This window comes from Chiloscyllium punctatum, chromosome 41 (genome assembly GCF_047496795.1).
Source record: "Chiloscyllium punctatum isolate Juve2018m chromosome 41, sChiPun1.3, whole genome shotgun sequence".
Classification (NCBI taxonomy): Eukaryota; Metazoa; Chordata; class Chondrichthyes; order Orectolobiformes; family Hemiscylliidae; genus Chiloscyllium; species Chiloscyllium punctatum.
In genome coordinates this window covers 62,810,072-62,953,792 of record NC_092779.1, presented here as the reverse complement: position 1 = coordinate 62,953,792, position 143,721 = coordinate 62,810,072, and positions in this window count along the sequence as shown.

The following is a 143,721-nucleotide window of genomic DNA, read 5'->3' as shown; positions in this document are numbered from 1 at the left end:
CGAAAGTCATTTAGCCAATCTGGATAAGGCAAAGGTTATTAAAAAATATCCAACAGTTCAAGAAAGGATGAATTTGGGAATGGTGAACTACAGACCAGTTATCTTGTCATCCACAGTCAGGTATCTGTTGGACTGCAATACAAAGAACATGCAACTAGATATATAGAAAGTAATAACATAACTGGGGAGTGTGAGAATGTATCGATGAAAGGAAAACCAGAAGTGGCAAACATTTTTTTAGAATGGTTTGAAGATGATTCTTGTGAACATAGGCAATGAAGAACCAATGTATAACGTATAGTTGGATATTCATGAGCTTTTCTTTCAAAGAACTCACACAGTAAGTTCATCAGAAAAGTTAAAGCGAGAGGTATTGGGGAGAACATATGCAAATGGGATAGTAAAAATTAGGTTTACATTCACGTGAATGTAATTGGAATATAGAGGATGTCGTGCACCAGTTGTATCAAGTGTTCATGAGATTACACTTAAAGTATTTTGTATCATTTGGAGTCCCAATCTACGAAAGGATATATTGACTACAGAGGAAATGCAAAAGGTATTATCCAGATTAATCCCTAAAATGGCAAGATTGTCTGATGGGGAACCTCAGCCTGTAATCTCGAGTTTCAAAACATGAGAGTTGATTGCAGTGAAACTTAGAAACATAAGGGGACTGAATAACAGAGGGGCATGGAGAAGTACAAGTACGCGAGATCAGGAAGAATCCCACGATATTCTACACGGACAAGTCAAACAGAATAATCAGCAAACAGTTAGTGTCCATTAGAAACCAAAGGGGCAATCTGTGTGTCAAGCTGGAGAACATTGATGGATTGTTACATGAGACCTTCACATCTATTTTACTTGGGAGAAGGAGGACACAGGTACAGACTTCAAGAAGATGGGCTAGGAAGCTCTTGAACAGATTGATTCAAAATATGAGCAGGAATTTGAGGCTTTGTTCTGTATAAAGTTGGATCAATCTCTATGTCTGAATGAGTTGTATCACAGAAGGCTGTTGGGGTCAAGGGACGAAAGACCCTGACTGAATATTTTAATTAGACTCTGACCATAGGGGAGGTGCCAGAGAACGGGAGAACACCTAATACGATTCCACTTCACAGTAAGGGTGGGAGAGATAGGCCAGGTAACTATAGACGAGCGAGTATTAGATCACTATTAAGGAAACTACTGGATAAAATAGGGAATGAGAAAATCGAACTCCAATCAGAGTCACAAGGTTTGATCAGGAATACTCATCATGACTTTATCAGAAGGAAGTCACATCCAATGGATTTGATTGAATTAGTTTGAGGAGGTGGATTATTTAGTTTTGTCGGAAGGCCTCTGACAAATTTCCACCTGGGAAACTGGAAAATAAAGTAAAATCTCACAACATGAAAGATAACGTGACAAGCTACAACGAAAATTGTCTTAGTAGCAGGAGAGAGAGGGTGGTGACAGAAGGCTGTTTGTGTGACTGGAGACTAGTGTCCCCTGGTGTACCACAGGGATCAGTGCTGTGTTCCGTATTGTTTGTGTTATTCATAAAAAAATGTGAATGTGGTGGGGGCTAGGTGGAGAGTGGGGGATGTGTGATTAGTAAGTGTATGTTTGACATAAAGATTGGCTGGGTGGTTAGCAGTGAGGAGGAAGGCCTTAAGTTACAGGAAGATACAGATGGAATGGTCAGATGGGCAGATCAATGGCAGATGGAATGTAACCCTGATAAATATGAGGTGATGCATTTTGGGAGATGGAACCAGACAGGGGAGTACTCAATGAATGGCAGCACACTGGGAAGTTCAGATTGTGCTTCGCCACACATCCCTGAATGTGACTGGACAGGTTAATAGACTAGTTAAGAATTGGACATTGGGTGTTGTGTTTCCTAATCAGGGTGTAGATTATAAGAGCAATCCAGGGCTTTTGTTCGGCCAAAATGGAGTACCGTATGTGTTCCGGGAGCCACATTCCAAGAAGGATGTGATTGTACTGGAGTGGGTGCAGAGGTGATTCACCAGGATGTTCCCTGGAATGGAGCATATCAGCTATGGAGAGAGGCTGGATAAGCTCGGGTTGTTTACTTTGGAGCAGAGAAAGCTGAGGGGTCAGTGATTCAGAAGGATAGGATTATGAGCAACACGGACAGGGTGGATGGACAGCAGCTGTTCCTTTTCGTCAGAAGGTAAAGAACAAAGGAGCACACTATTAAAGTGATGAGTTTGAGGTTCAGAGAGGATTTAAACTTTTTTACACCTCGAGGGTGTTGGGTTCTGGGATTACTTCCTGAGAGGGGAATTATCACAAGTAACCTCACAATCATTAAAAAGTACTGGACGAGCACTTGGAATTGTCATAACATTCCAGACTATGGGCCTGCTGTAGGAAAGTGGGACGAATATCGATCGTGCTATACTTCTGTTGGCACAGAGGCTATGCCCCTGTGAGTTTATGGTGTGGAAGGTCAATTATTGAACAGCTTAAGGCAGGAATTGATGAATTTCTGAAGAGTATATTCATAAGGGTTATAAGAGTGAACTGTATTAGCTTGTTAAATTATGTCAGTGTGAGAAATATGAGAAAACAAGTGCAATTTCCTTACAGTTTGAAACCAGAGAATGGAGAATGGGAAACAGGGAAATGGAAGAACTATGAAGCCACTACTTCAGTTCTGTCTTCACAGAACTTTCAAACAATACAAGGAAAACCGAGTCTGGTGTGGGAAAATGATAGAATACATGAAACATAGAATATAGTAACTAAATGGTTGAGGAGAAAATATTGCGGTTGAAAGTAATGGTCACAGACAACACTAACATAGATTTATGAAATGGGAATTATGTTTGAGAGAAAGAATGGGAGACAAATGAAAGAGAAAGCAATGGATGTAAAACATTTTGATTTTTAGAAAAGTTTTGGTAAAGCTCCAAGTCCAGTTTGCAAAATCAAATCTGAGTGAATTCGGGCTAATAGATGGCTATGTTTCTAGAATGGGAGAGCTGGCAGGAAACAGTGATTAGAAATAATCAGACTCGTCAAGCAACAGCCTGACATTGTCTGTAAGGTATGATTCTGTAAGGTATAAGTCCTTCCACATCTAGTCAAGAAACTTTGGGGACAATTAAACAATTCACTGGAGGAAGAGATTCCACAAACAACCCCTTCCTCCATGAAGGAAGAGCCCAGCACTTCAGTGTATAAGATAAGGCTGATTTATTCGCAACAATCTTCAGTCAGAAGTACTGAGTCAATGATCTATTTCAGACTATGTCCCAGACTCCCAATCACCTTCCCCGGATATCTCCTGTCTCAAGAGCAGGACGGACACAGCAGAAGTGGCGGCAAATTTGGATACAGTTGGAAGGGAATTGCTCTAGACTCCGTATCCCATGAAGTCTCATGGCATTAGTTTATACATGGGAAAGGAAACCTTCTGCTGATTACCAGTGCCAGTCTCTTTCAACTGATGAATCAGTACTCCTCCTTGGAGGAAGTGCTGAGGGTAGCACGGACGTAAGATGTACTCTGGGTGGAGGACTTCAATGTCCACCTCCAAGAGTATCTCAGCTACAGCATTACTGATCGAGATGGCCGGTTCCTCAAGGATATAACTGCTAAACTGGTTCTGCGGCAGGTGGTGAAGGAACCAACAAGAGGAAAATACATACTTGACCACAGCCTTACTAACCTGCCAGTTACAGAAGTATCTGTCCATGACAGTATCAGTAAGAGTGACCACCGCATAGTCATTGTGGTGACAAAGTCATACCTGCACATTGAGAATAACCCCTTCCATTTTGGGTGGTAATATCACGGCTAAATCGGGCAGACTTCGAACAGATCTAAAAGCTCAAATCTGGCTGTCCATAAGGTGCTGTGGGTCAACTATAGGAGCAGAATTGTACAGCCACACAACCTCATGGCCTGGCATATCCCCCTCTCACAATTACCATCAATCCAGAGGATCAGCCTTGGTTCAATGGAGTGTGCAGGATGGCAGGAGCTGCACCAGGCATATCTGAAAATGAGGTGTCAGCTTGGTGAAGCCACCAAACAGGACTATTTGTGCGCCAACCAGCATAAGCAGTAAGTGATACACAGAGCTAAGTGATCCCACAAGCAAATGATCAGATCTAAGCTCTGGAGTCCTTCCACATCTTGTCGAGAAACGTTGGGGACAATTAAACAATTCACTGGAGGAAGAGATTCCACAAATAACCCCTTCCTCCATGATGGAAGAGCCCAGCACTTCAGTGTATAAGATAAGGCTGATGCATTCGCAACAATCTTCAGACAGAAATGCGGAGTGGATGATCCATCTCAGCCTCCTCCAGTGGTCCTCAGCAATTCAGTTACCAGTCATCAACCAATTTGGTTCAGTCCACACGATATCCAGAAACGGTCTGAGATACTGCATACTCCAAAGGATCCATACTCTGACAACATTCTGGCAACAGGACTGAAAACTTGTGCTCCATAACTTGCAACTCCCCTAGCCAAACTGTCTCAATACAGTTACAATGGCTTTCCCCGATTATGTGGAAAATTACCCCAAGTATCTCCTGTATATAAAAAGCAGAACAAATCCAATCCGGCCAATTACCACCCCATCAGTCTACACTCGATCGTCAGTAAAGTGGTGGAATGTCTCAGTGTTTTTAAGCAGCACCTGCTCAGCAATACCCTGGTCAATGATGCCCAGTTTCGGCTCCACCAGGGCCACTCAGCTCCTGACCTCATTACCGTTGGTCAAACATGGACAAAAGAGCTGAATTCCAGAGGTGGGGTGAGAGTCACATCACTTTACGTCAAGGCTGCATTCGACCCTGTGTGGTATCAAGGGGATATAGGAAAACCGGATTCAATGGATATCAGGGGCAAACTCCCTGTTGGTTAGAATCATACCTGACACGTAGGATGGTGGTCATGATTGTTGAAGGTCAGTCAACTCAGCTCCAAGTCTGCAGGAGTCCCTCAAGCAGTGGCCGAAAACCTCTTCAGGGCTGCTTAAGTAATGACCTTCCCTCCATTTTAAGGTCAGCAGTGGGGATGTTCGCCAATGATTGTACAATGTTCTGCAACATTTGTGGCTCCTCAGATACTGAAGCAGTCCATGTTCAAATGCGAGAAGATCTGGACAGTATCCAGGCGAACATGTGGCAAGTAATATTCAGGCCACACGAATGTCAGACCGTGACCATCACCAATAAAATACATTCTAACCTTCCCCTTGACATTCAATGGTGTTACGATCACTGAATCTCCCAGTATCAAAGTCCTGGTGGGTAATCATTGCTCAGAAACTCACTGGTCTCACCAAATGAACACAGTAACTGCAAGAGCAGGTCCAAAGCTTGGAATACTGCGGCGAGTAACTCACATCCGGACTTCCAAACGTCTATCCATCATCTACTATGCATAAGTCAGAAGTGTGGTCGAAGAATCCCAATTTGCCTGGAGGAGTGCAGCCCCAACAACACTCAAGAAGCTTTACACCATCCAGGACAAAGCAGCCAGTCTGACTGTCCCTTCATCCACAATGCTCCACCATCAACGCTCAGCAGCAGCAGATGTGTTTTACTATCTCCATGCTACAATGAAATGATTCACCAAAGATCCTCAGAGACCACATTCCCAACTCACGACCACATCTATCAAGAAGGACAAGGGCTACAGATGTATGGGGATACCATCATCTTCAGGTTCCCTCCAAGCCATTCACCATCCTGACTTGGAAATTTATCACCGCTCCTTCACAGTCACTGGGTCAGAATCCTGGAATTCCCTCCCTAATGGCATTGGAGGTCAACTGCAGCAGGTAGACTGCAGCGTTCAACAAGGCAGCTCACCACCACCTTCTCAAGGGCAATTAGGGACAGGACAATGCTGGCCCAGCCAGTGACACCCAGATTCACGAAATAAATCAATAGAAATTAACAGAGGACGGTTGCTGAGGTGTGGTAGGGATCGGTGCTTGGGGCCCAGCTGTTCACAATGCCCTTTAAACATTTGGTTGCTGGTTTCAGATGCACTATATCCCAGCCTGCTGGCAGCACGAACGGATGTGGGATTGTGAGTGGGTGAGGAGGTTGTAAAAAACACCAATATTGCAGGACAAAAAGCAGTTAAAAATATAAATGGTGTGCTGACCTTCATTTCAGGAGGATTTGAGTCCAGGAGGAAGGGTGTCTTACTGCAGCTGTGCATGGCCTTGGTGAGACATCATCTCAAACATTGTGCAGCATTATGTGCAGTTTTGATCTCCATATCTAATAAAGGACAACCCTGACATTGATGGAGAGCAGTGAAGGATGACCAGACTGATCTATGGGATGACAGGCTTGTTGTGGGAGCAGAGTTTGGGGAGACTGGACCTGTATTCCAAGGGGTTTAGGAAAATGAATGGGGATGTCAATGAAATATACAAAAATCTGACAGGGTGAGACAGATTGGAAGCAGGGATGATAATTCCCCAGGCTGGGACGTCTAAAACCAGGTGCCACAGTATTAAGTACAGGCAGGTCACTCTGCATTGAGATGAGAATAAATGTGTGCACTCACAGACTGGTGAACCTGGGGAATTAGCTCGCACCTGGAAACTGAGACAGTGATTATAAATAAGGATTTCGAGACAGTAAATGGATGGTGGGAGAGCAGGAGTACGGTGGGGAAATGAAAGGCCAAGCATTATTACGTTGAATTGGGTAGCAAACTCGATGGACCAAACATACTACTGCACCACCTATTTTATAGCTTCCCAAGGTTACTCACATTAACGGATATGTATATTGTGTGGGGTAAGTGCATTGAGGAGATCTTTTCCATGAACTAGAATGGGGAGGCTCACTGTGTTGTATGACCTACTCCTTTCCTGCTGTTTCTGTGCAGTCTGTTGGAAAGCTCTGTAAATGTTGTCACAAGCTCCCAGATGTTAGGAAGGAGGTTTCTGCAGGGTCGACAGGACTGTGTTCCCATTCCCTTTTCCGACACTGATGCTGACGCCGGGTGTTCTGTCCGGTTTCATCCTTTCAGACCTCGGAGTAGTTTGATACAAATGAGTGTCTTGTTTGGCCGTTTCAGAGACCATTGAAATGTTTATCACATGTCAGGGTTTGTGGAGTCACTTTTAGGCCAGCCCAGGAAATCATGGGAGATTCACTTCCTAAAAGTACATTGGAGAAAGAAATTCTGTTTTTAATCGATATTGGCTTCAAGGTCACTGTTACTGATCCCAGATTTTAGATCTCGATGCTTTATTAATTGTCTTTAACTTCCACCCGCTGCCAGATCATTAGCCTGGTCTGGATTAGTAATCCAGTAACATTTCCACAGCAGTATCATCTCCACATGGGGACCTACAAAAACTATACTGAGCAGGTTATTTCTGTGCTGCTTGGCAGCTCTGTCAAAAAGAACTCCCACCAATTTGACTGTCGTGATGGGACTGAGGGGGTGGTAATTGGTCAGATTGTAATTATTCCCGTCTTCGGGGACGTAACTTAGTTTAGTAATTTTCCACATTGCCAGGGAGATATCAGAGTTGGAGCTGGAATGAAACAGCTTCCCCCAGGGACACGGCTTGTTGTGCAGCACAAGTCTTCAGTTCTATTGCAGGAATTGTGTCAGGGCCCATTGCCTTTGTCGTATCTACTGTGTTCAGCTCTTCTCCATGGCACATGCAGCGAATCAAATTGGTTGAAGACTGGCATCTGTGATTTTGTGGGCATCATGATATGGGTGAGGTGAATCATCGACTCAACACTTCTGGCAGAGGATGGTGCCAGATAAAAGATAAAACATCCTTCTCTTTTACAATGATGTTCCATTATTTAGTGTGGGAATGTTTGTGGAGCCCTCTCCTCCAATCATTTGTTTAATCGTCCATCACCATTTATGATCAAATGTGACAGGACTGCAGTGCTTCATTCAGATCTGTTGGTCAAGTCTGGTAGCTTTAATGAGTTAGCGTCAGGTTAAGGATCGTGTGATTCTGACTCTGACATGTTCACCCACACTCGTCACTGAGCCTTATTTTCCATTACCATGGTGTTGATGGCAATGACAGACTGAAGTGTTACCCTGGCAAAAAGTTACAGGTTGTGGTTGATTGGTGTTCTCCTTCGCCTGCTGCTGTGGTCTACAGCACTACATGAATACGCAGTTTAGAGCTGCAATATCTGCAATGCAATTCTGCTGTCTGTTCCCCAATTCTCACTGAGACCCATTCACCCATCAGCCCTGCACTCAGTGACCTAACCTGGTTTCTGATGTGGAAATACTTCCATTTCCAAAATCTTATTCTGCTGAGGGTCTGTCTCCCTGGGTCTTGCTTCCAATATGATACATTTCGCAAAAGCATTTAACTGATCTTAATTCAAATATTTAATTCACCTGAATCTTTTTCCTTTCTGTGTTTAAAGTGAATGTGTTTCCTCTGTTTCTCTCCCTGACCATGATAAAGAGCTCTGTAGTGTCAGTGATTCCAGCGTTATGTAGTTTCAGAGCCTATGAATTCTCTGGATTCCCAACCACCTTCACCTCATTGTCTGTTTTCCCTTTTGGTTTGATGCCTTATCACTCATGGCTGCCTTGTTCTCCCATGAGTATGTTTCAAGTTCTTTGGGGTTGCATTTCTGGTATTATCTTCCGAATTATCCCCAGAACCTCCTCCCATTGCTCCTCCATGGTCTTTTCTGCTCAGCTCCCCTTCCAATTAACTCTGTGTTGGGAGTTACATTGCATAATTATAACCACATTACATCTTGAAGAGAGCGTTAGATATAAACCGAAAGAAGGAGTTTTGGGAGATGTGACACGAAGAATAATTGGTGGATTTCTTAACTTGATACAAAGGGAGAACGAGAGAGAGGATATAGATCTGGAGATGTGGAAAATGAGAAAACTACATTATCGAAAGAAGTAGACGAACATTCCCCAATGGTTTGGCAATGCCTGTGTGCTGTGGTCCTTGGTAAAGTGCATGTATAACAGAGTAATATGTTCAAATGCTGAGTCTGATGCCAGAATATTTATCTCCGATTATATGACAGACACTAGCTTTGGAAAGAACCCAACAGGCCAACATATTGAAGGGGGTTAACTGGAATAATTTGGGACACTAGAATCAAGAATTTGGAGCACACATCCTGGTAAGAATGAGAGAGTAGAGTAGGGAATTCTAGAAAAGGAGGGAACGTTGAGAGGATCAAATCATGTTTTAATGTTTTATTAATTTTATACATCATATGCATCATTTTTCGTTAACTGTGTCTCGGTTGTTCATTTACAATTTGTTGTGCACATGTGAAAAATGCTACTTTACTGCACACAAACATTGATTAAACAGTGTGTATAAAATCACTTTTCCACCATTGAAACTGTCCTGTTGTCGTGTTACGAGGATACATGAACACCAACTAGCCACCAAAAGACATGATCCACTATCACTATGTTCCATACATACAGACAAAGAAAGGCACAATTTTGACTGGGACAAAGCACACACACATGCTAAGACACGCAAGGATCTCCTTAGAGGAATGGTATTATAACCAGAAGTCCATCAATAAACGCATCAATTTAGATCCTGTCTACATTCTCTTGTTAAAATAACCGGAAATGACATCACCCACTTTAAGAAACCAAGACCTATAAATAGAGAGGTGGGACATATCACCGGAGATTCAGCGGAGACTCTCACTGATGATGTCATCTAGTCATGGTAACAAAACTTCTGAAAACAAACCTTCAAGCTCAGCGAGCTAACTGGCAGAGATATAAATTATTACTTTTTGTTTATTAGTGGAATTTAGGAGTTCTCTGTCGCTCACGTTTTAACAGATTATGATGTGAGGTGAGCTATTCTGGGTGTGTGATTTTAATTAACAGAGGGATTCGACATTGATGTTATAACAGTTTGGGGCCTTGCCGTATGGGATTTGGACAAACATGAACAGATTTGGGGGACAAAAGGTCCTAGCAAATTCCAACTCATTCCAATTAGTGACTTTGATCTTCAAATAAAACCAGTGGGAAAATTCGTTTAATTTTGTTACTTGTGGTTGATTAAATCAAAAGTGAGGGAAATTCCTTTTAACATTACTAAAGAGGTTCCCAAATTTTGCAAGGAAGTTTAGAAAGACAGAAGGAGGACATCGTTTAGAATTAGCAAATAGGTTGGAATTGGGTTTAACCAGGGAGAAAAGGGAAGCTGAAATTGTAATGGAGTTGGGTAAGCACTGTGATGTATCAGAGAAACAGGCAACTGCAGTAGAGTTAGAAAAAAAAAACTTAAATTGCAAATGTTGCAACTGGAGTTAGAAGATAAATAAAGGGAAGGAAATAGAGAGAGAAGAAAGAGAAAGAGAGGAAAAAGAAAGAGAGAGAAGATTTGAAATTCAGAAGTTAGGAATTAGACAAGAAAGTTAAGTTAACAGGATGGAGATGAAGGGAGAACATAGGGATGTATACAACTATGTTAATAACTTGCCATATTTCGGTGAGAAAAATGTCAAAACCTTTTTTATTTCATTTGAAAAAATGGCTAGGCAGATGACGTGTCCAGTGAACTTGTGGGTAATGCTAGTTCAGACTAAGCTGGTGGGCACAGCTGGTGAGGTATGTGCAGCGCTATCAGATGTGGGGTCAAGAGATTATCAAGATGTCAAATTGGCTATTTTGATTTGTTATGAATTGGTACGAGAAGCATATAGACAGAAGTTCAGAAAAATAGAGACGGAAACAGGTCGGTCTTATATTGAGTTTGAAAGAAGTAACCACAGTCATTTTGGTAGGTGGGTGCTGGCCTTAAAAATGGATAAGACCTGTGAGGCTTGAAGGGAGATTAATTTGCTGGAGAAGTTACAAGACTTAATTCCAGAGATAGTACGAATTCATGTGAATGAATAGAAAGTTCAAGAAGTGGGAAGCACGGCAGAAAGGGCAGGTAAATATGTACTGGGGCATGAGATGATATTTAGCTTCTGGCAAGATTTTCATCCTGTGAGGGATAGAAATTGGGAGAAGGGAAGATCACCCATTTCAAAGCGAACAGTAAATCACAATACTTTACCACAGGTGAAGAAAGAAGCCCAAAGGGGTTGAAAGGTGGTGAAAGGCCTCAGGTATTCTCACTATAAGGGAGTGGAAAACATAAAATGACAGTTCTGATGGTTTAAGAAGGGCACTGGGAAAAGGTGGTTTCACTGCAGTAAGCTGGGACACACCGTGCTGGGAGTTGAATGAAGGCACTTTGGGGAAAGATGTGTTAGTAGAGGCTAAGCCCAGTGGCATTAGTGAAACTGGTAAAGGAGACCCCAAGTAGAGCTGAGGAGCAGCAGGAGAGTGCATAGCCGAGGCAGGGTCTGGGTATGGAGGCAGTGCCTGATCTCTGAAAGAATTCACCTCTGTAGATAAGGTTTACTCAGAAAGAACAGGGAGAGAAGGACAAGAAGTTATAATTTTGTGAGATATGGGATCTTCTCAGTCTGTAGTAGTTGAGAAATGAGACGCTGGAAAAGCACAACAGATCAGGCAGCATCCAGACAGCAGGACAATTGAATATCAGGCAGAAACCCATCGTCAGGAATGTGATGGGGGGACAATGGAGGTGAAAGATAAATACGAGGGGAGTAGCTGGGCTGGTGGGAGGGTCTTTGGGAAGGCAATAAGAAGATGTAGGTGGGAGTGATAGTGATATGTCGGAGGGTAAGGTGGAGTCGAGAGGTGGAAAGGAAGATGGCTAGTTAGGGCGGTTCAAGAGGGCAGTGCTAGGTTGAAAGGTTGGATCTGGGACATGTTGGTGGAGGGGAGATTTGGAATTTGGTGAAGTCAAGGTTGATGCTGTACAGTTTGAGGGTTCCATCTGTCCTACCACCGATAGGAGTCCTATCACCCTCCTGTCCGACCTATCACCATCACACCCCACCTGCATCTACCTATCGCCTTCCAAACTCCCTTCCACCCAGCTCCACCCCACCCTCCTATTTATTTCTCAACATCCTTCCCCCTCCCTTACCCCCCACTTTCCTGATGAAGGATTTATACCTGAAACGTTAACTCTCCTGCACCCTCGGATGCTGCCGACTTGTTGTGCTTTTCCAGCCACACACTTTACAACTCTCATCTCCAGCATCTGCAGTCCTCAATTTCTCTCGGCCGCAAATACTAAGAGATGAAAGTATTTTCACTCTTTCTGGCATGTTAATCAAGAGCATGTTACGTTGTGGAATGGGAACAGAAGTTAAGCATTCCCTTGTGTAACATCAGGATGGAATGCCAAATCAAGATTAGGGAAGTAACAGTGACAGTGAGTAACAGAGTGTCAGTTCCAGGAATACAGTTTGTTCTTAGGAACGATTTAGAAGGAGGCGAGGTGGGATAGGCACCCCTTGTGGTGGAGAAGCGAACAGAAGTCTAGGGAATTGGGGTGTTAAAAGAAAAATACCGAGGAATCTTTCCAGAGTGTGTAGTAACAAGATCCCACTGTCATAAGTTACAGCAGGAAGGAAAAACGAACGAAAAAGACAAATGAATTGATGCTCAGTGAACTGACCCCCTGTTTGATGTAACGGTGCAAGAAAAACCTGAACAGGCAGAGGATCAGACAGAGGGGTTTAGTCCAGAAAGGCTAATGGACCTACAACAGATATATACACACACATTCACAAACACATACACATGCACACACACAGAAAAGGATTCAGAATATATGGTCGAACGTTATTATCTTAAAGATAGAATCCTAAAATTAAAATGGAGACCCCGATAGGTTACTGCAGAAGGGAAATGGGCTGAAGTGCACCAGATTGTGTTAGCAGTAACGTACAGTGTTACGGGTAGCACATAAACTAACTGCAGGCGGTCACCTAGGTGTACAGAAGACTCAGGCTAAGGTACAGAAGCATTTCTAGTGGCCTGGAATGCACAAGGACGCTGTTAATTTTTGTTGTACATGTCATACATACCAAATGGTAGGTAAGTAACAGGCAGCAATAAAATCAGCACCTTTCTTGCCAATTCCTGCATTCGAAGAACCTTGCACGTGGGTTCTGATTAATTGTGTAGCCCCCCTTTCTAAAGTAAAAGTGGAAACCAATATTTGCTGACCATAATGGGTGTGTCTACCAGATTTCCAGAGGCAATTCCATTCTTGGAGTGTCAAGGCAAAAAGGGAGGTGGAGGAGTTGGTAGCTTTCTTTACTCGCTGTGGACTGCCCAGAGAGATTCAGTCAGACCAAGCGTCTGAATTTACCACTCAGCTGTTTAAGGAAGTCATGGATGGCTTAGGCATACAACAATTCAAATCAAGGGCGTCCCATCCTGAATCCCAGGGAGCCTTGGAAAGTTAGCATCAGACGCTGAAGACCATATTAACAGCGTACTGTCAGGGTTGGCCAAATGATTGGGATAAAGGTGCCCCGTTAAATTGTTTGCCATTAGAGATGTCCCAAATAAATCTACTCACTTTACTTCCTTTGAGATAATATTCATACATGAAGTGAGAGGTCCTTTGAAATTAATTAAATATAAATTGACAGGACTGAAGTCAGAAATCTCACACCTGGATTATGTGCATGAAGTGAAGGAGAGAGTAGACGGAGTAGGTGAGTTTGCTAAACAGTATCTGAAAAGCACAGCATAGAATGATGCAGGTGGCAGATAAAAACACTGAAACTTTGAAGATTTCCCATCGGGATGATGTTTTGGTATTGCCACCAGTGGTAAGAAATCTTCAAAGCCAGGTTTAGTGGCCCCTTTCAAATAAATACAAAACGTGGAGTCAGTTAAACTATCTAGTAAAGATACCAGAGATGACAAAAAAACTTTATCGAGTATTTCATATGGATGAATAATGCACAGCCACATTTCAGACTCAGAAACAGAGTTGTGGCTAGATGAACAAATTGTGTTGTTTATCTGTATGATGTAGTGACCTTTAGCAAGTGATTGAAAGCTCACATGTTACAGTTGGCTGAGCATGTTGAACAATTACAAGAAGCAAACTTGGTAATAAACTTAAAGAAAACAGAATTCTCGAAGGCAGAGGTGACGTTCTTGGGACATTACATTGGACATGGAAGATTGATCCCATGGAACATAAAAACGAAGGACTTTGAGGAATTTCCACAACCATCCTCGAAGAAAGAGGTGCTTCAATTTTTGGAACTGAGTGGATTCTATCGGAAGTTTGTTCCAAACTTCAGCAGCGTATTGGCACCACTGATGGATTTATTAAAGAAGGAAACAGAATTGTGGTGGACAGAACAATGCCAGGAGGCATTTGAGAATTTTAAGGCAGGATTAATCACCACACCAGTTTTAGCTACACCAAATATTCTGAAACCCTTCGAAAATTGTGTTTGATGCTCGGGATATAGGGGTCGGAGATATATTGATACAGAAAGAGAATAATGGAATTGAATGGATAATTGGTTACTTGTTAAAAAAAGCACAATATCCACCAGAAAAAAAATACAAAATCTCCATTATTGAACAAGAATGATTAAGTTTCACACTGGCCTGACAATATTTTAATGTGTATATGACAAACAAATTGTCGGAGATGGTTGTGGACAATGACACATCTCTGGCATTTTTGGAATATTTAAAGACCAGAATATGAGACTATTTCATTGGAGTCTTACCTTACCGACTTTAAACTCACAAAATGTACATGCTATGGCTCCTACAATGTGATAGCAGATGGGTTTTCGCGGTTTTAAAGGAAAAAGTCTGGATAAGATTTGACTTATTCCAGTGTTGTATTGGTGTGCAGAATTAAAATGAATGATATAACTGAGATTAATACTTTTATATTTCATATAGTTGGGATTCAGAATTAGAGGGAAAGAAATGTAGCCATCTTTTCATTCTGCTGGTTCATTTTATTTTCTGAAGTGGGAAGGTGCTATGAAAACAAAAACATGTATGGGCACTTTAAGACAGATCGGGTTTTGTTCAATAGAAATTAAAGCCACAGATGCCAGCTAAAGGTCACACTGTTTCACATGTCACCATGAGCTGAGAAATGGATACCTGAGTTTTGGTTGCTGTTTTGACAGCAATTTAAATCCAACCAAAGAGTTTAAATAACGCTCAGGATACGAAAACCAACAGAATTTGAATATTATTGTTTGGACACCTGGACAGCAATCAAATTATGAGAATTATTATATCATGGGGAGTATATAAACCCAGCATTTTGAAAATAGAGGGAGAGCCACTGCCATCCAACAGCAGAGTAACTGCTGTAGAGCAGGAGTGCTAACTGGCCATCTCAAAACCTTTCTATCAAAGATACATGTTCATTTAAACCTACTGCAATTAACAAAAAAATGACGGAGGGAGATCAGCAGCTGAAAGAGTGAACACAGCAGGGAAGATAGAGTCTGTGTGGTCTTAAGATTTTAATGTTTCATGTGTGGGTTGTTGGAACAGCATATCTACAGAGTTGGAGTCAGATAGTAACTAGCTAAGAAAAGAGGGTCTTGTATTTGTGAATAGTTGTTGTTTAGTGTTCACTATTAAAGTTAAGAAAAAAACTTGATAATTTTTGTTTAAATAGTGGAATGTAGGAGATCTGTGTGGCTCATATTTTAACAGATTACGAGGTGATGCCAGCTTTTCTGGGTGTTTGGGTTTAATTAACAGAGGGGTTTCGACTCTACCTTGTAAATGTCCATCCACGCTAACCCCAATTCCCTGCAGTTGGCCCATATCCTTCCAGTCCTTTCCTATCCACATATTTATCCAAATGTTTTTGAAATGTTGTTAATGTACCCCCCTCAACCACATCTGCTGGCAGCTCATCCATGTATCAGCCCTCCGTATAAAGAAGTGGCCCCTCAGGTTCCCTTTCATTCCTTCCCCTTTAACCTTAAAATGATCCCCTCTAATCCTCGAATCTCTACACCTTGGAAAAAGACTGAGAGCATTAACCCTATCCGTACCCCTCGTGATTTTATACAGCCCTCTAAGGACTCCCTCAGTCTCTTACACGCTAAAGAAAAGGTCCTAGCTTGTCCAACCTCTCCATGTAACTCAGACCATTGGGTTCTGGCAACGTCTTTGTGAATTTCTTCTGCACTCTTTTTAAATTAATAACTTCCTCCCTATAACAAGTTGACAAAACTGAACACAATACTCCAAGTGCGGCCTTACCAAAGTCCTGTGTAACTGCAACATAAGGTCCCAACTTCTATACTCAATATCCTGCCTGATGAAGGCCAATGTGCCAAAAGCCTTCTTCACTGCCCTGTCTACCTGTGACTCTACTCTTAGAGAACCGTGCACCTGAACACCAAGGTCCCTCTGCCCACTGCACCCCTTAAGACCCTCCCATTCACCATGAAACTCCTACCTTGATTTGAGTTTCCAAAATGCAAGACCTCACGCTTCTATATTAAATTCCATTTGCCATTTCTCGGCCCATTTCCCACCTGATTAAGGTCCTGCTGCAATGTTTGATAAACCTCCTCACTGATCATGCTCCCAATTACTTTAGTGTCATCTGCAAACTTACTAATCATACCTTGTACGTTCTCAACCAAATCATAGATAACAGACAGCAATGGACCAAGCCTCCGGTCTGACAAACATCCTTCCACTCAACCCTCTGCTTCCTACCATCAAGCCAACTGTGTATCCAATTGGACAGTTCCCCCCGCATTCTACGAGATGTAACCTTCCTGAGCAGCCTGCCATGTGGAACCTTATCAAAGGCCTTACTGAACTCCATCGAGACTACGTCTATCACTTTGCCCTCATCAAATGTCCTCGTAACTTCAACAAAGGCTCTAAGAAATTTGGGCAGCATGATCTCCCACTCACAAGTCTATGCTGACTGCTCCGAATCAAACCCTGTGTACATAATTAGTGCAGACAATGGTATGCTGTCCTTCATTGTAAGATGATTCGAGTACATAAGTAAAGCCATCTTCCTTCTGTTGTAGAGCCTTGCTGAGAGAGCATTTGGGGCACACTGTACAGATTTGATCTCCTTTATAAGGAATGATCTCCTTACCACAGACACGGGTGATGGTAACATGAGGATAGAGTGAATAAGCTGAGTGTTTAATCTGTAGAGCTGTGAGAGACGAAGAAATGGTGATGCTGAAACACGAGGAGTGGCAGCGATCACTTATTTCCAAAATAGACATTGACAGGGTGAGAAATTCCATACTTTACCCAGGATTGATTGGTTTGATTTATTGTCACGTGTACCTCAGTACAGGGAAACACTTTGTTTATGAGCAGTGGAGGAAGATCATAGTAAGCATGGTCAGACAGATCATAGGGTGGAAATAGACTTGGACAGAGTAAGGCATACAGGTTACACTGAACAGGACGTGCACTAGACAAGATCAACATGAACAAGACCACCATTATTTGAACTTAGAGAGTCCATTCATCAGTCTAATGTGACTTTCCTAATAGTTTATATGCCTCAATTAACTCTCCCCATGTTATTGTGCAGTCGGTGTGTGAACTCTGTTCTGAACATCAGGTTGTTCACAATCCCCAACAGCAGCCACAATACCTTCCATCGGAAACAGGTAGCCATTCCCACCAGCTTCCGCCCTACATAGAGAACACCAGGCTGGCTTCTCGGAGATGGAACATGCCGTCTTGAGACTTCACACAAGACATATGGCTTCCCTCCTCACCACTAGAAAACCACATTAATGTCCCACATGTGTATCATCAGCAACAGAGCCAAGAGGAACAACGTGGAACAGTCTGTCTGTGCAGCCTCTGCCCCACTTGTTCATCATGTTGAAGCATCAATTACGAGACAATTAAGACTGCCGATGCTGGAGATCAGAGGAGAGCATCAATTGCTGGACAAGTACAGCGGGTCAGGAAGCATCCAAGGACCAGGAGAATCGACGCTTTGGGCATAAGACATTCATCAGGAATCAGCAAAAATTACCTCATTCTGCTCCCGTGTAAGTGCATTGAGGTGGGAATGGCCTCCCGCTGTTCCTGTGTGGGTGACTCAAGGGAGTGATTGGCTTCAATCTCGTCCGATTGGACAGGGCCAAGGGCCTGACTGGTTAACCCTGGTTCCTGTTTGACAGCTCATTGTACTTACTCGCGTGACAATGCTGCAGCTTTAAGTGGTTATTTTGTCTTGGTTTCTTTTAAGAGTGAGATTGAACGATCTTTACCAAGCTGGATAGTTAAGACCACTTGAGTAAACAGCTAGGGAGGCCTTGTGTTTATTTTAATGCAGCCTGAATGGGCGTGACCAGCTTTCACAGATTAGGATCACTGGGGTTTGTTTTCTCAGTAACATCAGAAACGATTGGGGTCTCCACAGAGTTGGAAGCTTCACGGAATGTTTCCTGGTTGCTACTCTCTCTGAAATTTCTCTTGATGCTGTTTTTAATTCCTGGATTGGAGAAATGTTTGTGATATTCTGTGTCTGAATATTCCTTTTTGCCAAGGGCTGTGTTTATGGGATTTTCCTTTCTTGGAACTGTTCTTTAGTAATAGTTCCTAGATGAATTTTTCTGCTAACTTGTCCAATAGAATTACGTTATTCTAAATTCCTCTTTCTTTGGTTTCATTTCATCTTTCGTGTTTAAGTAGATGGTGTTTTGCTTCACACCGAGTAGTTTGACCAGTCACATGGCATCTGGTACAGACATTTTACATTTCCTTTAAAATAAGAAAACATTAGGATCCATGCTACCGCCTTCAAAATTTTTCGAGGCGCTCTGTGTGGTCCAACACACCAGACTCCCTATCTTCCTGGGTAATAGGCTGGAGGCACTGAAAGGGCTGTCTCTGTTCTTCTCCAACAGTGTCAATGGGTTGAATGGCTTCCTCATATTCCTGTGAAACCAGCGTGAGATGCTGAATGAACTCTTGTTTTACTGTGGCAATGTACAGTGTCAGGAAGTGCTGTTACATGAATGTTACGGACACTTTAACGGCGCAAGCCTCAATGGAGTCTGGGTCTTGCTGCACATGGACACAGACCAGTTCAGGAGCTGACGGGGGACAAAATGTTCTGAACATTGTGGAATCTTCAGTGACCATCCCCACTTCTGATCTTATGGTGGGAGGGTGGGGAGAGGAGACATTGATGAAGCAGCAGAAGATGTTTGTGAAGAAAAAGCTACCCTAAGGAACTTCCACAGAGGTGACCCAGGACTGAGATGGTGAACATCTTCCTTTGTGCCATGTTTGACCCCAAACACTGGAGAGTTTACTCTGATTCCCATTAAGTTCAGTTTTGTTAAGCTCCTTGATGTCAACAGAAGTCAACCACTGCCTTGATATCAGGGCCAGTCATTTTTACCTGATCCCTTGTCTCAACCTCTTTTGTTCACATCAATAGGCCATGATATAGGAGCAGCAAATGTTTTCTTCAAACAGGTGGGATTGAATGTCAGGATTTCTCTTTTCAAGAGAGTTCGGGGAGCTAGATGACTGAAAGTATTTGAAGAGGAGGTCGATATATATTGACCTGTCAGAGAGTTGAGGGCTATGAAGAATTAGGTATGAAAGAGGATTTGAGGTCAGGAGCAGATCAGCCACGATCTTAGTGAAGGGCAAGGCAGGTTTGGGGAGTAAACGACATGCCCCTGTTTCTGATGTTCTCACATTCTGTTATTCGAAAGTTAGTGGGTGTTATTTTTATAAATGTTCTGGTATTGCATATTGCAGTCAGGGCGACCAGATGAATTTGTGAGCCATCTCTGGGTGAGGTATGTGGGCTGTATTCACAGTGAAGCAACATGACCAACAAATGGAGCACAAGCTGCAGATAGGGGAAGCTTTCTAAAGAGAGATGAGGGGCCTTTTTCGTACCCAGCCTGGGTTTTCCAATTACATTTCCCAAATCACCTCAAAGCGTGTGGGACCATCTTGAGGGACTGAATGGTCTCCTCTGTTTCTGTGCACCAGGTCATAGGAGTAAGCGTCCTCCAACTGTTCCTGTCTAGCAGGTATGAGGGGCTGAATGGCACACAGGAACATGGGACTGAGGAACAGGAGTGGGTCATTAGATACTTTGAGCCTTCTACACCTGGCAGTAAGATTGTGGATGATCAGGTTGGGGTCTCAGCCCCACTTTTGTGTCTGTATCCCATTATCCGTGACTCACTTCTTTGTCAAATATTTCACTAATGCAGCTTTCAATCAATGTGAACAAAGAGGCACGAGAAACTTCCAGAGAAGAGAAGTACGACTTGAAAGGACCTTACAGAATTTTTCATCATCCCTCTTATAGGATCAGAGAGGCATGCAGAATGAAAGCAGACCCTTTAGTCCAATCTGTTCACTCCGATCAGATATCAGTCCCATTTGCCAGCATTTGGTAAATATCCCTACTTTTTTAAATGTGTGATTGTAACCGCCTTCAGCACTTCCTCTGACAGCACTTTCTGTACACACACCACTCTCTGTGTGAAACATTTATCTTCATGTCCCTTCTAAATCAATCCCCTCGCCTTCAAACCATGCCCACTTGTTCTGGACCCCCCTATCCTGGAGAGCAGAACGTGGCTGTTCAGAATATCCATGCCCCTGATGGTTTTATAAACCTCTATAATGTCACCCCCCAGCCTCTGACAATCCAAGGGGAAACACCTCAACTTAATCAACCTCTCCCTAAAGCTTAAACCTCCAGTCCTGGGACATCTGTGTAAGTCATTTCTGCAGAAAACCGAGTTGTACGCAGTATTCTTAAAGTGGCCTCACCAACGTCCTGTACAGATACAACAAACCACCACAACTCCGATACTCAATACTCTGACTGATTAAGGCAAATGTGCCAAATGTGTTCTGCACCACACCCTCTACCGCGTTTCCACTTTCAAGGAACAATGCACCTGCAGCCCTTTGCCCCTTTGTTTCACAACACTCCCCAGGACCTGACCATGAAGTATATAATGTCTGCCCTGATTTGCCTTCCCAAAATGCAAAGCTTCATTTTTCTCTAAATAAAACTTCACCTGTTAGTACTTGCATCTTTGTCCCATCTAATTGCGGTCTTGTTGTACTCTGAGATAATCTACTACATCACCATTCTGATGTCATCTGTAAACTTACTAACTGTTGCCCCTATATTCACATCTAAATCCTTTACATAAATGATAAAATACAGTGAACTCAGTCCTGATTCTTACAGCACACTGCTGCTCACAAGCCGCCAGTCTGAAAAATTTCCCTCTTTCTTCAAGCCATTTGTGACTAGCTCCTTCTGTATCTTATGTCAATGAAATTTACTAATCTGTCTACCAATCAGAATGAAATACTAGCTACGAAGACAGGCTGAGTAGGTTAGGTTTATTTTCACTAGATAAAAGGAGATTGAAGGGGGACCTGATTAAGATTTGCAAAATCATGAAGGGTATAGCCAGGGTGAATAGAGACAAGCTTTTTCGCACGTTGAAGGATTCAATAACGAGAGGTCGTGCTTTCAATGTGAGAAGAGGAAAGTTTAAGGGGGATACACGCGGTAAGTACTTCACACAGAGGGTGGTGGGCATTTGGAACGCGTTGCTAGCAGAGGTGGTGGAGGCAGGCACGGTCGATTCATTTAAGATGCGTCAGGACAGATGCATGAGTAGGTGGGGAGTACAGGGATACAGATGGTTAGGAATTGACCGACAGATTTAGACAGTAGATTTGGATCGGCTCAGGCTTGGAGGGTGAAGGGCCTGTTCCTTGGCTGTAAATTTTCTTTGGTCTTTGTTCTTTAAAAGAACACCTTGCTGAAGTCCATTTAGACAATGTCTACCAAACTGCCTTCATCAATCTTCTTTGTCATCTCTTCAAAAAACTCAACCAAATTAATGAGACATGATTTCCCATGCAGAAAGCCACGTTGTCTACCCCAATCAGCCCTTGCCTTCCCAACTGTATGTAAATGGTGTCCCTCAGAATCCCCTCCAACAACTTACCCACCACTGACATCAGGCTCACCGGTCTATAGTTCCCCGGCTTTTTGGGGTCACTGTTTCCTTTTCTAGTCCCACTCCTCCACTGCTCACAACAAATGTTAAATGTAACCAGGTTGGTGATATGGCCAATGATATCGGTCTCAGACTGGGTCAGGGTCAGTTTTAGGAACAAGTCAGGCTAGTTTCTTTAATCTGCTAAAACAACACGTTTATGATCCAGAGCAATGTTACTCAAACTATGATGGAAAGATGAATGGCAAACTGTTTGGGTATTGCAATTATATAATCAATATTTCCCTTTCTAAAACCACTGACACACACACATCACACACAAAATCTCTGCAATTTTAACTTGAAATAACTTGGTCCAAATATTATTGGAACTCATGACAAAGGAAAAATTGTGAGATTGTCCAAAACGTTATTCTGCTTCTGAAGATATTGTACTCATGCAAGATGCTCGCAATGGGATTTCATCCTGGGAGAGTTGGGATTTGGCTGAATTCCCTTTGCTTTAGGCAGTGAGGAGATTCCAGTGAATTCTGGTCAGGGAGCACCCAAAGGGAAGCACGGTGGTTTGCACTGCTGCCTCACAACACCAGGGACTTGGGGTCGATTCCAGCCTTGGGTGACTGTCTGTGTGGAGTTTGCACATTCTCCCCTTGTCTGTGTGAGCTTCTAATTGGTGATCCAGTTTCCTACCACAAACTGTGTAGGTTCGGTGGATTGGTCATGCTAAATTGTCCGTAGTGTTCAGGGATTTCTAGGTTATGTGCAATAGTCAGGGGTAAATATAGGGAAATGGCTTGGGAAGGTTGGTATGGACTTGTTGGGCCAAAGGGCCTGTGTCAACACTGCAGGGATTCCATAAAAATAAGAATGATAGCGATGACTGTAAAGGTTTTTTTTTAGCTCGTGCACATTGCTGTGATGAGGAACAATGAAGGAGAGAGAGTGTAATAGGCCATTCCTTCTCAGGCAGATTACATTTTCTCCCTCTCTGAGTTGAATCACACAGTAATGTCATCCTGTCCCAAACTGGACCATGTGAGGTCTCCTTGTACATTGTCCAAACTATGTCTCCATCACATTCCCTGTTCCATGTAGGTGCATCATTGCTGCTGTCATAGACAGAGCCATATCCTGAGCAGAAAAATGGTCTCGGTCAATTTGAAGATATTTCTATATGTCCCTGCGTCATTAAAAAATAAAAATGTTTAATTTATTCAGAATATCTGCGTTAAACTGAATGCATTTTTTAAAGAAATACTGAAATTGCTGGAAAAGTTCGCCAGGTCTCTCAGTACCCAGACGCTGTAGCTGTACCAGCCTCCACCATTTCCTCTGGCAGCTCATTCCATACACACACCACCCTCTGTGTGAAATGATGCCCTTTAGGTCTCCTCAAAACCTTTCCCCTCTCACTTTCCACGAATGCCCTCTAGTTTTGGAAAAACCTTGATACTCACCCTATCCATGGCCATTCTGATTTTATAAACTTTTACTGCTGCGAAATGTAACTACAATCAACATGAATGGCTGTACTTTCAGTCATCCTGGGCCGAAATTCTGAAATGCAATACTGACACCTCTTCCTTCTCCATCAAGTCACAATTCTAAATCCATTTTCATCAGTTTGTTCAGATGTATCCTGAGACACTTCTGTGGGCTTAAACCGAGACCTTTGTGCACGGAGGTAGGGACACTAGCATCACTCAGCAATACCCATAAAGCTGTAACATTATTCTCCTGTGTGTTTGTTCATCAGCCTGTTCTGCTATGCTGGGACATACCTCTGCAACAGGCAGGACTTGAATCCAGGCCTTCTTGCCCAGAGCGAGGAATACTACCACACAAGTTCAGAAATTGGAATCAAATCCAGGGCTCTGGTTCAGAGACAGGAACACTACCCACCACACTACCATACCCAGATTTTGGGTCATATTTTAGTGCCCACTTTCAGCTTGATGTGGGTTTATTATAGTCAGGTTACCATTACTGAATTACAAACAACACTTTGTATTATTAAACAAATACAAGTTATTTGTCTCAACTATAAGATATTGAGTGTACTTGCTATGCTATCGAAATTAACTATAAACATCTTTAAGTGCTATTATCTGCAGTCTGCAATATTAAGGAAAGAAATCCTGCAGACACACTCTGCCCCATGAAGGGTCTCAAATAGATATTTATTACCGAACACCAGAGATGAAGGAAGAGCTTAATTTCTGGTCCCAAACACCGATCACTCTTACCCAACTCTCACGTGCGACTCCCCTTTTCCTAAAACCATGAAATGACACCAGGCCGCTGATTACTGTCCAGCCTCTCCTCCCCACTGACTGTGTCTGCAATCTGTCCCTCCTCCCCCTAACCACACAAGGCAAACCAAGCTCAGGGTCTTTGTGATAATCAAGGCCGGAGTGTGCAGGCCTCCTGGAGAGGGATGGGCATTTTAAAATTGAAGGGGGAGGGTGAGGTGACAGTAATATCACACACTGGGCTGAGGGGTGGCTGATGGAGTTAAGTTTGGATTAATGCGAGGGATTGGATTTGGTAAATCAAACAATAGCAGGACCTATACAAATAAAAGTAGAGCCTTTGGCAGTGCTGTAGTACAGAAACCTAGGCCGTCAGGTTTAATTCTTTGAAATTTGCATCTCATATAGATAGTGTGGTTAAGAAGGTGTTTAACACACATGTCTTCATAGGACAGACCTTTGAGTATCTGAACTGGGATGTCATTTTGTGTTTGTACAGGACATTGGTGAGACCTCTTCTGGAATACTGTGTCCAGTCTGGTCACCCTGCCCGCTCATTCCATAGGCACACCACCCTCTGGGTGAAACAGCTGCCCCTTAGGTCACTTTTAAATGTTTCCCCTCTCACCTTAAGCCTATGTCCTCTAGTTTTGGACTCCCCGTTCCCTTAGAAAATACCTTGACTATTCACTTTGATGTTACTGACGTTGATATTATTAAGCTGGAGAGGATTGAGAAGAGATTAACCTGGATGTGGCTGGGAAAGGAGGGAGTGAGCTATAAGGAGAGGCTGGATCGGCTGGGACTTTTTTCACTGAAGAATATGAGATTAAGCAGTAATTTAACAGACTTTTCTAAAATAATGAGGGTTACAGAGAAGCTGAAGGGCTGATGTCTTTTCTCTAGAGTTGGGGATTCAAAACTGAGGGAGTTTTAAGGTGCGAGGAAAAAAGATTTATGAAAGTCATGAGAGGTAATTATGTTAGACAGAAGCTGGCTTGTGTGTGGAATGAACTTCCAGAGGAAGTGGTGAAAGCAGGGACAGTTACAACGTTTAAAGGACATTTAGATCAGTAAATGGATGAGACATCAGTTTGGATGGTGCTGTGAGCAGCTGCCCACTCCCTCCCCCTCTCTGAATGAATCCCTGTTGGTTTTCACCCTCTGTCAATGTCTGTGCAGTGGCGTGGGGAGGCCAGCAGAGGGTGGCATTGCATCACTTTAAGCACCACAGAGACTGCCAGACCTGCCCCACACAGAGACACACAGATACACACACGGGAATGGTTAGGGCACGGCGTGAAGCTCATTTGGTAACTTAAATGAAACATTAACAAATGCTCAATTCGCCTCGTAAACTGTTAAAATATGAGGGACAGAGAACTCCCAAATTCCACTGTTTTAATAAAAACATCAATTTATTTTTTCACTCTGAAAGTGAACATTTTACATGAATTATTCACAACTCTGGGACCCCCTTTCTCTTAACTGCTTATTACCTGACTCCAGCTCTACAGCAATATACTGTTTCTGGGTCTGCCATCCTCTCATATCACAGGTGCTTGTAAGCTCTCAGTTCAGAACAGCATTCACCCTCTCTCTTAAAGGTACAGTACACACTTTCAACTTCATCACATTATACCCTGATGAATATCGATAAGTGGGACCTATCCGATTTCTCTTGCTCTGTGGTTTGTCAAAATTTCATTCGCTCAGTCTGGTGTGTGTCAGGACTGTTGTTGTTCCATTGACAGCATGTCAATTCGACTCAGTCCGTGGGAATATATCAGTATTTCACATGCTCACACTCGTGTGTGTGGGGCAGGATTTCAGTTTTTTCATGGGGACTGTGATGCTATGACAATCTCAATGTTTGTAGATAAGACCAAACTGGAAGACTTGTAAAGTCTATGGAGGAGAGTGTGGAACTCTAACAGGACAGTGACACGTTGGAGTAGTGTTCAGGTTTATGGCAGATGGGGATCAGTGCAGAGCAGTTTGAGGTGATGCACTTTGGTCGGAAAGACAATGAAAGACAATTTAAAACAGGCTGTGCCATTATAAAGGGGGTACAGGAGCAGAGGGCGCTGGGTGTATCTGAACTCAGATTGTTGAAGATGTCAGGACAAGTGGTGAGAGCAGTAATGATCACAGACTAGTTTCAGTATCTGAGCTGTTTACAGGAGGAGGTGTGGGAGGGAGTCTCTGTGCTCCCTTCCTGGGAGGTGGTGGTGACGATGTGTTGTGAGCCCACCCTCCTGCCCACCGAGAACGTGGGGATTCCATTTGTACCAGCTCGAGAAAAAACGGAGATGGCATCAGGGCCACGGCTTCTAAGTTGTGCCGGGGGGAAACGGAGCTGCCAGTGGGTTTAAAATGAGAATTGCCTTCACTGAACATTGGTCCTTAATCGGTCGATGGGAAGTGGATGTTTCAGAATCTCCACATGAGGCGTCCCTGTCCTCTCCTGCTCCTACCAGGGTCCTCCCCACATGGCAGCGGGATGGGGTGAGGGAACGGATATTGGGCACCCCACCACCCGGCTTGGCCCTTTCAGTCCTATTCCAGGCTGGTGGTGGTGACGATGTGTTGTGAGCACACCATCCTGGAATGGGAAGGAGGGAGGCAGGGAGGGAGGGAGTGGGTGGTCCTGCTGTTAGTGTTAGTGTAGGCGGGGAGGGGGTCATGGTGAGGTGTCCAGAGGGAGTCAGTCCACAGTGTTGTATCCATGCAGTGTTATTAGTGTGGGGGTGAAGTGGAGGGAGGAGGGGAGAGAGAGGGAGAGAGAGACAGAGAGAGAAGGTGCAGCATGAGACAGTGAGAGTGGTGGACCATGAGCCTTGTTCGGGGGTCGGTGCTATAACAGATATACAGTGAGTGTGAGGGAGCAGAGAGAATACAGTGACCCTTATCCTGACAGAGTGGGGGAGGTAATTGATGCTTGTCCTGTATTGCTGGACATTTCTTCAGACCACAGATATTGTACTGAGCTGGGTGGTGAGCTCAGACCATGCTCGGTGGGTCTGGTAGTGTAGTCCCCTTTGGGAAGAGAATGGTCCCCCTCTGTACTAGCCCATCCAACTGGAGTTCCGTACCCCTGTTGACAAACCGTGGTGTAATTGTTATTTAGTCCCCAGGCTCGGGGTAAACTGTGCAGGGCAGCTCCTAACGGAGAAAGTTCAATCATGTGCCCATTGAGCTTTTAAAGATGGCCCCAGTGTCAGGGATCACGGAATATCCAGGAGCATCTGGGAGATGGTGAGTACCTCCAGCCATGAAGGACTCCATTTACAAAGCTGTAGAACAAATTGTCATCCAAAACTCTCCATCATCTGACCTCACAACAATATCCCTTTTTCCCATCTTTCCCGGGAAGACTGGCTTATGTTACAGGGTGCTATTGAAGTGTCTACATTTCTGCATTCTGAAACCTGGGAACACATCCTTCCATGACACTGTCTCTCAGTCTCCCCCTCTCTGTCTATACCTCAAACCCCTCCCATGTGGTGATATCTAAACGGAATCCCCCGCTATCTCTCTCTGGCAGTGAGGTTCACACCCACAGCACCCCCTTCTCAGGGCACAATGGAGAGATGGAGCTGCAAATGGATGGGAGCTGCACATTCTGTCACTTCCAGCATGGGCTGCAAGTTTCCACAAACTGGGCAGGGATATAACACAGTGTAACTGAGCAATGCACTGGGGTGGAGTACACAGTCCTACATACTGGGAGGGTAACTGCTCCTGGGTTACAGATCAATGCACTGGGGTGGTGTACACAGCTCTACAATCTGGGAGGGTAACTGCTCCTGGGTTACAGATCAATGCACTGGGGTGGTGCACACAGTCGTACATGCTGGGAGGGTAACTGCTCCTGGGTTACAGATCAATGCACTGGGGTGGGGTACACAGTCCTACATGCTGGGAGGGTAACTGTTCCTGGGTTACAGATCAATGCACTGGGGTGGGGTACACAGTCCTACCTGCTGGGAGGGTAACTGCTCCTGGGTTACAGATCAATGCACTGGGGTGGGGTACACAGTCCTACATGCTGGGAGGGTAACTGTTCCTGGGTTACAGATCAATGCACTGGGGTGGGGTACACAGTCCTACATGCTGGGAGGGTAACTGCTCCTGGGTTACAGATCAATGCACTGGGGTGGGGTACACAGTCCTACATGCTGGGAGGGTAACTGCTCCTGGGTTACAGATCAATGCACTGGGGTGGGGTACACAGTCCTACATGCTGGGAGGGTAACTGCTCCTGGGTTACAGATTAATTCCCGTGCGATCACTGCACATCCTGCTGTGCTGGTCAGACAATCTGCGGTTTATAGATAATGCAATGATATGGTTTGTGCAGCTCCCCATGCTGGATGGATATTTGTTTCAGGTTCACACATTTGTGCCCTGCTGTGGTCTGCACAGCTCCCCGTGCTGGACAGATATCTAGTCCGGGGTTATAGATCAATGCACTGCTGTGGTCTACACAGCTCCCCGTCCCGGACAGATATGTAGTCCGGGTTTATAGATCAATGCACTGCTGTGGTCTGTGCATTGTTCCACTCTGGCCAGATTGCTGGATTGTATTGACCAGTGTAATGGATGAATCTGGACAGATTGCTGGGTTGGACTGAGCAGTACACTGTCCTGGTCTGTACAGTGTTCCCCGGTGAACAGATATCTCCTCTGGGTATATGGTGTCTGGGCTGGTTCTGGGAGGTGGATTGAGAATGTGGTATATCTAAACATTTCAGCTGATCTGGCAATGCCTTTCGTTCCCATCCCTGTGATTGGACCCTCCGTATCTCTCCTGATTAATGTTACAGTGTGTCCAGGCACAGTACATCATGTTGGTGGGGTGGGGAGGGGGAGGGGGGAAAGGTCATGGACAGGTCAAGGGGTTCCCCGGAACGTTCTGTCCCTGACATTCTATAACTGACATTCCCCGGGACGTTCTGTCCCTGACATTCTATGACTGACATTCCCCGGAACGTTCTGTCCCTGACATTCTATAACTGACATTCCCCGGGACGTTCTGTCCCTGACATTCTATGACTGACATTCCCCGGAACGTTCTGTCCCTGACATTCTATAACTGACATTCCCCGGAACGTTCTGTCCCTGACATTCTATTAACTGACATTCCCCGGAACGTTCTGTCCCTGACATTCTATAACTGACATTCCCCGGAACGTCCTGTCCCTGACATTCTATAACTGCCATTCCCCGGAACGTTCCGTCCCCAACATTCTATAACTGACATTCCCCGGAACGTTCTGTCCCTGACATTCTATAACTGTCATTCCCTTGAACGTTCTGTCCCCGACATTCTATAACTGCCATTCCCCGGAACGTTCTGCCCCCGACATTCTATAACTGACATTCCCCGGAATGTTCTGTCCCCGACATTCTATAACTGACATTCCCCGGAACGTTCTGTCCCTGACATTCTATAACTGACATTCCCCGGAACGTTCTGTCCCTGACATTGTTTGTGAACGGCCGGACGTCAGTGAAGTGAACAAATGATAAGATCCCGAGGGAAGAGATCCCGTTCCAGGGAGAAGGAGACACTGTTCCGAAGGACCCTCAGGCAGTTAAAGGGGTGAATATATTTTCCCTGCGTTTACATTTCTCCACGACACAGGATCGACCACAATTTAGACCAAAATACAGGAATTCCCAAACTCCGTTTGTCTTCAGGAAACTGGGAGAGAATCCTTCAGGACAGCAACGTTTCCACCCTCCGTATTAGGAACTGGGAAGGAGTGACCTGTGTCTGTTCTCGAGTGATCGAGTGTGTGGGAATGGTCTAGAAACCATCTGTCCTTATGGATGTGACTGTGTGTGTTTGGGGAGGGAGGGTTTCTTGTGATTTATGTCACATTTCTGTCAGTAATTCCGACCTTCCCATTTGTTATTCCAGCTCCAATTATTTTAATAAATCCCTGAATACAGGGACTGTTAGAAACGAAAATTGCTTCTTAATAATCGCTCTAGACAAATTCAGGAAAACAAAGTTTTATTAGCAAGTCTGCAGAGTTGGGCAGCCTTCTGAGTAAAAGGCGCGCTGAGGCTTACAAAGTTTCTCATTATATACAGTACAAGTCCCTCCCCTCCTTGGTTCTAACGAGCCATGAGGTTCACATTCTTAAAAACATCATTATTCTCCAACTTGTATCCTTATCACAAAGTCTGCAACAAATGTCTCCAGACCCTCCCCTTCCTGGCTCTTAATGAGCCATGAGGTTCACATTCTTAAAAACATCATTATTCTCCAACTTGCATCCTTATCACAAAGTCTGCAACAAATGTCTCCAGACCCTAGAGGTGTTATTTTTCTCTCCCTGTAGTCTTATCAGTCAAAGACTTATTCTTCTCTGTGCTGTAGCAGATGTCTCTGTATCAATCTGTAGCAGATGTCTCTCGAGTCGTTTCCCTGTCTTGCAGCCTTTATCAGTCAAGGACTCCTCCTTCCCTGTCTGTGTTTATGGTTTCATCAATCAAGGGCCTGCTTGTTTTACTCTGCTCACGAACTGCATGCACTATTTTAAACTATTCTAATTTTGAGTATACAAAATGTTTTAAGAAAGCAAAAGTCTAATGTTTTAGAAAAGGAGCAAAAGTTTTATCTTTTATTATAGATCAGTCTGTGGTCTAGGCACATCTTAAAGTTGCAAACCGAAATTACCTCTCACAGGGACACATTTGAAAATCTCACTGGGTCCCCGATCAAACGGGTCCCTTTGTCTCCAGGCTGATGGATAATGGGTTTGTTTTCCTTCCTCACAGTTAACGTAGTGACCATCTACGTCCTGCTTTATAAAGATTGTGGATTGTCTCCATGTGTCAGACGTTACCTGGGGGCCATGGCAGCGGCGGATCTCCTGGTCATTATCCTCGACCTGATCCTGAGACACATTCCCATTGTTTATCGGGAACAGTTTTATTTCCTGAGGGACTCCGTCCCCGTGTGTAATATCCACGCCGTCCTGCTTTATGCAGCCACTGACTGCTCTGTCTGGTTCACCGTCACTTTCACCTTTGATCGGTTTGTGGCCATTTGTTGCCAGAAGCTGAAAAGTAAATATTGCAGCGAGAAAACGGCGGCTGTGGTTCTGGGAGCAGTGACTGTGCTGAGCTGTTTAAAGAACATTTCCTGGTATTTTATGCTCGAGGCTCGGTATTGGCTGGTGAACCTCCCCTGGTTTTGTGATGTAACAGACGGTGTTGTATTCTCCATTGTCTGGGTCACAATCGAGTCCCTCCACCACATTCTAACCCCGTGTGTCCCATTTCTCCTGATTCTGCTGCTCAATGTTCTCACCGTCAGACACATTTTAGTGACCAGCAGAGCCCGCAGGAGACTCCGCGCTCACACCAATGGGGACGCTCAGTCTGACACTGAAATGAGAAACCGAAAAAAATCCATCATTTTACTGTTTGTGATCTCGGCCAATTTCATCCTGTTATGGTCAACGTTCATGCTGTATTCTATATGGAGACGAATGTGGTTTATGGGGTATTGCTCTGTGTATATCCATCTCTTTGTGCATGAATTGGGCTTCATGCTGCAGCTCCTCAGTTGCTGCACAAACACCGCGATTTATGCCGTGACCCAGACTAAGTTCAGGCAGCAGCTGAAGAATGTGCTGAAATATCCCGTCACCCAAATCCATCCATCCATCAAATTCCCTCGTTAATCAATCCATCCGGGATTTTCTCATTTCAGTTCAGTGTTTCAGTGATGGAGCAGCCTGTCGCTATGGTAACAGACTGAGGGTAGCGCTGGTTTGTCCATCCTTATCCCCCAGGGGGGTTACACGGAAACATTTCAATGTTTCTCACAACTCAGGGGCCAGTGAGATAAGGCACCATCCCACTGACTGTATCCATCACTTCCATTTGTAACCAATAACAATGTTGATTAAATCGTGCCGAGCAGCAGACTGACCGATGTTGTTGTGTGTCTTTGTGTTGGAGAAGCTGAAGTGGAGAGAGACAGACTCAGTCCCAAGTCCTGGTCCTCAGGGAAGGGGAGGGCACCGCGCCCTGAGCTCAGGAGCTGGGTTTAACTCCCTCTAACCGCCCCCCCCCCCATTCCAACCTGGCCTCCCCAATTCCTCACCCCCACTTTTCCTCCTCAATTCTCTCCATCTCTCCCTTCCTGCACAATCTCTCTTTCTCACCACCTCTCCCTTTCACTCTCTCTGGTCCCCTCTCAGAGCCCCCAACCCCAGTTTCTCCACCTGCCTCCACTATTCTTTCTGCCTCACTCACCCCCTCTCTCTCTCTCACACCCCCAACATGAGTTTATCCACCTGCCTCCATTCTTCTCTCTCCCCCTCACCCTCACCCTCTCTCTCTCTCTCTCTCCTGCCGTCTCTATCTCCTTCTCACAATTCTGGCTCTACCCCATTTTCCCCACCTCCCACTTCCCACATCTCTCGATCATCTCACACCCACAAGCCCCCCACCCCCCCAACCCCCACAAGCAGACTCACCACCAACCTGCAGTCTCTGGGTCAGAGGGAGAGGGAAGGACCAGGGAGACAGAGTGTGTCAGAGAGAGAGAGAGTAAGGGCGGGACAGAAGGGAGAGAGATTCAGTTAGAGAGAAACGGAGGTTGGTGGGAAAAGAGAGACCAAGATAGGGAGATCGAGAGTGAGAGAAGATGGAGAGAGAGCGAAGGAGCAGGGAAAGACAGAGAGAGAGGGAAGGGAGAAATAAGGTGAGGGAGGGAGGGAGAGAGAGAGAAATAGGGGAGGACATAATGAGAGAGGGGTCAGAGAGAGGGGGGGCAGAGAGAGAGGGTGACAGAGAGAGAGGGAGACAGAGAGAGAGGGGGGCAGAGAGAGAGGGGAACAGAGAGAGAGGGGGACAGAGAGAGTGGGGGATAGAGAGAGAGGGGGGCAGAGAGAGAGGGGACAGAGAGAGAGGGGACAGAGAGATGGGGCAGAGAGAGCGGGGGCAGAGAGAGAGGGGAGCAGAGAGAGAGGGGGAGGGGGGGCAGAGAGAAGGCGAGAGAGAGAGGGAGGCAGAGAGAGAGGGGGGAGAGAGAGATGGTGACAGACAATGTGGGGGACAGAGAGAGAGAGACACACAGAGAGAGGGAGACAGAGAGAGAGGGAGACAAAGGGAGAGGGGAACAGAAAGAGAGGGGAACAGAGAGAGTGGGGGACAGAGAGAGAGGGGGGCAGAGAGAGAGGGGGCAGAGAGAGAGGGGGGCAGAGAGAGAAGGTACAGAGAGAGAGGGAGACAGAGAGAGAGGGGAACAGAGAGAGAGGGGACAGAGAGAGATGGGGACAGAGAGAGGGGGGACAGAGAGAGGTGGACAGAGAGAGAGGGGGACAGAGAGAGAGGTGGCAGAGAGAGGGGGGCAGAGAGAGAGAGAGAGAGAGAGAGAAGGGGACAGAGAGAGGGGACAGAGAGAGAGGGGGACAGAGAGAGGGGGGGAGAGAGAGAGGGGGGCAGAGAGAGAGGGGGGCAGAGAGAGAGAGAGAGAGAAGGGGACAGAGAGAGGGGACAGAGAGAGAGGGGGACAGAGAGAGAGGGGCCAGAGAGAGAGGGGGGTCGGAGAGAGAGGGGGACAGAGAGAGAGGGGGGCAGAGAGAGAGGGGGACAGAGAGAGAGGGGGGCAGAGAGAGAAGGGGACAGACAGAGAGGGGGGCAGAGAGAGAAGGGGCAGAGAGAGAGGGGGGCAGAGAGAGAGGGGACAGAGAGAGGGGGGGCAGAGAGAGGGGTACAGAGTGGGGTGAGAGAGGGGGTCAGAGAGTGGGGGAGAGAGAGGGGTACAGAGTGGGGTGGCAGAGGGGTTCAGAGAGAGAGGGGGGATGGAGATAGTAGGGGACAGAGAGAGTGGGGAACAGAGAGAGTGGGGGACAGAGAGAGAGGGGGACAGAAAGTGAGGGCGACAGAGGGGGGGCAGAGAGGGGGGAGAGAGAGAGGGGGAGAGAGTGAGGGGGCAGAGAGAGAGGGGGACAGAAAGAGGGGGACAGAGAGAGAGGCAGGTGGGAGAGAGAGAGGGGTCAGAGAGAGGCTGGTGGGAGAGAGCGTGGGACAGAGAGAGGGGGGCAGAGAGAGAGGGGGCCAAAGAGGGGGGATAGAGGGAAGCGGATGGGAGATGGGTGGGGCAGAGAGAGGGCGACAGACAGAGGGGGGCAGAGAGCGGGGGTGAGAGAGGCAGGTGGGAGAGAGAGGGGGACAGAGAGAAGGGGACAGACAGATGGAGACAGACAGAGGGGGACAGAGAGCGGGGAACAGAGAGAGGCGGGTGGGAAAGAGAGGGGGACAGAGAGAGGGGGATCAGAGACAGGGGGACAGAGAGAGGGGGACAGAGAGAGCGTGACAGAGAGAGAGGGGGACAGAGGGAGGGGGGACAGAGAGACGGTGACAGAGAGGGCGTACAGAGAGGGCGACAGAGTTAGAGGGACAGAGAAAGGGGGGTCAGAGAGAGGGGGAGAGAGAGAGGGGGAGATAGAGAGGGGGAGAGAGGGGGGGAGAGAGAGGGGGACAGAGAGAGGGGGACAGAGGGAGGGGGGACAGAGAAGGGGCAGAGAGAGAGGGACAGAGAGAGGGAGACAGAGAGAGGAAGGCAGAGATAGGGGGTGAGGAGAGAGGCAGACAGAGAGAGGGGACAGCGTGTGGGGGAGATGGAGGGGGTCAGAGAGAGGGGGACAGAGAGAGAGGGGACATATAGAGGCGGGACAGAGAGGGGGGACAGAGAGAGGAGGGCAGAGAGAGGAGGACAGACAGAGGGGGGACAGAGAGAGGGGGGACAGAGAGAGGGGGAACAGAGAGAGGGAGAAAGAGAGAGGCAGGTGGGAGGGAGGGGAGCAGAGAGAGTGGGGCAGAGAGAGGGGGGACAGAGAGAGGGGGGGACAGAGAGAGAGGGGGACAGAGAGAGAGGGGGACAGAGAGAGAGGGGGGCATAGAGGGGGGGACAGAGAGAGGTGGGAACAGAGAGAGGGAGAAAGAGAGAGGCAGGTGGGAGGGAGGGGAGCAGAGAGAGTGGGGCAGAGAGAGGAGGACAGACAGAGGGGGGACAGAGAGAGAGGGGAACAGAGAGAGGGGGACAGAGAGAGGGGGACAGAGAGAGGGGGGAGAGAGAGGGGGGGGGGACAGAGAGAGGGGGACAGAGAGAGCGGGACAGAGAGAGGGGGACAGAGAGAGAGGGGGAACAGAGAGAGAGGGGGACAGAGAGAGAGGGGGACAGAGAGAGAGGGGGACAGAGAGAGGGGGGCAGAGAGAGGAGGACAGACAGAGGGGGGACAGAGAGAGAGGGGAACAGAGAGAGGGGGACAGAGAGAGGGGGACAGAGAGAGGGGGGAGAGAGAGAGGGGGGGGGGCAGAGAGAGGGGGACAGAGAGAGCGGGACAGAGAGAGGGGGACAGAGAGAGAGGGGGAACAGAGAGAGAGGGGGACAGAGAGAGAGGGGGACAGAGAGAGAGGGGGAGAGAGAGAGGGGGACAGAGAGAGGGGGGCAGAGAGGGGGGGGAACAGAGAGAGGGAGAAAGAGAGAGGCAGGTGGGAGGGAGGGGAGCAGAGAGAGTGGGGCAGAGAGAGGAGGACAGACAGAGGGGGGACAGAGAGAGAGGGGAACAGAGAGAGGGGAACAGAGAGAGGGGGACATAGAGAGAGGGGGAGAGAGAGAGAGGGGACAGAGAGAGAGGGGACAGAGAGAGAGGGGGACAGAGAGAGTGGGGGACAGAGAGAGAGGGGGGACAGAGAGAGGGGGACAGAGAGAGAGGGGGACAGAGAGAGGGGGGCATAGAGGGGGGGGGCAGAGAGAGGGGGGAACAGAGAGAGGGAGAAAGAGAGAGGCAGGTGGGAGGGAGGGGAGCAGAGAGAGTGGGGCAGAGAGAGGAGGACAGACAGAGGGGGGACAGAGAGAGAGGGGAACAGAGAGAGGGGGACAGAGAGAGGGGGGACAGAGAGAGGGGGAGAGAGAGAGGGGGGACAGAGAGAGAGGGGACAGAGAGAGAGGGGGACAGAGAGAGAGGGGGACAGAGAGAGAGGGGGGACAGAGAGAAGGGGGGACAGAGAGAGAGGGGGAAGAGAGAGTGGGACAGAGAGAGGGGGACAGAGAGAGAGGGGGGACAGAGAGAGTGGGACAGAGAGAGGGGGACAGAGAGAGAGGGGGGACAGAGAGAGGGGGCAGAGAGAGGGGGGGGACAGAGAGAGAGGGGGAAGAGAGAGGGGGGACAGAGAGAGAGGGGGACAGAGAGAGGGGGGACAGAGAGGGGGGGGGACAGAGAGGGGGGACAGAGAGAGGGGGGACAGAGAGAGAGGGGGACAGAGAGAGGGGGGACAGAGAGAGAGGGGGACAGAGAGGGGGGACAGAGAGGGGGGACAGAGAGAGAGGGGGACAGAGAGAGGGGGAGAGAGAGAGGGGGGACAGAGAGAGGGGAACAGAGAGAGAGGGGGAAGAGAGAGAGGGGGGACAGAGAGAGAGTGGGACAGAGAGAGGGGGACAGAGAGAGAGGGGGACAGAGAGAGGGGGAGAGAGAGAGAGGGGACAGAGAGAGGGGAACAGAGAGAGAGGGGGGACAGAGAGAGGGGGAGAGAGAGAGGGGGGACAGAGAGAGGGGGACAGAGAGAGAGGGGGAAGAGAGAGAGGGGGGACAGAGAGAGAGGGGGACATAGAGAGAGGGGGACAGAGAGAGAGGGGGACAGAGAGAGGGGGGACAGAGAGAGAGGGGGAAGAGAGAGAGGGGGACAGAGAGAGAGGGGGACAGAGAGAGAGGGGACAGAGAGAGGGGGACAGAGAGAGGGGGTATAGAGAGAGGGGGAAGTAGAGGGGGTGAGAGAGAGGGGGAAGAGAGAGAGGGGCACAGGGAATGGGGGGGATAGAGGGGGTCAGAGATGGGGACAGAAAAAGTGGGAGGTAGAGGGGGTCAGAGAGATGGGCACAGAGAGAGGGGCACAGAGAGTGGGGGAGATAGAGGGGGACAGAGAGAGGGGGACAGAGAGAGGGGCACAGAGAGAGGGGGAGATAGAGGGGGACAGAGAGACATAGGCAGAGAGAGATCGGGGCAGAGAGAGTGGGACAGAGTGAGGGGGTCAGAGAGAGAGAGGGGGACAGAGAGAGGGGGGGACAGAGAGAGGGGGGGGACAGAGAGAGGGGGGACAGAGAGAGGGGGACAGAGAGAGGGGCACAGAGAAAGGGGGGCAGAGAGAAGGGGAGATAGAGGGGGTCAGAGAGAGGGGGACAGAAAAGGCGGAGGTAGAGGGGGTCAGAGAGAGGGGGGATAGAGGGGGACAGAGAGTGGGGGGACAGAGAATGGGCGTCAGAGAAAGGGATACAGAGTGGAGGTGAGAGAGGGGGTCATATAGTGGGGGGGATGGGGGGGACAGAGAGAGAGGGGACAGAGAAAGTGGGGGACAGAGAGAGGGGGACAGAGAGGGTGGGGGACAGAGAGAGAGGGGGGACAGAAAGAGAGGGACAGAGAGAGGGGGCAGAGAGAGGTGGGCAGAGAGAGGCGGACAGAGAGAGAGGGACAGAGAGAGGGGAGGAAAGAGAGGGGGGACAGAGAGAGGGGGACAGAGAGTTGGAGGACAGAGAGAGAGGGGGCAGAGAGAGGGGGACAGAGAGAGGGGGACAGAGAGTGGGAGGACAGAGGGGGGGCAGAGAGAGGGGGGAGACATAGAAAGGGGGTGACAGAGAGAGAGGGGGGACAGGGAGAGGGGGATAAAGAGAGGGGGAGAGAGAGAGAGGGGACAGGGAAAGGGGGCAGAGAGAGGGGGACAGAGAGTGGGGGGAGAGAGAGAGGGGTGATAGAGAGAGGAGGACAGAGAGAGGAAGGGGTGTCAGAGAGAGGGGGCAGAGAGGGTGGATAGATAGAGGCAGGACAGAGGGGGGGACAGAGAGAGGAGGGCAGAGAGAGGGTGACAGAGAGAGAGGACAGAGAGTGGGGGAGATAGAGGTGGCGAGAGAGAGGGGGACAGTGAGAGAGGGACAGAGAGAGGGGGACAGAGAGAGGGGGGCAGAGAGAGAGGGGGCAGAGAGGAGGGGACAGAGAGAGAGAGGGGGTAGGGGGGGGGGGGGGGGGGTGGGGGGGGGGGGGGGGGGGGGGGGGGGGGGGGGGGGGGGGGGGGGGGGGGGGGGGGGGGGGGGGGGGGGGGGGGGGGGGGGGGGGGGGGGGGGGGGGGGGGGGGGGGGGGGGGGGGGGGGGGGGGGGGGGGGGGGGAGAGGGGACAGAGAGAGCGGGTCAGAGAGAGGGCAACAGAGAGAGGGGGACAGGGAGTGGGGAGATACGGGGGACAGAGAGAGAGGGGTCGAGAGAGTTGGAGAGAGTGAGGGGACAGAGAAAGGGGGACAGAGAGAGAGGGGGAACAGAGAGAGGGGGGCAGAGAGAGGGGGACAGAGAGAGGGGGACAGAGAGAGGGGGACAGAGAATGAGAGGGGAATAGAGAGAGAGAGGGGACAGAGACAGGGTGACAGAGAGGGGGGACAGAGAGAGGGGGAGGTAGAGAGGATCACAGAGAGGGGTACAGAAAAATTCGCAGGTAGAGGGGGTGAGAGAGAGGGGTGATAGAGTGGGGGACAGAGAGGGGGGGCAGAGAGTGGGGGACAGAGAGAGGGGTACAGAGTGGGGGTGAGAGAGGAGGTCAGAGATTGGGGGGATGGAGAGAGTTGGGGACAGAGAGTGAGGTGACAGAGAGAGAGGGGGACAGAGAGAGAGAGGGGGACAGAGTGAGGGGTATAAAGTGGAGGTGAGAGAGGGGGTCAGAGATTGGGGGGATGGAGAGAGTTGGGGACAGAGAGTGAGGTGACAGAGAGAGAGGGGGGACAGAGAGAGAGAGGGGGACAGAGTGAGGGGGGACAGAGAGAGAGGGGGACAGAGAGAGAGGGGGACAGAGAGAGGGGGGACAGAGAGAGAGGGGGACAGAGAGAGAGGGGGACAGACAGGGGGGATAGAGGGAGGGGGACAGAGAGAGAGGGGGACAGAGAGAGGGGGCAGAGGGAGGGCGACAGAGAGAGAAGGTCAGAGAGAGGGGGACAGAGAGAGGGTCAGACAGAGAGGGTCAGAGAGAGGGGGTCAGAGAGAGGGTGCAGAGGGAGGGCGACAGAGAGAGGGGGACAGAGAGAGGGGGACAGAGAGAGGGGGACAGAGAGAGGCGGGTGGGGGACAGAGAGTGGGTCAGACAGAGGGGGTCAGAGAGAGGGGGTCAGAGAGAGGGTGCAGAGGGAGGGCGACAGAGAGAGGGGGACAGAGAGAGGGGGACAGAGAGAGGCGGGTGGGATAGAGCGTGGGACAGAGGGGGGGGGGACAGAGAGAGGGGGACAGAGAGAGAGGCGTGTGCGAGAGAGAGGGGGTCAGAGAGAGGCGGGTGGGAGGGAGTGCAGGACAGAGATAGAGGGGGAGAGAGAGAGGGGGACAAAGAGGGGTGATAGAGGGAGGCGGGTGAGAGAGAGAGGAGCAGAGAGAGGGGGTCAGAGAGAGGGGGACAGAGAGAGGTGGACAGAGAGAGAGGGACAGAGAGAGGGGGACAGAGAGAGGGTGACAGAGAGAGAGGGGGACAGAGAGAGAGGGGGACAGAGAGAGGGGGGACAGAGAGAGGGGGTCAGAGAGAGGGGGGACAGAGAGGGGGACAGAGAGGGGGGACAGAGAGAGAGGGGGAAGAGAGAGAGGGGGACAGACAGAGAGGGGGACAGAGAGAGAGGGGGACAGAGAGAGGGGGGACAGAGAGAGGGGGGACAGAGAGAGGGGGACAGAGAGAGAGGGGGGACAGTGAGAGAGGGGGACAGAGAGAGGGGGGACAGAGAGAGAGGGACAGAGAGAGAGGGGGAAAGAGAGAGGGGGGACAGAGAGAGGGGGGACAGAGAGAGGGGGGACAGAGAGAGGGGGACAGAGAGAGGTGGAAGAGAGAGAGGGGGACAGAGAGAGGGGGACAGAGAGAGAGGGGGACAGAGAGAGGGGGGACAGAGAGAGGGGAACAGAGAGAGAGAGGGGGGACAGAGAGAAAGGGGGACAGAGAGAGAGGGGGGACAGAGAGAGGGGGGACAGAGAGAGGGGGACAGAGAGAGAGGGGGAAAGAGAGAGGGGGGACAGAGAGAGGGGGGGACAGAGAGAGGGGGGACAGAGAGAGAGGGACAGAGAGAGGAGGACAGAGAGAGGGGGAAGAGAGAGAGGGGGACAGAGAGAGGGGGAAGAGAGAGAGGGGGACAGAGAGAGAGGGGGACAGAGAGAGGGGGGACAGAGAGAGGGGAACAGAGAGAGAGAGGGGGGACAGAGAGAGAGGGGGACAGAGAGAGAGGGGGGACAGAGAGAGGGGGGACAGAGAGAGGGGGACAGAGAGAGGGGAACAGAGAGAGGGGAACAGAGAGAGAGGGGGACAGAGAGAGAGGGGAACAGAGAGAGAGGGGACAGAGAGAGGGGGACAGAGAGAGGGGGGGGACAGAGAGAGGGGGACAGAGAAAGGGGGGACAGAGAGAGGGGGGGACAGAGAGAGAGAGGGGGCACAGAGAGAGAGGGGGACAGAGAGAGGGGGACAGAGAGAGAGGGGTACAGAGAGAGAGGGGGGACAGAGAGAGAGGGGGAGAGAGAGAGGGGGGACAGAGAGAGGGGGGACAGAGAGAGAGGGGGACAGAGAGAGGGGGGACAGAGAGAGAGGGGGACAGAGAGAGAGGGGGACAGAGAGAGGGGGGACAGAGAGAGGGGGGACAGAGAGGGGGGGACAGAGAGAGGGGGACAGAGAGAGGGGGGACAGAGTGGGGGGGACATAGAGAGAGGGGGAAGAGAGAGAGGGGGACAGAGAGAGAGGGGGACAGAGAGAGGGGGGACAGAGAGAGGGGGGACAGAGAGAGGGGGACAGAGAGAGGGGGGATAGAGAGAGGGGGAAGTAGAGGGGGTGAGAGAGAGGGGGAAGAGAGAGAGGGGCACAGGGAATGGGGGAGATAGAGGGGGTCAGAGATGGGGACAGAAAAAGTGGGAGGTAGAGGGGGTCAGAGAGATGGGCACAGAGAGAGGGGCACAGAGAGTGGGGGAGATAGAGGGGGACAGAGAGACATAGGCAGAGAGATCGGGGCAGAGAGAGTGGGACAGAGTGAGGGGGTCAGAGAGAGAGAGGGGGACAGGGAGTGGGGAGATACGGGGGACAGAGAGAGGGGGGGGACAGAGAGAGGGGTATAAAGTGGAGGTGAGAGAGGCGGTCAGAGATTGGGGGGATGGAGAGTGTTGGGGACAGAGAGAGAGGTGACAGAGAGAGAGGGGGACAGAGAGAGAGAGAGGGGGACAGAGTGAGGGGTATAAAGTGGAGGTGAGAGAGGGGGTCAGAGATTGGGGGGATGGAGAGTGTTGGGGACAGAGAGAGAGGTGACAGAGAGAGAGGGGGACAGAGAGAGAGGGGGACAGAGAGAGAGGGGGACAGAGAGAGAGGGGGACAGAGAGAGGGGGGACAGAGAGAGAGGGGGACAGAGAGAGAGGGGGACAGACAGGGGGGATAGAGGGAGGGGGACAGAGAGAGAGGGGGACAGAGAGAGGGGGCAGAGGGAGGGCGACAGAGAGAGAAAAAGACAGAGAGAGGGGGACAGAGAGAGGGGGACAGAGAGAGGGTCAGACAGAGGGGGTCAGAGAGAGGGGGTCAGAGAGAGGGTGCAGAGGGAGGGCGACAGAGAGAGGGGGACAGAGAGAGGGGGACAGAGAGAGGGGGACAGAGAGAGGCGGGTGGGGGACAGAGAGTGGGTCAGACAGAGGGGGTCAGAGAGAGGGGGTCAGAGAGAGGGTGCAGAGGGAGGGCGACAGAGAGAGGGGGACAGAGAGAGGGGGACAGAGAGAGGCGGGTGGGATAGAGCGCGGGACAGAGGGGGGGGGACAGAGAGAGGGGGACAGAGAGAGAGGCGTGTGCGAGAGAGAGGGGGTCAGAGAGAGGCGGGTGGGAGGGAGTGCAGGACAGAGATAGAGGGGGAGAGAGAGAGGAGGACAAAGAGGGGTGATAGAGGGAGGCGGGTGAGAGAGAGAGGAGCAGAGAGAGGGGGTCAGAGAGAGGGGGACAGAGAGAGGTGGACAGAGAGAGAGGGACAGAGAGAGGGGGACAGAGAGAGGGTGACAGAGAGAGAGGAGGACAGAGAGAGGGGGACAGAGAGAGAAGGCACAGAGAGAGGGGGAAAGAGAGAGGGGGACAGAGAGAGTGGTACAGAGAGATGGTTACAGAATGGGGGTGAGAGAGGGGGTCAGAGAGTGGGGGTAAGGAGAGAGTGGGGCACAGAGATAGAGGGGACAGAGAGGGTGGGGCAGAGAGGGAGGGGGCAGAGAGAGGGCGAAGAGAGGGGGGACAGAGAGCGGGGGAGACTGAGGGGGGACAGAGAGAGGGGGACAGAGAGACGGGGACAGAGAGAGGGGGACAGAGAGAGAGGGGGACAGAGAGAGGGGAACAGAGAGAGAGGGGGACAGAGAGAGAGGGACAGAGAGAGGGGGACAGAGAGAGTGGGACAGAGAGAGGGGGGACAGAGAGAGAGGGACAGAGAGAGGGGGGATAGAGAGAGGGGGAAGTAGAGGGGGTGAGAGAGAGGGGGAAGAGAGAGAGGGGCACAGGGAATGGGGGAGATAGAGGGGGTCAGAGATGGGGACAGAAAAAGTGGGAGGTAGAGGGGGTCAGAGAGATGGGCACAGAGAGAGGGGCACAGAGAGTGGGGGAGATAGAGGGGGACAGAGAGACATAGGCAGAGAGATCGGGGCAGAGAGAGTGGGACAGAGTGAGGGGGTAAGAGAGAGAGAGGGGGCCAGGGAGTGGGGAGATACGGGGGACAGAGAGAGGGAGGGGACAGAGAGAGGGGTATAAAGTGGAGGTGAGAGAGGGGGTCAGAGATTGGGGGGATGGAGAGTGTTGGGGACAGAGAGAGAGGTGACAGAGAGAGAGGGGGACAGAGAGAGAGAGAGGGGGACAGAGTGAGGGGTATAAAGTGGAGGTGAGAGAGGGGGTCAGAGATTGGGGGGATGGAGAGTGTTGGGGACAGAGAGAGAGGTGACAGAGAGAGAGGGGGACAGAGAGAGAGGGGGACAGAGAGAGAGGGGGACAGAGAGAGAGGGGGACAGAGAGAGGGGGGACAGAGAGAGAGGGGGACAGAGAGAGAGGGGGACAGACAGGGGGGATAGAGGGAGGGGGACAGAGAGAGAGGGGGACAGAGAGAGGGGGCAGAGGGAGGGCGACAGAGAGAGAAAAAGACAGAGAGAGGGGGACAGAGAGAGGGGGACAGAGAGAGGGTCAGACAGAGGGGGTCAGAGAGAGGGGGTCAGAGAGAGGGTGCAGAGGGAGGGCGACAGAGAGAGGGGGACAGAGAGAGGGGGACAGAGAGAGGGGGACAGAGAGAGGCGGGTGGGGGACAGAGAGTGGGTCAGACAGAGGGGGTCAGAGAGAGGGGGTCAGAGAGAGGGTGCAGAGGGAGGGCGACAGAGAGAGGGGGACAGAGAGAGGGGGACAGAGAGAGGCGGGTGGGATAGAGCGCGGGACAGAGGGGGGGGGACAGAGAGAGGGGGACAGAGAGAGAGGCGTGTGCGAGAGAGAGGGGGTCAGAGAGAGGCGGGTGGGAGGGAGTGCAGGACAGAGATAGAGGGGGAGAGAGAGAGGGGGACAAAGAGGGGTGATAGAGGGAGGCGGGTGAGAGAGAGAGGACCAGAGAGTGGGGGTCAGAGAGAGGGGGACAGAGAGAGGTGGACAGAGAGAGAGGGACAGAGAGAGGGTGACAGAGAGAGAGGAGGACAGAGAGAGTGGGACAGAGAGAGAAGGCACAGAGAGAGGGGGAAAGAGAGAGGGGGACAGAGAGAGTGGTACAGAGAGATGGTTACAGAATGGGGGTGAGAGAGGGGGTCAGAGAGTGGGGGGAAGGAGAGAGTGGGGCACAGAGATAGAGGGGACAGAGAGGGTGGGGCAGAGAGGGAGGGGGCAGAGAGAGGGCGAAGAGAGGGGGGACAGAGAGCGGGGGAGACTGAGGGGGGACAGAGAGAGGGGGACAGAGAGACGGGGACAGAGAGAGGGGGACAGAGAGAGAGGGGGACAGAGAGAGGGGAACAGAGAGAGAGGGGGACAGAGAGAGAGGGACAGAGAGAGGGGGACAGAGAGAGTGGGACAGAGAGAGTGGGACAGAGAGATGTTTACAGAATGGGGGTGATAGAGGGGGTCAGAGTGGGGGGAAGGAGAGAGTGGGGCACAGAGATAGAGGGGACAGAGAGGGTGGGGGCAGAGAGGGAGGGGGCAGAGAGAGGGCGAAGAGAGGGGGGACAGAGAACGGGGGAGACTGAGGGGGGACAGAGAGAGTGGGACAGAGAGAGGGGAACAGAGAGAGAGTGGGACAGAGAGAGGGGGACAGAGAGAGAGGGGGGACAGAGAGACGGGGACAGAGAGAGGGGGACAGAGAGAGAGGGGGGACAGAGAGAGGGGGACAGAGAGAGGGGGACAGAGAGAGGGGGGACAGAGAGAGGGGGACAGAGAGAGAGGGGGACAGAGAGACGGGGACAGAGAGAGTGGGACAGAGAGAGAGGGGGACAGAGAGAGGGGGACAGAGAGAGGGGGACAGAGAGAGGGGGACAGAGAGAGGGGGACAGAGAGAGAGGGGGACAGAGAGAGGGGGACAGAGAGAGGGGGACAGAGAGAGTGGGACAGAGAGAGGGGGGATAGAGAGAGAGGGGGACAGAGAGAGGGGGGACAGAGAGAGGGGGACAGAGAGAGTGGGACAGAGAGAGTGGGACAGAGAGAGGGGGGACAGAGAGAGGGGGACAGAGAGAGTGGGACAGAGAGAGTGGGACAGAGAGATTGGGACAGAGATGTTTACAGAGTGGGGGTGAGAGAGGGGGTCAGAGAGTGGGGGGATGGAGAGAGTGGGACACAGAAATAGAGGGGACAGAGAGGGTGGGGGCAGAGAGGGAGGGGCAGAGAGAGGGCGAAGAGAGGGGGGACAGAGAGCGGGGAGACTGAGGGGGGACAGAGAGAGTGGGACAGAGAGAGGGGAACAGAGAGAGAGTGGGACAGAGAGAGGGGGACAGAGAGAGGGGGGGACAGAGAGAGGGGGACAGAGAGAGGGGGACAGAGAGACGGGGACAGAGAGACGGGGACAGAGAGACGGGGAGATAGAGGGGGTCAGAGAGAGGGGGGACAGAGAGAGGGGGACAGAGAGAGGGGGACAGAGAGAGGGGGGGACAGAGAGACGGGGACAGAGAGAGGGGGACAGAGAGACGGGGACAGAGAGACGGGGACAGAGAGACGGGGAGATAGAGGGGGTCAGAGAGAGGGGGGGACAGAGAGAGGGGGACAGAGAGAGGGGGACAGAGAGAGGGGGACAGAGAGAGAGGGGGACAGAGAGAGGGGGTCAGAGAGAGTGGTACAGAGAGATGGTTACAGAATGGGGGTGAGAGAGGGGGTCAGAGAGTGGGGGGATGGAGAGAGTGGGGCACAGAAATAGAGGGGACAGAGAGGGTGGGGGCAGAGAGGGAGGGGCAGAGAGAGGGCGAAGAGAGGGGGGACAGAGAGCGGGGGAGACTGAGGGGGGACAGAGAGAGGGGGACAGAGAGACGGGGACAGAGAGAGAGGGGGACAGAGAGAGAGGGGGACAGAGAGAGGGGGACAGAGAAAGGGGGGACAGAGAGAGGGGGGGACAGAGAGAGGTGGACAGAGAGAGGGGGACAGAGAGAGGGGGACAGAGAGAGGGGGACACAGAGAGAGGGGGACACAGAGAGGGGGACAGAGAGAGGGGGGCAGAGAGAGTGGGACAGAGAGAGTGGGACAGAGAGATGTTTACAGAGTGGGGGTGAGAGAGGGGGTCAGAGAGTGGGGGGATGGAGAGAGTGGGGCACAGAAATAGAGGGGACAGAGAGGGTGGGGGCAGAGAGGGAGGGGCAGAGAGAGGGCGAAGAGAGGGGGCACAGAGAGCGGGGAGACTGAGGGGGGACAGAGAGACGGGGACAGAGAGACGGGGGGATTGACAGGGACAGGGAGATGGCGTCAGAGAGAGAGGGGGACAAAGAGGGGGGATAGAGGGAGACGGGTGGGAGAGAGAGGGGTCAGAGAGTGGGGGACAGAGAGAAGGCGACAGAGAGAGTGGGTCAGATAGAGGGGGACAGAGAGAGAGGTGGACAGAGAGAGAGGGGTTCAGAGAGAGAGGGGGTCAGAGAGAGAGGGGGTCAGAGAGAGAGGTGGACAGAGAGAGAGGGGGTCAGAGAGACGGGGGACAGAGAGAGGGGGACAGAGAGAGAGGGGGACAGAGAGATGGGGACAGAGGGATGGGGGACAGAGAGATGGGGGACAGAGAGATGGGGACAGAGACGGGGGGACAGAGAGAGAGGGGCGACAGAGAGAGAGGGGGGACAGAGAGAGAGGGGGTCAGAGAGAGGTGGACAGAGAGAGAGGGGATAAAGATAGAGGGGGCACAGAGAGGGCGACAGAGAAAGGGCGACAGAGAGAGAGGGGGTCAGAGAGAGGCAGTGTCAGAGGGGGAGGTAGAGGGGGCCAGAGAGAGGGGGAGATAGAGGGGGACAGAGAGGGGGGACAGAGATTGGGGCCAGAGGGTGGGGGACAGAGAGAGGGGTACAGAGTGGGGGTGAGAGAGTGGGTCAGAGGGTGGTGGGGGACAGAGAGGGGGGGACAGAGAGAGTGGGGAACAGAGAGAGGGGGACAGAGAGGGGGGACAGAGAGAGAGAGGGGCAGAGAGGGGGGCGGAGATAGGGGACAGAGAGAGGGGACAGAGAGAGGGCGAGATAGAGGGGGACAGAGAGAGGGGGTCAGAGAGAGGGGGACAGAGTGAGTGGGCAGAGAGAGAGGGGGACAGAGTGAGTGGGTCAGAGAGAGGCGGGTGGGAGAGAGCGCGGGACAGAGAGCGGGAGGGGGACAGAGAGAGGAGGACCAAGAAAGAGTCTGGTGGGAGAGAGAGGGAGTCAGAGAGAGGCGGGTGGGAGAGTGCGTGGGACAGAGCAAGAGGGGAACAGAGAGAGAGGGGGACAAAGAGGGGGGATAGAGGGAGACAGGTGGGAGAGAGAGGGGGACAGAGAGTGGGGGACAGAGAGAGGGGCGACAGAGAGAGGGGCGACAGAGAGAGGGGGATAGAGAGAGGGGGATAAAGAGAGGGGAACAGAAAAAGTCGGAGGTAGAGGGGGTCAGAGAGAGGGGGAGATAGAGGGCGACAGAGAGAGGAGGACAGAAAGGGGGACAGAGTGTGGGGGACAGAGACTGGAGGACAGAGAGAGGGGTATAGAGTGGGGGTGAGAGAGGGGGTCAGAGAGAGGCGGGTGGGAGAGAGAGTGGACAGAGAGAGAGGGGAACAGAGAGAGGAGAACAAGGGGGGATAGATGGAGGTGGGAGAGAGAGGGGGACAGAGAGAGGGCGACAGACTGGGGGTCAGAGACCGGGGAGAGAGAGAGGCGGGTGGTAGAGAGAGGGGGTCATAGAGAGGGTGACAGAGAGAGTGGGTCAGATAGAAGGGGACAGAGAGAGGGGGACAGAGAGAGGGGGACAGAGACAGGGGGACAGAGAGAATGTGGACAGAGAGAGAGGGGGACAGAGAGAGGGGGACAGAGAGAGAGGGGGTCAGAGGGCATGGGACAGAGAGAGAGGCGGGTGGGAGAGAGAGGGGATCAGAGAGAGGTGGGTGGGTGGGAGAGCGGGACAGAGAGAGGGGGACAGATAGAGGGCGACAGAGAGAGTGGGTCAGAGAGAGGGGGACAGAGAGAGAGGGGGACAGAGAGAGAGAGGGACAGAGAGGGGGGAAGATAGAGGGCGACAGAGAGGGGGACAGAGAGCGGGGGTAAAGAGGGAGGGGGACAGAGAGAGAGGGGGACAAAGAGGGGGGATAGAGGGAGATGGGTGGGAGAGAGGGGGGGACAGAGAGTGGGTGAGATAGATGCGTTCAGAGAGAGGGGGATAGAGAGAGGGGGTCAGAGAGAGGTGGGTGGGAGGGAGAGCGGGACAGAGAGAGGGCGACAGAGAGAGTGGGTCAGAGAGAGGGGGACAGAGAGAGAGGGGGGACAGAGAGAGAGGGGGACAGAGAGGGGGGACAGAGAGAGAGGGAAAAGAGAAATGGGGGACAGAGAAATGGGGGACAGAGTGGGGAGGACAGACAGGGGGGGACAGAGAAAGGGGGGACAGAGAGAGAGGGGGACAGAGATAGAGGGGAACAGAGAGAGAGGCGACAGAGACAGGGGGACAGAGAGAGAAGGGAACAGAGAGAGGGGGCAGAGAGGGACAGAGAGAGGGGGTCAGAGACAGAGTGTGGGGGACAGAGAGAGAGGACAGAGAGAGGGACAGAGAGAGAGGGGGTTAGATAAAGGGCGACAGAGAGAGGGGGGGACAGAGAGGGGGGGGACAGAGAGTGGGGGGACAGAGAGTGGGGGAGGTACAGGGGTTCAGAGACAGGGGAACAGAAAGAGAGGGGGACAGTGAGAGGAGGAGGGGGTTCAGAGAGGGTTGGGACAAAGAGGATGGACAGATAGAGGCGGGATAGAGAGGGGGACAGAGAGAGGGGGAACAGCTAGAGGGAGGGACAGAGAGAGAGAGGGGGGACAGAGAAAGGGGGGAGAGAGGGAGTGGAGAGAGGGAGGGGGGAACAGAAAGACGATGACAGAGATGGGGAAGAGAGAGGGGGACAGAGAGAGGAGGGACACAGAGAGGGGGGACGGGGGGGGCAGAGAGACAGTGACAGAGAGGGGGCGGAGAGAGGGCGACATAGAGAGGGGTCAGAGAGAGGGGGGCAGAGAGAGGGGACAGGGAGTGGGGGACAGAGAGAGGGGGGGACAGAGAGAGGGGTCAGAGAGCGGGGGACAGAGAGGGCATCAGAGAGAGGCGGGTGGGAGAGAGCGCGGGACAGAGAGAGAGGGGACAGAGAGAGAGGGGGTCAAAGAGGGGGGATAGAGGGAGATGGGTGGGAGAGAGGGGGGTGAAAGAGTGGGTCAGACAGTGGGGGTCAGAGAGAGGGCGACAGAGAGGGGGACAGAGAGTGGGGGAGAGAGAGGGGGAGAGAGGGAGGCGGGTGGGAGAGAGAGCGGGGCAGAGAGAGGGGACAGAGGGGGGCAGAGAGCGGGGGTGAGAGAGAAGCGGGTGGGAAAGAGGGGGTCAGAGAGAGAGGGGGACAGAGTGAGAGGCGTACAGAGAGAGGGGTACAGAGAGAGAGGGGGACCAGAGAGAGGGGGGACAGAGAGAGGGGGGACAGAGGGAGGGGGGACAGAGGGAGACGGACAGAGGGAGGGGGTCAGAGAGAGAGCGGGAGGTCAGAGAGAGAGGGGGTCAGAGAGTGGGGGAGAGAGAGGGGGAGAGAGGGAGGCGGGTGGGAGAGAGAGCGGGGCAGAGAGAGGGGACAGAGGGGGGGGGACAGAGGGAGACGGACAGAGGGAGGGGGTCAGAGAGAGAGCGGGAGGTCAGAGAGAGAGGGGGTCAGAGAGAGGGGGACAGAGAGAGATGGCACAGGGACGGGGGGGACAGAGTGAGAGGACAGAGAGTGGGGGAGGTAGAGGTGGTCAGAGAGAGGGGGACAAAGAGAGGGGGACAGAGAGTAAGGGACAGAGTGAGGGGGATAGAGAGAGAGGGGGACAGAGAGAGAGGGGGAAAAGAGAGGGCGACAGAGAGAGGGCGACACAGAGAGGGCGACAGAGAGAGAGGGGGAACAGAGAGAGGGGGACAGAAAGAGGGGGAGGTAGAGGGGTTCAGTGAGAGGGGGACAGAGAGAGGGGGAGATAGAGGGGGTCAGAGAGAGGGGACAGAGGGAGGGGCACAGAGAGTGCGGGAGGTAGAGGGGGTCAGAGAGAGGGGTACAGAGAGAGGTGCACAGATAGTGGGGGAGATAGTGGGGGACAGAGAAAGAGTGGACAGAGAGAGGGGGGCAGAGAGAGTGGGACAGAGTGAGGGGGCAGAGAGAGAGGGGAAAGAGAGAGAGGGGAAAAAGAGAGAGGGGGAGATAGAGGGGGTCAGAGAGAGGGGGGGCCGGAGAGAGGGGGGACAGTGAGGGGGGACAGAGAGGGGGTGGGACAGAGGGGGGGGAAGAGAGGGGGGGAACAGAGAGAGAGCGGGGCAGAGATAGAGGGGAAAAGAGAGATGGGGCAGACAGAGGGAGACAGAGTGAGGGGGGCAGAGAGAGAGGGGGCAGAGAGAGAGTGAAAAGAGAGTGGGGGACAGAGAGAGTGGGGCAGAGAGAGGGCGACAGAGAGAGGGGGACAGAGAGAAAAGGGGGCAGAAAGAGAGGGGGACAGAGAGAGAGGGGGACAGAGAGAGAGGCGGTCATAGAGGGGGGTACAGAGAGAGAGGCGGGTGGAAGGGAGAGGGGGCAGAGAGGGGGGACAGAGAGAGGAGCACAGTGTGTGGGGGAGATAGCGGGGCTCAGAGAGAGGAGGACATAGAGGGGGACAGAGAGAGGGGGACAGAGAGGGGGACAGAGAGTGGGGGACAGAGAGTGGGGGACAGAGAGAGGGGACAGAGAGAGGGGTAAAGAGTGGGAGAGAGAGGGGGACAGAGAGTGGGGGGATGCAGAGAGTGGGGGACAGAGAGAGAGAGGGTGTCAAAGAGAGAGGGGCAGAGAGAGACGGAGCAGAGAGAGGGGGCAGAGAGCGGGGGAGAGATAGAGGGAAAGAGAGAGAGGGCGACAGAGAGAGGGGGACAGAGAGAGGGGAGTTCAGAGAGAGGGGGACAGAGAGAGCGCGGGACAGAGAGAGGGGGACAGAGAGAGGGGGCAGAGAGAGAGCCGGACTGAGAGCGAGGCGGGGACAGAGAGAGGGGAAGACAGAGATGGTCAAAGGGAGGGGGACAGAGAGAGGGGCACAGAGAGTCGGGAGATAGAGGGGACAGAGAGATGGGGTGGACAGAGAGTTGGGGGGACTGAGAGTGGGGGGGCATGGGGGTAGAGAGAGGGGCAGAGAGGGGGTGACAGAGAGAGGGGGGACAGAGAGAGGGCGACAGAGAGAGTGTCACAGAGAGTGGGGGAGATAGAGGGGGTCAGAGAGAGGGGGACAGAGGGAGGGTGATATAGAGGGGGACTACGAGAGAAGGAGTCAGAGACAGAGGGGGACTGTGAGAGGGGGGGCAGAGAAATGGCGACAGAGAGACGGTGACAGAGAGAGTGGGGGACAGAGAGAGGGGCAGAGAGAGGGCAACAGAGAGAGGGGGACAGAGAGAAAAGGGGGCAGAAAGAGAGGGGGACAGAGAGAGAGGGGCAGAGAGAGATGGGGCAGAGAGGGGGACAGAGAGACGGAGATATAGAGGGGGACAGAGAGAGGGGACAGAGAGTGAGGGACAGAGAGAGGAGTACAGAGTGGGGGAGAGAGAGGGAATCAGAGAGATGGGGGCAGAGAGAGGGCGACAGAGAGAGGGGGACAGAGAGTGGGGGGGACGGAGAGTTGGGGGGACGGAGAGTTGGGGGGACGGAGAGAGAGGGGAACAGAGAGAGAGAGGGACAGAGAGAGATGTGGACAGAGAGAGAAGGACAGAGAGAGGAGGTCAGAGAGAGAGGAGGACAGAGAGAGAGGAGGACAGAGAGAGGCAGGTAGAAGGGAGAGAGGGGCAGAGAGAGGGCGACAGAGAGAGGCACCGAGAGTGGGGGAGATAGATGGGGTCAGAGAGAGGGGGAGACAGACAGTGGGGAGATGGAGAGAGTGTGGGACAGAGAGAGAGAGAGAGAGAGAGGGGGTCAGAGAGGGGGACAGGGAGAGACGGAGCAGAGAGAGGGCGAAAGAGAGGGGCGCAGAGAGCGGGGTAGAGATAGAGGGGACAGAGAGAGGAGGACAGATAGAGGGGGACAGAGAGAGGGGAACAGAGAGAGGAGGCAGAGAGCGAGGGGGACAGAGAGAGGGGGACAGAGTGAGGGGGACAGAGAGAGGGGGAACAGAAAGGGGGACACAGAGAGGGGGGCACACAGAGGGGGGCACAGAGAGGGGGACAGAGAGGGGGACAGAGAGAGAGAGGGGGACAGAGAGAGAGCGGGGCAGAGAGAGAGGGGGCAGAGAGAGGGGGGGACAGAGAGAGAGGGGGACAGACAGAGGGGGGACAGAGAGAGAGGGGGGGACAGAGAGAGAGGGGGACAGAGGGGAGGACAGAGAGAGAGGGGGGACAGACAGAGGGGGGACAGAGAGAGGTGGGACAGAGAGGGGGGGGGCAGAGAGAAGGGGACAGAGAGAGAGGGGGACAGAGTGAGGGGGACAGAGAGAGGGGGAACAGAAAGGGGGACACAGAGAGGGGGGCACAGAGAGGGGGGCACAGAGAGGGGGACAGAGAGGGGGACAGAGAGAGAGAGGGGGACAGAGAGAGAGCGGGGCAGAGAGAGAGGGGGTCAGAGCGAGGGGGGGAAGAGAGAGGCAGGTGGAAGGGAGAGGAGGGCAGAGAGAGGGCGACAGAGAGACGAGCACAGAGAGTGGGGGAGCTAGAGTGGGTCAGAGAGAGAGGGTCAGAGAGAGGGGGACAGAGAGAGGGAGGGACAGAAAGAGGGGTGGACCGAAAGAGGGGGGACAGAGAGAGGGGGGACAGAGAGGGGGGGACAGAGGGGGGGGGACAGAGAGAGGGACAGAGAGGGAGAGGCGGGTGGGAGAGAGAGGGGGTCAGAGAGAGGCTGGTGGGAGAGAGAGGGGGACAGAGAGAGGGGGACAGAGAAAGGGGAGATAGAGGTTGACAAAGGGAGGGGGACAGAGAGAGAGGCACAGAGAGAGGGGTAGATAGAGGGGTTCAGAGCGAAGAGTACAGAGATAGTGGTACAGCGAGTGGGGGAGATAGAGGTGGACAGAGAGTAGGACAAAAAGAGGGGGTGATAGAGGGGGTCAGAGAGAGGGGGAGATAGAGGGGGACAGAGAGAGTGGGGGAGACAGAGGGGGGACAGAGAGAGAGGGGGTACAGAGAGAGGGTGACAGAGAGAGGGCGACAGAGAGAGGGGCACAGAATGTGGAGGAGATCGAGGGGGTCAGAGAGAGGGGGACAGAGAGAGGGTGATATAGAGGGGGACAGCAAGAGAGGGGGTCAGAGACAGAGGGCGACAGTGAGAGAGGGGGGCTGAGAAATGGCGACAGAGAGAGGGTGACAGAGAGAGAGGGGACAGAGAGAGAGGGGACAGAGAGACAGAGGGGGCAGAGAGAGGGGGGGACAGAGAGAGAGGGGATAGAGAGAGGGGGGACAGAGAGAGGTGGGAGATAGCGGGGCTCAGAGACAGGGTGACAGAGAGAGAGGGCAATATAGAGTGGGGGACAGAGAGATGGGTACAGAGTGGAGGAGAGAGGGGGGGTCAGAGAGAGGGGGTCAGAGAGGGGGACAGAGAGTGGGGGGGATGGAGAGAGTGGGGGAGAGAGAGAGAGGGGGGGTTAGAGAGAGGGGCAGAGAGTGACGGAGCAGAGACAGGGCGACAGAGGGGGTGGCAGAGAGCAGGGGAGAGAAAGAGGGGACAGAGAGAGGGGGACAGAGAGGGGGGACAGAGAGAGGGGGGACAGGGAGAGGGGGGACAGAGAGAAGGGGACAGAGAGAGGGGGACAGAGAGAGGAGACAGAGAGAGGGTGGACAGAGAGAGGGGGGACAGAGAGAGGGGGACAGAGAGAGGGGGACAGAGAGAGTTGCGGTGGGTGAGAGAAGGGGTATGAGAGAGCCGAACTGAGAGAGAGGGGGACGGGGGGGGGGGGAGGACAAAGAGGGGGTATAGCGAGGCGGGTGGAAGAGAGAGGGGGACAGAGAGGGGGGCACGGAGAGGGGTGCACGGAGAGGGGGGCACGGAGAGGGGTGCACGGAGAGGGGGGCACAGAGAGGGGGGCACGGAGAGGGGGACAGAGAGTGGGACAGAGAGAGGGGGGTACTGAGAGTCGGGGAGATAGAGGGGGACAAAAAGAGGGGGAAAAAGAGGGGGAGGTAGAGATGGTCAGAGGGAGGGGGACAGATAGTGGGGTACTGAGAGTGGGGGAGATAGAGGGGGACAAAAAGAGGGCGAGGTAGAGGGGGTTAGAGGGAGGGGGAGATTGAGGGGGCAGAGAGGGGGGACAGAGGGGGGGACAGAGGGGGGACACAGAGGGGGGAGAGAGAAAGGGGGGGACAGAGAGAGGCGGGTGGAAGGGGAGGGGGCAGAGAGAGGGCGATAGAGAGAGGGGCACAGAGAGTGGGGGAGATAGAGGGGGTCAGAGCGAGGGGGACAGAGAGTGGGGGACAAAGAGTGGGGAGATGGAGAGAGTGAGGGACAGAGAGAGAGAGGGGGTCAGACTGGGGGCAGAGAGAGACGGTGCAGAGAGAGGGCGACTGAGAGGGGGGCAGAGAGCGGGGTAGAGGTGGAGGGGACAGAGAGAGGGGGACAGAGAGAGTGGACAGAGAGAGGTGGGACAGAGACAGGGTGGACAGAGAGAGGGGGAGACAGAGAGAGGGGGACAGAGAGAGATGTGGTGGGAGAGAGAGGGGGTCTGAGAGAGGCGGTGGGAGAGAGAGGGCGACAGAGATAGGGGGAACAGAGAGAGCCGGACTGAGAGAGAGGGGAACAGAGAGAGAGGAGGACAAAGAGGGGGGATAGTGAGGCGGGTGGGAGAGAGAGGGGCACAGAGAGAGGGGGACAGAGAGAGGGGGACAGAGAGAGGGGGACAGAGAGAGGGGGACAGAGCGAGAGGGGGACAGAGAGAGAGGGGGGACAGAGAGAGGACTACAGAGCAGGGGCACAGAGAGTGGGGGAGATAGAGGGGGACAGAGAGTCGGGGGCAGAGAGAGGGGTACAGAGTGGGGAAGAGAGAAGGGGTCAGAGAGAGGGGGACAGAGAATGGGGGATGCAGAGAGTGGGGGACAGAGGGGGACGGGGGGACGGTAGGGAGAGGACAGAGAGATGAGGCACAGAGAGTGGGCAGAGAGAGAGTGTGGGGGGAGAGAAAGTTCGGGGAGAGAAAGAGGGGAAGGAGAGAGAGGGGAGAGAGTGCAGAGAGAGAGGGGAGAGAGAGTGAGAGAGAGAGAGAGCAAGAGAGAGAGAGAGTGGGAGAGAGAGGAGGCGAGAGGAGGGAAGAGAGAGGTGCGAAGAGAGAGGAGGGGAGAGAGGATAAGGGAGAGATAGAGAAGGAGAGCAATGAGGAGAAAGAGTAGGGGAGAGAGGAGGGGGAGAGAGGAGGAAAGAGAGGAGGGGAGAGAGGAGGGTCAGAGAGGAAGGAAGAGAGAGGAGGGAGGAGAGAGAGGAGGGGGAGTGGAGGGCGTGAGACAGGTGAGAGGGGGAGGGGGTAGAGAGAAGAGGGGAGAGAGCGTGGGAGAGAGCGGGTGGGAGAGAGAGTGGAGGCTGGGTGGGTGGAGGGGGAGGGAGAGTAAGAGGGGAGGGAGATTGAGAGGGGAGGGAGAGTGAGAGGGAGGGGAGGGCAAGAGAGGGGAAGGAGAGTGAGGGGGACGGAGAGAGATGGGAGGGCCAGTGAGGGGAGGGAGAGAGAGGGGGCAGGGAGAGAGAGGGGAGAGCCAGTGAGGGGTGGGCGAGTGAGAGGGGAGGGCGAAAGAGGGGAGGGCGAGAGAGGGGAGGGAGAGAGAGTGGGGAGGGCGAGAGAGAGGGGAGGGTGAGAGAGGGGGGAGCGAGAGAGTGGAGAGAGCGGGAGGGGGGAGAGAGATGGGTGAGACAGAGGGGGTGAGGGAGTGGGGGTGAGAGAGAGGGGGTGGTGAGAGAGAGGGGGAGTGAGAGAGAGGGGGGTGAGAGTGGGGGGGTTTAGAGAGCAAGGGGTTGAGAGAGAGGGGGTGAGAGACTGAGGGAATGAGAGAGTGTGGGGGGTTGAGAGAGGGGGTGTGAGAGAGAGGGGGGTGAGAGAGAAGGGTGAGAGAGGGAGTCTTTAGAGAGGGTCACAGCATTTGGGTTTTAATTCCACCCTGAGAGAGTCCTACCTCTCAGATCCTGGGGATTGACAAACTTTAACCCCAGGCTTCAAACCTGTTTTAAAAATGACAGGGCCACAATCTGACAGGAGCCAGTTACCCAGAGGCCCCTAAAACCCAGGGTCCCCCAGAGGAGATTAAACCTCGGGGTAAATAAACACACAACTCACTGTGGGCCCCCACGGGGTGCAGCCTGTCGACCAGGCCTCAGGCCTCAGGCCAGTGCTCCCCCTCTGGAGGTTGTTCTTTCCTGGACTCGAACATTTTGGATCTTCACGTTGCAGCTTTCCAAACAAAGGTTCCTCGGGATAAAAGAGGGAAAAGATTAGTTGAAAGGGGGAGCAAGAGCATTTTGGAGGCAAGTTACACAGCAAGATCCCAGGGTTAAAAGCACCTCTGCCCAGCTCCAATGTATTAATGTATGTAACACAGTCAGCAGTTGGGATGGAACATGGTGTGGGAGCAGATCTTCCCAGGGATTGGAGGGGGATAGTGAGGGAAAGGCATCACATTCTTACACTCTGCAGTGACCTGGGATCAATTGCCTTTTACTGAAAACAGTTCCCAACTTGTATGTGCCTGTTGCTCCCTCCAGTCTGAAACCCTCATGACCCTCTCTCCTGTCTACTCTCTCTGAGCCAATGGTGTCTTCATTCTGCTACTGACCCTTCAGTCCCACTGGTATCATTTTTTCCCACCTTCTCTCATCCACGTGAAGGAATTGGATCCTGACAATTCCATTTACACTGTCTCCCATCAATCTTCATAGGATCCATATCACAGAGGTTAGACAGTGATCCCAGCAAACACTCCCAGGGCAGAGGGAGCACAGGGTTCCAGACAAAATAAAGCTCCCATTAAACTGTCTCCATTTAAATCCCCAGGGCAGGTAGAGAATGGGGTCAGATACAGAGTAAATCTCCCTCTACACTGCAGCATTTCAAATTCCCAGGCCATTTTGAGCTCGGCGTTAGGTACTGATTAAATCTCCCACTTCCCCCATCCTGTTCACATCAAACTCAATCAGGATAGCTCCATCACTGGGTTAGATACAGAGGATGTGTCTGTTTGGATTTCAGCCCCAATCCAGTTGGTGATGATCACGGCCTTGTTAAGTGTGTTTGGGAATGGGGAGGGAGCTGGGAGCAGGGTGATGGTGGGATAGTGGGGAGCAGAGGTGCCTTCCAAGCAATTGATCTAGGTTCAATTCCCGGCCATTGCAGTGTCACGATTGGTAAATAGTCTTTAAAAGGAAAAGCACTGGAATGAAACGAGGAAATAAATCTTTCATTCTGTGGTGAACCGGATCTGTCAGATTGCTCCTTGCTTTTCCTGGCGGTGGTTCCTGTGAATTGCAGTGTGGAACCAGGCAGCATTGCTCGGCATCTCGGAAGCTTTCCCCTCTGCTGCTTCCCATTTCTTATTGAAATATTGGTTGCAGCACAAAGATGGGTTTGTTTTGTTCGAAAAGTGAGAGACTGCTCCCGTCAGGAACCTGAAATAATTACAGAAGCCGCAGGAAACACTGAACACTTCCAACAGCTTCTGTAGTGGTGGGGAGGGAGGGTTAATGTGGCAAATCTACACAAGGATAAAATAAACTCCAGCCACAAAACAATCAGAAATCCTGACTCTGCAAACATCCTTGTAAATCTTTTCTGAATCTTTACAAGTTTCACACCATTCTCCCAATAGCAGAAAGACCAGAATTATGTGGTTTATGGAATGTTACTGTATCCGAACAGTTACTGTTTATAGTTAAATAATGTTCATTTAGTTAAGTTTTCCAATCGAGTTCGGTTTGTCCAATCTTTCTTCCTTATGTTTGTGTCCCAACGATAGTGTGGAGTAAAGTGTGTTTTGATCCAAGCCTGGCAGTTTGACCAATCACATTGTAACGCCTTACACTTCCCTTCAGGAAATCAGGAAAAGGGGTCGAGACCATTTCCTTAAGGCAGAGGAGTTTGGTCTGGTTCATAACATCCTCAATGTCATCAATCCATGTCCCTCCAGCCCTGAGCAATGATGTTTACAGATTAATGGAGGATACACAGACACATTAATCGGGATTATCTTGGACAGGAGTCATTTGGGAATGATATTCCTCAGACCATCAACTCTCAGCTCGGCCAAGGATAAAGGCCAGGAATCCGGCACAATTGGGAAACAGCCCATTTCCCGGGAGACTGAGAGGTCACTAACAGAGTGGGAGCTGGAGAGTCAGGAACAGAATAACAGGGACAGTCCACTCTGTTCACTGACCCTTCACCCCTCAGTGAATCCAGTGTCAGGAATGACTGCTATTAGTCAGACTGACAGAATGTGATCAGATACACACACTGTCCTTCCACATCATCAATATCTCCCAGCTCCCACCCTGTCTCAGCTCATCTGCCCCTCTGCCATCTTCAATATTTTAATCGGGGCAGCATTAAGTGCCGTGCTTTGAGCTGAGCTGTCTTACCTTCTGTACTCTCTCTCTAAACGGCTCCAATTCCCCCCTGATCCCTCTCCGGTTTAAGATGCTCCTTGGCATCTGCCCCAATGAATGAGGTAGACCCTCACCTGACCCAATATCCCCTTCGTTGGGTCAACATCTACTGTATTTAATACAATGAACTGCAGATCCTGGAGAGCTGACAGATAACACAGAAATTACTGGTGGGAATTAGTGGGAGTGGCCTCATTTCTGGGAGAAATCCGAGTGAACCTCTAGAGTCCAGGGATTGTCCTTCAGAACTGAAGGGATCTGATGCTGATGCTGTCAGACCTGCTGAGCTCCCCCAGCAGTTTCTGTTTGGATTTCAGTCCCAATCCAATTGGTCCTGATCACGGCCTCGGGAATACCTTGCCAATTACTGGGAAAGGGTTGGACATGTCTCCTTCCCAGCAGTTAACCCGGGCTCGAACCCCTGCCATCTCACTGTTGCACTTTGAAAGCAATCTTAAACGGGGAAAAACGCTGAGATGGAATGAATGAGATTGGACTCTCCGAGGTTTCCCAAACATGGCCACATTAGGGGGACAGGGTGGGTCCCACCTGCTATTACATTCTCAGAGCTGGATTACAGGATTAGGGCTCATGTGCCTGACTGGGATAGTTCAGCTGAGACAAGATGTACTGGAGAAATTCCCCAAGGTTCCTTCCAGAGCAGCTTCCAGACCCACGGCACTATCATGTGGAATGCTGAACACAGCAGATACACGGGAACACCACCAGGTGACAATTCCACATCAAGCCACCCCCCCACCCTGGCTTGGAAAAACATCTCAGTCCCACAAGTGCCATTGGTTGGAAATCCTGGAACTCCCTCCGTTACATCATTGTGGGTTTATCTGACCCAAATAAATGGCAGCAGTTCAAGGCAATAACTCACCGTCACCTTCACCAGAGCAATTATATCTGAGCAATCGGTGGGGACCCAGCGGCAATGACCCAAACACATGAATGAATCACAAAATAAAGCTCAGTATTTGGGACCCGTGTGCTCCAGGGCTGAATATCTGAATAAATTGGGTCGATATTCTAGAAAATTAAAAGGTGGTTTCATTGGAATGTCTCAGATTGTGAAGAGGCTTGAGAGGGGAGATGCTGAGAAATTAATCCTGTGGGTCTGGGAATCTGAAACACAATAACACAGTCTCAGGGGTTACTGGAAAAGCTCAGCAGGTCAGGCAGCATCTGTGCAGAGAAATCAGCGTTAATGTTACAGCATCCGCAGTTCATTCGGGTTTGATTACCACCCTCTCAGGGTTAGGGGCAGGTTATTTGGGACTGAGATGAGGAGACAGCGCTTCACTCTCAGGCTCTGTCAGACCTGCTGAGATTCCCCAGCAATTTCTTGTTTGGATTTCAGTCCCAATCCAGTTGGTTATGATCACGGCCTTGTTAAGTGTGTTTGGGAATGGGGAGGGAGCTGGGAGCAGGGTGATGGTGGGATAGTGGGGAGCAGAGCTGCCTTCCAAGCAGTTGACCCGGGTTCGATTCCCGGCCATCGCAATCTTGCGGCTTTTAAATCAGTTTCTAAAGGAAAGCCCCCGGGATATAACCGGATCTGTCAGATTGCTCCTTCCTTTTCCTGGTGATGGTTCCTGTGAATTGCAGTGTGGAAACGGGCAGCATTGCTCGGCATCTCGGAAGCTTTCCCCTCTGCTGCTTCCCATTTCTTATGGAAATATTGGGTACAGCACAAGGATGGGTTTGTTTTGTTCGAAAAGGGAGGGACTGCTCCCGTCAGGAACCTGAAATAATTACAGAAGCTGCTAGAAACACTGAACAGTTCCAACAGCTTCTGTAGTGGTGGGGAGGGAGGGTTAATGTGTCAAATCTATAAAAGGATAAAATAAACTCCAGCCTCAAAACAATCAGAGTTCCTAAGTTTTACAAACATCCGTAAAACATTTTTCTGAGCCATCAATTCCCCTTAAACCCTTCCAATGTGGAATAGCATCTTTCTGACTCTCACTTTGAGAGATGTCCCTCACTGAGCTCCTCCACCATTCTTTCCATTTCACTGGGGACCCACTATCCACAGTCTCCAATCAAATGACCTGAACTCAGACACACAGAGATCTTAAAGAGTGACACAATGCAGATAGGAAGTTGATTTCATTTCTGTTTCTGAGTCCAATCTTCACTCAGTGAGACAGAGTCAGGTATTCAAGGCTCCAACAAGAGCTGGATTCTGTTTCTGGTGATTGTCTTCATTCAGTGAGAAGGAGGGCCGTGGGCCAGAAGGAGCTCATCATTGTACTTCGGGTTGTCTGCTCAGTCTGCAGCATTGCAGGCCATGGGAGCAGGGCACTGGGAAAGGTACCTCGTGTGGACTGCAATAGGACTTTCAACACATTGTTCCAGGTCAGTTACAGAGCTCCAGGAATTCTGAATGAGGATCGGAAAAATGCATTGATTGAAGGAGGAGGATTAAGGAAACAGGATAAAGCTGATGGGATCAGCAGGATTTCTCGGTCTAACTCTGTACCATACTTTATTTTCTGCTTCATAAATCTACAATCAGGAGCTCAACCCACTCAGAGCAATATAAACTCGGAAACAAATCATTCAGTCCAACACATCCATGCTGAACTGATATCCGATGTCAATCTCATCCTATTTGTCAGAATTTGGCCCATGTTCCTCTGAACCCTTTTTAATTCCTACACCCACCCAGATACCTTTTAAATGTTGTAATTGTACCAGCCTCCACTACTTCCTCTGGCAGCTCATGCACACAGTGCCCACTGTGTGAAAAATGTTCCCCTTAGGTCCCTTTTATGTTTCCCCTCTCAACGTTAACATGTACCATCTGCTTCTGGACTCCCACACCACAGGGAAATCACCTTGACTTTTTACCCTATTGAGGGTCCTTCATGATTTTGTGAACCTCTATAAGGTTGCCCCTCAGCCACTGACACTCCAGGGATAATAGCCCCAACCTATACAGTCTTACCCTCCAGCACACACCCTCCAACCTTGGCAACATCCTTGTAAAACTTTTCTCAACACTTTAAAGTTTCACAACATCCCTCTTACAGGATGGAGTCCAGAATTGCACATTATATACCAAAGGTTGTCGAACCAATACCACAACATGACCTCCCAACCCCTTTACACAATTAACTGAGCAATAAAGACAAAAATGCCAAACGCCTTCTTCACCATAGAACATAGAACATAGAACAATACAGCACAGAACAGGCCCTTCGGCCCATGATGTTGTGCCGAACTTCTATCCTAGATTAAGCACCCATCCATGTACCTATCCAAATGCCGCTTAAAGGTCGCCAATGAATCTGACTCTACCACTCCCACGGGCAGCGCATTCCATGCCCCCACCACTCTCTGGGTGAAGAACCCACCCCTGACATCTCCCCTATACCTTCCACCCTTCACCTTAAATTTATGTCCCCTTGTAACACTCTGTTGTACCCGGGGAAAAAGTTTCTGACTGTCTACTCTATCTATTCCTCTGATCATCTTATAAACCTCTATCAAGTCACCCCTCATCCTTCGCCGTTCCAACGAGAAAAGGCCGAGAACTCTCAACCTATCCTCGTACGACCTACTCTCCATTCCAGGCAACATCCTGGTAAATCTTCTCTGCACCCTCTCCAAAGCTTCCACATCTTTCCTAAAGTGAGGCGACCAGAACTGCACACAGTACTCCAAATGTGGCCTAACCAAAGTCCTGTACAGCTGCAACATCACCTCACGACTCTTGAATTCAATCCCTCTGCTAATGAACGATAATACTCCATAGGCCTTCTTACAAACTCTATCCACCTGAGTGGCAACCTTCAAAGATCCTATCGAAATGTTAGTCCACCTTCAATAGTCTATGAAAAAGCACTCCAGGTCTATTTGTTTCACAACATCCCTCATACCTTGTCATTCAGTGTGTAAGTCCTGCTCTCTTTTGCTTCTCCAAAATGCAGCACTTCAGACTTATCTAAATTAATCTCCATCTGCCACTCCTCAGCCCAGTGGCCCATCTGATCGAGATCCTGTTGTAATCTGAGATAATCATCTTCATTGTCCTCGACACCTCCAATTTTACTGTCATCTGCAAACTTACTAACCATTCGTCCTATGGTCACATCCAAATCATTTATATAAATGACAAAACAACAGTGGACCCAGCACCGATCCTTGTGACACACCACTGGTCACAGGCCTCCAGTCTGAAAAGCAACCCTCCCCCACCACCCTCTGTCTTCGACCTTTAGAAAAAAGAAGTGTTGCAAGTATCAGTTAACTGGAGATTCAGATCAGTGCATCACGAAATGAAAAAAAAATGCAGGGCATCATTAATTGGAGAATTCATGCAGGTGCCATTTAAATTCGAAGTGGGAGAATTGGTGCAGTTCCAGGATGTGTGCAGGATACGGAAATGGGGGAAATAGCCATAAATAGAGTCATACAATCATAGAGATTTACAACACAGAAACAGATCCTTCGGTCCAACTTGTCCATGCCACAATTCTGGCAGCGCTCAAATAAATTGGAGAATCATTGCAAGGAAGTACTTACTGGGAGAATTGGGGAAGGGCTTATCGAAATGTGAGAAATGTAACAGGGCATCAGTTAATGGGAGAATTGGTGCAGTGTAACACTAAATGGGAGAATTCGGGCAGGACAATACTTGATGGGAGATTGAGAGTTGGACACCCTAAATTGTTCAAGGACATCAGTCAGTATGAGGTTTGGTGTAAGGCAACACTGTGAGGAGAACTTGTTCCAGACTTCAGTAATTTAGGAAAGTGGTGCTCAGCAACACTGAATTGGAGAATTGGTGTGGGGCATCAGTAAAAGAGAGACCTGGTGCAGGGTGCTGATAACTTCGAGAATTGGAGCAACTGGGAGAACACGGGCAGTGAATCAGTAAATAGGACAAATGTTGCAAAGGATTAGTGGTCGAGATTCAATACAGTGCACCACGAAATGGGGGAGTTGGTGCAGTTCACCACTAAAGGGAAGATATGTGTAGGATCGGTAATTTGGAGATTTCATGCAAGAATCGCAAGATTAGAGAATTCTGGCAGCAGACTACTAAATGGGAGAATTTTTGCAGGGAAATACTGAATGGAAGACCTGGTGCACAGTGGAGCTCAATTAGAGAATGGGTGCATGGCAACAGGAAATGGGAGAATTAGAGTAGCGCACCCTTAAATGGTAGAATCAGCTAGGCCATCAGTCAATGGAAGGATTAGTACAGGGGTATGAGTAAATGGGAGATTTGGTGGGAATCAATAAATGGGATATTCCGTGCACAGTGCCATTACATTAGAAAATTGGTGGGAGTGTCAATATATTAGAAAAGTGGAGCACAGTTTGTCTAAATTGGGGAATAGGGGCCAGAGAATCAATAAAAAGAAGAAATGGTGCAAGCATCGGGAAATTGGAGATTCAGTTCAGTGCATTACTGAATGAAAACAATTCAGCAGGGCACCCGTACGTGGAAGAAGTGTTTCAGGGAACAATTAAATGTAAGGAATTGATACAGGATAACAATAATTGGAGAATTCATGCAGATGCTATTAAATTCTAAATGGGAGGACTGGGACAGGATAACCTCAATGGGTGAGTTGGTGAAATTCCCGAATTAGTGCAGGATTGGTAAATGGGAGAATTGGTGCAGGGAAGTAGAGCACTAATTACAGCCTTAGAGATGTACAGCACGGAAACAGATTCCTCAGTCCAACTTGTCCACGCCTAAATTTAAGAATTCTGGCAGGTCTCCACGAAATTGGAGAATCATTGCAAGAAACTACTAAATGAAAAAAAACTGGGAAAGTGATTATGGAAATGTGAGAATTTGCAACTGGGCTTCAGATAATGGTTAATTAGTGCAGTTCAGCACTGAATGGGTGAGTCGTGCTGTGTTGCACTAAATGGGAGAATTGGGGCAGGACATTACCTCTTGGGAGATTTAGAGTAGCGCACCCCTAAATTGGGCGAGGGCATCAGTCAGTATGAGGATTGGTGTAAGGCAACACTGAATGGAGAACTTGTCCAGGACGTCAGTAATTGGGGGAAATGGTGCTCAGCAACACGGGATTGGAGAATTGGTGTGGGACCTCAGTAAATGAGAGACCTGCTGCACAGTGGAGCTAAATTAGAGAATTGGTGCAGGGCAACAGTAAATGGGAGAATTAGAGTAGTGCACCCTTAAATGGTATTATCAGGCTCGGGCATCAGTAAATGGAAGGATTAGTACAGGGATATGAGAAAATGGGAGATTTGGTGGGAAACAATAAATGGGAGATTGGTGCACATTGCCGTTACATTAGAAAATTGGTGGGAGTGCCAATATATTGGAAAATTGGAGTAGAGCCTGTCGAAATTGGGGAATAGGGGACAGGGATTCAATAAAAAGAAGAAATGTTGCAAGCATCGGGAAATGAAAAAAAATCAGCAGGGCATCCGTACGTGGAAGATGTGTATCAGGGAATAACTAAATGGAAGGAATTGATGTAGGGCAACAATAATTGGAGAATTCATGCAGGTGCCATTAAATTCTAAGTGGGAGACCTGGGCCTTGTGACTCCACCTCACAAGGACTTCAGTTGCTATGAAGCACATTCAGAAATCCTGAATGTGTGAAAATACATTTATAAATACAAATCAAGCCTTAGTAATGAATAAAGGACCCAAGAACAGGGAAGGAAATGGACATCTATCGGTCTCATCTCACGGGAGAGAAATCAGTGGGTAAAAACTGTGTTTTTGATGTGATTGCTACCTGAATAATTAAACACCAGTTCAATTAAAAAGACAATTCACATCCAATGAAGTGAACCACTCCCGACAGAATGAACACAGTCCAATTCTGGATACAATAACAGCAGAATACGATCACATGTTACCCCACTGGAATGTGTGTGTGTGTGTCACCATAGTCTTCCCAGACCATAGGGGCTGATCTCTTCATTACAGAGAGAAGCAACTCATGGTGATTTGACCAGAGGACCCTCAGACCTCAGGCAAGGGAAGAATTTGAGAACGAGTGTCCTTCATGGTAATCTTAAACTGGCAATGGGAACCGAACCCACGCTGTTCACATCACACTGCTCTGTAAACCAACAATACAACCAACTCAGCTAAACTGGAGTGTCACGTGTGGGGATGAATAATTGAATCCCTTGCTACACACAGTGCAGGTGAACGGCTTCTTCCCACAATGTGTTTGTTGGTGTTTCATCAAATCATTACTACTCATAAAGCTCTTCTCACAGTCAGCGCATTGACATGTTCTCTCATTGATGTGAACAAAGCCATAGCTGCTGAGATTGGAGAACCGAGAGAACCCCTTCCCACACAAGGAGGAGGGAAAAGGTGGGAATGTGTTGGTGCTCACTGAGTCCAGATGACTAAGTGAGTCCCTTCCTACACTCAGTGCAGGCGGACAGTCTCTCTCACTCTCTCTCTCTCTCTCTCTCTCTCTCTAGTATGGCCACACTTGTGTATTTGAGGCATTGCTGATTTAATAAATCCCTTCTCACACACAGAGCAGATGATTAGTCTCTCTCCAGAGTCAACTCAACAGTTGACATTAGGCTGAATTGGGAAGTTTATTCATTCCCAAACAGAGCAGACAACGCTTCTCTCCCGATGATGAAGACGTTTGTCTGACATGAGGCTGGATCCCCAAGTGAATACCTTCCCACACGTGGAACAGCTGAATACCTTCTCCCCCATGGGAACGGGTTGATGTTAAATTATGACCATTAAATTTAAGACCTTTACACATCTTAAAGTTTCTTTTTTTCCCACAATCAGGGGAAAGTTCTCTTGTCAGTGTGAACCCACTGGTGTTACATGAAGCTGGATGACAGAGTAAATCCCTCCCAACACATAGAGCAGGTGAACAGTCTCTCCCCAGAATGTCTGTGTCGATGAGTCTCCAGCTGGTCTGGGATTTGCAATCCTTCTCACAATCCAGACATTTCCATGGTGCTGATCTCTTCAGATATCTCCAAGTTGGATGATCTGTTGAATCCTTTTCCATAAACACAACATATTTATGGCTTCTCTGTCTGTGGATTTTTAAAGAATGTTAACTCGATAATGTTAAATAATTTCTGCAGTCAGTTCAGTGGAACACTCACACTCTTGTGTGTGTGTGTGTGTCTCTTTACCACTCACAATGTTTTTGTGAAATCTTTGCTGACAGACATACCAGATAAACACATTCCTTTTATGTCCAAATGAATTAAGTGACTCTGTTGGATCTTTATTTCATGTTTGATTTGACTCACTCATCTTCAATTCTTTCAGTCTTTTTCTCTGTGAAATTATCTTCAAACATTATCACAGTCCATACAGGGTAAAATCTCAGAACAAACAAATCCAATTTCAAAAAGACATTGTTCCTCTATTCTATACCGCACCCAAACAAATGATCCAGTCACATCAAAAGATGCAAAAATCCCCATCAAAAGCAAAAAGGAACCTTCCTGAATAAATCAGGTTGTTGTTACAGCATACATGAGACAATGTGTGTCCTGAGGTGCAAACATGTTGTGGGATGTACCTCGCCAACTGATGGACAGCACAGCCCCCTATCCAGAAGAATATTACACAAGAGATTTGCTGTGACTGTATATCAATGGGGAAGAAAGGGAATGGGGAAGGTTGTTGGCAATCAAGAGTGCTGTTTTGTCCCACCTGTTGATGAGCTTCTTGTGTTGTTGAAGCAGCATTCAACCAGGCAAGTGGAGAGGATTCCATATCACACCTGACTTATGTCTTGTAAGGTGGGCAGGCAGGAGGTGAGTTGAGCGCTGTAAGATTGTTTTGCCTCTGCCCTGATCTTGTATCAATTGCATGGCTACTCCTGTTCAGTTTCTCATCAATATTACACCCCCGGAATGCTGTTCATGGAGGATTCAACAATGATATTGCTGTGGAATGTCAACAAGGGATACTCAGATATTCTCTTGTTGAAGATGGGCTTTGCCAGGCACGGATGTGATACAGCTGTTACTTACCATTTGTGCAGATTCTAGATGCTGACCAGGTCTTGCTACATATGGATGTGTTGTGTTTGAGAAAATGTTTAGCTCAGGTTGAGGTTCAGGTTGTAAGATTGTTCTCAATGAGAACAAACCTACCAGCTCAGCGAGCAAACTTACAACCTGAACATATGGATATGTGCTACATCAGTATCGGAGCAGTTGAAAATGATGTTGAATATTGTCCAATCGTTAACCAACATCCCCACTTCTGAAGGGAAAGTGATTGACGAAGCAGCTGAAGATGGTTGACCCTGAGACTCCACCCTGAGGGACTCCCCTCGAACTAACAAGGCCTGGATTCTCAAGGCCCACCTCCTTCACAAGTGGGACATGACACGTCTGAACAGGTTGGTTAAAAATGTCACCTGCAGAAAACTCCAGGGGTTCAAGTAGACTGCTGTTTGTTTCAGAGATCACCTGAGGATGAAGCTGTTATAAAGCTAATGCCCAGGACACTGCACCACCCGGGCAATGGGTTCTGAAGAAGATGCACACAGAACTGAAATGGTTCACTCTGTTTCTCTGTCCACATCTCCTGCCAGACCCACTGACTTCCTCCAGCACTTTCTGATTTGATTTGGATGTGAGGCACAGTTAGTAAGTTTGCAGATCACACCAAAATTAGAGGTGTAGAGGACAGAGAAGAAGGTTACCTCAGATTACAACAGGATCTTGACCAGATGGGCCAATGGGCTGAGAAATGGCAGATGGAGTTTAATTCGGATAAATGCAAGGTTCTGGATTTTGAGAAAGCAAATCTTAGCAGGACTTATATACTTAATGGTAAGGTCCAAGGGAGTGTTGATGAACAAAGAGACCTTGGAGTGCAGGTTCATAGCTCCTTGAAAGTGGAGTCGCAGATTAATAGGAGAGTGAAGAAGGCGTTTGGTATGCTTTCCTTTATTGGTCAGAGTATTGATTACAGGAGTTGGGAGGTTATGTTGTGGCTGTATATGACATCAGTTAGGCCACTGTTGGAATATTGTGTTCAATTCTGGTCTCCTTCCTATTGGAAAGATGTTATGAAACTTGAAAGCGTTCACAAAAGATTTACAAGGCTGTTGCCAGGATTGGAGGATTTGAGCAAGAGGGAGAAGCTGAACAGGCTGGGGCTGTTTTCCCTGGAGTGGCGGAGGTTGAGGGATGACCTGACAGAGGTTTACAAAATCATTAGGGGCATGGATAGGATAAACAGACAAAGATTTTTCCCTGGGGTGGGGGTATCCAGAACTAGAGGGGCATAGGTTTAGGGTGAGAGGGGAAAGATATAAAAGAGACCTAAGGGGCAATATTTTCATGCACAGAGTGGCACGGGTATGGAATGAGCTGCCAGAGGAAGTGGTGGAGGCTGGTACAATTACAACATTTAAAAGACATTTGGATGGGTATATGAATAGGAAGGTTTGGAGGGGTATGGGCCGGGTGCTGGTAGGTGGGACTAGATTGGGTTGGGATATCTGGTCGGTATGGACGCGTTGGACCGAAGGGTCTGTTTCCATGTTGGACATTTCTGTGACTCCAGTCTCAGATTTTCAGCATCTGCATGAATCACCCTCAGGCCCCGCCCCGTGACGTCACATATCCGTGTGCGCATGCGTCCACGGTCCCGGCCAAGATGGCGGATTTTCACCTCGAAATTGCAAAACATTGAACCACACGTTATTTTTCAAGGTGCTCGCTTCTCTCTGGAAGGGTTTATTCTCGGTCTGAATCCCTCTCCAGCTCCTGCAGCCTTGCCGTCTGGAAAAGCGCGTCTTTTCCCGTTTCCCACGGAGACAGACCCGGCACTGCGACTGCGCCGCCCTCGCCTGTAGTGAGTATAGAGGGTATTCCCCACCGCGCGGGAATGCTGGGTAGGTACTCCGCCATTGAGGAGATTAACACAGAAGATTAATTCTGTTCATTAATAAATTTCTCTTTCCTGTATTCCAATGTTCTGCTATCCAAATAATCTTTGGAAGAACACAATTAGCGGTTAGATAAATATCTTAAAATTTGAAGCATCTATCAAATCTCCCAAGTCATCTCTACAACATAACCTTGTCATTAAAATACTAATTCTCTCAAATCATTTGATCAATTCCCGTCCTCAACTGATGGTGGTAGATTTTGGAAACTCCTTCAATAGGTGGATATTTAACACTCAAGCCAAGGGCTGGTTTATTCTGAATGTCTCTCAACATGTTTCTTTTGTCATCTCATTTTACAGAGAAGTGGAATTCATGAAAACGAAGTGTTTGATGCCAGTCCTGTGCTAACTTCTCAGCTACAAGCTTCAGCCAGGGAGTTTACATTGAAGTACAATCACATTGATTCAGAGGTGAATGTTTTTGAACATTCATCTATAATTCAATAGTTAACTTGTTTTGCTGTGGTTGATTGGATAGGTTGATTGGCCCTGGTATGATCCCCTTACTGTGGATCTGAATGCATACCCATGCATTATTCTGTTTCATCCCTGTCCTTCATGACAATCTCTTTGCCATTGTCCAACCTGCACTACCTTTAATAATGAGTGTTTTGACTTTCTGTGACAGTTTACTGTTATTCTTCCAGTCATGTTCAAATGAGGGTTTCATCACTGCAGGTCCCTGAGGTATGTGCTGTTAATTTATTCCACTCGTATGTGTGGCCTCCCTCACAAACATCACTCAGACTCACTTTATGCTCCCTCTCACACACACTATTCCCTTCCCTGCTCATACCACCCAGCCTCCTCCAGAGGCTTTCATATTCTACTGTCTGAACAGCCCTCCCTATGTATTTCACCTTGGGGGAACATCACAGCCGTCCCGATCTGTTTAAACTCCTCCAGCCACTGCAACCTTCCCTATTACTGTCACCTCCACCAAACACTCCATCCCTCCCTATCACTGTCACCTCCGACAAACACTCCAACCCTCCCAAGCACTGTCACCTCCTCCAAACACTCCAACCATCCCGAGCACTGTCACCTCCTCCACACACTCCATCCCTCCCTATCACTGTCACCTCCCCCAGACACTCCAACCCTCCCTATCACTGTCACCTCCTCCAAACACTCCAACCATCCCGAGCACTGTCACCTCCTCCACACACTCCATCCCTCCCTATCACTGTCACCTCCGACAAACACTCCATCCCTCCCTATCACTGTCACCTCCTCCAAACACTCCAACCCTCCCTACCACTGTCACCTCCTCCACACACTCCATCCCTCCCTATCACTGTCACCTCCCCCAGACACTCCAACCCTCCCTATCACTGTCACCTCCTCCAAACACTCCAACCATCCCGAGCACTGTCACCTCCTCCACACACTCCAACCCTCCCTATCACTGTCACCTCCTCCAAACACTCCAACCCTCCCAAGCACTGTCACCTCCTCCAAACACTCCAACCCTCCCTATCACTGTCACCTCCCCCAGACACTCCAACCCTCCCTATCACTGTCACCTCCTCCAAACACTCCAACCCTCCCTATCACTGTCACCTCCTCCAACCACTCCAACCCTCCCTATCACTGTCACCTCCTCCAAACACTCCATCCTTCCCTATCTCTGTCACCTCCTCCAAACACTCCAACCCTCCCTATCACTGTCACCTCCTCCAAACACTCCAACCCTCCCTATCACTGTCACCTCCTCCAAACACACCATCCCAATCACTGTCACCTCCTCTAAACACTCCAACCATCCCTATCACTGACACCTCCTCCATATACTCCATCCCTATCACTGTCACCTCCTCCAGACATTCCAACCCACCCTATGACTGTCACCTCCTCCAGACACACCAACCCTCCCTATCACTGTCACCTCCGCCAACCGCACCAAACCTCCCTATCCCTGTCACCTCCGCCAAACACTCCAACCCTCCCTATCACTGTCACCTCCTCCAACCACTCCAACCCTCCCTATCACTGACCACTCCTCCAGTAACATCAACCCTCCCTCTCACTGTAACCTCCTCAATATACTCCAACCCTCAATATCGCTGTCACCTTCTCGAATCACTCCATCCCTCCCTCTCACTGTCACCTCCTCCAGATAATCCATCCCTCCCTATCACTGTCACCTCCTCCACACACTCCAACCCTCCCTATCACTGTCACCTTCTCGAATCACTCCATCCCTCCCTCTCACTGTCACCTCCTCCAGATAATCCATCCCTCCCTATCACTGTCACCACCTCCAAATACTCCATCCCTCCCTATCACTGTCACTTCCTCCAAACAGGCCAATCCTCCCTATCACTGTCACTTCCTCCAAACACTCCAACCCTCCCTATCACTGTCACCACCTCCAAATACTCCATCCCTCCCTATCACTGTCACTTCCTCCAAACAGGCCAATCCTCCCTATCACTGTCACCTCCTCCAGACACTCCAACCCTCCCATTCACTATCACCTTCTCTGTAAACTCCAACCCTCCCTACCACTGTCACCTCCTCCAGACACTGTAACCTTCCCTATCACTGTCACTTCCTAAAAACACTCCATCCCTCCCTATCACTGTCACCTCCCCCAGACACTCCAACCCTCCCTATCACTGTCACCTCCTCCAAACACTCCAACCATCCCGAGCACTGTCACCTCCTCCACACACTCCATCCCTCCCTATCACTGTCACCTCCTCCAAACACTCCATCCCTCCCTATCACTGTCACCTCCTCCAAACACTCCAACCCTCCCTACCACTGTCACCTCCTCCAAACACTCCAACCCTCCCTACCACTGTCACCTCCTCCAGACACTCCAACCCTCCCTACCACTGTCACCTCCTCCACACACTGCATCCCTCCCTATCACTGTCACCTCCTCCAAACACTCCAACCCTCCCTATCACTGTCACCTCCTCCAACCACTCCAACCCTCACTATCACTGTCGCCTCCTCCAAACACTCAAACCCCACTATCACTGTCGCCTCCTCCAAACAATCCAACCCTCCCTATCACTGTCACCTCCTCCAACCACTCCAACCCTCCCTATTACTGTCACCTCCTCCAAACCTCCAACCCTCCCGATGACTGTCACCTCCTCCAGACAGTGTAACCTTCCCTATCACTGTCACCTCCTCCACACACTCCAACCCTCCCTATCACTGTCACCTCCTCCAGACGCTCCATCCCTCCCTATCACTGTCACCTCCTCCAAACACTCCAACCTTCCCTATCACTGTCACCTCCTCCAGACGCTCCATCCCTCCCTATCACTGTCACCTCCTCCACACACTCCAACCCTCCCTATCACTGTCACCTCCTCCAGACGCTCCATCCCTCCCTATCACTGTCACCTCCTCCACACACTCCAACCCTCCCTATCACTGTCACCTCCTCCATATACTCCAACCCTCCGTATCTCTGTCACCTCCTCGAATCACTCCAACCCTCCGTATCTCTGTCACCTCCTCGAATCACTCCATCCCTCCCTATCGCTGTCACCTCCTCCACACACTCCAACCCTCCCTATTACTGTCACTTCCTCCAGTCACTCCAACCCTCCCTATCACTGTCACTTCCTCCAGTCACTCCAACCCTCCCTACCACAGTCACCTCCTCCAAACAACCCAACCCTCCCTATCACTGTCACTTCCTACATACACTCCATCCCTATCACTGTCACCTCCTCCACACACTCCAACCCTCCCTCTCACTGTCACCTCCTCCAAACACTCCATCCCTCCCTATCACTGTCACCTCCTCCTAACACTCCAACCCTCCCTACCACTGTCACCTCCTCCAGACACTGTAACATTCCCTATCACTGTCACCTCCTCCAAACACTCCAACCCTCCCTATCACTGTCACCTCCTCCAACCACTCCATCCCTCCCTATCACTGTCACCTCCTCCAGACACTCCAACCCTCCCTATCACTGTCACCTCCTCCAAACACTCCAACCCTCCCTATCACTGTCATCTCCCCCAAACACTCCAACCCTCCCTATCACTGTCACCTCCTCCAGACACTCCAACCCTCCCTATCACTGTCACCTCCTCAAACACGCCAACCCTCCCTATCACTGTCACCTCCTCAAACATTCCAACCCTCCCTATCACTGTCACCTCCTCAAACACTCCATCCCTCCCTATCACTGTCACCTCCTCAAACATTCCAACCCTCCCTATCACTGTCACCTCCTCAAACATTCCAACCCTCCCTATCACTGTCACCTCCTCCAGTAACATCAACCCTCCCTCTCACTGTAACCTCCTCAATATACTCCAACCCTCCGTATCACTGTCACCTCCTCGAATCACTCTATCCCTCTCTATCACTGTCACTTCCTCCAAACAGGCCAATCTTCCCTATCACTGTCACCTCCTCCAAACACTCCATCCCTCCCTACCACTGTCACCTCCTCCAAACACTCCATCCCTCCCTATCACTGTCACCTCCTCAAACATTCCAACCCTCCCTATTACTGTCCCCTCCACCAGTAACATCAATCCTCCCTCTCAGTGTAACCTCCTCAATATACTCCAACCCTCCCTATCGCTGTCACCTCCTCGAATCACTCCATCCCTCCCTATCACTGTCACTTCCTCCAAACACTCCAACACTCCCTATTACTGTCAACTCCTCCAGTAACATCAACCCTCCCTCTCAGTGTAACCTCCTCAATATACTCCCTCCCTCCGTATCACTGTCACCTCCTCGAATCACTCTATCCATCTCTACCACTGTCACCTCCTCCAACCACTCCAACCCTCCCTATCACTGTCTCCTCCTCCATATACTCCAACCCTCCCTACCACTGTCACCTCCTCCAAACACTCCAAACCTCTCTATCACTGTCACCTCCTCCACTCACTTTAAACCTTCCCTCCCAAACCTGCCTCTTACTGTACTTTGTTCAGTCATTCCAAACCGCCCTCTTCCGCCCTAATCTCTCCCCCCACCGTCTCCTTCCCCCCCGTCTCCTTCCCCCCCGTCTCCTTCCCCCCCGTCTCCTTCCCCCCCGTCTCCTTCCCCCCCGTCTCCTTCCCCCCCGTCTCCTTCCCCCCCCGTCTCCTTCCCCCCCCCGTCTCCTTCCCCCCCCGTCTCCTTCCCCCCCCGTCTCCTTCCCCCCCCGTCTCCTTCCCCCCCGTCTCCTCCCCCCCCCGTCTCCTTCCCCCCCGTCTCCTTCCCCCCCCGTCTCCTTCCCCCCCGTCTCCTTCCCCCCCCGTCTCCTTCCCCCCCCCGTTTCTTTCCCCCCCGTCTCCTTTCCCCCCCCGTCTCCTTCCCCCCCGTCTCCTTCCCCCCCCGTCTCCTTCCCCCCCCCCGTCTCCTTCCCCCCCGTCTCCTTCCCCCCCCGTCTCCTTCCCCTCCTTCCCCCCCCGTCTCCTTCCCCACCTCGTCTCCTCCCCCCCCGTCTCCTTCCCCCCCGCCGTCTCCTTCCCGCCCCGTCTCCTTCCCCCCCCGTCTCCTTCCCCCCCCGTCTCCTTCCCCCCCCATCTCCTTCCCCCCCGTCTCCTTCCCCCCCCCGTCTCCTTCCCCCCCCCGTCTCCTTCCCCCCCCGTCTCCTTCCCCCCCCCGTCTCCTTCCCCCCCGTCTCCTTCCCCCCGTCTCCTTCCCCCCCCCGTCTCCTTCCCCCCCCGTCTCCTTCCCCCCCCGTCTCCTTCCCCCCCCGTCTCCTTCCCCCCCCGTCTCCTTCCACACCTCGTCTCCTCCCCCCCCGTCTCCTTCCCCCCCGCCGTCTCCTTCCCCCCCGTCTCCTTCTCCCCCCGTCTCCTTCTCCCCCCGTCTCCTTCTCCCCCCGTCTCCTTCTCCCCCCCGTCTCCTTCTCCCCCCCGTCTCCTTCTCCCCCCCGTCTCCTTCTCCCCCCCGTCTCCTTCTCCCCCCCGTCTCCTTCTCCCCCCCGTCTCCTTCTCCCCCCCGTCTCCTTCCCCCCCCGTCTCCTTCCCCCCCGTCTCCTTCCCCCCCCCCGTCTCCTTCCCCCCCCGTCTCCTTCCCCACCCCGTCTCCTTCCCCACCCCGTCTCCTTCCCCACCCCGTCTCCTTCCCCCCCCGTCTCCTTCCCCCCCCGTCTCCTTCCCCCCCCCGTCTCCTTCCCCCCCCGTCTCCTTCCCCCCCGTCTCCTTCCCCCCCGTCTCCTTCCCCCCCCCGTCTCCTTCCCCCCCCGTCTCCTTCCCCCCCGTCTCCTTCCCCCCCCGTCTCCTTCCCCCCCCGTCTCCTCCCCCCCCGTCTCCTTCCCCCACCCCCATCGCCTTCCCCCCATCGCCTTCCACCCCCCGTCGCCCCCCCCCCCCCATTATCCCCCCTCCCAATCATCCCCTCGCTCCCCATCATTCCTCGGCCCCCATTGTTCCCCCTCCCCTAATTGTCCCCCCCATCATCACCCCTCCTCCCACCGTCTCCCCCGTCCCCATCGAACCCCCCCCCACCCCTCACCTGCCCCCTTCTGTCCCCATCATTCCCCAGCAGACCTCATCTGTTTAATTCAGTCCCCACCCACTACCGTTCGTCCCTTGTCCAGTCCCCATCTTTCCCCACCGTTTCCCCCAGTCCCCACCTGTTCCCCTCTGTTCCCCTCTGTCCTGTGTCCCCACCAATCCGCATCTGACCCCATCAGAATCATCAGACCCCACCAGCCTCCGTGTCCCCACAGGTCCCACCAGTCCCAATGTGTCCCCACCAATCCCCCACCAGTCTCCATTTTTCCCCACCAGTCCCCGATCAGTCCCATCAGTCCCCCCATTCCCCATGTGCCCCTACCAGTCCCTATCAGAACAATTTGTCCCCCTCCTGTCTCCTTCTCTCCCCATCAGTTGCCACAAGAACCATCTGTCTCCCTCTGTCCCCTTCTCTCCCCACCTCGCCCCGCCAGTCCCTGCAGTCTCCCTCTGTCCCCACCAGTCCCCATTATTCCCATTCTATCCTCATCAGTCCCTCTCTGTCCCTGTCAGTCGCCACCAATCCCTCTCTTTTCCCCCCTCTCACTCTTTCCCCCCCCTCACTCTCTCCACCCCCCCACTCTCCCCATCTGTTGCAACCAGTCCCAATCTCTCCCCATCTGTCGCCACCAGTCATCATCTGTCGCCATTATTCCCATTCAGTCCCCCTCTGCTCCCATCTGTTCCCACCAGTCTCCTCTGTCGCCATTAGTCATCATCTCACCACCAGTCGCCAACTGAATCATCTGTCCCCATCTGTCCCTATCAGTTCCTGTCAGTCCCCATCTGTCATCACCAGTCCCACTCCTTCCCCCTCCATTCCCACTCCTTCCCCCTCCATTCCCACCAGTCCACATCTGTCCCCATCAGAATCACCTGTCCCCACCTGACCCCACCTGTCCCCCTCTGTCCCCACCCGTCCTGACCCGTTCCCATCAAATCCTGAGGGTTCTCCCTGAATATAACTGGAATAACCCGAACACTGAGATAACAACCAGAACCAGGTGAATGGGGAGGATTCTGCAGTGAGCATCTCCCTAGCCCCTGTCCCAATGTCAAAACACACCCCCCTGCCCTGGTCAGTGTTATAATCCAGGACCAGAGCTCGGAATCAATGGGACCTTTGTTTTGGGATCATGAATTTGCTTTCCCAGCAAGACCCTCTTCCCCTCCCCCACCCCTCTCTGCCTTCCACAAGGACCGTTCCCTTTGACACTCCTTGGGTTTGTATCACTCTCACCCCCCAAACCCCCAGGTACCTTCCCCTGTCACTGGAAAAGATACAAACCCTGCTGTTACACCCCCAGCCCCCTCAGCTCCATCCCGGGCCCCCAAACCCTTCTTCCAGGGGAGACAGAGGTTCACCTGCCTCTCCTCCAACCGTGTTTCCAGCATCAGGTGCTCCCGGTGTGGGCTTCTCGACATCAGGAAGACCCAATGGAAACTTAGGGAACGGTTCACTGAGCATCACAGCCGGGCCCAGAGGGGCTGACCAGACCCCCCAGTCACCGCCCAGTTCACTTCCCCCCCAACATGACCATCCTCGACCTCCTGCATTACCACAACGAACCACACCTCAAATTGGAGGAACAACATCTCATCCCCCTCCTGGGAAACCTCCAGCCCAGAGGATTCAACACGGAGTTCTCCAATTTCAAATAACCTCCCTCCCCCTCCCTTCCCCTGCTCTCTCCCACTAACTGGATTCATTCCTCCCATTGTCCAACCAGGTGGGACCCTCTACCTGTCCTCACCCCCTTCGCCCTCATTTCCCCCACCCTGACCTGTTCCACCCCTTTGTCCTCCCTCCCCCTCACCCTCCCACCCTATCCTCCTTCCCCCTCACCCTCAATCCCCCTCCCACCCCATCCTCCCTCCCCCTCCCCCTCTCCCTCCTCCCCCTCCCACCCCATCCTCTCTCCCACTTCCACCCCATCATCCCTCCCCCTCCCACCCCATCATCCCTCCCCCTCCCCCCATCCTTCCTCCCCCTCCCTCCCCCCTTCGTCCTCCCTCCCCCTCCCTCCCCTCTTCGTCCTCCCTCCCCCTCCCTCCCCTCTTCGTCCTCCCTCACCCTTCGTCCTCCTTCCCCCTCGTCCTCTCTCCCCCCTTGGTCTTCCCTCACCCTCCCTCTCCCTCCCCATCCTCCCATTCCCTCATCCTCCCTCCCCATTCCCTCTACCTCCCTCCCCACTCCCTCCCTCCCCACTCCCTCCCTCCCCACTCCCTCCCTCTCCTGTCGGTCCCTCTCTCCGTTGTTCCACTCCCTTTCCATTCTGTTTTTTGGCCCATCCGTCTTTCTCTGGCCCCCTCCCTCCTTGTTCCTGCCCTCTGAACGTCCTCCTACGTATATAAAAGCCCCTCTGTGTCCTATATACCCTCCTCATGGACCTCCCCCAATACCCGTCCAGGGGGTACAGGAGCCTGTGGGGACTGACTGAGACCAGAATCCCTGATGGCTCACAGTCCAGGAGGAGGATATTCAGCCCATCGTGTCTATCCCCCCTTCTATTAACTGCCCAGTGTCCTGCCCCCCTGGGATTTGCCCCTGAATGGCCCGTGACTGAGTCCCCGTTCTGGCAGAGACCGCTCCTCACTGATAGCCCACCGCCTCCCCACACAGTGAGCATGTGCAGACACTCACTGGCCTTTTGACTGACCGTGGATGGGCAGAGGAAGATCCCACTCTCCAGCAATTTCGTCACTTCTTCCTCCCCCCCCCCCCACCCCATGCCCCAATCTCACTCAAAGGGGTTTTACCTGACACCCCCTGCTCCCTAGTTTTCCATATGGATTCCCCCTAATTATTTGCCCTCCCAAAGTTTTGTCCCCACCCCTGGATGTTATGTCTGTTCCTAATTTGGCAGCACCCCCTCCCCCACCCACCCCTTTATGTTGGGGGGACACAGTGAGCACGTGCAGACACTCAGTGACCTTTTGAGGGACTGCTTCACTGCCCCTCACTCCCTGAGACAGGGACTTTACATAAACCTCCCCCCCATCACATTTTCACTCTATTGTGCCGCCCCCCCCCCCCCCCAATTATATTCCTGACCACAATTCCCAATACCCCCATGTTCAGTCTCTCCCCCACTTCGGGGGGGTTTCCAGCCCATCCCCATTTATTTCCCTTTCCAATCCACACCCCCACCAAATATTGCCCCCCAATATTCTGTTCCCCCTACATTTACCATCCCCTTCCTCTGTAACCCCAAAGCCCCCCATCTTCGGCTAATTTGTGACCACACCCACAATTTTTCACCCCCCTGGAATTTTCCAGCCCCCCCTATTTTCCCCTCCTTCCCCAATCTAACTGCCCCTCTCCCCGGTGTACCTTCATTTACCCCCTACCCACCCCACTGTCCCCTCTGCCCATACTCCCCTATCTCTGTATAAAAGCCCCCTCTGTGTCTCCATTGTGTACAATTCCCCCACCCTCCCTCACCACCCCCACCCCTCACTGTGTCCCAGGCCCTGGGCTGGGGGGGGAGGGGGCACAGGGAGTATGTGCAGAGACTTACCGGCCATTCGACTGTGTGTGTCTTCATGCACAGCAAGATCCCAGTCCCCAGGCTTCCCCCCTGCCCCACTCCACCCTGAGAAAGGGGCGTTATTTCCCCCCACCCACACCCACACCCACAGTTTGGACAACAACAGGAGTCCCAGGGAACAGCAAGATCCCACTGTGTTAATGATATGTGCAATACCACACGATACTGAGTCCAAATCTCCCTTAGGGACAGGAGGACAGGGAGGGAGGGCTGGGGGCATACAGACAGATAGAGAGAGGGACAGAGACCGAGGTGGGGAGAGAACACAAACAAGATTAGGGACAGAGAAATGGAGACAGACACAGAAAGAGAGAAAATCCCAGGGTTGGCGGTGTGAGGGAGGGAGACAGGGAGATGGAAGTTGATTAAATCCGAGCCAAGATCTTTTGAATCAAAAAACAAGAAAAACAAACAAAATCCCATCACTGAGTGACTTCCCAAAGCTCCCCCTGGTTTTAAACCCAGAGAATGGGAACAGATTTCACTGGGACCCAGGGGGTCAATGCTTTCTGACTGAGACCCCCAACCCCACCCCAAGGGTTTATATTCTCAGACTCGATGGAAGGGAGTTGGTCTCAGAGCCTGGATCTTGTCCCTCCCTCCGTGTTTAACCTGCCCCCTCCAGCTGCTTCTCTCCCTCTCTCCCTCCTTCCCTCACACTGTCTCTCTTTCTCCTTCACTCCTTCCCATCTGTTTCCCTCTCTCATTCTCTCTCTTCTCCCCCACCTCTCTCTCCCTGTCCCTATCCCCCTCTCCATCTCTCCGCTCAGCTTCCTCCTGTTCTCGAGAATGGATTGTTTTCTCTCTCTCTCTCTCTCTCTCTCTCTCTCTCTCTCTCTCTCTCTCTCTCTCTCTCTCTCTCTCTCTCTCTCTCTCCATTCCCCTCCGTTCTGATTGAAATGCCCTCCCCTCCCCTCCCTCCCTCCCATTTAAAGTGTGTTCCCATCTCCCCGCCCTGTCCTGTAGACATTAGCCCCCTCACTATCACATTGTGGAGGGAGGGGGAGGAGAGGTGGGGCGGGGGGTGGTCTGGGCTGGGGAAAGGAGGGATGATACATCCCACCCACTATCAGACCATCAGCAAACGGAGCCCGGGCCCTTTGGACAGACTCCTGTGATGTGTAAGGGGCAACCTGCAGGCTGAGGGGCGCACAGCAAGATCCAACAGGAAGCTGGGTGTGGCATACCTGGGGTATTTCCTCATCTTTACCCCCTGCGAGAACTAGTGCCATCCCCCAGCAACAACCCCTCCCCATATCAACCACTCCACAAGCAAAATGCCCCCCATGTAATTTTCACACAGCAAGATCCCAATAATACCATCACTTTCCAAATCCAGTTTCTGATCATGAGTCTCTCTCTGTCTGTCTCTCCCTGCCTGGAATCCCACATCCTGTCCTCCACACCCCTCCCCATTAAAATGACGACAAGTCACAGGGTGGGCTATTGATGCACAGTGCAATCCCACAGGGTAGTCCCCTTTGTGCTCCAGAATGTGCTCAAATCCCACTTTACATCCGACAGGAGGCTGTGGATTTCTGTGTGTGGGACGGTTTTATTTGTTTGAAAAATCAACCAAAGAAAGACCGAGAGAGAGAGAGAGAGATCCCCTCCCAGATACCTGGGGAATTGGCGAACCTGTGTCTTTTCTGTGCGATTATCACATTTGGTCACCCTGGTTGCAACGTAGGCCACCCTGCAGGTAGTTTGAGACACAGCAAGATCCACATGTAGCATTATTCTGATATTAGAAGAAGTCTTTGGAGAAAGTTTCTCATTTAAGGTTTTACTTCCCTCCTTGGGGAGTCCTGTCTGTCAGATACTCACTGGGGATTGATGTGTTTGTGTCAAATCCCAGGGCCCCAGTTACTTTAACTCCAGGCTTCAAATCTGTTTAAAAATGACAGGGCTGCAATCTGACAGGAGCCAGTTACCCAGAGGCCCCTAAAACCCAGGGTCCCCCAGAGGAGATTAAACCTCGGGGTAAATTAACACACAACTCACGTGGGCCCCCACGGGGTGCAGCCTATCGACCAGGCCTCAGGCCTCAGGCCCGTGCTCCCCCTCTGGAGAAAGCTCTTGTTCAAAGGTCTCCTGATCCCAAAGTTTCTCTCTTTGAATCTTCAAGGGGCCAGCAACATCCCATGGGAGGAAAGAGACAGCATTCATTGAAAGGCAAAGGAGGAAAATTATTACAGAGCGATAGCACAGCAAGATCCCAGGTTTCCCCCTCTCTCTGTGACATAGACAATTTCCCAGCGACATCCAAACACAAACATATCGGGTGATGAGCTGAGTTTTCATTCCAAAGCTTTGGAGAAACTTTGAGATACCAGGTTACCTGATTAAAACACTCACTGCTTGCAATGACGGCATTGGGGCAGCTGGTGCACAGCAAGATCCCACATGCAACAATGCAGCAGCAGCTAATTACTCTGATCATTTCCCCCTCTGTGATGCTGCTTCAGTTTAATTATTTCCTGTCACCCCAGAATCAAACATTGCAGAATTTCACAATCTCAAAACACCTCTCCCTCTCTCTCCCCTTCTGTTTCCCCTGCTCTCTCAATTTTTCAAATCTCTCTCTCACTCTCTTTCTCTCACTGTTGTATTTTCTCACCCTACCCTCTCTGTAACCAATATTACTCTGACATTATGACAAGTCTTTAGAGAGTGTCACATCATTTGGGTTTTAATTCCCCCTCTCAGATCCTGGGGATGGACATAGAGTCAAAGAGATGTACAGAACGGAAACAGACCCTTCGGTCCAACCCGTCCATACCGACCAGATGTCCCAACCCAATCTAGTCCCACCTGCCATCACCCGGCCCATATCCCTCCAAACCCTTCCTATTCATATACCCATCCAAATGCCTCTTAAATGTTGCAATTGTACCAGCCTCCACCACATCCTCTGGCAGCTCATTCCATACACGTACCACCCTCTGCGTGAAATTGTTGCCCCTTAGGTCTCTTTTATATCTTTCCCCTCTCACCCTAAACCTATGCCCTCTAGTTTTGGACTCCCCGACCCCAGGGAAAATACTATGTCTATTTATCCTATCCATGCTCCTCATAATTTTGTAAACCTCTATAAGGTCATCCCTCAGCCTCCGATGCTCCAGGGAAAACAGCCCCAAGCCTGTTCAGCCTCTCCCTGTAGCTCAAATCTTCCAACTCTGGCAACATCCTTGTAAATCTTTCAACCCTTTCAAGTTTCACAACATCTTTCCGATTGGAAGGAGACCAGAACTGCACGCAATATTCCAACAGTGGCCTAACCAATGTCCTGTACAGCTGCAACATGACCTCCCAACTCCTGTACTCAATACTCTGACCAATAAAGGAAAGCATACCAAACACCTTCTTCACTATTCTACCTACCTGCGACTTCACTTTCAAGGAGGTATGCACCTGGACTCCAAGGTCTCTTTGTTCACCAACACTCCCTAGGACCTTACCATTAAGTGTATAAGTCCTGCTAAGATTTGCTTTCCCAAAATGTAGCGCCTCACATTTATCTGAATTAATCTCCATCTGCCACTTCTCAGCCCATTGGCCCATCTGGTCCAGATCCTGTTGTAATCTGAGGTAACCCTGTTCACTGTTCACTACACCTCCAATTTTGGTGTCATCTGCACTAACTGTACCTCTTATGCTCGCATCCAAATCATTTATGTAAATGACATACTTTAACACCAGGCTTCAAACCTGTTTAAAAATGACAGGGCCGCAATCTGACAGTAGCCAGTTAAGCAGAGGCCCCTAAAGCCCAGGAACCCCAGAGGAGATTAAACCTCGGGGTAAATAAACACACAATCCATGTCGGCCCCCACGGGGTGCAGCCTGTCGACCAGGCCTCAGGCCTCAGAACCACGTCTCCCTCTGGAGCTTGGCCACGGCTTCCCTCGGCCTGAACATTTTGGATCTTCACGTTGCAGCTTTCCCAACAAAAGTTCATCGGGATAAAAGAAGGAAAAGATTACTTGAAAGGGAATGTGAGAGCATTTTGAAGGCAAGTTACACAGCAAGATCCCAGGTTTAAAATCACCCCCGTCCATCCCCAATGTATTAATGTATCGAACACAGTCAGAAGTTAGGATGGAACATGGTGTGGGAGCAGATCTTCCCAGGGATTGGAGGAGGATAGTGAGGGAAAGGCATCAGATTCTTACACTCAGCAGTGAGCTGGGATCAATTGCCTTTTACTGAAAACATTTCCCAACTTGTATGTGCCTGGAGCTCCCTCCAGTCTGAAAGTCTCATTCATCTCTATCATGTCTCCTGTCTCTGACCCAATGGTATATTCATTCCCAGGATAGGGACAACATGGGGCTAGATACAGAGTAAATCTCCCTCCACACTGTCTGCATCGAATACTCCCAGCACATGTGCAGCATGGGGTTAGATACAGAGTATAGATCCCTCTGCACTGTTCCTATCAAACACACACAGGATCGGGACAGCATGGGGTTAGGTACAATGTTAGGCAGCATTGTAGACAGTGCAGATGGTACCTTAACATTACAAAGGGATATCGATAGATTGGGTGAATGGGCAAAGCTGTGTTAGATGGAGTTCAGTGTCAGCAAGTGTGTGGGTATCAGGTTGGAGTACAGAGAGGGAGGTTTACAAGAATGATCCTGGAGCTCAGGGATTACATTCTGAGGGGAGACTGGACAAATGAGGCCGTTTTCCTCCAGAATTGAGAAAGCTAAGGGGTGATCTGATCAAAGCCTTCAAGGAATAAACAGAATGAGACACGATCAATCAAGATCAACGATTCCCACAGGTTGGAGATTCTAGACCAAGAGGGAACAGAGTCTGAGAATGAGGGCCCAGAGTGTTCAGGAGAGATGGTAGGAAGCACTTTGACACACACAGGGTGGGAGAGGTTTGGGACTCTCTTCCACAAACAGCAGTGGATGCTGGATCAGTCGTTCAGGTTAAATCAGAGAGAGATACATGTTTATTCAGTGAAGATATTGAGGGATATGGGCCAAAGGAAGGAATGTGGAGTTAGGCCACAGATTAGTCATGATCCCATTGAATGATGGAACAGGCTCGAGGGGCTGAATGGCCTCCTCCTGTTCCTATGTTCCAAAATAACGATCCTCCTGCACTTTCCCTATCAACCCCTCCCAGGGCAGGGACAGGATGGGGTTAGATACACAGTAAAGCTCCCTTTTCTGTATCACCATCAACCCTTCCCAGGGTAGGGTCGGAACAGGGTTAGATACAGAGTAAAGCTCCCCCTACACTGTCCCCATCAACCCATCCCAGGATTGTTTAATGGAGCTTTAATATTTGAAAATGCTTCTATTATTCTGTCATTCACTGTCCCTCAGTAACTGTGTGCGCGTTCGTGCGTGCATATGTGAGAGACTGAGAGAGAGAAACGGAGACAGAGACCAGGGCCCTGCATTACTGGGTCAGGTAGTGTTGTGGAGAAACTATAGAGAACCACCAGGAGACGCAGAGAGTTCTTCAAGAAATAAGTCTTTTATTTGCAAACAAAAAACTATGACACTGAGAAAGCAGATTCTCGAATGCCCCCGAACCTCAGGGTCCGTGGATTTTTATATCATTTTTGATCATGTTTCTGTGAGCTTGTCAGCATGACCAACTATCTTAATCAAAGTATCTCACTCCAGCTCCACAATAAACCAGTGATGTTAGTTCCCATTACCTCTTTAGTTGTACATTCTACTTGATGTTATTCTAATGTCATGATTAGATATTTATTGCGAACTCTGCTGCAGTGATCTTCCATTGCAGACTAACCTGTCATGATAGATATTTAGCTATTCCATCTATTACAATAGTCTCCTGTCTCAAGCTGACTCGACTAACTATTAGTTAGATATTTTAATGTCATGTCCCAAATATTTCCGGTCCCAATCCTGTCATAATAACACTTACCAGAGAAACTTGCTTTATTCCTAGTGTTATCTCATCTGGCCATAGTGACCCTTCAGCCTTAACCTTACTCTGCTAATGGGTGTCAGAATGTTCCACTATGGTTATCCCATCCTGCCCCTGCATTCCACAGACCACAGATTCCCAGTGGTCTTCATGCTTTAACCCTTCCTATGGTTTCATGGTCTTTATTTTCCATTGACCTCACTCCAACAACAATACCATTTATTAGTTAAACAGGATGGAAGACAGCATCAATTCTCAGGAAGTGTTTTACTGTTTCTGTTTTTGTTAAAACACTTGGGCGGTGTGCTGGCTCAGTCAGGAGACTGTCTGTGTGGTGTTTGCACATTCACCCTGTGTCTGCGTGGGTTTCCTCCGGGTGCTCCGGTTTCCTCCCACAGTCCAAAGATGTGTAGGTCAGGTGGATTGGTCATGCTCAATTGCCCGTAGTGTTCGGTACATTAGTCAGAGGGAAATTGGCCTGGGTGGGTTACTCTCCGGAGGGTCGGTGTGGATTGTTTCCACACTGTCGGGAATCTAATCTATTTATGACATAACATCATACATAGTAATCTGAGATTGACCAGGTTCTGAATTTATTGTTACAATGGTTAAAGACTGTCACCTATATGCCCATCTCTCGTCAACTGGTCTGTTGAATTTCCCTCATGTTTTGCTCGATATACCAAGTGGGAAGTTGCTCAGTGACATCTTAATTAGGTTACTCTGAAGTCCAAGCCCTCAAACAATAAAGTGCTCCTTTGAGATTAAATTTAAAGGTGTTTCTCTGCAAATGGCCAGACTCAAAATGATCACAGCAGATTCAGCCTTCACTTCACAGCAAAGTATCATCTTCCTTTAAATGGGAATATACATCATCTTAAAAGCTAAGGAAATAATTGTGACTTTAAATAAATACTTCCAGTAACTAACATAATCCAATAAATATTGATTCCTTTTGATATTTTTTACTGGAACTGTTAAGCTCAGACTATTATAAAGTTGTTTAAAACATAAGGAACTACAACTACATTAACATTGAAATGACTAATGTGGACTATTAGACCACTCACAACATTCTTAAGCAGGCAGCCCAGAGCATAACATTGCAGTTTGTTTCGATAAGTGTACAGTGAAAATTACCTGGAATAAAATAGCTCGGTTGCTGACTAGATTTTAAACAGGCACAATCATTACTCACAAAATTACACAAAGAACAAAGAACCCCTACAGAACCCCACCTATCCAGCTCGACGTAATTATGCTGTTCCGAGTACATCAGTTCCAATGTTAAACACCAGTATCAATGCTTCAAGTTGAAGTTGGAGGGCAGAAAAGAGAGTTTCTACACAACTCCCTGTTGAACTTTGCAAACCTGTTCAGCTTAGCTCAGCTAAAGAGCTGACCACTGCCCTTTGATTATGTCGGTGAGTTGTCAAGCACGATCACTTTGGCCTGAAGGCTCATCTGTTTACATGTAAACAAAAGGCCTCTTCAAATCCTTTTTATCTCTGTACCACACCAGACTGATCGGAACCTGCACCCCCCCCCCCCCCCCCCCTCCACCTCCAACAAAAAATCAAGGACAGAGTCTCCTTGAGCCAAGGAACAGCTTTCAGATAAAAATGGACGAGTTTTGTGACACTAAAGAAAGTCCACATTTTTGTTTCAAATGCAATCCCACTGTCTCTGATTACAGATAGTAGCTTTAATTTGGACCCTTGCCAAGTCTAACCACAATCCTCCAATGTGTAGTCAGCAAACAATCAAACTGCAAGGTCTTGCTTCTTTCAGCAGAAGGACTGCAGTAGTTATTGGGGAGACAGACAGAGGAAGCCGAATCCAGACTGATTAATTCACCAGACTTGGTGCAGTTAATATACTGGTGCAATTATTTTCTGCTCACAACATTTAAAATTCAGTCCTCAGTTATAACTATGTGATCTTTGTTCAGTCTCATTCAACGATGCATGGTTTATCGCAGCTTCTCCCAAGAATTGGGATACAATGTCAGGACAATAAACTTTCCCAAAGTTATTAAGGTTCGAGGGAATGCAGTGAATTGTCACTTTGTTTCAGCACCTGTCAACACAAGTTGTCACCTGCTCCTTTTTCAAATGCACACACTTTTGTTCCACACACAAATCTCTTCACATCACCAAAATCATTTTTCTTGTTTCATATTATCTATTTTTTAAAAATATTACACATTCTGGACAAGATGGATTTTGGCCTGCATTGATGCAGCAATATTCTATAATTTAAAACCAGCTTTCAGGGGAATATCAATACTGGTTTGAACTCACACCAAGCATAGCACAATAGTGTCTGCTGTTCAAATTTTTTTTTAAATCCTGCGCTAACATGCCTCAGCAATGTGTAACTTTTCCACTGTCTTGTGGACTCTAGTGAGACCGTCAATCAAGGAGTATACAGTGGGATTTAGGTAAAGTATTGTTACTTCTGCAATCATAATTACTTGAGCAAGGTAAATACACTCACACCAGTGGAGAATTGTTTCAACCAAGAGCTGAGTTAACAAGAATGAAAATTATGTGAAGGAAATATATAATTGTTTTTGTATTATCTCAGATGTGCATACAAGAATGAAACATGCCTGTAAACAATGGGAGATGTTATAGACAAATAGATAAGGTGCTGTGAGGGTGGAGGTTAAGCCAGATATGCCTGTACAAACAGTAGTTCGAAGCATCTGTTTTGCACTTCTGTAAAAACAAAAACAAACCCCAATTATAGGGTCATAGAGCTCAATATGGATGAGGAATGGGAGGGAATGTTACAAGGGAAACAGATGGCAGTGAAGGAGGATATACCTAACAATGGGCCGCAGCAGGATGTGGTGAAATAGCCAAGCAAGACTTCTACTTTGTTATGTACAAGGCTGGATTCGGCAAGAGATAGACAACAGTAATGGGCACCGGGTTGGGAGGAGTGAATCCTATATAAGATATGGACTTGCTAAACTCTGGGTGCCTTACGGCAGGCACCACGCTTGCAAGTGTATCATAAACAATACTGATTGCTTCAGATCTTGTCTCTGACTGAAATTATTGAAGTGCATGAGCTTTGTTTCTCAAAATTGGGGGTTCATCCGGGATATTCTTCCATTGCTGGGGGGAGTGGCTGGCCCTGGACACTGGGAAGACATGTCCCGTTCCCGATTGAGGAGCGGTCTCGTGTCCCAGTTTGGTCCGCTCCCTTGGGTGACTGGTATGAATCCCACAAGAGAGACATCTGAATCAGACAGTGAACGGAGGTCGATAGAAAATACAGCAGAAAGGGGCAAGGCAACTCTGTGCACAGACCAAGGTAAGAAACCTGACTTTTAAGTATTGCCTTGGTGGCTGAGAAAAGGGGTATTTAATCGCTGAGGGACTGGCGAGGGTCCTGAGAAATGGAGGGTAGGCAGAGTAAGTCAAACTGTGACAAAGTAAAGGAAGAAAAAGTCCCTGCTAACATTCCTCCAGAAAGTCCGTTGGGGAGGATGTTGCGGGAATGGACAAGTAAGACTTGTACAAGGGAAAAAGATAAAAAGAAAATGATGAAATATTGTTGTTTATTATGGACCAAAGAACCAATCCTTCGTCCGGCTGTCTTCTGACCAAAGTATGGTTCGGACGAGGATTGGGCATATCAGTATTTAGATTTGTATGTGAATGAAAAACAACCTTTTAGTCAAGAAGAGGCGGACTATGCGTCTTGTTGGAAGGGCAGTTTGGGAATGATGGTAGTAAAGACAAAGGATTCCCCCTCTGCCCCACCTAGTCCCTGGGATCCTCTTGGCTGCTTCCCCCCGCTCCCCCCCCCGTACCATAAAATCAGATTAGGTAGAAATGGAGGAGGAGGAGGAGAGACAGATAGACGGGGACAGGGAACGGATGACCCACAAGAGGAGGAAGAAGGGGCGGTGGATGGGGATGTTTTTGTCCCAGACCCTCAATCCTCATCGAAAGAAAAGGAAGATAAAGTAGATGTTGAGGAGACCTCCGGAGGATCTAAACCAAAGCCTAGGGGAGGAAAACAAAAAAAGGGGAAGAACGTAAAGAGTTATCCCCTTCAGGAGGTACCAGTAGGGACAAAGAGATTGGTTTGTAAGTGCCCCCTTCACCAGTGGGGAGGTCAGAACATTTAAAAAGGAGATGAAGGTCATGGTTGAGGATCCGGTGGGGTTGTCTGAACAAATTGATCAATTCTTGGGGCCCAGTCTGTGTACATGGACTGAGTTAATGTCTATTTTGAATATCCTATTTACTGGGAAAGAAAGGGGACTTATTTGAGGAGCATCCGTTAAAATATGGGACAGGGAATATCCCACTGGGGATGGGGATGCTGGACAGGGAGAGGTGAAGTTTCCCCTCAGAGACCCCCAGTGGGAAAACCAAAACCCGGATCATAGAGAAGGAATGAGGGAATTGAAAGACCTGATTCTAAAAGGAATAAGAGAGGCAGTTCCAAAGTCGCAGAATTTGACTAAAGCCTTTGAAGTTAGACAGGAGAAAGATGAGACTCCCTCAGTTTTCTTGAAAAGATTATGAGACTCAATGCGGAAATATTCTGGAATGAACCCTGAGGACCCAGTGGCACAGGGTCTTTTGAAAGTGCATTTTGTGACAAAGGCATGGCCAGACATACAGAGAAAGATACAGAAGATAGAAGGGTGGAGTGAAAAACCATGAGATGAATTGTTAAGAGAGGCACAGAAAGTGTTTGTAAAGAGAGAGGATGAGAGACAGAAACAGAAGGTGAAAATGATGGGAGCTACGGTTGGTGAGGTAGTTCAGAAAAGAATGGAACCAATAGTGAGCAATCGGAGGGTGGGTGGCAGCAGGTAGGACAGAGAGGGAGAGGGAGAGGGAGAGGACAAGGGGGAGAGTGAGGGAGAGGGAGAGGACAAGGGGGAGAGGGAGAGGACAAGGGGGAGAGGGAGAGGGAGAGGACAAGGGGGAGAGGGAGAGGACAAGGGGGAGAGGGAGAGGACAAGAGGGAGAGGGAGAGGACAAGGGGGAGAGGGAGAGGGAGAGGGAGAGGACAAGGGGGAGAGGGAGAGGACAAGGGGGAGCATTTGATAGAGGGTTCGAACGACAGGGACAGAGATGGAGGTCTCCACAGGCAGGATGCTATTATTGTGGAAAGATAATAGTCACAAATGGTTTAGTGTGATAGATTTAAAGGATGCCTTTTGGGCTTGTCTCTTGGCGGAGGAAAGGAGGAATTTGTTTACCTTTGAGTGGGAAGATCCCAAGACAGGACGGAAACCGCAATACCGGTGGGCTGTGCACCCCCAGGAGTTTACGGTCTCCCTGAGTTTATTTAGCTAGCTGTTAGAACAAATATTAGAGAAATTTAGCAGCCCCAAGGGGACTACCCTGTTGCAGGATGTAGACGACCTCTTAGTAACAGGAAAAAGAAGAGAAAGAGTAGTAGAAGCCACTAACAAATTATTGAATTTCCTGGGTCAGCAGGGACTGAGGGTATCTAAGAACAAACTACAATATGTGGAGTGAGAAGTGAAATACTTGGGACATTTAGTTAGTGAGGGAAAGCGAAAGATAAGCCCGGAACAGATAGAGGGAATAGTGGGAATGCCACTGCCCAGGACTTAACGGGAGTTACGTACATTTTTGGGTCTAACGGGATATTGCAGATTGTGGATTGATTCCTATGGACAGAAGACTAAGAAATTATATCTCAAACTATTAGAGGGGGAACCAAAATGTCTAAGTTGGGATGATCGGGAAAAAGAACGAGTTGAGGAACTCAAAAGAGATCTGATCCATGCCCCCGAGTCAGCCTTACCTTCTCTAGATAAACCTTTCCACCTCTTTGTTACCGTAGATAAGGGAGCGGCTCTGGGAGTATTGACCCAGATTTGGGGAGGAATGAGACAACCAGGAGCATATCTTTCGAAGCTATTGGATCCAGTATCCCGGGGGTGGCCTGAGTGTGTGCAGGCTGTGGCTGCCACTGCACTGTTGGTGGGGGAAAGCAGGAAGCTTACACTTGGGGGAGCCCTAATAGTAAGCACTCCACACCAAGTGAGAACGATCCTAAACCAAAAAGCTGGGCGATGGTTGGCAGACTCGCGGATTCTGAAATATGAGGCAATATTAATAGAAAAGGATGATCTAGTGTTGGTCACGGACAATTCTTTAAATCCAGCTGCCTTTCTTTGGAAAGGGGAAGGAGAATCTCCTTAGAATCCAGGGCACGACTGCCTTGACATTATAGAATACCAAACTAAGGTCCGCATGGACCTGAGAGATGTTCCACTTCATGCAGGAGCCCAACAATTTATAGACAGATCATCCCGGGTGACTGAAGGGAAAAGACATAATGGGTATGCAGTCGTAGACGGGATGGAAGGTAGTGTGGTGGAGGCAGGAAGGTTGCCAAATGGGTGGTCAGCTCAGACCTGCGAACTCTATGCATTGGAAAGAGCCCTTAGGGCGTTAGAAAATAAAGAGGGAACAGTATACACTGACTCTAAATATGTATTTGGTGTTGGCACGTTCGGAAAGATATGGCAGGAAAGAGGACTGATCAATACCCGGGGGAAAGAATTAGTACACGAGGAGTTGATTAAACGGGTCTTGGAGTCCCTATTACTCCCCCGAGAAATAGCAGTAGTGCATGTAAATGGTCATCAGAAAGGAAATGAACCTGAAGTTAGGGGAAATAGATTAGCCGATGAAGTGGCTAAGGAAGCAGCCCTGAACCCACAAGAAGTGGTGATCCATTCCCTAATACCTACTGTCCCAGGTCCTAGGGAAGCTCCTATATTTACTGAAAGAGAGGAAAATAATTGAGAGATTTAGGGGCTGTAAAAACAGCAGATGGGCATTGGAGGTTACCTGATGGAAGGGAAATGTTAAACAAAATGATGATGGGAGAGATTATGGCTGTCCTACATCAAGGCAGGCATTGGGGAGTACAAGCAATGTGTGATTTAGTTCTTAGGGAATATGGATGTAAAGGAATATATACAATTGTTAAACAAATATGTGAGGGATGTATAATATGCAGAAAGGTAAATCAGAAAGTCTTGAGAAAACAGACCCCAGGAGGAAGAGACCCAGGATTGAGATCCTTCCAGAGTATACAAGTAGATTATACTGAACTCCCCAGAGTAGGGAGACTAAAGTATATGTTGGTTATAGTAGATCATCGATCTGGTTGGGTTGAGGCATACTCCCGAGCTACTGCCACTGCGAGTGGGGTGTCTAAAACAATATTAGAGCACATAATTCCCCGATATGGGCTAGTGAACCATATAGATTCTGACCAAGGAACTTATTTTACCTCTAAAGTGTCACAGGGGGTAATGAAAGGGTTGGGAATTTCCTGGGAGTTCCATACTCAATGGCACCCGCCATCATCAGGAAGGGTTGAGAGAATGAACCAAACACTCAAACGACAGCTCGCTAAACTGATAATAGAAACCAGACTCCCTTGGATCAAATGTTTACCTATAGCTCTCTTGTGAGTACGAACAGCCCCAAGGAAAGATTTGGGACTATCCCCCTATGAAATCTTATTTGGATTGCCTTATCTGGGAACAAATGGAGAATTGCCACTTCCCGAAACTAAAGACTTGTTCTTAAAGAAGTATATACTGGGTTTGTCCTCCTCTTTGTCTTTCCTCAGGGAACAGGGTTTATTGGCACAGACTCCACCCCTTGAATTCACCGTTCATCCCATCCGGGCGGGAGATTGGGTCTCAGTAAAATCATGGACAGAGACTAAATTACAGCCGGACTGGGAAGGGCCGTACCAGGCTCTTTTGACGACCGAAACGTTAATAAGGATGGTGGGGGAAAGGCTGGACTCACTACACTCGGATCAAAGGGCCAGTGGAAGCTGCAGTTGAGGAAGAAGTCTGGACAGTCAAATCAACGCAAGACCCACTGAAACTCAGACTAAAGAGACTTTGAGTAACTGATTATACAGTGGCGATGTGAGCGCGGGATTATTTCTGTAAGATTGTATATTAAGTCGTTTTGTGCTTCCCCATCATGTTTAGAATGCTGGAGATGCTTAGAGTTATGATGCTAGCTCTCTTCGTATTGGGATTTTGTCAAACACCATTTTCATATGTATTATTAACAGTCCCTGAGTCTGATAATCCACAAGTAATAGACGCTGATGTATGCAGCTTAAATTGTGGGGATGTAGATAATCAGACACAGTCCCACAGCTCTGAGATACATCTTAATCCTATGGGGATGGCCTTGGGGATGGTACTTGGTATAATGGTCTCGTCACAGTACACCGGGCCCCCGTCCGACCAGCTCTCGATTGTCCTGATAAAAAGTGTAACCCAATATACTTAATGATAAAAAAAAACACATGGCACAGAGCAATTCTGGGGGTGGGGGGTAGGGAGGGCACCTATGAGATACAATTAAATGAAACATTTGGGATAGAAATGAAAGCAAATGGGAAGGATTTCTTGGGCTGTTGTTTTTGAATTAGCGTAGGACAGGGAAAACGGGCAGAACTACTGCGTCACCCCTCCCAATGACCCTAAAGTAGTAAAAATTACACAGGAAAAGGACTTAAAACAGACCATCGAAATAGAAACTGGGTACGGGGTTGAATGGGTAAAGTATCCTGTAAAAAGTCTGAACAAGACCAATTGTTATGTATGTGCCTCTGGTCGGACAGTGACCCAGGGGGTTCCCTTTCCACTCGGGTGGAAGGGAGACAGGAAGGGCATGGAATGTATGATAGCCCTGTATCAGGATGAGACTGCATGGAATGATCGGAACTGTACCTCCCTATCTCTGATGTTCCCTCCCTTGGAGAAGAAAGACTCAAAACCCCCACCCCCCCACGTTTCCAGCCACAGTCGGAAATCACACGTGGTGTGTGTGTAGACGAGGTACAAATCGGTCTGGAGACTTGGGGGGAGCTGAAATTATGTACAGAGACTAAGAATGTCACCGAAACGGAGAAGGGAGGGAACTACTCAGCACTGAAGGTTCCACGAGCGGATCTGTGGTGGGACTGTGGAGGCAAAATATAGAGACCCACCCTCCCTCTGGATTGGAGAGGGATATGTGGAATTGTACAGTTGGCAATTCCATTTACCCTGGCATTTGAGAAGGAAAAGCTAGTAGGGAAAAAGAGAAGGGGTAAGAGATCACTGTTAGACACTTCTTTCAATGACAGGATTTATCTCGATTCTGTAGGAGTCCCTGGGGCGGGGGGGTACCTGATGAATTCAAGGCTCGTAACCAGATTGCAGCAGGCTTTGAGTCAGCTCTCTTCTGGTGGGTAACAATTAATAAAAATATAGATTGGATAAATTACATTTTCTATAATCAACAGTGATTTATAAATTATACAAGAGATGTGGTTAAAGGAATATCAGACCAGCTTGATGTGACAAGTGGGATGGCATGGGAAAATAGAATGGCCCTTGAGATGATTCTAGCGGGAAAAGGGGGTGTGTGTGTGATGTTAGGAGGAAGCTGGTGCACCTTTATTCCTAATAACACTGCACCTGATGGTTCAATCACTCGGGCCTTAAGGGGATTGACTCCCTTAGCAGATGAACAGGCTGAGAATTCGGGAGTAGACACATCTCTCACGGGATGGCTTGAATCCTGGTTTGGAAAATGGAAGGGGGGTGGTGGTTTCGATCCTTCCTTCCCTGACAGTAGTAGCCGGGGTGTTGGTAGCCACTGGCTGTTGTATCATACCCTGTATACGAGGACTCACCCAAAGACTGATTGAGACAGCCTTAATGAAACAGATGCCCCTAAAAGGGAATCAGGCAGGGGAACTTTATCGACTAAATAATGAGGGGATGAGTGAGACCAAGATGGATGAAATCTCCGGAATGATGCTTGTGAATTTCGGGGGCGATGCTTAAAAGAAAAATTGCAGAAGGTAACAAATGGTAATTAAAGAAAATGGGGAAATTGTGGGATGTGGGAAAACTAGTGTTACTTCTGCAATTCCATTTACTTGTACAAGGCAAAAAAAACTCACACCAGTGTGTAATTGTTTTAGCCAAGAGCTGAGTCAACAAGAATGGAAACGATGTGGAGGAAATACATAATTGTTTTTGTATTAGCTAAAATTGTATGCAAGAATGAAACGTGACTGCAAAACAATGGTAGATATTACAGGCGAATAGATAAGATGCTGTGAGGAGAGGAAGTTCAGCTAGGTACGCCTGTACAAACAGGAGATATAAACATCTGTTTCCCACTTTTACAGAGACACAGGAACAAACCCCAATTAAAAGGGTCATAGGGATCAGGGGAAGGTACAGATGGAGGGAGTAGATAATGGTGAAGAAAGAATATGCCGAACAATGACCTACAGCAGGATGAGGTCAAATGGCCTTGTGAGGCCAGAAATAAGCGTTTTGTCACAGACAAGGCCGGATAAGGCAAGAGATAAACAGGGGTAATGGGGGTCGGTCTAAGGGAAGTGGACGATGTAAACAGGGGAGGAGCAATGAAAAACAAAAGAAACCAAATTATATAAATATTGTGTATGAATTGAATTTGGGGTGTGTATGTCCCTTGCCTTGTAGACACTGGACATCACACCCTCTTGCAAGAGTAAAATAAAGGACACTACTGATTCAGATTTTGTCTCGGACTGCAATTATTGAAGTGTGTGAGCTTTGTTTCTCATAGTTCCAGACCCTAACCCCTGGATTAATCCAACCTATCCCACTCTCTCAGACACTGTATTCCAGACCCTAACCACTGGATTAACCCGGCCAACCCCACATTCTCTGACACTGTATTCCAGACACTAAACCCTGGATTAATCCAACCTATCCCACTCTCTCAGGCACTGTCTTCTCAAACCTAACCATTGGATTAATCCAGCACACCCACACTCGCAGACACCGCATTCCAGAACCTACGTCCTGGATTAATCCGGCCTATCCCAAACATTCTCGGACACTGTGTTCTAGACCCTAATCCCTGGATTAATCCGAACAATCCCACACTCTCAGACATTGTGTTCCAGAACGTAACTCGTTGATAGAATGGGCCAATCCTACACTCTCAGACACTGTGTTCCAGACCCTAGCCCCTGGATTAATCCGGCCTATCCCACACTCTCAGACACTGTGTTCCAGACCCTAACCCCTGGATTAATCCGACCAAATCCACATTCTCAAGCACTATGTTCCAGATCCTAACACCTGGATTAATCCGACCTATCCCACTCTCTCAGGAACTGTGTTCCAGTCCCTAACTCATGGATTAGTCCGACCTATCCCACTCTCTCAGGAACTGTGTTCCAGTCCCTAACTCATGGATTAGTCCGGCCTATCCCACTCTCTCAGGCACTGTGTTCCAGACTCTATTCCCTGTATTAATCCTGCCTATCCTACTCTCTCAGGCACTTTGTTGCAGACACTAAACTCTGGATTAATCTGGCCTATCCAACAATGTCAGACACTCTGTTCCAGTCCCTAACCCCTGGATTAATCCAGCCTATCCCACTCTCTCAGGCACTGTGTTCCAGACCCTAACCACTGGATTGACCCTGCCTATCCCACACCCTCGGGCACTGTGTACTGACCCTAACCCCTGGATTAATTTAGCCTAACCCACACTCTCTAAAAGTGTATTCCAGACAACAAACCCTGGATTAATCCGACCTATCCTACTCTCTCAAGCACTGCTTTCCAGACCCTAAATCCTGGAATATTCCGGCCTATCCCACACTCACACACTGTGTTCCAGACCCTAACGCATGGATTAATCCAGTCTATCCCATAAACTCAGACATTGTATTCCAGACCCTAACCCATGGATTGACCCGACCTCCCCAAACTCTCTGACACTGTGTTCCCGACCCTAACCCATGGATTGACCCGGCCTCCCCAAACTCTCTGACACTGTGTTCCAGACCCTAACCCATGGATTAATCCCGCCTATTCCACACTCTCAGATACTGTATTCCAGAGCCTAGCCCTTGGATAAATCTGGCCTATCCCACACCCTCAGACCCGTGTTCCAGACACTAATCCCTGGATTATTCCGACCTACGCCACTCTCACAAGTACTATAATCCAGACACAAACCCCTGGATTAATCCGGCCTAGCCCACATTCTCAGGCACTGTGTTCCCGACCCTAACCCCGGATTAATCTGGCCTATCCCACACTCTCAGGCACAGTGTTCCAGACCCTATTTCCTGTATTAATCCGACCTATCCCACTCTCTCAGACACTGTTTTCCAGAACCTAACCCTTGGATTAATCCGGCCTATCCCACTCTCTCAGGCACTGTGTTCCAGATTCTAACCCCTTGATTAATCCGACCAATCACACACTCTCAGACATTTTGTTCCAGAATGTAAACCCTGGATTGACCGGGCCTATCCCACACTCTCAGACATTGTATTCCAGACCCTAACCCCTGGATTAATCTGGCCTATCCCACTCTCTCAGACACTGTGTTCTAGGACCTAACCCCTGGATTAATCTGGCCTATCACACACTGTCAGACACTGTTCCAGACCCTAACCCCTGGATTGACCCGGCCTCCAACACACTCTTAGACACTGTGTTTCAGATCTAATCCCTGGATTCTCCGGCCTCCCCCAGACTCTCAGGCACTGTGTTCGAGACCCTAAACCCAGGATTAATCCAGCCCATTCCACACTCTGATGCACTGTGATGCAGACCCTAACCCCTGGATTAATCCGGCCTATCCCACACTCTCAGACACTGTGTTCCAGACCCTAACCCCTGGATTATTCCGGCCTATCCCACACTCCCAGGTACTTTGTTCCAGACTCTAACCCCGGGATTGAATCGGCCTTCTCCACACTTTCCGGAACTCTGTACCAGACCCTAACCCCTGGATTAATCCTGCCTATCCTACTCCCGCACTGTATTCCAGACCCAAACCGCTGGATTAATCCGGCCTATCCCACGCTCTCAGACACTGTGTTCCAGACCGTAACCCCTGGATTAATCCGACCTATCCTACTCCCGCACTGTGTTGCAGACCCTAACCCCTGGATTGGCCCGGCCTATCCTACACTCTCAGACACTGTGTTCCAGACCGTAACCCCTGGATTAATCCAGCCTATCCCACTCTCTCAGACACTGTGTTCCAGACGTTAACTCCTGCATTAATCCGGCCTATCCCACTCTCTCAGACACTGTTTTCCAGACCCTAACCCCTGGATAGACCCGGTGTCCCCACACTCTCAGGCACTGAATTCCAGACCCTAACTCCTGCATTAATCCAGCCTATCCCACACTCTCAAACGTTGTGTCCCAGACCTTCACACCTGGATTAATCCGGCCTATCCCTCACGCTCATACACTGTATTCCAGACCCCAACCCATGGATTAATCCAGTCAATACACACTCTCAGGCACTGTGTTTCAGACACTAACCCCTGGATTAATCCGACCTATCCCACTCTCTCAAGCACTGCATTCCAGACCCTAACTCCTGGAATATTCCGGTCTATCCCACACTCACACACTGTGTTCCAGACCCTAACCCCTGGATTAATCTGGTCTATCCCATAAACTCAGAAAATGTATTCCAGACCCTAACCCCTGGATTGACTCGACCACCCCAAACTCTCTGACACTGTGTTCCAGATCCTAACCCCTGGATTAATCCAGTCAATACACACTCTCAGGCACTGTGTTTCAGACACTAACCCCTGGATTAATCCGACCTATCCCACTCTCTCAAGCACTGCATTCCAGACCCTAACAGCTGGATTATTACGGCCTCCCCAAACTCTCATGCACTTTGTTCCAGACCCTAATCCCTGGATTAATCCGGCGTACCCACACTCTCAGACACCCTGTGTTCCAGACTCTAACCCCTGGATTAATCCGGCCCATCCCACACTCCTAAATAATTTGTTCCAGACTCTAAACCCGGGATTGAATCGGCCTTCCCCACACGTTCCGGCACTTTGTACCAGACCCTAATCCCTGGATTAATCCGGCCTATCCTACTCCCGCAGACACTGAATTCCAGACCCACACTGCTGGATTCATCCAGCCTATCCCACACTCTCAGACACTGTGTTCCAGACCCTAATCCCTGGATTAATCCGGCCTATCCTACTCCCGCAGACACTGAATTCCAGACCCACACTGCTGGATTCATCCAGCCTATCCCATACTCTCTGACACTGTGTTTCAGACCCTAACCCCTGGATTGACCTGGCCTATCCCATACTCTCAGGCACAGTGTTCCAGACCGTAACTCCTGCATTAATTCAGTCTATCCCACACTCTCAAATGCTGTGTCCCAGACCTCAACACCTGGATTAATCCGACCGATCCCACACTCTCAGAAATTGTGTTCCAGATCCTAACCCCTGGATAGACCGTGCCTATCCTACACTCTCAGACACTGTGTTCCAGGCCCTAACCCCTGGATTAATCCGGCCTCTCCCACACTCTCAGGTTCTTTGTTCCAGACCCTAATCCCTGGAATCTTCCGGCCTACCCCACACTCTCAGACACTGTGTTCCAGACCCGAACCTATGGATTATTCCGGCCCATCCCACAATCTCAGACACTGTGTTAGACACTAACCCCTGGACTATTCCGGCCAACTCCACACCCTCAGCCACTGTGTTCCAGACACTAACCCCTGGATTGTTCCGGCCTATCCCACACCCTCAGCCACTGTGTTCCATACGCGAACCCATGCATTAATCCGGCCTATCCCACACTTACCAGCACTTTGGTCCAGACCCTAAGCCCTGGATTATTCCGGCCTATCCCACACTCTCAGGCACTTTGTTCCAGATCCTAACCCCTGGATTAGTCCGGCCAATCCCTCACTCTCAGACACTGTGTTCCACACCGTAATGCATGGATTAATCCGGCCTAACCCACACTCCCAGATACTTTATTCCAGTCTCTAACACAGGGATTCACCCGGCCACACCAAACTCTCTGACACTGTGTTCGAGACCCTAAATTCTGGATTGAACCGGCCATCAGTTCATCTCTTGGATCATCTCCTCGAGCCTGTGTGAGTTAGATTGTCAGAGTGGGGTCAGTCTGCTCTTCCCTGGGTGTGTTACATTGACAGAGTGGGGTCAGTCTGCTCTTCCTTGGGTGTGTTACATTGACAGAGTGGGGTCAGTCTGCTCTTCCCTGGGTGTGTTACATTGACAAAGTGGGGTCAGTCTGCTCTTCCCTGGGTGTGTTACATCGACAGAGTGACGTCAGTCTGATCTTCACTGGGTGTGTTACATTGACAGAGTGAGGTCAGTCTGATCTTCCCTGGATGTGTTACATTGACAGAGTGGGGTCAGTCAGCCCTTCCCTGGGTGGGCTACATTGACAGAGTGGGGTCAGTGTGCTCTTCCCTGGGTGGGCTACATTGACAGAGTGGGGTCCGTCTGCTCTTCCCTGGGTGTGTTACATTGACAGAGTGGGGTCAGTCTGCTCTTATCTGGGTGTGTTACATTGACAGAGTGGGGTCCGTCTGTTCTTCCCTATGTGTGTTACATTGACAGAGTGGGGTCAGTCTGCTCTTCCCTTGGTGTGTTACATTGACAGAGTGGGGTCAGTCTGCTCTTCCCTGGGTGGGCTACACTGACAGAGTGGGGTCAGTCTGCTCTTCCCTGGGTGTGTTACATTGACAGAGTGGGGCAGTCTGCTCTTCCATGGGTATGTTACACTGACAGAGTTTGGTCAGTCTGCTCTTTTTTGGGTGTAGTGACATTGACAGAGTGGGGTCAGTCTGCTCTTCCATGGGTGTGTTACATTGACAGAGTGGGGTCAGTCTGCTCTTCCCTGGGTGTGTTACATTAACAGAGTGGGGTCTATCTGCTCTTCCTTGTGTGGGTTACATTGACAGAGTGGGGTCAGTCTGCTCTTCCCTGGGTGTGTTACTTTGACAGAGTGGGGTCTATCTGCTCTTCCTTGTGTGGGTTACATTGACAGAGTGGGTTCAGTCTGCTCTTCCCTGGGTGTGTTACTTTGACAGAGTGGGGTATGTCTGTTCTTGCCTTGGTGTGTTACATTGACAGAGTGAGTTCATTCTGCTCTTCCCTGGTTGGGTTACATTAACAGACTTGGGTCAGACTGCTCAACCCTGGGTGGGTTACATTGGCAGAGTGAGGTCTGTCTTCTCTTCCCTGGGTGTGTTACATTGAAAGAGTGAGGTCATTCTGCGATTCCCTGGGTGTGTTACATTGACAGAGTGGGGTCAGTCTGCTCTTCCCTGGGTGTGTTACATTGTCAGAGTGGGGTCAGTCTGCGCTTCCCTCGGTGTGTTACATTGACAGAGTGGGGTCAGTCTGCTCTTCCCTGGGTGTGTTACATTGACAGAGTGGGGTCATTCTGCTCTTCCCTGGGTGTGTTACATTGACACAGTGGGGTCAGTCTGCTCTTTCCTAGTAGTGTTACATTGACAGAGTGGGGTCAGTCTGCTCTTCCCTGGGTGTGTTACATTGACAGATTGGGGTCAGTCTGCTCTTCCCTGGGTGTGTTCCATTGACAGAGTGGGGTCAGTCTGCTCTTCCCTGGATGTGTTACATTGACAGAGTGGGGTCAGTCTGCACTTTCCTGGCTGGGTTACGTTGACAGAGTGGGGTCAGTGTGCGCTTCCCTGGGTGTGTTACATTGACAGAGTGGGGTCGGTCTGCTCTTCCCTGGGTGTGTTACATTGACAGAGGGGGGTCAGTCTGCCCTTCCCTGGGTGTGTTACATTGACAGATTGGGGTCAGTCTGCTCTTCCCTGGGTGTGTTACATTGACAGAGTGAGGTCAGTCTGCTCTTCCCTGCGTCTGTTACATTGACAGAGTGGGGTCAGTCTGCACTTCCCTGTGTGTGTTACATTGACAGAGTGTGCTCAGTCTGCTCTTCCCTGGGGGTGTTAAATTGACAGAGTGGGGTCAGTCTGCTCTTCCCTGGGGGTGTTACATTGAAAGAGTGGGGTCAGTCTGCTCTTCCCTGGGGGTGTTAAATTGACAGAGTGAGGTCAGTCTGCTCTTCACTGGGTGTGTTACATTGACAGAGTGGTGTCAGTCTGCTCTTCCCTGGGTGTGTTACTTTGATAGAATGGGGTCAGTCTGCTCTTCCTGGGGTGTGTTATATTGACAGAGTTGGGTCAGTCTGCTCTTCTCTGGGGGTGTTACATCGACAGAGCGGGGTCAGTCTGCTCTTGCCTGGGGGTGTTGTATTGAAAGAGTGTGGCAAGTCTGCTATTCCCTGGGTGTGTTGTATTGACAGAGTGGGGTCAGTCTGTTATACCCTGGGTGTGTTACATTGACAGAGTGGCGTCAGTCTGCTCTTCCCTGTGTGTGTTACATTGACAGAGTGGGGTCAGTCTGCTCTTTCCTGGGTGGGTTACAGTGACAGAGTGGGGTCAGTGTGCTCAAACCTGGGTCTGTTACATTGACAGAGTGGGGTCAGGCTGCTCTTTACAGGTTGTGTTACATTGACAGAGTTAGGTTGGTCTGCCCTTCCCTGTGTGTGTTACGTTGACAGAGTGGGGTCAGTGTGCTCAAACCTGGGTGCGTTAAATTGACAAAGTGGGCTCAATCAGCTCTTCCCTGTGTGTGTTACATTGACAGAGTGGGGTCAGTCTGCTCTTTACAGGGTGTGTTACATTGACATAGTGGGGTCAGTCTGTTCTTCCATGGGTGTGTTACATTGACAGAGTTGTGTCAGTCTGTTCTTCCCTGGGTGTGTTACATTGACAGAGTGGGGTCAGTCTGCTCTTCCCTGTGTGTGTTAGATTGACAGAATGGGGTCAGTCTGCCCTTCCCTGGATTTGTTACATTGACAGTGTGGGCTCAGTCTGCACTTCCCTGTGGGTGTTACATTGAAAGAGTGGGGTCAGTCTGCTCTTTAATCGGGGTGTTAAATTAACAGAATGGGGTCAGTCTGCGCTTCCCTGGGTGTGTTACATTGTCAGAGTGGGGTCGGTCTGCCCTTCCCTGTGTGTTTTACATTGACAGAGTGGGGTCAGTCTGCTCTTTACAGAGTGTGGTACATTGACAGAGTGGGGTCAGTCTGTTCTTCCCTAAGTGTGTTACATTGACAGAGTTGGGTCCGTCTGCTCTTCCCTGGGTGTGTTCCATTGACAGAGTGAGGTCTGTTTGCTTTTCCCTGGGAAGGTTACATTGACCGAGTGGGGTCAGTCTGCTCTTAACTGAGTGGGTTACATTGACAGAGTTGGGTCAGTCTGCTCTTCCCTGTGTGTGTTACATTGACAGAGTGGGGTCAGTCTGCTCTTTCCTGGGTGGGCTACATTGACAGAGTGGGGTCAGTGTGCTCAAACCTGGGTGCGTTAAATTGACAGAGTGGGGTCCGTCAGCTCTTCCCTGGGTGTGTTACATTGACAGAGTGGGGTCGGTCTGCCCTTCCCTGTGTGTTTTACATTGACAGAGTGGGGTCAGTCTGCCCTTTACAGAGTGTGTTACATTGACAGAGTGGGGTCAGTCTGCTCTTTACAGGGTGTGTTACATTGACAGAGTGGGGTCAGTCTGTTCTTCCATGGGTGTGTTACATTGACAGAGTTGGGTCAGTCTGCTCTTCCCTGGGTGTGTTACATTGACAGAAGGGGGGTCAGTCTGCTCTTCCCTGGGTGTTACTTTGAGAGAGTTGGGTCAGTCTGCTCTTCCCTGTGTGTGTTACATTGACAGAGAAGGGTCAGTCTGCTGTTCCCTGGGTGTGTTAGATTGACAGAATGGGTTCAGTCTGCCCTTCCCTGGGTGTGATACATTGACAGAGAAGGGTCAGTCTGCTCTTCCCTGGGTGGGTTACATTGACAGAGTGGGGTCAGTCTGCTCTTCCCTTTTTGAGTTACATTGACAGATTGGGGTCGGTCTGCTCTTCCCTGGGTGTGTTACATTGACAGAGTGGGGTCAGTCTGCTCTTCCCTGTGTGTGTTACATTGACAGAGTGGGGTCAGTCTGCTCTTCGCTTTTTGAGTTACATTGACAGACTGGGGTCGGTCTGCTCTTCCCTGGGTGTGTTACATTGACAGAGTGGGGTCAGTCTGCTCTTCCCTGTGGGAGTTACATTGACAGAGGGGGGTCAGTCTGCCCTTTCCTGGGTGGGTTCCACTGACCAATTGGGGTCAGTCTGCTCTTCCCTGGGTCTGTTACATTGACAGAGGGGGGTCAGTCTGCCCTGCCCTGTGTGTGTTACATTGACAGAGTGTGATCAGTCTGCTCTTCCCTGGGGATCTTAGATTGACAGAGTGTGCTCAGTCTGCTCTTTCCTGGGGGTCTGACATTGACAGAGTGGGGTCAGTCTGCTCTTCCCTGGGGGTGTTAAATTGACAGAGGTGGGTCAGTCTGCTCTTCCCTGGGTGTGTTACAGAGACAGAGTGGGGTCAGTCTGCTCTTCCCTGGGTGTGTTACTTTGATGGAATGGGGTCAGTCTGCTCTTCCCTGGGTGTGTTACATTGACAGAGTTCGGTCAGTCTGCTCTTCCCTGGGTGTGTTACATTGACACAGTGGGGTCAGTCTGCTCTTCCCGGGGTGTGTTACATTGACAGAGTGGGGCCAGTCTGCTCTTCCCTGGGTGTGTTACATGGACAGAGTGGGGTCAGTCTGCTCTTCACTGGGTGTGTTACATTGACACAGTGGGGTCAGTCTGCTCTTTCCTGATAGTGTTACATTGACAGAGTGGGGTCAGTCTGCTCTTTCCTGGGTGTGTTACATTGACAGAGTGGGGTCAGTCTGCTCTTCCCTGGGTGGGCTACATTGACAGAGTGGGGTCAGTCTGCTCTTCCCTGGGTGTGTTACATTGACAGAGTGGGGTCCGTCTGTTCTTCCCTATGTGTGTTACATTGACAGAGTGGGGTCAGTCTGCTCTTCCCTTGGTGTGTTACATTGACAGAGTGGGGTCAGTCTGCTCTTCCCTGGGTGGGCTACACTGATAGAGTGGGGTCAGTCTGCTCTTCCCTGGGTGTGTTACATTGACAGAGTGGGGCAGTCTGCTCTTCCATGGGTATGTTACACTGACAGAGTTTGGTCAGTCTGCTCTTTTTTGGGTGTGTGTGACATTGACAGAGTGGGATCAGTCTGCTCTTCCATGGGTGTGTTACATTGACAGAGTGGGGTCAGTCTGCTCTTCCCTGGGTGTGTTACATTAACAGAGTGGGGTCTATCTGCTCTTCCTTGTGTGGGTTACATTGACAGAGTGGGGTCAGTCTGCTCTTCCCTGGGTGTGTTACTTTGACAGAGTGGGGTCTATCTGCTCTTCCTTGTGTGGGTTACATTGACAGAGTGGGGTCAGTCTGCTCTTCCCTGGGTGTGTTACTTTGACAGAGTGGGGTATGTCTGTTCTTGCCTTGGTGTGTTACATTGAAAGAGTGAGGTCATTCTGCTCTTCCCTGGTTGGGTTACATTAACAGACTTGGGTAGGACTGCTCAACATGGGTGGGTTACATTGGCAGAGTGAGGTCTGTCTTCTCTTCCCTGGGTGTGTTACATTGAAAGAGTGAGGTCATTCTGCGATTCCCTGGGTGTGTTACATTGACAGAGTGGGGTCAGTCTGCTCTTCCCTGGGAGTGTTACATTGTCAGAGTGGGGTCAGTCTGCGCTTCCCTCGGTGTGTTACATTGACAGAGTGGGGTCAGTCTGCTCTTCACTGGGTATGTTACATTGACAGAGTGGGGTCATTCTGCTCTTCCCTGGGTGTGTTACATTGACACAGTGGGGTCAGTCTGCTCTTTCCTAGTAGTGTTACATTGACAGAGTGGGGTCAGTCTGCTCTTCCCTGGGTGTGTTACATTGACAGATTGGGGTCTGTCTGCTCTTCCCTGGGTGTGTTCCATTGACAGAGTGGGGTCAGTCTGCTCTTCCCTGGATGTGTTACATTGACAGAGTGGGGTCAGTCTGCACTTTCCTGGCTGGGTTACGTTGACAGAGTGGGGTCAGTGTGCGCTTCCCTGGGTGTGTTACATTGACAGAGTGGGGTCGGTCTGCTCTTCCCTGGGTGTGTTACATTGACAGAGGGGGGTCAGTCTGCCCTTCCCTGGGTGTGTTACATTGACAGATTGGGATCTGTCTGCTCTTCCCTGGGTGTGTTACATTGACAGATTGGGATCTGTCTGCTCTTCCCTGGGTGTGTTACATTGACAGAGTGGGGTCAGTCTGCACTTCCCTGTGTGTGTTACATTGACAGAGTGTGCTCAGTCTGCTCTTCCCTGGGGGTGTTAAATTGACAGAGAGGGGTCAGTCTGCTCTTCCCTGGGGGTGTTACATTGAAAGAGTGGGGTCAGTCTGCTCTTCCCTGGGGGTGTTAAATTGACAGAGTGAGGTCAGTCTGCTCTTCACTGGGTGTGTTACATTGACAGAGTGGTGTCAGTCTGCTCTTCCCTGGGTGTGTTACTTTGATAGAATGGGGTCAGTCTGCTCTTCCTGGGGTGTGTTATATTGACAGAGTTGGGTCAGTCTGCTCTTCTCTGGGGGTGTTACATCGACAGAGCGGGGTCAGTCTGCTCTTGCCTGGGGGTGTTGTATTGAAAGAGTGTGGCCAGTCTGCTATTCCCTGGGTGTGTTGTATTGACACAGTGGGGTCAGTCTGTTATACCCTGGGTGTGTTACATTGACAGAGTGGCGTCAGTCTGCTCTTCCCTGTGTGTGTTACATTGACAGAGTGGGGTCAGTCTGCTCTTTCCTGGGTGGGTTACAGTGACAGAGTGGGGTCAGTGTGCTCAAACCTGGGTCTGTTACATTGACAGAGTGGGGTCAGGCTGCTCTTTACAGGTTGTGTTACATTGACAGAGTTAGGTTGGTCTGCCCTTCCCTGTGTGTGTTACGTTGACAGAGTGGGGTCAGTGTGCTCAAACCTGGGTGCGTTAAATTGACAAAGTGGGCTCAATCAGCTCTTCCCTGTGTGTGTTACTTTGACAGAGTGGGGTCAGTCTGCTCTTTACAGGGTGTGTTACATTGACATAGTGGGGTCAGTCTGTTCTTCCATGGGTGTGTTACATTGACAGAGTTGTGTCAGTCTGTTCTTCCCTGGGTGTGTTACATTGACAGAGTGGGGTTAGTCTGCTATTCCCTGTGTGTAACATTGACAGAGTGGGGTCAGTCTGCTCTTCCCTGTGTGTGTTAGATTGACAGAATGGGGTCAGTCTGCCCTTCCCTGGATTTGTTACATTGACAGAGTGGGCTCAGTCTGCACTTCCCTGTGGGTGTTACATTGACAGAGTTGGGTCCGTCTGCTCTTCCCTGGGTGTGTTCCATTGACAGAGTGAGGTCTGTTTGCTTTTCCCTGGGAAGGTTACATTGACCGAGTGGGGTCAGTCTGCTCTTAACTGAGTGGGTTACATTGACAGAGTTGGGTCAGTCTGCTCTTCCCTGTGTGTGTTACATTGACAGAGTGGGGTCAGTCTGCTCTTTCCTGGGTGGGCTACATTGACAGAGTGGGGTCAGTGTGCTCAAACCTGGGTGCGTTAAATTGACAGAGTGGGGTCCGTCAGCTCTTCCCTGGGTGTGTTACATTGACAGAGTGGGGTCGGTCTGCCCTTCCCTGTGTGTTTTACATTGACAGAGTGGGGTCAGTCTGCCCTTTACAGAGTGTGTTACATTGACAGAGTGGGGTCAGTCTGCTCTTTACAGGGTGTGTTACATTGACAGAGTGGGGTCAGTCTGTTCTTCCATGGGTGTGTTACATTGACAGAGTTGGGTCAGTCTGCTCTTCCCTGGGTGTGTTACATTGACAGAGGGGGGGTCAGTCTGCTCTTCCCTGGGTGTTACTTTGAGAGAGTTGGGTCAGTCTGCTCTTCCCTGTGTGTGTTACATTGACAGAGAAGGGTCAGTCTGCTGTTCCCTGGGTGTGTTAGATTGACAGAATGGGTTCAGTCTGCCCTTCCCTGGGTGTGATACATTGACAGAGAAGGGTCAGTCTGCTCTTCCCTGGGTGGGTTACATTGACAGAGTGGGGTCAGTCTGCTCTTCCCTTTTTGAGTTACATTGACAGATTGGGGTCGGTCTGCTCTTCCCTGGGTGTGTTACATTGACAGAGTGGGGTCAGTCTGCTCTTCCCTGTGTGTGTTACATTGACAGAGTGGGGTCAGTCTGCTCTTCGCTTTTTGAGTTACATTGACAGACTGGGGTCGGTCTGCTCTTCCCTGGGTGTGTTACATTGACAGAGTGGGGTCAGTCTGCTCTTCCCTGTGGGAGTTACATTGACAGAGGGGGGTCAGTCTGCCCTTTCCTGGGTGGGTTCCACTGACCAATTGGGGTCAGTCTGCTCTTCCCTGGGTCTGTTACATTGACAGAGGGGGGTCAGTCTGCCCTGCCCTGTGTGTGTTACATTGACAGAGTGTGATCAGTCTGCTCTTCCCTGGGGATCTTAGATTGACAGAGTGTGCTCAGTCTGCTCTTTCCTGGGGGTCTGACATTGACAGAGTGGGGTCAGTCTGCTCTTCCCTGGGGGTGTTAAATTGACAGAGGTGGGTCAGTCTGCTCTTCCCTGGGTGTGTTACAGAGACAGAGTGGGGTCAGTCTGCTCTTCCCTGGGTGTGTTACTTTGATGGAATGGGGTCAGTCTGCTCTTCCCTGGGTGTGTTACATTGACAGAGTTCGGTCAGTCTGCTCTTCCCTGGGTGTGTTACATTGACACAGTGGGGTCAGTCTGCTCTTCCCGGGGTGTGTTACATTGACAGAGTGGGGCCAGTCTGCTCTTCCCTGGGTGTGTTACATGGACAGAGTGGGGTCAGTCTGCTCTTCACTGGGTGTGTTACATTGACACAGTGGGGTCAGTCTGCTCTTTCCTGATAGTGTTACATTGACAGAGTGGGGTCAGTCTGCTCTTTCCTGGGTGTGTTACATTGACAGAGTGGGGTCAGTCTGCTCTTCCCTGGGTGGGCTACATTGACAGAGTGGGGTCAGTCTGCTCTTCCCTGGGTGTGTTACATTGACAGAGTGGGGTCCGTCTGTTCTTCCCTATGTGTGTTACATTGACAGAGTGGGGTCAGTCTGCTCTTCCCTTGGTGTGTTACATTGACAGAGTGGGGTCAGTCTGCTCTTCCCTGGGTGGGCTACACTGATAGAGTGGGGTCAGTCTGCTCTTCCCTGGGTGTGTTACATTGACAGAGTGGGGCAGTCTGCTCTTCCATGGGTATGTTACACTGACAGAGTTTGGTCAGTCTGCTCTTTTTTGGGTGTGTGTGACATTGACAGAGTGGGGTCAGTCTGCTCTTCCATGGGTGTGTTACATTGACAGAGTGGGGTCAGTCTGCTCTTCCCTGGGTGTGTTACATTAACAGAGTGGGGTCTATCTGCTCTTCCTTGTGTGGGTTACATTGACAGAGTGGGGTCAGTCTGCTCTTCCCTGGGTGTGTTACTTTGACAGAGTGGGGTCTATCTGCTCTTCCTTGTGTGGGTTACATTGACAGAGTGGGGTCAGTCTGCTCTTCCCTGGGTGTGTTACTTTGACAGAGTGGGGTATGTCTGTTCTTGCCTTGGTGTGTTACATTGAAAGAGTGAGGTCATTCTGCTCTTCCCTGGTTGGGTTACATTAACAGACTTGGGTAGGACTGCTCAACATGGGTGGGTTACATTGGCAGAGTGAGGTCTGTCTTCTCTTCCCTGGGTGTGTTACATTGAAAGAGTGAGGTCATTCTGCGATTCCCTGGGTGTGTTACATTGACAGAGTGGGGTCAGTCTGCTCTTCCCTGGGAGTGTTACATTGTCAGAGTGGGGTCAGTCTGCGCTTCCCTCGGTGTGTTACATTGACAGAGTGGGGTCAGTCTGCTCTTCACTGGGTATGTTACATTGACAGATTGGGATCTGTCTGCTCTTCCCTGGGTGTGTTACATTGACAGAGTGGGGTCAGTCTGCACTTCCCTGTGTGTGTTACATTGACAGAGTGTGCTCAGTCTGCTCTTCCCTGGGGGTGTTAAATTGACAGAGAGGGGTCAGTCTGCTCTTCCCTGGGGGTGTTACATTGAAAGAGTGGGGTCAGTCTGCTCTTCCCTGGGGGTGTTAAATTGACAGAGTGAGGTCAGTCTGCTCTTCACTGGGTGTGTTACATTGACAGAGTGGTGTCAGTCTGCTCTTCCCTGGGTGTGTTACTTTGATAGAATGGGGTCAGTCTGCTCTTCCTGGGGTGTGTTATATTGACAGAGTTGGGTCAGTCTGCTCTTCTCTGGGGGTGTTACATCGACAGAGCGGGGTCAGTCTGCTCTTGCCTGGGGGTGTTGTATTGAAAGAGTGTGGCCAGTCTGCTATTCCCTGGGTGTGTTGTATTGACACAGTGGGGTCAGTCTGTTATACCCTGGGTGTGTTACATTGACAGAGTGGCGTCAGTCTGCTCTTCCCTGTGTGTGTTACATTGACAGAGTGGGGTCAGTCTGCTCTTTCCTGGGTGGGTTACAGTGACAGAGTGGGGTCAGTGTGCTCAAACCTGGGTCTGTTACATTGACAGAGTGGGGTCAGGCTGCTCTTTACAGGTTGTGTTACATTGACAGAGTTAGGTTGGTCTGCCCTTCCCTGTGTGTGTTACGTTGACAGAGTGGGGTCAGTGTGCTCAAACCTGGGTGCGTTAAATTGACAAAGTGGGCTCAATCAGCTCTTCCCTGTGTGTGTTACTTTGACAGAGTGGGGTCAGTCTGCTCTTTACAGGGTGTGTTACATTGACATAGTGGGGTCAGTCTGTTCTTCCATGGGTGTGTTACATTGACAGAGTTGTGTCAGTCTGTTCTTCCCTGGGTGTGTTACATTGACAGAGTGGGGTTAGTCTGCTATTCCCTGTGTGTAACATTGACAGAGTGGGGTCAGTCTGCTCTTCCCTGTGTGAGTTAGATTGACAGAATGGGGTCAGTCTGCCCTTCCCTGGATTTGTTACATTGACAGAGTGGGCTCAGTCTGCACTTCCCTGTGGGTGTTACATTGACAGAGTTGGGTCCGTCTGCTCTTCCCTGGGTGTGTTCCATTGACAGAGTGAGGTCTGTTTGCTTTTCCCTGGGAAGGTTACATTGACCGAGTGGGGTCAGTCTGCTCTTAACTGAGTGGGTTACATTGACAGAGTTGGGTCAGTCTGCTCTTCCCTGTGTGTGTTACATTGTCAGAGTGGGGTCAGTCTGCTCTTTCCTGGGTGGGCTACATTGACAGAGTGGGGTCAGTGTGCTCAAACCTGGGTGCGTTAAATTGACAGAGTGGGGTCCGTCAGCTCTTCCCTGGGTGTGTTACATTGACAGAGTGGGGTCGGTCTGCCCTTCCCTGTGTGTTTTACATTGACAGAGTGGGGTCAGTCTGCCCTTTACAGAGTGTGTTACATTGACAGAGTGGGGTCAGTCTGCTCTTTACAGGGTGTGTTACATTGACAGAGTGGGGTCAGTCTGTTCTTCCATGGGTGTGTTACATTGACAGAGTTGGGTCAGTCTGCTCTTCCCTGGGTGTGTTACATTGACAGAGGGGGGGTCAGTCTGCTCTTCCCTGGGTGTTACTTTGAGAGAGTTGGGTCAGTCTGCTCTTCCCTGTGTGTGTTACATTGACAGAGAAGGGTCAGTCTGCTGTTCCCTGGGTGTGTTAGATTGACAGAATGGGTTCAGTCTGCCCTTCCCTGGGTGTGATACATTGACAGAGAAGGGTCAGTCTGCTCTTCCCTGGGTGGGTTACATTGACAGAGTGGGGTCAGTCTGCTCTTCCCTTTTTGAGTTACATTGACAGATTGGGGTCGGTCTGCTCTTCCCTGGGTGTGTTACATTGACAGAGTGGGGTCAGTCTGCTCTTCCCTGTGTGTGTTACATTGACAGAGTGGGGTCAGTCTGCTCTTCGCTTTTTGAGTTACATTGACAGACTGGGGTCGGTCTGCTCTTCCCTGGGTGTGTTACATTGACAGAGTGGGGTCAGTCTGCTCTTCCCTGTGGGAGTTACATTGACAGAGGGGGGTCAGTCTGCCCTTTCCTGGGTGGGTTCCACTGACCAATTGGGGTCAGTCTGCTCTTCCCTGGGTCTGTTACATTGACAGAGGGGGGTCAGTCTGCCCTGCCCTGTGTGTGTTACATTGACAGAGTGTGATCAGTCTGCTCTTCCCTGGGGATCTTAGATTGACAGAGTGTGCTCAGTCTGCTCTTTCCTGGGGGTCTGACATTGACAGAGTGGGGTCAGTCTGCTCTTCCCTGGGGGTGTTAAATTGACAGAGGTGGGTCAGTCTGCTCTTCCCTGGGTGTGTTACAGAGACAGAGTGGGGTCAGTCTGCTCTTCCCTGGGTGTGTTACTTTGATGGAATGGGGTCAGTCTGCTCTTCCCTGGGTGTGTTACATTGACAGAGTTCGGTCAGTCTGCTCTTCCCTGGGTGTGTTACATTGACACAGTGGGGTCAGTCTGCTCTTCCCGGGGTGTGTTACATTGACAGAGTGGGGCCAGTCTGCTCTTCCCTGGGTGTGTTACATGGACAGAGTGGGGTCAGTCTGCTCTTCACTGGGTGTGTTACATTGACACAGTGGGGTCAGTCTGCTCTTTCCTGATAGTGTTACATTGACAGAGTGGGGTCAGTCTGCTCTTTCCTGGGTGTGTTACATTGACAGAGTGGGGTCAGTCTGCTCTTCCCTGGGTGGGCTACATTGACAGAGTGGGGTCAGTCTGCTCTTCCCTGGGTGTGTTACATTGACAGAGTGGGGTCCGTCTGTTCTTCCCTATGTGTGTTACATTGACAGAGTGGGGTCAGTCTGCTCTTCCCTTGGTGTGTTACATTGACAGAGTGGGGTCAGTCTGCTCTTCCCTGGGTGGGCTACACTGATAGAGTGGGGTCAGTCTGCTCTTCCCTGGGTGTGTTACATTGACAGAGTGGGGCAGTCTGCTCTTCCATGGGTATGTTACACTGACAGAGTTTGGTCAGTCTGCTCTTTTTTGGGTGTGTGTGACATTGACAGAGTGGGGTCAGTCTGCTCTTCCATGGGTGTGTTACATTGACAGAGTGGGGTCAGTCTGCTCTTCCCTGGGTGTGTTACATTAACAGAGTGGGGTCTATCTGCTCTTCCTTGTGTGGGTTACATTGACAGAGTGGGGTCAGTCTGCTCTTCCCTGGGTGTGTTACTTTGACAGAGTGGGGTCTATCTGCTCTTCCTTGTGTGGGTTACATTGACAGAGTGGGGTCAGTCTGCTCTTCCCTGGGTGTGTTACTTTGACAGAGTGGGGTATGTCTGTTCTTGCCTTGGTGTGTTACATTGAAAGAGTGAGGTCATTCTGCTCTTCCCTGGTTGGGTTACATTAACAGACTTGGGTAGGACTGCTCAACATGGGTGGGTTACATTGGCAGAGTGAGGTCTGTCTTCTCTTCCCTGGGTGTGTTACATTGAAAGAGTGAGGTCATTCTGCGATTCCCTGGGTGTGTTACATTGACAGAGTGGGGTCAGTCTGCTCTTCCCTGGGAGTGTTACATTGTCAGAGTGGGGTCAGTCTGCGCTTCCCTCGGTGTGTTACATTGACAGAGTGGGGTCAGTCTGCTCTTCACTGGGTATGTTACATTGACAGAGTGGGGTCATTCTGCTCTTCCCTGGGTGTGTTACATTGACACAGTGGGGTCAGTCTGCTCTTTCCTAGTAGTGTTACATTGACAGAGTGGGGTCAGTCTGCTCTTCCCTGGGTGTGTTACATTGACAGATTGGGGTCTGTCTGCTCTTCCCTGGGTGTGTTCCATTGACAGAGTGGGGTCAGTCTGCTCTTCCCTGGATGTGTTACATTGACAGAGTGGGGTCAGTCTGCACTTTCCTGGCTGGGTTACGTTGACAGAGTGGGGTCAGTGTGCGCTTCCCTGGGTGTGTTACATTGACAGAGTGGGGTCGGTCTGCTCTTCCCTGGGTGTGTTACATTGACAGAGGGGGGTCAGTCTGCCCTTCCCTGGGTGTGTTACATTGACAGATTGGGATCTGTCTGCTCTTCCCTGGGTGTGTTACATTGACAGATTGGGATCTGTCTGCTCTTCCCTGGGTGTGTTACATTGACAGAGTGGGGTCAGTCTGCACTTCCCTGTGTGTGTTACATTGACAGAGTGTGCTCAGTCTGCTCTTCCCTGGGGGTGTTAAATTGACAGAGAGGGGTCAGTCTGCTCTTCCCTGGGGGTGTGACATTGAAAGAGTGGGGTCAGTCTGCTCTTCCCTGGGGGTGTTAAATTGACAGAGTGAGGTCAGTCTGCTCTTCACTGGGTGTGTTACATTGACAGAGTGGTGTCAGTCTGCTCTTCCCTGGGTGTGTTACTTTGATAGAATGGGGTCAGTCTGCTCTTCCTGGGGTGTGTTATATTGACAGAGTTGGGTCAGTCTGCTCTTCTCTGGGGGTGTTACATCGACAGAGCGGGGTCAGTCTGCTCTTGCCTGGGGGTGTTGTATTGAAAGAGTGTGGCCAGTCTGCTATTCCCTGGGTGTGTTGTATTGACACAGTGGGGTCAGTCTGTTATACCCTGGGTGTGTTACATTGACAGAGTGGCGTCAGTCTGCTCTTCCCTGTGTGTGTTACATTGACAGAGTGGGGTCAGTCTGCTCTTTCCTGGGTGGGTTACAGTGACAGAGTGGGGTCAGTGTGCTCAAACCTGGGTCTGTTACATTGACAGAGTGGGGTCAGGCTGCTCTTTACAGGTTGTGTTACATTGACAGAGTTAGGTTGGTCTGCCCTTCCCTGTGTGTGTTACGTTGACAGAGTGGGGTCAGTGTGCTCAAACCTGGGTGCGTTAAATTGACAAAGTGGGCTCAATCAGCTCTTCCCTGTGTGTGTTACTTTGACAGAGTGGGGTCAGTCTGCTCTTTACAGGGTGTGTTACATTGACATAGTGGGGTCAGTCTGTTCTTCCATGGGTGTGTTACATTGACAGAGTTGTGTCAGTCTGTTCTTCCCTGGGTGTGTTACATTGACAGAGTGGGGTTAGTCTGCTATTCCCTGTGTGTAACATTGACAGAGTGGGGTCAGTCTGCTCTTCCCTGTGTGTGTTAGATTGACAGAATGGGGTCAGTCTGCCCTTCCCTGGATTTGTTACATTGACAGAGTGGGCTCAGTCTGCACTTCCCTGTGGGTGTTACATTGAAAGAGTGGGGTCAGTCTGCTCTTTAATCGGGGTGTTAAATTAACAGAATGGGGTCAGTCTGCGCTTCCCTGGGTGTGTTACATTGTCAGAGTGGGGTCGGTCTGCCCTTCCCTGTGTGTTTTACATTGACAGAGTGGGGTCAGTCTGCTCTTTACAGAGTGTGGTACATTGACAGAGTGGGGTCAGTCTGTTCTTCCCTAAGTGTGTTACATTGACAGAGTTGGGTCCGTCTGCTCTTCCCTGGGTGTGTTCCATTGACAGAGTGAGGTCTGTTTGCTTTTCCCTGGGAAGGTTACATTGACCGAGTGGGGTCAGTCTGCTCTTAACTGAGTGGGTTACATTGACAGAGTTGGGTCAGTCTGCTCTTCCCTGTGTGTGTTACATTGACAGAGTGGGGTCAGTCTGCTCTTTCCTGGGTGGGCTACATTGACAGAGTGGGGTCAGTGTGCTCAAACCTGGGTGCGTTAAATTGACAGAGTGGGGTCCGTCAGCTCTTCCCTGGGTGTGTTACATTGACAGAGTGGGGTCGGTCTGCCCTTCCCTGTGTGTTTTACATTGACAGAGTGGGGTCAGTCTGCCCTTTACAGAGTGTGTTACATTGACAGAGTGGGGTCAGTCTGCTCTTTACAGGGTGTGTTACATTGACAGAGTGGGGTCAGTCTGTTCTTCCATGGGTGTGTTACATTGACAGAGTTGGGTCAGTCTGCTCTTCCCTGGGTGTGTTACATTGACAGAGCGGGGTCAGTCTGCTCTTCCCTGTGTGTTACTTTGAGAGAGTTGGGTCAGTCTGCTCTTCCCTGTGTGTGTTACATTGACAGAGAAGGGTCAGTCTGCTGTTCCCTGGGTGTGTTAGATTGACAGAATGGGTTCAGTCTGCCCTTCCCTGGGTGTGATACATTGACAGAGAAGGGTCAGTCTGCTCTTCCCTGGGTGGGTTACATTGACAGAGTGGGGTCAGTCTGCTCTTCCCTTTTTGAGTTACATTGACAGATTGGGGTCGGTCTGCTCTTCCCTGGGTGTGTTACATTGACAGAGTGGGGTCAGTCTGCTCTTCCCTGTGTGTGTTACATTGACAGAGTGGGGTCAGTCTGCTCTTCGCTTTTTGAGTTACATTGACAGACTGGGGTCGGTCTGCTCTTCCCTGGGTGTGTTACATTGACAGAGTGGGGTCAGTCTGCTCTTCCCTGTGGGAGTTCCATTGACAGGGGGGGGTCAGTCTGCCCTTTCCTGGGTGGGTTCCACTGACCAATTGGGGTCAGTCTGCTCTTCCCTGGGTCTGTTGCATTGACAGAGGGGGGTCAGTCTGCCCTGCCCTGTGTGTGTTACATTGACAGAGTGTGATCAGTCCGCTCTTCCCTGGGGGTCTTACATTGACAGAGTGTGCTCAGTCTGCTCTTTCCTGGGGGTCTGACATTGACAGAGTGGGGTCAGTCTGCTCTTCCCTGGGGGTGTTAAATTGACAGAGGTGGGTCAGTCTGCTCTTCCCTGGGTGTGTTACAGAGACAGAGTGGGGTCAGTCTGCTCTTCCCTGGGTGTGTTACTTTGATGGAATGGGGTCAGTCTGCTCTTCCCTGGGTGTGTTACTTTGATGGAATGGGGTCAGTCTGCTCTTCCCTGGGTGTGTTACATTGACAGAGTTCGGTCAGTCTGCTCTTCCCTGGGTGTGTTACATTGACACAGTGGGGTCAGTCTGCTCTTCCCGGGGTGTGTTACATTGACAGAGTGGGGCCAGTCTGCTCTTCCCTGGGTGTGTTACATTGACAGAGTGGGGTCAGTCTGCTCTTCACTGGGTGTGTTACATTGACACAGTGGGGTCAGTCTGCTCTTTCCTGGTAGTGTTACATTGACAGAGTAGGGTCAGTCTGCTCTTTCCTGGGTGGGTTACATTGACAGAGAGGGGTCTGTCTGCTCTTCCCTGGGTGTGTTACATTGACACAGTTGGGTCAGTCTGCTCTTTCCTGGTAGTGTTACATTGACAGAGTGGGGTCAGTCTGCTCTTTCCTGGGTGTGTTACATTGACAGAGTGGGGTCAGTCTGCTCTTCCCTGGGTGTGTTACATTGACACAGTTGGGTCAGTCTGCTCTTTCCTGGTAGTGTTACATTGACAGAGTGGGGTCAGTCTGCTCTTTCCTGGGTCTGTTACATTGACAGAGTGGGGTCAGGCTGCTCTTTACAGGTTGTGTTACATTGACAGAGTTAGGTTGGTCTGCCCTTCCCTGTGTGTGTTACGTTGACAGAGTGGGGTCAGTGTGCTCAAACCTGGGTGCGTTAAATTGACAAAGTGGGCTCAATCAGCTCTTCCCTGTGTGTGTTACTTTGACAGAGTGGGGTCAGTCTGCTCTTTACAGGGTGTGTTACATTGACATAGTGGGGTCAGTCTGTTCTTCCATGGGTGTGTTACATTGACAGAGTTGTGTCAGTCTGTTCTTCCCTGGGTGTGTTACATTGACAGAGTGGGGTTAGTCTGCTATTCCCTGTGTGTAACATTGACAGAGTGGGGTCAGTCTGCTCTTCCCTGTGTGTGTTAGATTGACAGAATGGGGTCAGTCTGCCCTTCCCTGGATTTGTTACATTGACAGAGTGGGCTCAGTCTGCACTTCCCTGTGGGTGTTACATTGAAAGAGTGGGGTCAGTCTGCTCTTTAATCGGGGTGTTAAATTAACAGAATGGGGTCAGTCTGCGCTTCCCTGGGTGTGTTACATTGTCAGAGTGGGGTCGGTCTGCCCTTCCCTGCGTGTTTTACATTGACAGAGTGGGGTCAGTCTGCTCTTTACAGAGTGTGGTACATTGACAGAGTGGGGTCAGTCTGTTCTTCCCTAAGTGTGTTACATTGACAGAGTTGGGTCCGTCTGCTCTTCCCTGGGTGTGTTCCATTGACAGAGTGAGGTCTGTTTGCTTTTCCCTGGGAAGGTTACATTGACCGAGTGGGGTCAGTCTGCTCTTAACTGAGTGGGTTACATTGACAGAGTTGGGTCAGTCTGCTCTTCCCTGTGTGTGTTACATTGACAGAGTGGGGTCAGTCTGCTCTTTCCTGGGTGGGCTACATTGACAGAGTGGGGTCAGTGTGCTCAAACCTGGGTGCGTTAAATTGACAGAGTGGGGTCCGTCAGCTCTTCCCTGGGTGTGTTACATTGACAGAGTGGGGTCGGTCTGCCCTTCCCTGTGTGTTTTACATTGACAGAGTGGGGTCAGTCTGCCCTTTACAGAGTGTGTTACATTGACAGAGTGGGGTCAGTCTGCTCTTTACAGGGTGTGTTACATTGACAGAGTGGGGTCAGTCTGTTCTTCCATGGGTGTGTTACATTGACAGAGTTGGGTCAGTCTGCTCTTCCCTGGGTGTGTTACATTGACAGAGCGGGGTCAGTCTGCTCTTCCCTGTGTGTTACTTTGAGAGAGTTGGGTCAGTCTGCTCTTCCCTGTGTGTGTTACATTGACAGAGAAGGGTCAGTCTGCTGTTCCCTGGGTGTGTTAGATTGACAGAATGGGTTCAGTCTGCCCTTCCCTGGGTGTGATACATTGACAGAGAAGGGTCAGTCTGCTCTTCCCTGGGTGGGTTACATTGACAGAGTGGGGTCAGTCTGCTCTTCCCTTTTTGAGTTACATTGACAGATTGGGGTCGGTCTGCTCTTCCCTGGGTGTGTTACATTGACAGAGTGGGGTCAGTCTGCTCTTCCCTGTGTGTGTTACATTGACAGAGTGGGGTCAGTCTGCTCTTCGCTTTTTGAGTTACATTGACAGACTGGGGTCGGTCTGCTCTTCCCTGGGTGTGTTACATTGACAGAGTGGGGTCAGTCTGCTCTTCCCTGTGGGAGTTCCATTGACAGAGGGGGGTCAGTCTGCCCTTTCCTGGGTGGGTTCCACTGACCAATTGGGGTCAGTCTGCTCTTCCCTGGGTCTGTTACATTGACAGAGGGGGGTCAGTCTGCCCTGCCCTGTGTGTGTTACATTGACAGAGTGTGATCAGTCCGCTCTTCCCTGGGGGTCTTACATTGACAGAGTGTGCTCAGTCTGCTCTTTCCTGGGGGTCTGACATTGACAGAGTGGGGTCAGTCTGCTCTTCCCTGGGGGTGTTAAATTGACAGAGGTGGGTCAGTCTGCTCTTCCCTGGGTGTGTTACAGAGACAGAGTGGGGTCAGTCTGCTCTTCCCTGGGTGTGTTACTTTGATGGAATGGGGTCAGTCTGCTCTTCCCTGGGTGTGTTACTTTGATGGAATGGGGTCAGTCTGCTCTTCCCTGGGTGTGTTACATTGACAGAGTGAGTTCAGTCTGCTCTTCCCTGGGTGTGTTACATTGACACAGTGGGGTCAGTCTGCTCTTCCCGGGGTGTGTTACATTGACAGAGTGGGGCCAGTCTGCTCTTCCCTGGGTGTGTTACATTGACAGAGTGGGGTCAGTCTGCTCTTCACTGGGTGTGTTACATTGACACAGTGGGGTCAGTCTGCTCTTTCCTGGTAGTGTTACATTGACAGAGTGGGGTCAGTCTGCTCTTTCCTGGGTGGGTTACATTGACAGAGAGGGGTCTGTCTGCTCTTCCCTGGGTGTGTTACATTGACACAGTTGGGTCAGTCTGCTCTTTCCTGGTAGTGTTACATTGACAGAGTGGGGTCAGTCTGCTCTTTCCTGGGTGTGTTACATTGACAGTGTGGGGTCAGTCTGCTCTTCCCTGGGTGTGTTACATTGACACAGTGGGGTCAGTCTGCTCTTTCCTGGTAGTGTTACATTGACAGCGTGGAGTCAGTCTGCTCTTTCCTGGGTGGGTTACATTGACAGAGAGGGGTCAGTGTGCTATTCCCTGGGTGTCTTAAATTGACAGATTGGGGTCAGTCTGCTCTTCCCTGGGTGTGTTACATTGACAGTGTGGAGTCAGTCTGCTCTTCCCTGGGTGTGTTACATTGATAGAGTGGGGTCAGTCTGCTCTTTCCTGGGTGGGTTACGTTGACAGAGTGGGGTCAGTGTGCTCTTCCCTGGGTGTGTTACATTGACAGAGTGGGGTCGGTCTGCTCTTCCCTGGGTGTGTTACATTGACAGAGGGGGGTCAGTCAGCCTTTTCCTGGGTGTGTTACATTGACAGATTGGGGTCAGTCTGCCCTTCCCTGTGTGTGTTACATTGACAGAGTGTGCTCAGTCTGCTCTTCCCTGGGTGGGTTACATTGACAGAGTGGGGTCAGTCTGCTCTTCCCTGGGGGTGTTAAATTGACAGAGTGGGGTCAGTCTGCTCTTCCCTGGGGGTGTTACATTGAAAGAGTGGGGTCAGTCTGCTCTTCCCTGGGGGTGTTAAATTGACAGAGTGAGGTCAGTCTGCTCTTCACTGGGTGTGTTACATTGACAGAGTGGGGTCTGTCTGCTCTTCCCTGCGTGTATTACTTTGATAGAATGGGGTCAGTCTGCTCTTCCCTGGGGGTGTTACATCGACAGAGTGGGGTCAGTCTGCTCTTCCCTGTGTGTGTTACATTGACAGAGTGGGGTCAGTCTGCTCTTTCCTGGGTGGGTTACATTGACAGTGTGGGGTCAGTGTGCTCAAACCTGGGTGTGTTACATTGACAGAGTGGGGTCAGTCAGCTCTTCCCTGTGTGTGTTACATTGACAGAGTGGGGTCAGTCTGCTCTTTACAGGGTGTGTTACATTGACATAGTGGGGTCAGTCTGTTCTTCCATGGGTGTGTTACATTGACAGAGTTGTGTCAGTCTGCTCTTCCCTGGGTGTGTTACATTGACAGAGTGGGGTCAGTCTGCTATTCACTGTGTGTAACATTGACAGAGTGGGATCAGTCTGCTCTTCCCTGTGTGTGTTAGATTGACAGAATGGGGTCAGTCTGACCTTCCCTGGATGTGTTACATTGGCAGAGTGGGTTCAGTTGGATCTTCCCTGGGTGAGTTACATTAACAGAGTGGGGTCAGTCTGCACTTCACTGTGGGTGTTACATTGAAAGAGTGGGGTCAGTCTGCTCTTCCCTGGGGGTGTTAAATTAACAGAATGGGGTCAGTCTGCCCTTCCCTGGATGTGTTGCATTCACAGAAAAGGGTCAGTCTGCTCTTCCCTGGGTGTGTTACATTGTCAGAGTGGGGTCGGTCTGCCCTTCCCTGTGTGTTTTACATTGACAGAGTGGGGTCAGTCTACTCTTTACAGAGTGTGTTACATTGACAGAGTGGGGTCAGTCTGTTCTTCCTTGAGTGTGTTACATTGACAGAGTTGGGTCAGTCTGCTCTTCCCTGGGTGTGTTCCATTGACAGAGTGCGGTCTGTTTGCTCTACCCTGGGAAGGTTACATTGACCGATTGGGGTCAGTCTGCTCTTAACTGAGTGGGTTACATTGACAGAGTTGGGTCAATCTGCTCATCCCTGTGTGTGTTACATTGACAGAGTGGGGTCAGTCTGCTCTTTCCTGGGTGGGCTACATTGACAGAGTGGGGTCAGTGTGCTCAAACCTGGGTGCGTTAAATTGACAGAGTGGGGTCCGTCAGCTCTTCCCTGGGTGTGTTACATTGACAGAGTGGGGTCGGTCTGCTCTTTAGAGGGTGTGTTACATTGACAGAGTGGGGTCAGTCTGCTCTTCCGTGGGTGTGTTACATTGACAGAGTGGGGTCAGTCTGCTCCTGCCTGTGTGTTACATTGACAGAGTGGGGTCAGTCTGCTCTTCCCTGGGGGTGTTACATTGACAGAGTGGGGTCAGTCTGCTCTTCCCTGGGTGTGTTAGATTGACAGAATGGGGTCAGTCTGCTCTTCCCTGGGTGTGTTATCATGACAGAGTTGGGTCAGTCTGCTCTTCCCTGGGGGTGTTACATCGACAGAGTGGGGTGAGTCTGCTCTTCCCTGGGGGTGTTTTATTGACAGAGTGGGGCCAGTCTGCTCTTCCCTGGGTGTGTTATATTGACAGAGAAGGGTCAGTCTGCTCTTCCCTGGGTGTGTTACATTGACAGAGTGGGGTCAGTCTGCTCTTCCCTATGTGTGTTACATTGACAGAGTGGGGTCAGTCTGCTCTTTCCTGGGTGGGTTACATTGACAGAGTGGGGTCAGTGTGCTCAAACCTGGGTGTGTTACATTGACAGAGTGGGGTCAGTCTGCTCTTTGCAGGGTGTGTTACATTGACAGAGTTAGGTTGGTCTTCCCTTCCCTGTGTGTGTTACGTTGACAGAGTGGGGTCAGTGTGCTCAAACCTGGGTGCGTTAAATTGACAGAGTGGGGTCAGTCAGCTCTTCCCTGTGTGTGTTACATTGACAGAGTGGGGTCACTCTGCTCTTTACAGGGTGTGTTACATTGACATAGTGTGGTCAGTCTGTTCTTCCATGGGTGTGTTACATTGACAGAGTTGTGTCAGTCTGCTCTTCCCTGGGTGAGTTACATTAACAGAGTGGGGTCAGTCTGCACTTCCCTGTGTATGTTACATTGAAAGAGTGGGGTCAGTCTGCTCTTCCCTGGGGGTGTTAAATTAACAGAATGGGGTCAGTCTGCCCTTCCCTGGATGTGTTGCATTCACAGAGAAGGGTCAGTCTGCTCTTCCCTGGGTGTGTTACATTGACAGAGTGGGGTCAGTCTGCACTTCCCTGTGTATGTTACATTGACAGAGTGGGGTCAGTCTGTTCTTCCATGTGTGTGTTACATTGACAGAGTTGGGTCAGTCTGCTCTTCCCTGGGTGTGTTAGATTGACAGAGTGGGGTCAGTCTGCTCTTCCCTGGGGGTGTTTCTTTGATAGAATGGGGTCTGTCTGCTCTTCCCTGGGTGTGTTATATTGACAGAGTTGGGTCAGTCTGCTCTTCCCTGGGGGTGTTACATTGACCGAGTGGGGTGAGTCTGCTCTTCCCTGGGGGTGTTTTATTGACAGAGTGGGGCCAGTCTGCTCTTCCCTGGGTGTGTTACATTGACAGAGTTCGGTCAGTCTGCTCTTCCCTGGGTGTGTTACATTGACAGAGTGGGGTCAGTCTGCTCTTCCCTGTGTGTGTTACATTGACAGAGTGGTGCCAGTCTGCTCTTCCCTGGGTGTGTTATATTGACAGAGTGGGGTCAGTCTGCTCTTCACTGGGTGTGTTACATTGACAGAGTGGGGTCAGTCTGCTCTTCCCTGGGTGTGTTACATTGACACAGTGGGGTCAGTCTGCTCTTTCCTGGTAGTGTTACATTGACAGAGTGGGGTCAGTCTGCTCTTTCCTGGGTGGGTTACATTGACAGAGAGGGGTCAGCGTGCTATTCCCTGGGTGTCTTAAATTGACAGAGTGGGGTCAGTCTGCTCTTCCCTGGGTGTGTTACATTGACAGAGTGGGGTCAGTCTGCTCTTCCCTTTTTGAGTTACATTGACAGATTTGGGTCAGTCTGCTCTTCCCTGAGTGTGTTGCATTGACAGTGTGGGGTCAGTCTGATCTTCCCTGTCGGTGTTACATTGACAGTGTGGGGTCAGTCTGCTCTTCCCTGGGTGTGTTACATTGATAGAGTGGGGTCAGTCTGCTCTTTCCTGGGTGGGTTACGTTGACAGAGTGGGGTCAGTGTGCTCTTCCCTGGGTGTGTTACATTGACAGAGTGGGATCGGTCTGCTCTTCCCTGGGTGTGTTACATTGACAGAGGGGGGTCAGTCAGCCCTTTCCTCGGTGTGTTACATTGACAGATTGGGGTCAGTCTGCTCTTCCCTGGGTGTGCTACATTGACAGAGGGGGGTCAGTCTGCCCTTCCCTGTGTGTGTTACATTAACAGAGAGTGCTCAGTCTGCTCTTCCCTGGGGGTCTTACATTGACAGAGTGGGGTCAGTCTGCTCTACCCTGGGGGTGTTACATTGAAAGGGTGGGGTCAGTCTGCTCTTCCCTGGGGGTGTTAAATTGACAGAGTGGGGTCAGTCTGCTCTTCCCTGGGGGTGTTACATTGAAAGAGTGGGGTCAGTCTGCTCTTCCCTGGGGGTGTTAAATTGACAGAGTGAGGTCAGTCTGCTCTTCACTGTGTGTGTTACATTGACAGAGTGGGGTCTGTCTGCTCTTCCCTGCGTGTATTACTTTGATAGAATGGGGTCAGTCTGCTCTTCCCTGGGTGTGTTATATTGACAGAGTTGGGTCAGTCTGCTCTTCCCTGGGGGTGTTACATCGACAGAGTGGGGTCAGTCTTCTCTTCCCTGTGTGTGTTACATTGACAGAGTGGGGTCAGTCTGCTCTTTCCTGGGTGGGTTACATTGACAGTGTGGGGTCAGTGTGCTCAAACCTGGGTGGTTACATTGACAGAGTGGGGTCAGTCTGCTCTTTACAGGGTGTGTTACATTGACAGAGTTAGGTTGGGCTGCCCTTCCCTGTGTGTGTTACGTTGACAGAGAGGGGTCAGTGTGCTCAAACCTGGATGCGTTAAATTGACAGAGTGGGGTCAGTCAGCTCTTCCCTGTGTGTGTTACATTGACAGAGTGGGGTCAGTCTGCTCTTCCATGGGTGTGTTACATTGACAGAGTTGTGTCAGTCTGCTCTTCCCTGGGTGTGTTATATTGACAGAGTGGGGTCAGTCTGCTATTCCCTGTGTGTAACATTGACAGAGTGGGGTCAGTCTGCTCTTCCCTGTGTGTGTTAGATTGACAGAGTGGGGTCAGTCTGTTCTTCCATGTGTGTGTTACATTGACAGAGTTGTGTCAGTCTGTTCTTCCATGGGTGTGTTACATTGACAGAGTTGTGTCAGTCTGCTCTTCCCTGGGTGTGTTACATTGACAGAGTGGGGTCAGTCTGCTATTCCCTGTGTGTAACATTGACAGAGTGGGGTCAGTCTGCTCTTCCCTGTGTGTGTTACATTGACAGAGTGGGGTCAGTCTGTTCTTTCCTGGGTTGGTTACATTGACAGTGTGGGGTCAGTGTGCTCAAACCTGGGTGGTTACATTGACAGAGTGGGGTCAGTCTGCTCTTTACAGGGTGTGTTACATTGACAGAGTTAGGTTGGGCTGCCCTTCCCTGTGTGTGTTACGTTGACAGAGTGGGGTCAGTGTGCTCAAACCTGGATGCGTTAAATTGACAGAGTGGGGTCAGTCAGCTCTTCCCTGTGTGTGTTAAATTGACAGAGTGGGGTCAGTCTGCTCTTCCATGGGTGTGTTACATTGACAGAGTTGTGTCAGTCTGCTCTTCCCTGGGTGTGTTACATTGACAGAGTGGGGTCAGTCTGCTATTCCCTGTGTGTAACATTGACAGAGTGGGGTCAGTCTGCTCTTCCCTGGGTGGGTTAGATTGACAGAGTGGGGTCAGTCTGTTCTTCCATGTGTGTGTTACATTGACAGAGTTGGGTCAGTCTGTTCTTCCATGGGTGTGTTACATTGACAGAGTTGTGTCAGTCTGCTCTTCCCTGGGTGTGTTACATTGACAGAGTGGGGTCAGTCTGCTATTCCCTGTGTGTAACATTGACAGAGTGGGGTCAGTCTGCTCTTCCCTGTGTGTGTTAGATTGACAGAATGGGGTCAGTCTGACCTTCCCTGGATGTGTTACATTGACAGAGTGGGGTCAGTTGGATCTTCTCTGGGTGAGTTACATTAACAGAGTGGGGTCAGTCTGCTCTTCCCTGGTTGTGTTCCATTGTCAGAGTGGGGTCGGTCTGCCCTTCCCTGTGTGTTTTACATTGACAGAGTGGGGTCAGTCTGCTCTTTACAGAGTATGTTACATTGACAGAGTGGGGTCAGTCTGTTCTTCCTTGAGTGTGTTACATTGACAGAGTTGGGTCAGTCTGCTCTTCCCTGGTTGTGTTCCATTGACAGAGTGCGGTCTGTTTGCTCTTCCCTGGGAAGGTTACATTGACCGATTGGGGTCAGTCTGCTCTTAACTGAGTGGGTTACATTGACAGAGTTGGGTCAATCTGCTCATCCCTGTGTGTGTTACATTGACAGAGGGGGTCAGTCTGCTCTTTCCTGAGTGGGCTACATTGACAGAGTGGGGTCAGTGTGCTCAAACCTGGGTGCGTTAAATTGACAGAGTGGGGTCCATCAGCTCTTCCCTGGGTGTGTTACATTGACAGAGTGGGGTCGGTCTGCCCTTCACTGTATGTGTTACATTGACAGAGTGGGGTCAGTCTGCTCTTTACAGGGTGTGTTACATTGACAGAGTGGGGTCAGTCTGCTCTTCCCTGGGTGTGTTACATTGACAGAGTGGGGTCAGTCTGCACTTCCCTGTGTGTTACATTGACAGAGTGGGGTCAGTCTGCTCTTCCCTGTGTGTGTTACATTGACAGAGTGGGGTCAGTCTGCACTTCCCTGGGTGTGTTAGATTGACTTAATGGGGTCAGTCTGCCCTTCCCTGGGTGTGTTACATTGACAGAGAAGGGTCAGTCTGCTCTTCCCTTTGTGAGTTTCATTGACAGAGGGGGGTCAGTCTGCCCTTCCCTGGGTGTGTTACACTGACAGATTGGGGTCAGTCTGCTCTTCCCTGGGTCTGTTACATTGACAGAGTGGGGTCAGTCTGCTCTTCCCTGGGTGTGTTACATTGACAGAGTGTGCTCAGTCTGCTCTTCCCTGAGGGTCTTACATTGACAGAGTGGAGTCAGTCTGCTCTTCCCTGGGGGTGTTACATTGAAAGAGTGCGGTCAGTCTGCTCTTCCCTGGGGGTGTTAAATTGACAGAGTGAGGTCAGTCTGCTCTTCCGTGGGTGTGTTACAGTGACAGAGTGGGGTCAGTCTGCTCTTCCCTGGGTGTGTTACTTTGATAGAATGGGGTCAGTCTGCTCTTCCCTGGGTGTGTTATATTGACAGAGTTGGGTCAGTCTGCTCTTCTCTGGGGGTGTTACATCGACAGAGCGGGGTCAGTCTGCTCTTGCCTGGGGGTGTTGTATTGAAAGAGTGTGGCCAGTCTGCTATTCCCTGGGTGTGTTGTATTGACACAGTGGGGTCAGTCTGTTATACCCTGGGTGTGTTACATTGACAGAGTGGCGTCAGTCTGCTCTTCCCTGTGTGTGTTACATTGACAGAGTGGGGTCAGTCTGCTCTTTCCTGGGTGGGTTACAGTGACAGAGTGGGGTCAGTGTGCTCAAACCTGGGTCTGTTACATTGACAGAGTGGGGTCAGGCTGCTCTTTACAGGTTGTGTTACATTGACAGAGTTAGGTTGGTCTGCCCTTCCCTGTGTGTGTTACGTTGACAGAGTGGGGTCAGTGTGCTCAAACCTGGGTGCGTTAAATTGACAAAGTGGGCTCAATCAGCTCTTCCCTGTGTGTGTTACTTTGACAGAGTGGGGTCAGTCTGCTCTTTACAGGGTGTGTTACATTGACATAGTGGGGTCAGTCTGTTCTTCCATGGGTGTGTTACATTGACAGAGTTGTGTCAGTCTGTTCTTCCCTGGGTGTGTTACATTGACAGAGTGGGGTTAGTCTGCTATTCCCTGTGTGTAACATTGACAGAGTGGGGTCAGTCTGCTCTTCCCTGTGTGTGTTAGATTGACAGAATGGGGTCAGTCTGCCCTTCCCTGGATTTGTTACATTGACAGAGTGGGCTCAGTCTGCACTTCCCTGTGGGTGTTACATTGAAAGAGTGGGGTCAGTCTGCTCTTTAATCGGGGTGTTAAATTAACAGAATGGGGTCAGTCTGCGCTTCCCTGGGTGTGTTACATTGTCAGAGTGGGGTCGGTCTGCCCTTCCCTGTGTGTTTTACATTGACAGAGTGGGGTCAGTCTGCTCTTTACAGAGTGTGGTACATTGACAGAGTGGGGTCAGTCTGTTCTTCCCTCAGTGTGTTACATTGACAGAGTTGGGTCCGTCTGCTCTTCCCTGGGTGTGTTCCATTGACAGAGTGAGGTCTGTTTGCTTTTCCCTGGGAAGGTTACATTGACCGAGTGGGGTCAGTCTGCTCTTAACTGAGTGGGTTACATTGACAGAGTTGGGTCAGTCTGCTCTTCCCTGTGTGTGTTACATTGACAGAGTGGGGTCAGTCTGCTCTTTCCTGGGTGGCTTACATTGACAGAGTGTGCTCAGTCTGCTCTTTCCTGGGGGTCTGACATTGACAGAGTGGGGTCAGTGTGCTCAAACCTGGGTGCGTTAAATTGACAGAGTGGGGTCCGTCAGCTCTTCCCTGGGTGTGTTACATTGACAGAGTGGGGTCGGTCTGCCCTTCCCTGTGTGTTTTACATTGACAGAGTGGGGTCAGTCTGCCCTTTACAGAGTGTGTTACATTGACAGAGTGGGGTCAGTCTGCTCTTTACAGGGTGTGTTACATTGACAGAGTGGGGTCAGTCTGTTCTTCCATGGGTGTGTTACATTGACAGAGTTGGGTCAGTCTGCTCTTCCCTGGGTGTGTTACATTGACAGAGCGGGGTCAGTCTGCTCTTCCCTGTGTGTTACTTTGAGAGAGTTGGGTCAGTCTGCTCTTCCCTGTGTGTGTTACATTGACAGAGAAGGGTCAGTCTGCTGTTCCCTGGGTGTGTTAGATTGACAGAATGGGTTCAGTCTGCCCTTCCCTGGGTGTGATACATTGACAGAGAAGGGTCAGTCTGCTCTTCCCTGGGTGGGTTACATTGACAGAGTGGGGTCAGTCTGCTCTTCCCTTTTTGAGTTACATTGACAGATTGGGGTCGGTCTGCTCTTCCCTGGGTGTGTTACATTGACAGAGTGGGGTCAGTCTGCTCTTCCCTGTGTGTGTTACATTGACAGAGTGGGGTCAGTCTGCTCTTCGCTTTTTGAGTTACATTGACAGACTGGGGTCGGTCTGCTCTTCCCTGGGTGTGTTACATTGACAGAGTGGGGTCAGTCTGCTCTTCCCTGTGGGAGTTCCATTGACAGAGGGGGGTCAGTCTGCCCTTTCCTGGGTGGGTTCCACTGACCAATTGGGGTCAGTCTGCTCTTCCCTGGGTCTGTTACATTGACAGAGGGGGGTCAGTCTGCCCTGCCCTGTGTGTGTTACATTGACAGAGTGTGATCAGTCCGCTCTTCCCTGGGGGTCTTAGATTGACAGAGTGTGCTCAGTCTGCTCTTTCCTGGGGGTCTGACATTGACAGAGTGGGGTCAGTCTGCTCTTCCCTGGGGGTGTTAAATTGACAGAGGTGGGTCAGTCTGCTCTTCCCTGGGTGTGTTACAGAGACAGAGTGGGGTCAGTCTGCTCTTCCCTGGGTGTGTTACTTTGATGGAATGGGGTCAGTCTGCTCTTCCCTGGGTGTGTTACATTGACAGAGTTCGGTCAGTCTGCTCTTCCCTGGGTGTGTTACATTGACACAGTGGGGTCAGTCTGCTCTTCCCGGGGTGTGTTACATTGACAGAGTGGGGCCAGTCTGCTCTTCCCTGGGTGTGTTACATTGACAGAGTGGGGTCAGTCTGCTCTTCACTGGGTGTGTTACATTGACACAGTGGGGTCAGTCTGCTCTTTCCTGGTAGTGTTACATTGACAGAGTGGGGTCAGTCTGCTCTTTCCTGGGTGGGTTACATTGACAGAGAGGGGTCTGTCTGCTCTTCCCTGGGTGTGTTACATTGACACAGTTGGGTCAGTCTGCTCTTTCCTGGTAGTGTTACATTGACAGAGTGGGGTCAGTCTGCTCTTTCCTGGGTGTGTTACATTGACAGAGTGGGGTCAGTCTGCTCTTCCCTGGGTGTGTTACATTGACACAGTGGGGTCAGTCTGCTCTTTCCTGGTAGTGTTACATTGACAGAGTGGAGTCAGTCTGCTCTTTCCTGGGTGGGTTACATTGACAGAGAGGGGTCAGTGTGCTATTCCCTGGGTGTCTTAAATTGACAGATTGGGGTCAGTCTGCTCTTCCCTGGGTGTGTTACATTGACAGTGTGGAGTCAGTCTGCTCTTCCCTGGGTGTGTTACATTGATAGAGTGGGGTCAGTCTGCTCTTTCCTGGGTGGGTTACGTTGACAGAGTGGTGTCAGTGTGCTCTTCCCTGGGTGTGTTACATTGACAGAGGGGGGTCAGTCAGCCTTTTCCTGGGTGTGTTACATTGACAGATTGGGGTCAGTCTGCCCTTCCCTGTGTGTGTTACATTGACAGAGTGTGCTCAGTCTGCTCTTCCCTGGGTGGGTTACATTGACAGAGTGGGGTCAGTCTGCTCTTCCCTGGGGGTGTTAAATTGACAGAGTGGGGTCAGTCTGCTCTTCCCTGGGGGTGTTACATTGACAGTGTGGGGTCAGTGTGCTCAAACCTGGGTGTGTTACATTGACAGAGTGGGGTCAGTCAGCTCTTCCCTGTGTGTGTTACATTGACAGAGTGGGTTCAGTCTGCTCTTTACAGGGTGTGTTACATTGACATAGTGGGGTCAGTCTGTTCTTCCATGGGTGTGTTACATTGACAGAGTTGTGTCAGTCTGCTCTTCCCTGGGTGTGTTACATTGACAGAGTGGGGTCAGTCTGCTATTCACTGTGTGTAACATTGACAGAGTGGGATCAGTCTGCTCTTCCCTGTGTGTGTTAGATTGACAGAATGGGGTCAGTCTGACCTTCCCTGGATGTGTTACATTGGCAGAGTGGGTTCAGTTGGATCTTCCCTGGGTGAGTTACATTAACAGAGTGGGGTCAGTCTGCACTTCACTGTGGGTGTTACATTGAAAGAGTGGGGTCAGTCTGCTCTTCCCTGGGGGTGTTAAATTAACAGAATGGGGTCAGTCTGCCCTTCCCTGGATGTGTTGCATTCACAGAAAAGGGTCAGTCTGCTCTTCCCTGGGTGTGTTACATTGTCAGAGTGGGGTCGGTCTGCCCTTCCCTGTGTGTTTTACATTGACAGAGTGGGGTCAGTCTACTCTTTACAGAGTGTGTTACATTGACAGAGTGGGGTCAGTCTGTTCTTCCTTGAGTGTGTTACATTGACAGAGTTGGGTCAGTCTGCTCTTCCCTGGGTGTGTTCCATTGACAGAGTGCGGTCTGTTTGCTCTACCCTGGGAAGGTTACATTGACCGATTGGGGTCAGTCTGCTCTTAACTGAGTGGGTTACATTGACAGAGTTGGGTCAATCTGCTCATCCCTGTGTGTGTTACATTGACAGAGTGGGGTCAGTCTGCTCTTTCCTGGGTGGGCTACATTGACAGAGTGGGGTCAGTGTGCTCAAACCTGGGTGCGTTAAATTGACAGAGTGGGGTCCGTCAGCTCTTCCCTGGGTGTGTTACATTGACAGAGTGGGGTCGGTCTGCTCTTTAGAGGGTGTGTTACATTGACAGAGTGGGGTCAGTCTGCTCTTCCGTGGGTGTGTTACATTGACAGAGTGGGGTCAGTCTGCTCCTGCCTGTGTGTTACATTGACAGAGTGGGGTCAGTCTGCTCTTCCCTGGGGGTGTTACATTGACAGAGTGGGGTCAGTCTGCTCTTCCCTGGGTGTGTTAGATTGACAGAATGGGGTCAGTCTGCTCTTCCCTGGGTGTGTTATCATGACAGAGTTGGGTCAGTCTGCTCTTCCCTGGGGGTGTTACATCGACAGAGTGGGGTGAGTCTGCTCTTCCCTGGGGGTGTTTTATTGACAGAGTGGGGCCAGTCTGCTCTTCCCTGGGTGTGTTATATTGACAGAGTGGGGTCAGTCTGCTCTTCCCTGGGTGTGTTACATTGACAGAGTGGGGTCAGTCTGCTCTTCCCTGTGTGTGTTACATTGACAGAGTGGGGTCAGTCTGCTCTTTCCTGGGTGGGTTACATTGACAGAGTGGGGTCAGTGTGCTCAAACCTGGGTGTGTTACATTGACAGAGTGGGGTCAGTCTGCTCTTTGCAGGGTGTGTTACATTGGCAGAGTTAGGTTGGTCTGCCCTTCCCTGTGTGTGTTACGTTGACAGAGTGGGGTCAGTGTGCTCAAACCTGGGTGCGTTAAATTGACAGAGTGGGGTCAGTCAGCTCTTCCCTGTGTGTGTTACATTGACAGAGTGGGGTCACTCTGCTCTTTACAGGGTGTGTTACATTGACATAGTGTGGTCAGTCTGTTCTTCCATGGGTGTGTTACATTGACAGAGTTGTGTCAGTCTGCTCTTCCCTGGGTGAGTTACATTAACAGAGTGGGGTCAGTCTGCACTTCCCTGTGTATGTTACATTGAAAGAGTGGGGTCAGTCTGCTCTTCCCTGGGGGTGTTAAATTAACAGAATGGGGTCAGTCTGCCCTTCCCTGGATGTGTTGCATTCACAGAGAAGGGTCAGTCTGCTCTTCCCTGGGTGTGTTACATTGACAGAGTGGGGTCAGTCTGCTCTTCCCTGGGTGTGTTACATTGACAGAGTGGGGTCGGTCAGCCTTTTCCTGGGTGTGTTACATTGACAGATTGGGGTCAGTCTGCTCTTCCCTGGGTGTGTTACATTGTCAGAGTGGGGTCAGTCTGCTCTTCCCTGGGTGTGTTACATTGACAGAGTGGGTTTCGGTCAGCCTTTTCCTGGGTGTGTTACATTGACAGATTGGGGTCAGTCTGCCCTTCCCTGGATGTGTTGCATTCACAGAGAAGGGTCAGTCTGCTCTTCCCTGGGTGTGTTACATTGACAGAGTGGGGTCAGTGTGCTCTTCCCTGGGTGTGTTACATTGACAGAGGGGGGTCAGTCAGCCTTTTCCTGGGTGTGTTACATTGACAGATTGGGGTCAGTCTGCCCTTCCCTGTGTGTGTTACATTGACAGAGTGTGCTCAGTCTGCTCTTCCCTGGGTGGGTTACATTGACAGAGTGGGGTCAGTCTGCTCTTCCCTGGGGGTGTTAAATTGACAGAGTGGGGTCAGTCTGCTCTTCCCTGGGGGTGTTACATTGAAAGAGTGGGGTCGGTCTGCCCTTCCATGTGTGTGTTACATTGACAGAGTTGGGTCAGTCTGCTCTTCCCTGGGTGTGTTAGATTGACAGAGTGGGGTCAGTCTGCTCTTCCCTGTGTGTTACATTGACAGAGTGGGGTCAGTCTGCTCTTCCCTGGGGGTGTTTCTTTGATAGAATGGGGTCTGTCTGCTCTTCCCTGGGTGTGTTATATTGACAGAGTTGGGTCAGTCTGCTCTTCCCTGGGGGTGTTACATCGACCGAGTGGGGTGAGTCTGCTCTTCCCTGGGGGTGTTTTATTGACAGAGTGGGGCCAGTCTGCTCTTCCCTGGGTGTGTTACATTGACAGAGTTCGGTCAGTCTGCTCTTCCCTGGGTGTGTTACATTGACAGAGTGGGGTCAGTCTGCTCTTCCCTGTGTGTGTTACAGTGACAGAGTGGTGCCAGTCTGCTCTTCCCTGGGTGTGTTATATTGACAGAGTGGGGTCAGTCTGCTCTTCACTGGGTGTGTTACATTGACAGAGTGGGGTCAGTCTGCTCTTCCCTGGGTGTGTTACATTGACACAGTGGGGTCAGTCTGCTCTTTCCTGGTAGTGTTACATTGACAGAGTGGGGTCAGTCTGCTCTTTCCTGGGTGGGTTACATTGACAGAGAGGGGTCAGCGTGCTATTCCCTGGGTGTCTTAAATTGACAGAGTGGGGTCAGTCTGCTCTTCCCTGGGTGTGTTACATTGACAGAGTGGGGTCAGTCTGCTCTTCCCTTTTTGAGTTACATTGACAGATTGGGGTCAGTCTGCTCTTCCCTGAGTGTGTTGCATTGACAGTGTGGGGTCAGTCTGATCTTCCCTGTCGGTGTTACATTGACAGTGTGGGGTCAGTCTGCTCTTCCCTGGGTGTGTTACATTGATAGAGTGGGGTCAGTCTGCTCTTTCCTGGGTGGGTTACGTTGACAGAGTGGGGTCAGTGTGCTCTTCCCTGGGTGTGTTACATTGACAGAGTGGGATCGGTCTGCTCTTCCCTGGGTGTGTTACATTGACAGAGGGGGGTCAGTCAGCCCTTTCCTCGGTGTGTTACATTGACAGATTGGGGTCAGTCTGCTCTTCCCTGGGTGTGCTACATTGACAGAGGGGGGTCAGTCTGCCCTTCCCTGTGTGTGTTACATTGACAGAGTGTGCTCAGTCTGCTCTTCCCTGGGGGTCTTACATTGACAGAGTGTGGTCAGTCTGCTCTTCCCTGGGGGAGTTACATTGAAAGGGTGGGGTCAGTCTGCTCTTCCCTGGGGGTGTTAAATTGACAGAGTGGGGTCAGTCTGCTCTTCCCTGGGGGTGTTACATTGAAAGAGTGGGGTCAGTCTGCTCTTCCCTGGGGGTGTTAAATTGACAGAGTGAGATCAGTCTGCTCTTCACTGGGTGTGTTACATTGACAGAGTGGGGTCTGTCTGCTCTTCCCTGCGTGTATTACTTTGATAGAATGGGGTCAGTCTGCTCTTCCCTGGGTGTGTTATATTGACAGAGTTGGGTCAGTCTGCTCTTCCCTGGGGGTGTTACATCGACAGAGTGGGGTCAGTCTTCTCTTCCCTGTGTGTGTTACATTGACAGAGTGGGGTCAGTCTGCTCTTTCCTGGGTGGGTTACATTGACAGTGTGGGGTCAGTGTGCTCAAACCTGGGTGGTTACATTGACAGAGTGGGGTCAGTCTGCTCTTTACAGGGTGTGTTACATTGACAGAGTTAGGTTGGGCTGCCCTTCCCTGTGTGTGTTACGTTGACAGAGAGGGGTCAGTGTGCTCAAACCTGGATGCGTTAAATTGACAGAGTGGGGTCAGTCAGCTCTTCCCTGTGTGTGTTACATTGACAGAGTGGGGTCAGTCTGCTCTTCCATGGGTGTGTTACATTGACAGAGTTGTGTCAGTCTGCTCTTCCCTGGGTGTGTTATATTGACAGAGTGGGGTCAGTCTGCTATTCCCTGTGTGTAACATTGACAGAGTGGGGTCAGTCTGCTCTTCCCTGTGTGTGTTAGATTGACAGAGTGGGGTCAGTCTGTTCTTCCATGTGTGTGTTACATTGACAGAGTTGTGTCAGTCTGTTCTTCCATGGGTGTGTTACATTGACAGAGTTGTGTCAGTCTGCTCTTCCCTGGGTGTGTTACATTGACAGAGTGGGGTCAGTCTGCTATTCCCTGTGTGTAACATTGACAGAGTGGGGTCAGTCTGCTCTTCCCTGTGTGTTACATTGACAGAGTGGGGTCAGTCTGCTCTTTCCTGGGTTGGTTACATTGACAGTGTGGGGTCAGTGTGCTCAAACCTGGGTGGTTACATTGACAGAGTGGGGTCAGTCTGCTCTTTACAAGGTGTGTTACATTGACAGAGTTAGGTTGGGCTGCCCTTCCCTGTGTGTGTTACGTTGACAGAGTGGGGTCAGTGTGCTCAAACCTGGGTGCGTTAAATTGACAGAGTGGGGTCAGTCAGCTCTTCCCTGTGTGTGTTACATTGACAGAGTGGGGTCAGTCTGCTCTTCCATGGGTGTGTTACATTGACAGAGTTGTGTCAGTCTGCTCTTCCCTGGGTGTGTTACATTGACAGAGTGGGGTCAGTCTGCTATTCCCTGTGTGTAACATTGACAGAGTGGGGTCAGTCTGCTCTTCCCTGTGTGTGTTAGATTGACAGAGTGGGGTCAGTCTGTTCTTCCATGTGTGTGTTACATTGACAGAGTTGGGTCAGTCTGTTCTTCCATGGGTGTGTTACATTGACAGAGTTGTGTCAGTCTGCTCTTCCCTGGGTGTGTTACATTGACAGAGTGGGGTCAGTCTGCTATTCCCTGTGTGTAACATTGACAGAGTGGGGTCAGTCTGCTCTTCCCTGTGTGTGTTAGATTGACAGAATGGGGTCAGTCTGACCTTCCCTGGATGTGTTACATTGACAGAGTGGGGTCAGTTGGATCTTCTCTGGGTGAGTTACATTAACAGAGTGGGGTCAGTCTGCTCTTCCCTGGTTGTGTTCCATTGTCAGAGTGGGGTCGGTCTGCCCTTCCCTGTGTGTTTTACATTGACAGAGTGGGGTCAGTCTGCTCTTTACAGAGTATGTTACATTGACAGAGTGGGGTCAGTCTGTTCTTCCTTGAGTGTGTTACATTGACAGAGTTGGGTCAGTCTGCTCTTCCCTGGTTGTGTTCCATTGACAGAGTTCGGTCTGTTTGCTCTTCCCTGGGAAGGTTACATTGACCGATTGGGGTCAGTCTGCTCTTAACTGAGTGGGTTACATTGACAGAGTTTGGTCAATCTGCTCATCCCTGTGTGTGTTACATTGACAGAGGGGGTCAGTCTGCTCTTTCCTGAGTGGGCTACATTGACAGAGTGGGGTCAGTGTGCTCAAACCTGGGTGCGTTAAATTGACAGAGTGGGGTCCATCAGCTCTTCCCTGGGTGTGTTACATTGACAGAGTGGGGTCGGTCTGCCCTTCACTGTATGTGTTACATTGACAGAGTGGGGTCAGTCTGCTCTTTACAGGGTGTGTTACATTGACAGAGTGGGGTCAGTCTGCTCTTCCCTGGGTGTGTTACATTGACAGAGTGGGGTCAGTCTGCACTTCCCTGTGTGTTACATTGACAGAGTGGGGTCAGTCTGCTCTTCCCTGTGTGTGTTACATTGACAGAGTGGGGTCAGTCTGCACTTCCCTGGGTGTGTTAGATTGACTTAATGGGGTCAGTCTGCCCTTCCCTGGGTGTGTTACATTGACAGAGAAGGGTCAGTCTGCTCTTCCCTTTGTGAGTTTCATTGACAGAGGGGGGTCAGTCTGCCCTTCCCTGGGTGTGTTACACTGACAGATTGGGGTCAGTCTGCTCTTCCCTGGGTCTGTTACATTGACAGAGTGGGGTCAGTCTGCTCTTCCCTGGGTGTGTTACATTGACAGAGTGTGCTCAGTCTGCTCTTCCCTGAGGGTCTTACATTGACAGAGTGGAGTCAGTCTGCTCTTCCCTGGGGGTGTTACATTGAAAGAGTGCGGTCAGTCTGCTCTTCCCTGGGGGTGTTAAATTGACAGAGTGAGGTCAGTCTGCTCTTCCGTGGGTGTGTTACAGTGACAGAGTGGGGTCAGTCTGCTCTTCCCTGGGTGTGTTACTTTGCTAGAATGGGGTCAGTCTGCTCTTCCCTGGGTGTGTTATATTGACAGAGTTGGGTCAGTCTGCTCTTCACTGGGGGTGTTACATCGACAGAGTGGGTTGAGTCTGCTCTTCCCTGGGGGTGTTTTATTGACAGAGTGGGGCCAGTCTGCTCTTCCCTGGGTGTGTTATATTGACAGAATGGGGTCAGTCTACTCTTCCCTGGGTGTGTTACATTGACAGAGTGGGGTCAGTCTGCTCTTTACAGAGTGTGTTACATTGACAGAGTGGGGTCAGTCTGTTCTTCCATGTGTGTGTTACATTGACAGAGTTGGGTCAGTCTGCTCTTCACTGGGTGTGTTACATTGACAGAGTGGAGTCAGTCTGCTCTTCCCTGTGTGTTACATTGACAGAGTGGGGCCAGTCTGCTCTTCCCTGGGTGTGTTATATTGACAGAATGGGGTCAGTCTACTCTTCCCTGGGTGTGTTACATTGACAGAGTGGGGTCAGTCTGCTCTTTATAGTGTGTGTTACATTGACAGAGTGGGGTCAGTCTGTTCTTCCATGTGTGTGTTACATTGACAGAATGGGGTCAGTCTGCTCTTCCCTAGGTGTGATACATTGACAGAGAAGGGTCAGTCTGCTCTTCCCTGGGTGGGTTACATTGACAGAGTAGGGTGAGTCTGCTCTTCCCTGGGTGTTTTATATCGACAGAGTGGAATCAGTTTGCTCTTCCCTGCGTGTGTTACATTAACAGAGTGGGGTCAGTCTGCTCTTCCCTTTGTGAGTTTCATTGACAGAGTGGGGTCAGTCTGCTCTTCCCTGGGTGTGTTACATTGACACAGTGGGGTCAGTCTGCTCTTTCCTGGTAGTGTTACATTGACAGAGTGGGGTCAGTCTGCTCTTTCCAGGGTGGCTTACATTGACAGAGTGGGGTCAGTCTGCTCTTCCCTGGGTTTGTTACATTGACAGAGTGGGGTCGGTCTGCTCTTCCCTGGGTGTGTTACATTGACATGGGGGGTCAGTCTGCCCTTCCCTGGGTGTGTTACACTGACAGATTGGGGTCAGTCTGCTCTTCCCTGGGTGTGTTACATTGACAGAGTGGGGTCAGTCTACTCTTCCCTGGGGGTCTTACATTGACAGAGTGGAGTCAGTCTGCTCTTCCCTGGGGGTGTTAAATTGACAGAGTGAGGTCAGTCTGCTCTTCCGTGGGTGTGTTACAGTGACAGAGTGGGGTCAGTCTGCTCTTCCCTGGGTGTGTTACTTTGCTAGAATGGGGTCAGTCTGCTCTTCCCTGGGTGTGTTATATTGACAGAGTTGGGTCAGTCTGCTCTTCCCTGGGGGTGTTACATCGACAGAGTGGGGTGAGTCTGCTCTTCCCTGGGGGTGTTTTATTGACAGAGTGGGGTCAGTCTGCTCTTCCCTGGGGGTCTTACATTGACAGAGTGGAGTCAGTCTGCTCTTCCCTGGGGGTGTTAAATTGACAGAGTGAGGTCAGTCTGCTCTTCCGTGGGTGTGTTACAGTGACAGAGTGGGGTCAGTCTGCTCTTCCCTGGGTGTGTTACTTTGCTAGAATGGGGTCAGTCTGCTCTTCCCTGGGTGTGTTATATTGACAGAGTTGGGTCAGTCTGCTCTTCCCTGGGGGTGTTACATCGACAGAGTGGGGTGAGTCTGCTCTTCCCTGGGGGTGTTTTATTGACAGAGTGGGGTCAGTCTGCTCTTCCCTGTGTGTGTTACATTGACAGAGTGGGGTCAGTCTGCTCTTTCCTGGGTGGGTTACATTGACAGAGTGGGGTCAGTGTGCTCAAACCTGGGTGTGTTACATTGACAGAGTGGGGTCAGTCTACTCTATGCAGGGTGTGTTACATTGACAGAGTTAGGTTGGTCTGCCCTTCCCTGTGTGTGTTACGTTGACAGAGTGGGGTCAGTGTGCTCAAACCTGGGTGCGTTAAATTGACAGAGTGGGGTCAGTCAGCTCTTCCCTGTGTGTGTTACATTGACAGAGTGGGGTCAGTCTGCTCTTTACAGGGTGTGTTACATTGACAGAGTGGAGTCAGTCTGCTCTTCCCTGGGGGTGTTACATTGAAAGAGTGCGGTCAGTCTGCTCTTCCCTGTGTGTTTTACATTGACAGAGTGGGGTCAGTCTGCTCTTTACAGAGTATGTTACATTGACAGAGTGCGGTCAGTCTGTTCTTCCCTGAGTGTGTTACATTGACAGAGTTGGGTCAGTCTGCTCTTCCCTGGGTGTGTTCCATTGACAGAGTGCGGTCTTTTTGCTCTTCCCTGGGAAGGTTACATTGACCGATTGGGGTCAGTCTGCTCTTAACTGAGTGGGTTACATTGACAGAGTTGGGTCAATCTGCTCATCCCTGTGTGTGTTACATTGACAGAGGGGGTCAGTCTGCTCTTTCCTGAGTGGGCTACATTGACAGAGTGGGGTCAGTGTGCTCAAACCTGGGTGCGTTAAATTGACAGAGTGGGGTCCGTCAGCTCTTCCCTGGGTGTGTTACATTGACAGAGTGGGGTCGGTCTGCCCTTCACTGTATGTGTTACATTGACAGACTGCGGTCAGTCTGCTCTTTCCAGGGTGTGTTACATTGACCGAGTGGGGTCAGTCTGCTCTTCCCTGGGTGTGTTACATTGACAGAGTGGGGTCAGTCTGCACTTCCCTGTGTGTTACATTGACAGAGTGGGGTCAGTCTGCTCTTCCCTGTGTGTGTTACATTGACAGAGTGGGGTCAGTCTGCACTTCCCTGGGTGTGTTAGATTGACAGAATGGGGTCAGTCTGCCCTTCCCTGGGTGTGTTACATTGACAGAGAAGGGTCAGTCTGCTCTTCCCTTTGTGAGTTTCATTGACAGAGGGGGGTCAGTCTGCCCTTCCCTTGGGTGTGTTACACTGACAGAATGGGGTCAGTCTGCTCTTCCCTGGGTCTGTTACATTGACAGAGTGGGGTCAGTCTGCTCTTCCCTGGGTGTGTTACATTGACAGAGTGTGCTCAGTCTGCTCTTCCCTGAGGGTCTTACATTGACAGAGTGGAGTCAGTCTGCTCTTCCCTGGGGGTGTTACATTGAAAGAGTGCGGTCAGTCTGCTCTTCCCTGGGGGTGTTAAATTGACAGAGTGAGGTCAGTCTACTCTTCCGTGGGTGTGTTACAGTGACAGAGTGGGGTCAGTCTGCTCTTCCCTGGGTGTGTTACTTTGCTAGAATGGGGTCAGTCTGCTCTTCCCTGGGTGTGTTATATTGACAGAGTTGGGTCAGTCTGCTCTTCACTGGGGGTGTTACATCGACAGAGTGGGGTGAGTCTGCTCTTCCCTGGGGGTGTTTTATTGACAGAGTGGGGCCAGTCTGCTCTTCCCTGGGTGTGTTATATTGACAGAGTTGGGTCAGTCTGCCCTTCCCTGGGTGTGATACATTGACAGAGAAGGGTCAGTCTGCTCTTCCCTGGGTGGGTTACATTGACAGAGTGGGGTCAGTCGGCTCTTCCCTTTTTGAGTTATATTGACAGATTGGGGTCGGTCTGCTCTTCCTTGGGTGTGTTACATTGACAGAGTGGGGTCAGTCTGCTCTTTACAGAGTGTGTTACATTGACAGAGTGGGGTCAGTCTGTTCTTCCATGTGTGTGTTACATTGACAGAGTTGGGTCAGTCTGCTCTTCCCTGGGTGTGTTACATTGACAGAGTGGAGTCAGTCTGCTTTTCCCTGTGTGTTACATTGACAGAGTGGGGTCAGTCTGCTCTTCCCTGGGGATGTGACATTGATAGAATGGGGTCAGTCTGCTCTTCCCTGGGTGTGATACATTGACAGAGAAGGGTCAGTCTGCTCTTCCCTGGGTGGGTTACATTGACAGAGTGGGGTGAGTCTGCTCTTCCCTGGGTGTTTTATATCGACAGAGTGGAATCAGTTTGCTCTTCCCTGGGTGTGTTACATTAACAGAGTGGGGTCAGTCTGCTCTTCCCTTTGTGAGTTTCATTGACAGAGTGGGGTCAGTCTGCTCTTCCCTGGGTGTGATACATTGACACAGTGGGGTCAGTCTGCTCTTTCCTGGTAGTGTTACATTGACAGAGTGGGGTCAGTCTGCTCTTTCCAGGGTGGCTTACATTGACAGAGTGGGGTCAGTCTGCTCTTCCCTGGGTTTGTTACATTGACAGAGTGGGGTCGGTCTGCTCTTCCCTGGGTGTGTTACATTGACATGGGGGGTCAGTCTGCTCTTCCCTGGGTGTGTTACATTGACAGAGTGCGGTCAGTCTGCTCTTCCCTGGGGGTCTTACATTGACAGAGTGGAGTCAGTCTGCTCTTCCCTGGGGGTGTTACATTGAAAGAGTGCGGTCAGTCTGCTCTTCCCTGGGGGTGTTAAATTGACAGAGTGAGGTCAGTCTGCTCTTCCGTGGGTGTGTTACAGTGACAGAGTGGGGTCAGTCTGCTCTTCCCTGGGTGTGTTACTTTGCTAGAATGGGGTCAGTCTGCTCTTCCCTGGGTGTGTTATATTGACAGAGTTGGGTCAGTCTGCTCTTCCCTGGGGGTGTTACATCGACAGAGTGGGGTGAGTCTGCTCTTCCCTGGGGGTGTTTTATTGACAGAGTGGGGCCAGTCTGCTCTTCCCTGTGTGTGTTAGATTGACAGAGTGGGGTCAGTCTGTTCTTCCATGTGTGTGTTACATTGACAGAGTTGTGTCAGTCTGTTCTTCCATGGGTGTGTTACATTGACAGAGTTGTGTCAGTCTGCTCTTCCCTGGGTGTGTTACATTGACAGAGTGGGGTCAGTCTGCTATTCCCTGTGTGTAACATTGACAGAGTGGGGTCAGTCTGCTCTTCCCTGTGTGTGTTACATTGACAGAGTGGGGTCAGTCTGCTCTTTCCTGGGTTGGTTACATTGACAGTGTGGGGTCAGTGTGCTCAAACCTGGGTGGTTACATTGACAGAGTGGGGTCAGTCTGCTCTTTACAGGGTGTGTTACTTTGACAGAGTTAGGTTGGGCTGCCCTTCCCTGTGTGTGTTACGTTGACAGAGTGGGGTCAGTGTGCTCAAACCTGGGTGCGTTAAATTGACAGAGTGGGGTCAGTCAGCTCTTCCCTGTGTGTGTTACATTGACAGAGTGGGGTCAGTCTGCTCTTCCATGGGTGTGTTACATTGACAGAGTTGTGTCAGTCTGCTCTTCCCTGGGTGTGTTACATTGACAGAGTGGGGTCAGTCTGCTATTCCCTGTGTGTAACATTGACAGAGTGGGGTCAGTCTGCTCTTCCCTGTGTGTGTTAGATTGACAGAGTGGGGTCAGTCTGTTCTTCCATGTGTGTGTTACATTGACAGAGTTGGGTCAGTCTGTTCTTCCATGGGTGTGTTACATTGACAGAGTTGTGTCAGTCTGCTCTTCCCTGGGTGTGTTACATTGACAGAGTGGGGTCAGTCTGCTATTCCCTGTGTGTAACATTGACAGAGTGGGGTCAGTCTGCTCTTCCCTGTGTGTGTTAGATTGACAGAATGGGGTCAGTCTGACCTTCCCTGGATGTGTTACATTGACAGAGTGGGGTCAGTTGGATCTTCTCTGGGTGAGTTACATTAACAGAGTGGGGTCAGTCTGCTCTTCCCTGGTTGTGTTCCATTGTCAGAGTGGGGTCGGTCTGCCCTTCCCTGTGTGTTTTACATTGACAGAGTGGGGTCAGTCTGCTCTTTACAGAGTATGTTACATTGACAGAGTGGGGTCAGTCTGTTCTTCCTTGAGTGTGTTACATTGACAGAGTTGGGTCAGTCTGCTCTTCCCTGGTTGTGTTCCATTGACAGAGTTCGGTCTGTTTGCTCTTCCCTGGGAAGGTTACATTGACCGATTGGGGTCAGTCTGCTCTTAACTGAGTGGGTTACATTGACAGAGTTGGGTCAATCTGCTCATCCCTGTGTGTGTTACATTGACAGAGGGGGTCAGTCTGCTCTTTCCTGAGTGGGCTACATTGACAGAGTGGGGTCAGTGTGCTCAAACCTGGGTGCGTTAAATTGACAGAGTGGGGTCCATCAGCTCTTCCCTGGGTGTGTTACATTGACAGAGTGGGGTCGGTCTGCCCTTCACTGTATGTGTTACATTGACAGAGTGGGGTCAGTCTGCTCTTTACAGGGTGTGTTACATTGACAGAGTGGGGTCAGTCTGCTCTTCCCTGGGTGTGTTACATTGACAGAGTGGGGTCAGTCTGCACTTCCCTGTGTGTTACATTGACAGAGTGGGGTCAGTCTGCTCTTCCCTGTGTGTGTTACATTGACAGAGTGGGGTCAGTCTGCACTTCCCTGGGTGTGTTAGATTGACTTAATGGGGTCAGTCTGCCCTTCCCTGGGTGTGTTACATTGACAGAGAAGGGTCAGTCTGCTCTTCCCTTTGTGAGTTTCATTGACAGAGGGGGGTCAGTCTGCCCTTCCCTGGGTGTGTTACACTGACAGATTGGGGTCAGTCTGCTCTTCCCTGGGTCTGTTACATTGACAGAGTGGGGTCAGTCTGCTCTTCCCTGGGTGTGTTACATTGACAGAGTGTGCTCAGTCTGCTCTTCCCTGAGGGTCTTACATTGACAGAGTGGAGTCAGTCTGCTCTTCCCTGGGGGTGTTACATTGAAAGAGTGCGGTCAGTCTGCTCTTCCCTGGGGGTGTTAAATTGACAGAGTGAGGTCAGTCTGCTCTTCCGTGGGTGTGTTACAGTGACAGAGTGGGGTCAGTCTGCTCTTCCCTGGGTGTGTTACTTTGCTAGAATGGGGTCAGTCTGCTCTTCCCTGGGTGTGTTATAT